The 121,896-nt window shown below is 37.2% G+C and overlaps 2 protein-coding genes and 1 pseudogene across 8 annotated transcripts; 2 read left to right on the forward strand and 1 right to left on the reverse strand.

Annotated features, from left to right (window-relative positions):
- Positions 1-52,985: 52,985 nt before the first annotated feature.
- Positions 52,986-63,848, forward strand: ARG1 (arginase 1). 3 transcript variants are annotated; one of them, XM_063096212.1, is made up of 9 exons: positions 52,986-53,042; positions 56,233-56,305; positions 57,546-57,557; positions 58,429-58,615; positions 60,730-60,889; positions 62,171-62,265; positions 62,970-63,074; positions 63,276-63,412; positions 63,682-63,848. In XM_063096212.1, the coding sequence occupies exons 1-9, from the start codon at positions 52,986-52,988 to the stop codon at positions 63,846-63,848; spliced, it is 993 nt and encodes a 330-aa protein (XP_062952282.1). The 3 variants fall into 3 exon arrangements, with proteins under 3 accessions (XP_062952282.1, XP_062952283.1, XP_062952284.1); XM_063096213.1 differs by lacking the exon at positions 57,546-57,557 and having other exon boundaries at positions 58,441-58,615; XM_063096214.1 differs by lacking the exons at positions 57,546-57,557; positions 60,730-60,889; positions 62,171-62,265 and having other exon boundaries at positions 58,441-58,615.
- On the reverse strand, positions 62,303-107,692 carry MED23 (mediator complex subunit 23). Of its 5 annotated transcripts, XM_063096209.1 has the most exons (31): positions 107,494-107,692; positions 107,097-107,128; positions 106,853-106,940; positions 104,417-104,541; positions 103,241-103,352; positions 101,745-101,843; positions 100,879-100,980; positions 100,254-100,323; positions 98,429-98,541; positions 95,906-96,001; positions 95,349-95,366; positions 90,035-90,235; positions 88,190-88,333; positions 86,207-86,352; positions 84,967-85,212; positions 83,128-83,270; positions 82,013-82,187; positions 81,199-81,362; positions 78,905-79,029; positions 77,551-77,756; positions 77,281-77,461; positions 76,118-76,288; positions 75,543-75,759; positions 73,483-73,719; positions 72,871-73,036; positions 72,226-72,298; positions 71,010-71,224; positions 70,203-70,323; positions 69,400-69,531; positions 68,120-68,257; positions 62,303-62,338 (listed from the first exon to the last, which is right to left on the reverse strand). In XM_063096209.1, the coding sequence occupies exons 1-31, from the start codon at positions 107,539-107,541 to the stop codon at positions 62,327-62,329; spliced, it is 4,116 nt and encodes a 1,371-aa protein (XP_062952279.1). In that variant the 5' UTR covers positions 107,542-107,692; the 3' UTR covers positions 62,303-62,326. The 5 variants fall into 5 exon arrangements, with proteins under 5 accessions (XP_062952279.1, XP_062952277.1, XP_062952278.1 ...); XM_063096207.1 differs by lacking the exon at positions 62,303-62,338 and having other exon boundaries at positions 67,192-68,257; XM_063096208.1 differs by lacking the exons at positions 62,303-62,338; positions 95,349-95,366 and having other exon boundaries at positions 67,192-68,257.
- LOC134378180 (divergent paired-related homeobox-like) lies at positions 65,173-65,743 on the forward strand (annotated as a pseudogene).
- Positions 107,693-121,896: the final 14,204 nt, after the last annotated feature.

Consider the following 121,896-nt stretch of genomic DNA (forward strand, 5'->3'; position numbering starts at 1 on the left):
CAGCAGGTACAAGCAGATCACATGGCGAGAGGAAGCAAGAGAGAGCAAGAGAAGGTGCCAGGGTCTTTTTAAGCAATGAGCTCTCACGGGAACTAATAGAGCGAGAACTCACTCATTAATCCCCCCTCCTAGGGAGAGCATTAATCCATTCATGAGGGATCTGCCCCCATGACCCAAACTGCCAGATTGGAGATCAGATTTACATGAGTTCTGGGAGGATAATACATCCAAACTCCATCGTTCCGCCCCTGGTCTCCCAAAATTCTTGTGCCTCTCACATACAAAACACAATCATTCCATCCTAACAATCCCAAAAGTCTTACCTTGTTCCAGCACCAGTTTAAAAGTCCAAATTCCAAAGTTTCATCTAAAAGCAAACGTCCTTCCAGCTGTGAACCTGTAAAAATCAAAACCAAAATTTTCTACTTCCAAAATATAGTGGTGGAACAGACATAGGGTACATATTCCCATTCCAAAAAGGAGGAATAGGCCAAAAGAAAGGAGAAACAGGCTCCAAACAAGTCAAAACCCAGCAGGGCAGACTTTATGTTTTAAAGCTCTAAAACAATCTTTGACTCCAACTCCTGCATCCTGGGCACAATGGGGCATCTAGGCACCCAAAGCATTGGGTAGCCTCACTCCCATAGCTCTGCCAGATGCAGCCCAGTGGGCTGTGCTGGTGCCTGCAGCTTTTCCAGGCCTGCATTGCATGTTACCCTTGGCCCTGCAGTTCTGGGGTCCTGGTGGCAGCCTTGCTGCCTTGGCTTTACTAGACATTTCCCTGGTGGGGGCTCTCTGCGGGGGCTTTGACCCCACTTTCCTGATCAGCATTGCTCTAGTAGATGGCCTCTGTGGTGGCTCTGTCCCTGTGGCGGGTCTCTGCCTGGGCCCCCAGGCTTTTCCATACATCCTCTGGAATCTGGGTGGAGGCTGCCATGCCTCCACTGCTCTCACATCCTGTCAGCCTGCAGACTTAACACACTGTGGATGTCACCGAGGTTTCAGGCTTCTACTCTCTAGAGCTGCTGCATAAACCACACTTGGGGCTGCTTGAGGCAGGGCTGCTCCAGCGAGAGCAGCTGGGATGCGGGGAGCAGGCTCCCAAGGGCAGCTGTGCCCCAAGTCTGGTCTCTGGGACTACTCAGCTCTTCTAGACCTCAGGGCCTGTGATGGGTGGGGCACCCTTCCAAACTTCTCAAATGCCTTTAGGGCTTCTTTCTCATTGTCCTGGCTATTAGCATCAGGCTGCCTCACCACCAAGCTAATGTCTTTAGCAACTGGTTTGTTTAGTTCGCCCTTGCACTTTTCTCCTGCTCTCTGGTTCTCTACCACATGGCCAGGCTGCAGATTTTCCAAATCTTTACGCTCTGCTTCCCTTTTAAATTCTGGCTTTATATCATACCTTTGCTACCATAACTCAGAGTAGGCTATTAAAAGTAACCATGCAGCTTCCTTAATGCTTTGCTGCTTAGAAATTTCTTCCACCAAACATTCTAGTTCACAGCTCTTATGTCCCACCTTCCACAAAGTCGAAGGGCATGGACACAATGCAGCCAAGTTCCTTGCTATGGTGTAGTAAGGGTGATCTTTTGTCCAATTCCCAATAAGTTCCTCATTCCTATCTGAGACCTTATCATCCACATGGCCTTCACTGTCTACATTTCTATCAACATTCTGGTCACAACCATTTATCCAATCTGTAAAATGTTCCAAACATTATCTCATCTTTTTGTCTTCTTCTAAGTCCTCCAAACTCCTCCAGCCTTTGCCTATTACCCAGTTCCAAAGCTGCACCCACATTTTCAAGAATCTGTATAGCAACACCCCACTCCTTGGTACCAATTTTCTGTCTTAGTCCATTTTGTGTTGCTATGACAGAAATGCCTGAAACTGGGTAATTTATAAGGAAAAGAGGTTTATTTGACTTATGATTCTGGGATGGGACAGCTTCGTCTGGTACGGGCCTCAGGCTGCTTCTACTCACAGTGGAAAATGGCAGGCAGTTGGTGGGTACAAGCAGATCACATGGTGAGAGGAAGGAAGAGTGAGAGAGGGGAGGTACCAGGGTCTTTTAAGCAACCAGTTCTTGTGGAAACTAATAGAGTGAGAAGTCACTCATTATCCATCCCCCCCTGAGAGCATTAATCCATTCATGAGGGATCTGCCCATGACCCAAACTGCCACATTGGAGATCAGATTTCCATGAGTTCTGGGAGGACAATATGTGGAATATACTATAAAGCATATGTACTTCACAGGGCCTGGTTTTCCAAAGTCTTGCAGTTTCAAATATTGACCTTGCAAGGACAGGAAATTTTCCTTAGGCTATAAGTCTCTGGTGCAAGATAAGAATTGTGGCACAGCAGGTTGCTGGCTCAAAGACAGACTAGTTACTGATTGTTGTGTAAAGATACTGAGAGATTGCTGTAAGAAGGAATGATTGCTAAGATCAAAGCTTTTGTTGATAGCCTTACTGGAATGTCATCTGGCTTGTTTCACTGAAAGTTACCAGCCTATATTGTTAAACTATAACCCCACCTTTGTTCTCTTCCTGTAACTTCCTGGTCTGGAAAATAAATGCAGGAAGAGAGAACCCCAATTCGGCATTAATTTTTCCAAGGAAGGGATCCCTCTCGCTGGAGGGTCCTGGGAAAGTTAAGCACTTCGGAGCTTCTCACTGCTCAGTAGAGATGGGCTTTGGGTAATCCTTTGCATCCCCATCACCCAGGGTAAGTGGGATGACAAATCCGTGGGGGGGTGAAGCAACACAAAGCAACAACAATACATCCAAATTGCATCACCATCTCCAAATACAGTCACATTCTGAGGTACTGGGGGTTAAGACATCAACATATAAATTTTGGGGGGTGGAGGGGGAATACAATTCATCCCATAACACTCTTCTACTTTTTCTCTCTTAATTTGCTACTTTTGACTTTTCCAGGGTCAAATTAGGGAAGAGAATGGAATTAAAGGAAAATGTCTTTTAATTTAGCTGGTGCTGTTGGTCACTCTTACTAAGCCTGTTGAATGCCTCCTGCCATGACCGACTTCTCTGGACACACCCCCCTTCCCAACAGTGGCCTCTGCCCTGCACCTTTCTTTCATGTTGGGGATGGACTTTCTATTTTCTGCAATCTTGCCCAGCCAGTGGTACATTCTACACAATTTTCTTGGTATTCCTTTGCCCCAATGATCAGTCTTCTGGGGTCAGGCCTTTCCAAGATAACAGAAATAGGCACAGAAATCACACATCCTGATCCATGTCCTTGGAAATGAAGTTTGTTTTCTCAATTACAGCTCACTCTCTTCCCCCTGCCATCAGAGGTGGCACCAACCAGCCTCAATCTTCATCTTATACACCCCCAATTTTGTGGGGGCACATGCCAGATTCTTCCAAGTACTCTTTATATTCTATTCTAGGAGCTACAAAGGGGCAGGGAGTGGGGAAGCAGGTGTTCCCAGAAAGGGCAGGCTAACAAGCTGCTGTGGCAAAGCAGGCACCCCCCAGCAGTGAGGCGCCAGAGTTCATTCTGGCTAGAACACCCTCTTCATGAAGGGTTCTCTTGGGGCTCCCTCATTAGGCCTAAGGTAGGAGCTTATATTGCCAAATTGTAAAATTTTGGGTGTTTTTGTAAAGATATTTGTAAGGCCTGAATCCTGACCTAAGAATTCCTACTCCCCCAGAATTACCATGGTATTTAACACTTAAAAGAGCAATAGCAGTATGTGAGTTGAAGGACCTCTTTATTAACACCTGCACAGGTGCTTAATGTCCCAAGGCAGTACTCTGGTGAAATCTGGGGCTGAAGCACACAAACCTTTCTTGTCATATTAGCAGATCCTCTTAACTTGGCCTGGATGGATACCATTGCCATTTAATAAGATGGAAAGATTCTGGGTAGGAGTAGCTTTGGGGGTCAGAACAGGAATTCAGTTATGAATGTCTGAAGTTTGAGATACCTATTGACACTTAAATGTAAATATCTAGCAGAGTTAAAATGTATATGCTCGGCTGTCTGGTTAGCTCAGTTGGTTAGAATGTGGTGTTGATAAAAATGAAAGAAAAATGAATAAACAAACAAACAAATAAATATCTATTAGACACCTAAGTGGAGACATAAGCTCTTGAATGAAAATCTGGTGTCAGGAAAGATATGCACTAGAGGTAAAATTTCAGGAGTCATCAATAAACAGTTGACATTTAAAGTCATGAGATTGCATGAGATCACCCAAAGAGTGTAGACAGAAAAGAGTTCCCATAACCTGTTGTATTGTTACATTTCTACTATTTCAAATGTGTCTGTGGTGAAGAAATGTTGAGGTTACTATGCGAGGGTACTTCAAAAAGTTTGTGGAAAAACAGAATTAAAAGAAAATATGCGGCTGGCCGGCTAGCTCAGTTGGTTAGTGCTCAGCGTTATAACACCAAGGTCAAGGGTTTGGAAACCTGTCCTTGCAAGATGCTCAAAAAAAGAAAAAAAGAAAAAGAATTAAAAGATAATACATGTCTTTCCATGAACTTTTTGAAATACGCTCATGTTAGAACCTTTTGTAGGCTCTGGTTTTATCACAGGTGTGGTTGGTTAAGATCTTTCAAGGACCTGAGCCAATTCAGAAAATGAAATAAAATAGAAATGAGCAAAGAGCAACTTTTTTGTTTTGTTTTCTTTTGTTTGTTTTAAATTTTTTGTTGTTTGTTTTCTTTTGTATTCTTTTTTTTTGTTCTGTTTTTTTTTTGTTTGTTTCTTTTTGTAAAGAGCAGCTTAAATATTAAAATAAAATTCCAAATCACCCATATATGTTGGACATTGTTTTTTCCTCACCAACATCCATTCTACCCCAGCTAATTAATCTAAACTGACCATGATAATCCCATCCCCCTGTCAGTAAAGGTTCAACAGTGGCCAGGCCCAGGACAATTTTGGTCAATGTAAGGCAAGGAGAGGCTTGTGGAGTCATCTGAGAATGAAGCTTCTAAACGCTTAGAGAAAACAATGGGAAGGGAAGGGAAGTTTTCTATCTTTCCCGTGGGTATGAACAAGAAAGTTCACACCACTGCAGGTCTGTGTCTTGTAAATATGAGTGTAACCAACCTGGGGATGAAACTGAAACTGTAGATGGCCAAGGAGAGACCTGGGTCCCCACTGACATCACTGACCTGCAAAATTAACCAACACAGAAATCCATCCTACTATTGTGTAAGCTTGTAAATATCTTTATTTCTTAAGCCAATTTCAGTTGTTTTTCCTGTTACTTGCAGGCCAAGTATCCTAATGAATGCTTCATGTGTATAGTATAAAATAAATCATCTGTAGCCTCTTTAACATTCTAAATGAACTTTCATTTATAGCTAAATGTATTTCGACTGATTGTGTTATTCATGAAAGACTGTGATAGTTTGCCTAAGAGATAGTTGGCTTTTGTTTGACTTTGGAGCAGGGTTCACACATCATTGAATTAGAATGATTTCAAGAGGAAAATCTCCATAAAATTTTTCTACAGATTAACACCACCATATAATGACAAAGAACAAAATGTGGAGGATGATACTTTCAAATGAAATAGATAATAAAGGCTTGAGAGTAGAAAAAAGCCAAAGAAAATGATTGTCAGAATCAGTTTAGGGCCCTACCAGTCCCCCTGCTGTCCTGGGACTCCTATTGTCTTTAGAGTCTATGCAATTTACTTGGCATGTGTCATCTGTGACTCTGTACATTTTAACAATCAGCATCATAATCGTGAAACACGTATGCTTCATGAAGTTTCTATAATGCATATCTTGTTTCATTCTTATACTATCTTCTGTTCTAGGTATAATGATATAACACCTGAGGTGCTCGCTTCGGCAGCACATATACTAAAATTGATATAACACCTGAGGAAAATGAGGTTCAGAGAAGCCAAGTAACTTTCCAATGTTACCCCCTTGTCAGTACCAGTAGGTCAGTCTATATTTAGTAGTAAATCCTAGCTATTTAGTCCCAAAACTAAACAGTGCCTGGCACATAGGGGCACTCATTAAATACTTATTGAGTGAATGACTCAGTTTTCCCCAATTGTACGTTAGAGTTCATAGCGCACAGCCTCTAGTTTAAATCCCTGGCCAGTTCACTACATTATCATCACTCTTAGATGTTGGTTGTTAGGACCTTTGAATAAGGAAAGAATAATTGAATATTTCTCCAAATAATCTTCTTTTATACACTGACACTGACTTTGTGCATAACAACCTTTCATTCTGTCACCATGACAACACACTGTCCTTAGTCCCATTCAGACCATTAGGCATATGTTATAAATAGAATATGCAGTTTCATTTCATCCAATTTTACCTTAACTTTACTTGTAATAAAACCAAGATAATAAAAAACATATTAAGGTTTTGCCTTAAAACTTATCAGATAGTGCTTTCATGAGGTTTATATTTAATGGTTCACTCAGTCACGTGAGACCTGTCATGATTATTTAACATTTAAAAACTATTTTGCTCCCTTAACAAGTAGCAGAGAATCTACCATTGGATAGATGTAAAATTAGGTGTCAGAAACACAGAAATAAACAAAAATATCTTCCTTTCCCTCAGGACACTAATAACACAACAGCCAATATATTCATGTATATAATTCATGAATCTATATACTAAAAATTAGAGATAATATGATCACATAGTGTTACCCTTACTTCCTCTAACACAAACAACCGATTACCAATGTCTCCTTACATTTGCAGTTTGTTTTAGATTTCACTTTGAGAGTCTCAACTTATCATAATACTGAAGAGTTTATAACTTATCAAATGACAAGCCAGCCAAATTAGACAGGGTGTTAATTCCAATCAGTGGGTTGTCTTTCTATTACACTTCAAAATATAAAGAAGCATCTACATTTACTTCATGCAATAAAAAGTGCTCCAGGAAAGTTTTCAGAAAATAAAAAATGTCTATGTTATTTAATTATATTTTATATTCAGTCTTCATTCTCATCTTTTGGATTTTTCTAAGGATAGGGAAGGTGTGCAGATCTGGCTGGGATTAGTAATAATATTGATAATAACAATTATTATCGAGCACTTAGTGTGTGTCAGACACAGTGATCTGCATATTTATGTTCATTACCTTATTTAATCCTTACAATAATCTAATGAGATATATGTCCTACCACTAGCTCCACTTTAAAGATGAGGAACCTGGGGCTTAAAGAGATTCAGTAACTTGTCCAACTCCTAAATGGTGGAGGGGAAGTGGAAGAAATTCTGAATCTTATTGGTACTCATCTTTGTTAGTAAAAGCTCCATTTTTGCTTGTTCTCAAGGTAACTGTCACTCAGACCATTTATGGCAGAATTTTTACTGCAAGTGACTGTTTTATTAAGCAATGACATTTCTAGTCCTTTGTCAGATGTTATTAACTGTTATTAACCTTCCCCTTTCTTCGCTAGAGCCTTGTTCATCGTCCTTGGCTCACAGCGCCTGCTGATGGCTCCGGGTGGCAATGAGGCAATGGGCTTTGCAGTGCCGTGGGTGGGAGGGAACAACTCTCCATTTGGGGTGAAATCAAAATGCACACTGTAGGCGAAAGCAATGGGAAGAAGCAGGAGCACTGTTATTATTCCCCTACAAGCCCTACACTGTAAATAGCTCATTAAAATATTTTATTCTCCCCTTTCTGTGACTGAGAAATATTTCTAAATGTGAACAACAGAAGAAAACAACCCTGAAACTAAAACCTGAGAGTTGATGGGAAGAATTAAGTTTCACTCAGTCCTGTAAATGGGGCAAGAAGAAAAATGAGTTAAAAAAAAAAAAGCAGAGCTCTTTAGTATTTCAGAGCTAATGGGTAAACCTCCAAAGTTCTTGCCACTTGACAGCAACTTGGATGAACACCCAGAAGCCTGAAACTTTGCTAGGGAGCAGCCCAATTATTCATATCTATGATGACTGGAGTGGGGGCAGGGGGAGAGGAAGCGGGGAGGTCGCTTGTCTTCAAGGGTGATTAAAATATGGTGCTAACTCCAGGACACATGGTTGGTCGGCCTAGACTGGGGTTCTCAACCTCAGCACCTTCAATATCTTGGGCCAGATAACTCTTTCTTCATTGTGCATCTGATGTTCAGCAGCGTCCCTGGCCTCTGCCCACTAGATGCCAAAAGCACACCCCCTCTTTCAGTCATGCCATTCGAAAATGTCTCCAGACATGGCCAAGTATACCCTGTGGGGTAAAATCACCTCCAGCTGAGAACCACTGGTTAAACATTTCTCTTTCAAGCTCCTAGTATGTCTGGCATCTTTGCTGACCCTTCTTCAGGAGACCTCGCTACACAGGGCCAGCCCAGTGGGAAGGATTTTTACATTCCTTTGAAAGGCTTTGAATCCCAACTCTTCTACTTACTAGTTGTGTAGCCTTCATCCAATTAGAAAATAATAATAATAGTAGTTATTTATTTAGTGCTTATTCATTCACTTATTCCAACAAAATGTACCAAAGGAGCCAGGGAATCCACTAGGGTCTGGGGATACAATATTGAACAAAAATAATACTGACTGATTTTATGAAAATTATGGCCTAGAGATGAGATGAATATTAAGCAAGCAACTGCCAACATAGGTGCATAATTACCCAGTCAGATGAGCACTGAGAAGTAAAGTACATGGCATCAGCATGTGCACAGGTCCTGTGGCTGGAGAAAAATAAGCAGGAGTTCTTAGGCATGGTTGAACCATGGAGAGCAAGTCTACCATACACCAAACACTCTGCTAGGCACTATCCTATATGATGCATGGAGTAGGTACATGTGGCAAGACACCGGTACTGTTAATAGTCCTATTTCACAAGTGAAAGAGTGTGATGTTCACCCTTAGCCAAAGTCACACAATTCGGGAGTGGGAAAGTGGGATTTCAGACCAGATCTGTTGTACTTCAGGGCCTGTGTTCTTTAATTACTCAGGTAATTACCTCTTCATTTCCCCACTTTTCACTTTTTTGGTTTGATTGATTTATTTTTAATGACTAAGCATTTCAGATACGCACAAAGATGTAGAGTATAATAGAATAAATATCCATATATACATCATCCAGCTTGAGAAATCGAATGTTACCAACATAGCTGGAGCCCCTGAGTATGACTTTCTAATCACAGTGCCCTCCCTAAACCACGATCTCCAAAGGTAACTACCATCTTGAATCTGCTCTGCATCTTTCCCATGCAGATCTTTACACCTTTAGGATGTTGTAGCTAGGGTATTATACAAGTTTTAAACTTCATAAAATGGTATTATACTGTATGTATTCTTCAATAGTTTGCTTTACATGCTTTCTTTTGAGGTTTATCCACGCTGATACATGAACTATCCATGCTAGTTCATTCATTATCATTGCTTTATAGTATTTAATGTATAAATATGCTGATTTATTTATTAATTCTGTTATTGCTAAATTGCATTATTTTCAAGTTTTTTTACTGTTACAAACAATGCTTTGATGATATCCTTGAACATATCCTCTTGTGCACATCTGTTTTTCTGAAGACTATACCTAGAAATTGGTAGATTGAAGAGCATAATCATCTTCAATTTTACTAGACATTGCAAAATTGATTTTCAAAGTCATGCCAATTGAGAAACCCTAAGCAAGCATGTGAGAACTCTCTTTGTTTCATGTCTTTTCCAAACTAAGTACCTTGTCAATCAACTACTATTATGTATCTCACATTCTGTAGCCTGTCATTTCACCTTGTTTACTATGTCTGTTGTTATGGAAAATTTCATTCTAATATAATTAAATCTACCAATCATTTTATTCATGGTTTGTGCTTTTTGTGTTGTGTTTTATGAAACTGTAGAAATTAATGGTTAATAGAAGTATTTACATATTTTGACTAATAATGCTTTGTTTACTATATGAGGGGACTTCGAAAAGTTCATGGAAAAATGGAATTCAACAGTAAAAATAAAAATATAAACTTTGTTTCTCAACATAAGCTCCATCAAATTCAAGACACTTTTGTAAGTGACTGCAACATCCATGCATAGTCCATCCCTAGAGAACTGAAGTCCTGGGAATTTAACCATGTCAGTGCAGTATTTTTCACATTATTAACTGAAGGAAAATGGGAGCCCTTTAAAGATTTTTTAAGATTAGAAAAGAAAAAGAAGTCGGAGCCAAATCAGGACTGTAAGTTGGATGCCTAATGATTTCCCATTGAAATTCTCACAAAATTGCCCTTGTTTGATGAGAGGAATGAGCAGAAGTACCGTCATGGTGGAGAAGGATGCTCTGATGAAGGTTTCCCAGGTATTTTTCTGTTAAAGCTTTGGCTAACTCTCCCTAAACACTCTCATAATAAGCAGACGTTATCGTTCTTTGACCCTCCAGAAAGTAAAAAACCAAAATGCCTTAAGCATCCCAAAAGACTGTAGCCATGACTTTTGCCATCGGTCGACTTTCGCTTTGGCGGGGCCACTTCCTCCTCTTGGTAGCCATGGCTTTGATTGTGCTTTGTCTTCAGGATTGTACTGGCAAAGCCATGTTTCATCTCTTGTTACAATCCTCAAAGGAATGCTTCAGGATCTTGATCCCATTTGTTGAAAATTTCCATTGAAAGCTCTGCTCTTTTCTGCATCTGATCTGAATGCAGCAGTTTTTGCACCCACCAAGTGGAAGGTTTGCTCAACTGTGATTTTTCATTCAGAATTGTGTAAGCTGAACCAGTTGAGATGTGTGTGGTGTCGGCTATTGTTTCTGCTGTTAATTGTCAATCCTCTTCAATTAAGGAAGGAACAGTATTAATTTTTTTCTTGCAAATTGCTAAGGATGGTCTGCCAGTGGAGGCTTCATCTTCAACATTGTCTTGTCCCTTCTTAAAATGAGTTTTCCATTTGTAAACTGTTAATTTATTCTCCAAAATGTGCTTTTTGGGATGGTTTTCCATTCACCTCCATTCAGGGAGCTGTTGGTGCTGCTTCCTCCTGAAGGAACTTCTTTCTGTAAGGCTTGCTTCTCCTCCTGCAGGCTGGGAGGGGACAGATACCATTTGTATCTGGCTAAAGATTTTATAGCATCCTGGGCATTTCACATCTATGAGGTAGAAATTGGGGCTCTGCACCAGGTGCCAGGTGCTTCTTCTTGTGTTTCCTTCTCTCTTTTCTAGAGAAGGAAAGAGGAGATCGTTTGCTAGAGGCATGTTCTTGTGGCGAGGTCTTCACTGCAGGAAAGGCACAGACTGCTGATTTCTTTGGGGCATTGTCCCCAGGAACTTTTCGTAAAGCATCAATTATTTCACCATTCTTCCACCCAAGATTCACCATCAATTTGACATTTGTTCTTCCTTCAATTTTAGCAGAATTTGTGTTACTCTGATAGGGGCTCTTTTCAAACTGATGTCTTATTCACCTTAGTGCTTCAAACTAGATCCTGTTCATGCTATGCAAAGTTAGTACTAGTTTATTTTGGTGTAAAATATTTTTTTGAAATCCTTGCATAGTTTTTTAATAATACACATTTTCCATGAACCTTTTGAAGAACTCTCATGCATACTGGTTTTCTTTTAACTTCTTTTTTTTTTCTTCAATTTTTATTGAATCATAATTGATTATGCATATTTTTTGGGTACAACATTGACATATGTTGATCAAATCAATATTACTAGCATATATATTGTTACAAATCGTACTTATTCTTTATGCCCCTTGTCCAACCTCTCCCTTTCCCTCTCTCCCTCCCCCTCCCCCTTCTAATTACCCTAGATTTCTTCTCTCCTTCTGAAAGAGTAACGGTTACTCTGTTGATTTGTTGCCTAGATGATCTGTCCAATGCTGAGAGGTGTGTTCAGTTCCCCCAATATTATTGTAGAGCAGATGCTTCTGTCACACTGGAATGGGTTTTGTGGAGAGAGACATCCTCTCCTTTTCTTTGGTCTCTGCTGGTGACTCTCCTTGTGTCAATGCACTCTGGTGGCTGGTGGACCATCTGCATGGTGGTTGTGGCATCTAGCTGCTTTCGTGGCAGCCATGATTATTGTGGTGGCCGTGATGGGCCACCCACGTGGAGGTGATGTTTTTGGCATGCTCCTTGGTGCTGGCAGTGTGCCTGGTTGTGGGAATGGGGTCTGGTCTCCAGCAGGCGGGCCCTGAGGAGCTGGTGGTGTACCTGGGCTGGAACTAACTTTTTCGTCCTTTGCTTACTTCTAAAATCAGTTTTCTTTTAATTTCTTCCTCATGTTTTTTTTATTTGGTTGTCTTTTTTCTTATTGATTTGCCAGTTATACACAACGCAAGTATCTTTTCCCAGCTTGTAGCTTACCTTTTTACTTTGTCTTTGGTCAAGCAACTTTCACTAATTTTGATGCTGACAAATTTATCATTTTTTTTTGTTATAAGTGCATTTCACATCTCATTTAAGAAAACCCTTCTTACACTGAAGCCACAAAGACATTTTCTTCTAAAACATTTAAAGTTTTATTTTTAAATGTAGGTCTTTGTTACACTTAGAGATGATACTTATGTGATGTGAGATGGGAATCCAATTTTATGTTTTTCCATATGTATAAGTAATTGTCCTAGCGCTCCTCCACTCCACTGATCCGTATCGCCACTTCTGTCATATAACTAATAACTAAATGCACCTGGGTCTTGTATTAGGGTTCTCTGGAGAGACAGAATCAATAGGATATGTTGTAAATATATGAGAGGGGATTAATTAGGGGAATTAGCTCACAAGATTGTGAAGAAAAGTCCCACAACAGGCCGTCTGCAGACTGGATGCCGGTAATATGGCTCAGTGCAAGTCCAAAGGCCTCAAAACCAGGGAAGCCAGTGGTGTCCGTGGTGTAAATCCTGGAATCCAAAGCTGAAGAGTCTTGGGCTCTGATGTCCAGGGACATGAGAGGAGTGTATCCCAGCTCCAGTGGACAGAGAGAGACCTTCACCTCTTTCCTCTGTCTTTTGTTCTCTCTGGGCCCCCAGCAGATTGGATGGTTCCTACCCACACTGAGGGTGGGTCCTTCCCACCCAGTCCACTCAGACTCTCATACTAATCTCTGCTGGAAACACCCTCATGGACACACCTAAAAAGATAGTTTTATCAGGTTTCTCTGCATTCCTTAAACTAATCAAGTTCACACCTAGAATAACCTTCACAGGTCTGCTCTGGGCTATCTATTTTCTTCCATTTGTTTATGTGTTCTTTCTTGTCACATTTTCTTAATTATTTTAGTTTTATAATAAGTCTTGATATTTGGTAGAGTATGTCTTGATCTCATCGAGTACTGTTTTTGGGTTTTTTTTTTTGGATTCAGTGACAATTTTTATCTCAAGTATCCACAAAACAATATAACAATGTTTTGGGTACTCTTGATTCTTCATTTTGCTAATGTAGATTTCAAGGTGAACTTTCAAGTTCTTCCAAATCCAGTTGGCATTCTTATTGGAATTATATTGAATTTGTAAATTAATCCAAAAGAAGCATTATATTTTGATAACCCAAACATGAACATATACATCTATCTATTTATTTGTATTTTTAAATACCTTTCAGTATTTGTTTATATTTATAATTTTCTCCACGAAAGTCACACATATATTTTTTTAAGTTTATCTCTAGATACTTTATATTTTAAAACTACATTTTCTAACTCTGTTGCTGTCATACAAGAATGCAGTTGAGTTTTGTACATTGTTCTTGTATTTAGCAATTTTGTTGAACTCTCTGCTTAGATCTCATAAGTTGCCTATAGATTTTGGGGGGTTTTCTATGTAGACAACTATAATGTTTATAAAAGATTTTTCATTCTTATTAAATCTTTGCTTAGTTTGTTTTATGTTGCTATAGCAAAATACCACAAATGGGCTAATGTATAAACAATAGAAATTTATTTCTTACAATTCTGGAGGCTGGGAAGTCCAAGATCAAGTCACCAGCATTTGATGTGGGCCTTTGTGCTGCACCTTTACATAGTGGAAGGTGGCAGGGCAAGAGAGGACAAATGTGTGCACTCACATGGCAGAAGAGCGGAAGAGAGAGAACCCATTCCCACAAGTCCTTTTCATAGTGGTTTTAATCCATTCACGGAAGTGGAGCCCTCATGACCTAAACACCTCCCATCAGGCCCCACCTCCCAACATTGTTAAATTGGGGATTAAGTTTCCAATATATGAATTTTGGGGGATACATTTAACCCATAGCAATCCTTATGCATTTTTGTGGTTTTGTTTTTTGCATCTGGCTGGTCCTTATGTATTTTTTGTCCTGTAGTAGGTAAGGCTTATAGCAGTATCTTGGACTTACATTAAAATATTTAATATAAGCACTAGAGTGGACATCCTTGATTTATTCTTAATTTTAAAGCCATGTTTCTACATTTTTACCATCAGGTATAATATCTACCATAGATTTAAAAATATATATACTCTTTACTAATATAAGAAAGTTCCCTTCTAGGAAAAGATTGATAAAACATTTTATCATCATTGGAAATTAAATTTTTTCTAGTGCTTTTTTCTGGGTGTACTTAGTTTTTTTTCCTTCAATCTATTATTGTGATGACATACTTTAATGCATGTGGTAAATAACAGCAATAGATTTGAGCATCAGTTTTTAATATGAAAATTGCAGAAAATGTTTACTTGGTAGGATGTTTGAGAGGATTAGAGAATATCTATGAAGAATTGCCAGGCAGGCACCAAATAAAGGCCATGCCCACTCTCTCTCTTGTTCCCCTCCAGATCCACTCTCCACTCTGGTTCTGTGCCCTGTGACTGTGTTAGTGGCCAGTGAGTGCCCTTGCTTCTGTCTCTGGTTAAGTTCAGCCAGTGGAAGGTGGGAGCAAGTCATGGAAGAATTGGAGGAGGATGAAGTTGAAGTATATATTCCCCCAGCCATCTTCTTGACAGGCCTCAGTGGATTGTCTTCATCCTTCTACTGAGGACCTGATTTCCTATCATGTAGCCCCCCTCTCCACACAGCTGCCTGATCTAGGTTCTACTAACCATGCCTTCCTGCCCACACCTTTGAGCATGTGACAGTTCTCCCCTCCCACCCACAGTTACTAGCCTCTGAGTGCTCTCTATTTCACAACGGTTTCCTTAATCTTTGCCCACACCTTTGTAAATTGTCCCTTTCCTTCACTGTCCTTAAATCATTCATTTTGTGCCTGTGTTTCATGTTGGGAACCTGACTAACACAGGGGGAAATTAATTGTTCATTCCACACCTCTGTAACCTGGATATGGATATGGATTGTTTTTAAATCATATATTTCTGTTCAGTGAAACATCTATTCATGTTTCCAAGAGATTTAAATTATTGGGTTAGTAATTATTATTTCCGATGGTATCAAAACTATTTTTTCTGGTGCCATTGATTTGGGCTACTTGCAGCTTTCAAATCAGAGGTAAATAAGGAATGTATATAAAGAGACTAGCACAATGCTTTGAGGCATTATAGAGAGTATATAATACTTGTTTTGTTTAAAAGAAGAATGAAGGTTTGGAGGGGGGTTTAGGAGTAGAAATTTGAGTGATTGCAATAATTTTCAAGCTCACTGTGCTCTGCAAACCCATTACCTTTAATCTGTATATTACAATGGAAATTATAGAGTAGAAGTCAGATCTGGAAAGCAAAAAATAAGAAATTTTTTTACATATCAAAAGGAACCCACATCTACTCTAATTTTCCTCTTGGTTATGCTGACAATCTTTCTCATTTTGGAATGTCTTCCATATGCTTTGCAAAAGGCCATAGATTGACATAATGGTCCAGGTAAAGGTTAAGCAGGAACTGAGGAAGTGTTAAATAATCAACCCAGTGAGAAAACTGTAGTAAAAATTCATTTGGTGAGATTCTTGCTTGTAGTATATTTTGAATTATGTTACAATAAAGAGAACTTCCATGTGAATTTAAAAGTCCAAGGTACCAGAGGCTATAGTTTTCCAGCTCTTTTTCAGAGGTTCAATAAATATTTCTGGGAAAAGAGGATAATTGAAAACAATAATCCAGAGCCAATCTCTTTCTCAGTGTTTAAAATTCCGTATTTAATCTATACAGGATACAATATAGAGTCCTGTTTAGAGAAATAGACAATATGATATTACTGAATTTGGTTATTTGCAGAAATATTCAAGATATATAGTTGCAAAATAAGCAAATACATAGTTTCAAAAATATTCAAGACACAGTTTTAAAATAGATCCTAAATATAGGATCACATTATTGAATCTCTGCATAGTCCCTCACCAGTAATGTTAAAAGTAACATTGACTTCTGTTCAGTAAAGTATACAAAAGCTCTAATAATTATATGAAAATAAACCAACTAGATAACAAAGAATGTGGAGATTCTCTGGATTGGCTCATTTAAAATCCCTCCAACTCCATTCTATTCTGCCTTCCTGTTTTGTAAAACAGTTGCATTTCCCAGTCTCTCTTAAAGGTAGAACTCCAGATTAACTCAGGTTCTACCACTCAGAGGCTCTCACATGAAATCTTGATTCATAATTGAGTTACGTACAGAGAAAGGCAGGGTTTGGGACATCCATTTTGCTAGTAGAGATCATGGCAGAGGCAACATATTTGTGCTGGTAGCGGTGACATTGGCTTTCTGATTTGATAGCTTTCTGTTGTGGAAGAGGGAACAGTTCCCGGAATCATCTTTCTGCAATCATCCCAGCAATTCTGTGAGCTACCCATGTCCCTTACACAATCTCTGTCTTAAACTAGTGGAGTGGGTTCTGTGGCTTGCCACTAAAACCTCCGCCTAATACAGTGGATTATAGCATATCATTGCATTCTCAGTAGAGCTGAAATGAACTATAACAGGAAAAGAATATGCCCTTTGAAATGCAAAGAGTTCTTCAAGAAGTTTGTGAAAAGATTCGTATTATCTTTTAAATCCATTTTCCATGAACTTTTTGAAATGTCCTTGTATAAAATCAAGCACGGTTGGTGCACTTACTCTGCATCAGACACTGTGTAAACTGCTCAGAGTGTAGCCTCCAAGGCACTACCCATTTGAATTTGTGAACACGGGTCTGGGGGGGGGGGCAGAAGAAGGGGTGAGGAGAGGTAGACATAAAAGCCACCAAATACTAAACATCGTTGTAAGTGCAACGTATAAAGCTTGCTTGCAAGCCTGACATCTTTTGAAATCAGACAACTTAGAAAGGCAGAAGGGAGGAGACAGAGAAAAGAAGCAAGCAAAAATAGGAAAAGGGGGAAAAAAGAAAGAGGAAGAATATCTAATCCTTTATAAATAGTTGATTCACGTGAGCACAAACATTGTCTCTTTGTAATGTCTTCACGATATATCAGATAGCTCAGGAATATTGATCCCGTTTTAGAAATGAGAAAATGGATCCGTGGAGTCTGGGATTTAAACTCAAGTCTATCTGTCCCCAGAATCTACAGTGTTTTTAATTTAGTATCGTGTGATGGGGGTGAAGAGAGACTTGGCAGAATTTCTTATTATCTTTGCAGAGTTATTAGTTGGACACCAGCCTCAAGACTTCACTGTTAGAATTTAGAATAGTGAGCACTTTTCCCCTTGAACTTTAACTAGAGCTTGATGATATTTTTCCTCTATATAAATCCAAATCTTTATACTTTGGACATTTAAAGTAGGCAAATTTGAAAGGGGGACATGGATGTTTCCAGACATTTCTTCCTGTTCCTGAAAATTTTGCTGATTTGGCCTGATAGTGCCTGTAAATAACCCTGTGGGGTGGGGAAGTGTAACATTAGGAGGAACAAGCTGCCAGAATAAACTGTGCGCTAACAACAACACATAATTCCCTTATAGATTTAAACTAAGCAACCAGGTAACTAAATAACCTTTTTAAGGACAAGCTGCATCATCAATAGAGTTTACTTAATTTATTTTGACAACTGCTTCTAGTTATTAAATAGGAGACATTACATGGGTAATAAAAATGCTTAATAATATGAGAACTCATTTCTGTTTCAGATCAAGGGAGCAGTGTGTGCCTGTATTCGCCAGGCATTTGTAGGTTTGTTTGTGCGAGCGTGTGTGTGAGTGTGTGTGTATTGGGGCAATTCATTCAGAGAAATTTTTGTATTCTTAGACGTGAAAGAGATTAAATTCCATGTGGAATGTGAAAAACTCTTTAATTAGGAAATATTGCCAATTCTCAGCTCTGAAAAACCAATGGCTAAAATTTATTTTAGGTTAAATGATATCCTGCAGCTAATTTGTGTCTGTCCTTTTGTGGGGCTTCCTCTTGTATGCTAATCTAGCGCCCTCTTGTGTAATAAAAAAATTATGAGTTAGTGTTTATATACTATGCTTTGATTCCTGATTTCTAAAGGAATATAATCACTGGATAGTGGTATTATTTTATCTTCTTTGTGTTTTTTTATTTCCAATTTTTTATTTGTATAATAAAAAATATAGAAATGAACAAGAATGAAGTTTGTAAGTTTCAGAACATGCCTATAACTGTCAGTGAACAAAAACCTGACACGTTTCTGAATCAGGACATTTCTTAAGAAAATCAGATTCATTCTCAGGAAGCAAAGGAAAAACGATATTGTGAAACAGGAGTATTCGTTCTGATTAATTCTTGGAAATTTAGGGCAAGAAGAAAATGCGGAGATCTAGTGAGGGATGGGAAGTGGTTGGCGCTTGTTTTTCCTGTGTATAATGCTGCTGTCACTGCACAGCTGGCACAAGGCTAAAGGGCATTGCTTTATGGTGCTTTATACAGAGCACAGTTGTCTGAAAATTTTTCCTTTCTCAGGAAATCTCACGTAAAACCCAATATGTAAACAGGTAGAAGCGGGGGTGCTCTCACCAAAGGGTGGGAAGGTGACGCCCTGTCTACTGGACCCTCCCCTGGGTGGCAACTGAGTCTTGTGTGGTTTGTGAATCCTTAGGCTTCTCAGGACCATGGTTTGACAACACAATCACAGACTTTGTTCTTCCATACTCTTAGGGGTTGAATTGTGTCTCCCAAAATTTGTATGTTGAAGTCCTAACCCCCTGTACCTCAGAATGTGACCTTATTTGCAGTTGGGCCTTAACAGTGGTAATCAAGTTGAAATGAGGCCATTAGGATGGGCTCTAATCCATATGACTAGTGTCTTTATGAAAAGGGGAAATTTGTAAGGATTAAGGCAGAGACCAAGTGATGCTTCTATAAGCCAAGGAACACCAAAGATTGCCAGAATCTATGAGAGAGGCATGGAACAGATTCTCTCTCAGCCCTCAAAAGGAGCCAACTGACACCTTGATCTTGAACTTCTAGCCTCCCGAAATGTGAAAGAATAAATTTTTGTTGTTCTATATGACCTGGTTTGTGGTACTTTGTTAGGGCTGCTCTAGCAAACCAATATACCCACATTTCTGTCAATGGTACAGTGGATTGCTACTGCTGGCTGAAGTAGCATAGCCAATGCAGACTCAAGGTTTAGGCTGAGCAATTACAAATCCCCAGAGATATGGCAACTTTGTAGTACAATGCAATAAATATTCTATTGTAAAAAATATTTAACTCAGTGAAAAAAATCTGCTTTCTAATTGCCTATTCTCTTTCTAAATATTTATTTTTATGTGGAATTATTTTAAAGTAACTTCTGGATGTCAAGATATTTCATCATAAGTATATCAGTTGCATCTTTTAAAAATAAGAGTATTTTCATGTATAGACAAAATAACATTTGTCTCACTTTAAAAACATTGTTTAAAAATCTTTAGCATTATTAACCACCAGTCCACATTTAAATTTCCCTAAATGTCCCCCAAATCATATATATCTGGCTTGTCTAAAACTGGATCTAATTTGAGAGCATACATTGCATCTCATTGCTGTTTCTTTAAGTCCCATTTAACCAGGCCAGTCACATTTTAATGGCACTGTCTTCTGAAGAGAATGACTCACAATGAAGAAAATATCCCCAATTCTGGATTTATTTGATTGTTTCCTTGTGGCATCATTTAGCTTGTTTCTGCAAATGGAACTTAGATATAAAGACTCTATAAGATTGTGGCTGGAATACATAATAGATGATGCTTTTTGCTTCGTGTAGCATCTCATCAGTAGACTCATGGTACTGGTTGTCCACTAGTGCGATGCTAAGAGAGACCCCTGGGTGGGGATAACATCCCAACACCTCCATTGCAACCAGAAACCTATCTCTGTGGGGTTGTTGTGTCCCCATACAGGTGTCCAGTTCATCATTAATCATTCATCTAATAGTGTCAACACCAGTTCTTTGCCTGGATCAATAATTTAATGACGTGTGGCAAAATGCTAATTTGCTAACTCTGTCATTTCATGTACATTGATTGCAGACATTTCTCATCAGCTGGACTATGTGGTTGCCCCGAGATATAGTGTCTGCTGGAAAGCAGGATTAATGGCTCATTCCTTCCCATTATTCACATGCTTTCAAAGTAAAGAGTTAAAAAACTACTTCAAATAGTGACAAGTGAGGCTCTTTTTAAATTCTGACTTTCCCTTTGTTGCTATATTTACAGACTCATAGATTTTTACCAATCCAATGAATTTCAATAAACTACAATTATAGGGCAGCCGTGGTTGTTCAAATTGCCACAAGTGTAATTGACATTTCAAGCTGGCTCCTGAGTCATCATGACTCCATTAATCTTGGAAAGTTTCCTTGCTTGCTGTTGGGCACTAGATCTGGATCTCTTTTGTAAGGGGTAGTATGAGTGCTAGCTATGGTTTGAAAGATGGTGTCCCCTCCAAAATTCATATGTTTACACTTCAAATGCAGAGCCTTCATGGATGGGATTAGAGCCCTTATAAAAGGGCTCGTGGGAGTGGGTTTGTTCGCTTCTGTTCTCCTGTCATGTGAGGACACCGCAGCAGTGTGCCATCTTGGAAACAGACAGCCCCGTCACTCGACAAGTGAACCTGCCGGCACCTTATTCTTGGACTTCCTAACCTCCAGAACTGTGAGAAAGTAAATTTCTGCTTTTCATAAATTAGTCTCAGATATTTGGTTATAACAGCACAAACAAGCTGAGACAGTCAAAATTCTTGTTCTAAGAGTGCTAATTGCTAATGCAGTGACATTACAACTTGAATATTTCTGTGGAAAATATTTATTTTTAAAAAACATGATTTTGTATTGACATTTCTAACTCAATTTTAATATTACAGAGTTTTTACTTAATTTCTTTAATTTCATACATTTATCTCTTTTCCCTTATGTTTTAACTTAAAATATAAAGAAAATACTTTTAAAAAACAGTATCAATATTTCTACTGAGAAAAGTTTCAACTATTTTTTGTTAATTTTTTTGTCCTTAGAATCCATCCCATTAAGAATGTACAGTTAAGGTACTTTTTTTTTTAAAGGTTTCCTTTAAACTTAAACTTATTTTTCCTCTGTGGAGTTAACCTAATAATTTAATATACAACCAGGTTAATTTGTTTGGTTTGGTTTTCAATTTTAGGAATTGAGATTTTTTTTTTTTTTTTTTTTTTGGTTATTGGCTAGGGATTGAACCTTGGACCTATAGTGTTATCAGCACCACGCTCTAACAACCAAGCTAACTGGTCAGTTCCCAGCAGTTGAGAGTTTTAATGAAATTAGTTATTCATAGGTAATGTTTCAGAAAGCAGATCCAGATAGAAAGTCTTCCTTCCACCCCACACTCTACTGCCTTATTTCTTCCCACTATAGGTAATCATTTTTAATGATTTCTTCTTTATCCTCCTAATGTTTATTTTTACTGGTGCATTTTTTTTTATTTCCCTCCTTTCCTGCCCAAAGGGTAGCATATTATATGCTGTCACACTCCCTTGCTTTCGTACATAACAACATATCCTGGTGATCTCTCCATGACAGTGTATCTCTCCTTTTTATGATTGTATCTAGTACTCTGTTGAGTTCCGTAATGGACCACCTTTTGAATACTCTCACTATGTTTAGGGACTATGTTGCCTCATAAGGGTAGATAGACCCTGCAAAATTGAATCTTATGCCCCCTACCCCCTTGCCAGCATGGCATACACGTATTCCCTGACTTCATCCAATCAGGCTGAACTGGAAGTGAGCATTTGGGGATGGAGGCTTTGCACAATACCCATTTTGATGGTATTGGTGGCAGCAGGGTTGTCAGGCTTTTGAGTGGTTCCAAGATTGGTTCCTGGTACAGAAGAGACATGGGTGATTGTGGCACTTGCAGAGGCAGTACAGTCCACTTCCTGGCAACAGGGCAAACGGTAGCATCTGGTGCTGTGTGGGCAGCAGTCCCAGGGAGGAACCCCTGTGCAGTGGTGTTTCAGACTTTATTCCCAGAAACTTAGCTTTGAGCTTGGTTTTCCAGCCCACTTAACCTTTCTTTGAGCTGCCTGAGATCCTTTTAATAAATTTCTTTTTCTGCTTGATTGGCCAGAGTATGCTTTTCTTGCTTACAACTAAAAGTTCAAACCTAAATACTCTTTATGAAAAAATAATGATTAAACATACTAAATATAGAGTGAGAAAAGGAGTGTGCCATCTGTCCTTTCTTCATCAGTAGTAAATTAACTTTGACCCATTCTCTCCCAGCCTCCCCTTGACATTTCTTTTATCCTTATTATTCTGCTGTAAAAAACAAAACAAAACAAAAACACTACCCAATTTTTGAATTTCATATTTTGCTTCTTCCTTGCATACCAGGATGGCGACTGGAGACGTTAAGCTGAAGTTTAGCTCTCTACCCATCAGCACCTCCCTGTGTTCTGGCAGCAGAGATGGTTTGTGTATGAACTGCCCTCAAGATGGAAATGGTACAGAGAGGAGTCAAATTCTTGATTTGTAAGTTCCCAAGGAGATTCTTGTAAATCTCCCTCAGTAAGAGATATGTTAATCTTTAAAACATAATTTTCTATTCTAAAAGCCAGATGTTTCAGGGTACCAAGAAATTTGTTTTGCTAGTTAATTACATGACTGGTTTTTAAGTGTGCAAAAATCTTATCTTAAATATCAAAAGCAAAACTGGGAGAACTCAAAGAATAGTTTATGCTCAAACCATAGAGCTGAGAAGAATGGAGGATGCAGTAAGGTGGGGTTTGGGTTTTTCTCTCTCTCACAGCTAGAGAAGATGCAGCTGAGTGGGCCAGTGGATCTGGAGAAGCCCTGGAGTGATGCGGGAGGACAGGAGAGAGCTTTGCACAACTGGCCACCCAAGAGTAGAGGGGCATGGCAGAAGTGGTCAACAAGGGACTAAAGGAACAGTAATATCAGCAGTAAGTGTCAGCAGAGAAGTGGCCAGATGACATACCCTTGCCTGCCCCTGCTACCATGATTCTTTTCATAGGTCACTGTTGGGAAAAATAGGAAAATGTCAGGGCCCCTCAGATGTTCAGAACCTTGCCGAGCATTTGCTGTAAATATCCTCAGGTGTTCCTTGTTACTACTTAATGTAAGTTGTGTATGGGCAAGGACTTAAGTATAAAAGACTAGCAGCTTTGATCCACAGCGCTTCTCAGAACTGTCAGAGGAGTCACTAGGATAGTTGCTCCTAGATCTGAGTAAAACCCATTCATTTTTCTATACCTACAGCTCCCAGAACCTTTTTTTTCTATTACCTAGCTCACAGACCTGTGTGGGGAAGGTTTGCAACCCAGCCTGTGCAACAGACTCGAGGGGTCTGTAAGCCCTAGCTTTACTGTCACTTAGCCCATTGCCTGAATTATGGGAGCTATGTGATAATGTTGTTCCTTATCACTGTTATTACGTATAAGCAGGAGTGCTTCTCGGCCACTGCTGGAATCAAGCACTTGCCTAATCACTGCAGGCTACTGGAAAGAGCGATCACGGACTGCCAGAGAGCCTCAGTGCATAGCAGTGCCCTGGGCACATTCAGACCTCCTGGGAGGGCCAGAGCTCAGAATGAAATGGAACATTGGACTCTGGGGACAGGGGCGAGAATCCCACACCCGGTTGGTGACGCCAGTAGTCTCCCCTGTTGAAAGAGCTGCAGTTAGCCCATGAAGATTCAGGAAAAGGGAGTAGGAAGAGGGAATCCTGTGAGGCTTGTGCAGAGAGAAGACTTGGGTATTCAGACATAGGTGAACCCCAAGATGTGACCTGGATGAGGCTAGTCACCAGGCTGTTGATTTCCTCCTTCTCTTTCGCTCTTCCGTAGCTCACAGGTGATCTCGGATGCTTCCCATGGCTCTTCCCTCTACCCACTGACCCTCCCCCTGGGATTGGGACCCCCTCGACTGGCTGAGTCTCATTTCTTTTGTTTTTCATCTCTTGATTCCTATTCACTGATCTGTATGGATTGAGCTGCTTTTTATGGTTAACATACATGTTTATAAATAAAAATGTGTGGGGATTTCCTTCCTGTAACAGATTGTAAGCTCCTATGAGACAGGGAATCCACCTTTTACAAGAAGTGTTATATTACGAACTATGCAAACAGGGGAGAATTTTTAAATGTTAACCATCTGACATCTATGCTCCTCCACTGACGGCAACGCTCGAGTCTCTGTCCTCAGTGTCACAGGTGAAAATACCAAACGGTACTAGATGTTCCAAACTTGTTTGTTTTTCTTTCCCAAGAGAATTGCCTCGAAGCAGTTTCACCGGGTGGCTCACCACACCTTATTCATAAAGCTGGCTGCCAAGTGGTGCCATAGAAGCTGGAGCTAACAACCTTCAAGACAAAGCAGGATTTCCGGCCTGTTGGCTCCACCTATTTATAGGAGCGCTTTCTGTTGTTGTTGTTTTTACTTTGTTCCACATTTACTTTTATTAAAAACTTGTAGCGATTAGCAAATTAATGAAGTTTAATTAGATGACACGTGTAAGACACTTAACACAGCTTTGGCACCGAGCACGCTCTCTCAATGTGAGCTATTCTTATTAATTGATCTTTGGAAAAGTCATCCTTTCATCACCCTGTGCTGCAATCACATATGACACTGTGTGAGAAAGTAATGTCCAAGTTGTCGAGCATGCCACACTTGCTGTTTTTTAGGTATGCTCCCTCTTATTTTCCCTAAATTTTCTGCTTTCTAGAATAGTCGCAAATATTAACACAGTGAGAACTCCATGAAAAGAAACTGCACTCTCTGTGCATTATTCATGGCCTCTGTTACCCGGAAAGGGCTGCCCTCATTTCTTATTTCCACAGGGACATTTTGAGCAGCCCAGGTTCAGTTTGACTGTTAGCAGCCATGGCAGATAATTTTTTTTTTCAGTCGAATGAAGACATCCATACAACTCTAAAACTTGGTGAGGAAGCTGAAAGCCCCTCATGGGAAATTGACTTGCAAGAAATATGCTGTTCGTTTGTGGAGTCTGACCATTCTGAGATGGCTCTCTCAGGATCCTATAATGGGATTCAAGTCAGGAAAATGTGTAGGGTACAGCGTCCTGTATTAAATTTGCTTACCCTCCAGCCAAGGATGCAGTGTTACCTTCTCCTACTAGGGAGCTTTTAAGAGAGGATGAGCAATAACGAGATCAGCCTGGTACAGTGGTTCTCGAATATTCATCTGCATCAAAATCACTTGGGAAGTTTGAGAAAAGAAAGAATCAGGGTCGTTCCACTTTCCTCCTCCCCTGTACATGCAGATTCTAATTCATTAGGTCAGGGAGGAGGTCCCATGAATAGTGCACCTGTTAACTCATTGGCCAGACTGAAATCTGAGAAGCACTGGTAGGGCCCATTCACAGTCTTCTATTCAAGCAACTGAGTGCACAGAGTGAAACTGAGCATCACGAACAAAAACTAATGCATTCAGTGTAGTAGAATGAGAATACAAAACACTGATGAAATAATGGCATCTCACATCTGTGTGGTGCTGGACAGTTTTCAAAGCTTGTTCATATTCATTGTTTCCTCTTCGCCTAAACTACGTGAGAAATATTACAATTTCAGGAGCTCAAAGACCACCAAGCCTATCCATGGACACCAGTTAATCAATCCTGTTCTAGAAGTTTGTTCTTTTCAAATGCAAATCTGGCAACATTTATTCAGCAAACGTTTTTAGAGCAGCTGTACTATTCAAAAGCTTTGTGTTAGCCTTGCAGTAACAATCTGTGTTTTAACAAGCCCTCCAGATGATTCTGATGCGTGCTAAAGTTTGAGATCCACTGGCTTAAACCAAAATATGCTATACTTGGGCCCTGACCCCAAAGGTCCTGATTTATTTGGTCTGGCATGGGGGCCTAATTATTCATGACTTTAAAACCTCTCTAGGAAATTCTCATATGCAGGCATAGTTGAGACCCATTTCTGTGAACACTGGAGATGGGTTTTCTGTTTCCTAATAAATATTTATAGTTCCAAAAGGAAGAAAGTCTGTTGTCCACACCTATGTATTTGTGGCTCCCAGTGTGCATGGCAGCACTAGGCTAGGAGCTTTAAAGGTGTCCAGTATGAGAGGCCTCCCTGCTTCAATCGCAAGGGCACTTCGGAGGCTGTGTTCCAATAATCATAATTTACTGTTCAAGAGCAGGAGCCTCAAATCCTGCTTTCCAGTTAGTTAATAAACATTAGTTTTTCTTCAGAGTTTTTTTAATGGAAAAGATAAGATACCTCTGAGTGCTCTACGTAAATCTAGAGATAGGAAATCCATTCTTGGAGTGGAGGCTTTTAACTTCCAACTGCTGTCCTTAGTGACAAATAGATCAATTTTTGTTACTAATCAGCCTCTCTGCTAACAGTTTCTGTAAGACACATCTATTTCACAACTAATGGAAAAATCTTTGCTTTGAAGAGTTTTTAGGCTTTCAATTCACATAAGAAGCAATTTTTGCAAGTCATTGCCCTCTGGAATATCTGCATGGGGTCACTCAAGTCAGATAAAAGACACTGCCTAGCTCAGTAAAGTGGTCTTTATTACATGGATATAGGTATCTACATATAATTTTAAAAATAATAACATTTATCCTTTTTATTTTATAGATGATCGTCTATGGTTCATACCCAGGATTCAAACCCAGACCTTTCAGATTCCAGCATCTATGGGAGTTTCACTGTATTACCCAAACTTCCATCCTGTTATGACACATAGAAATCCTAATTTTATATCGTGCTTCCTTAAATTACCATGGATAAAGACATATGACAGAACTCCAAACTCCTCTTGCAATTAACATTTAAAATGTTTGAGAAACTAGCTGTAAAATTCTCATCATCTCTCTGTTTCTGGTTCTTATGTTTAAAGCTGGTAAGATACTCTTACTGGATGCTGGATTTATCTTGGCAGTTGGATGAAAGCCTGTAGAATGGGTTAACTCATTCACACCATTGTCTATTACTGTGTTTAAGTTACATTGAATAAAATACTGCTCTAAGAATTATCTGCTTTCTTTAGCATGTTAAAGGAAAGTTAATCACATTTTATAAGCCAGAAACTATCCAGTTAGGGCCTGATCAATGTGATATGTCTTTGTTAAGATGAGAATTAAAAGACATTTGTGAAATCTTCCTTTTGCTCAGTGACTTGATGCTCACATGACCATGGACTGTGGGAAGAGAGTTTTAGGTAAAACAGAATTCTGGCACCTACTTGCTATTTAGCAACACCATGATTCTTCAGGTATTATACATTATAATGGCTAATTTGACTTACATAAAAATGGTCATACAGTGTTCCCTAGGCACAAGCAATAGATATAAGTCTTCCTTTTAAAGAGTTTTCATATCTACCATTTATTCTCTTAGAAGCTTGAAGGACTGCTTTGCAAGTTCCTAATGAAAAGGTTTGAAGTTCTTTGGCCCCGGAGGTTAATTGACTTGTTCAGGTTCACATGTGGTAGAACCAATCATACAGTTCTGCATGGTAGCCATAAGCCTCTTTAACCTCCTATTTTTGCAAATTTGATTCATGAATGACAATTTATAAACTTTTAACTTTATCATGTTGGATTAGAGAGGTGTATTTTATCATAATGAAAAATAGAAAATAATAAAGTTACCGGTTTAGGGGAAAAGAAAGGTTTCAAGCAAAAATGGTAAAATAATTTTGAGCCAGATTCCTTGTTTTCTCACCATGTCCATGGCCTCTAAATCCTTATTCCTTGTGCTGACTTGGAAATGCCAAACGTTCAAGAAAGAGATGATGGTATGCTTGTTAGGAATATTGCTTTCTCCATCTGCAAATAAATGTTGGTTTGTTACATCAACTTACCTTTTCAGAAAATTAGAGTTTTTAATCCATACAATACGGATACAGTCAGGAATCAAAGTTCTTGGTACAGGTGAAAAGAGAGATGCTTAAATTCAGCAATTATGATGACAAACGCCGCTGTCATTCATTTGCATGCTGTTTGTGCTGTTCTGCGAAAGCAGATGTTGAAATAACTTTCAAAGTCCAACACAGTATTTTTAATAGTAGTGAAAAGTGAAACAATCTAAATATTCATCATGTAAATTAATTTATATTACAATCATTTGATAGAATACTGGCATCTCTTTAGAAGCATTTTTCAAAGAATTTTTAATAATATGTGAAATGTTTGGCTAATTCGAAGGAAAAAAACAAGATATAAAATTTTTCCCAATAAATAAAATATATAAATACATAAAAGGTTAGAAAGTAATATAGCAGAATATTAGTAGTATTTATAAATGGGAGGTAGGGTTGTAGGTAATGTACATTTTCTTCTTTATTCTTTTCTGTATTTTAAATGTTTTACAAGGGCACACACCTACTTTTTAATAGGAAGAAAATATTAGTTTGGCTTATCAACAAGAAGAAAAATAAAAATTGTGATGAACCTGACAAATCATCGAGTGAATAACTAAGAGTTGACTAATTAAAATGATAAATATCCCTAATCTCCATTAGAGATATTCGTGTTTGCATGTAAAACTTTTATGAAAGTATGTCTATTTGTAGAAAAGCATAGGTTCCTAATACCTTCTTTGGAAATTTGTTTTTTTAATATACTGGTTTGTATATACCTATTATTTATATGCTTAAAATAGAGTAGAAGGTGGCTGGTACAAAGTGTGTTCTCAATAAATATTTGTTGAATGAATGAATGAGTGAGTGAATAAATGAGTACGAGATGATTCCTCAGGTTGCAATGAATGAAGAGATCACCACTTGACCAATTTATTATACCTTTGTTATCGTGGATTCCTTTTTTTAATCAATCAGCAAGTATGTTTACAAGCATTTGTTCTATAAATATTTTAATCATAATTTTCTCTAAGCCTTCTCTAGGAAGATTACCTTTAATATATTATAACAGCAATGTGAATCCAACTAATGCTAAAACTACGTGGGTCTAAGTGGGAGTATGACTTATTTTTTGTGTCAATTGAAAAAAAAAGCATCGAACCTTGAACTTGGAAACAATTGTCTAAAAAGCATTGAAAACAGAAACTTCTCCCCAAATCACAAACTCTCCCTGTGTTTACTTGTAACAGAGTTTGGCAGCCAAGCCAATAGACATGACACAGTAAATACTGCTCACAGCCCTGCTTCCAACTGCCTTGGCAAAAGTTGTGAAACTCCAGAAGTGCCATGCCCAGAAGCTAGACCTCAACAGGAATGGTAAACAATCAATACTCCTAAATCTGAGAAAAGAGCAGTGACTAAATCTACCCACTAGAGAAACTCCTTATCCTTAACAATAGTTATATTTTTATACTCTTGGGATTTTGTGGCTGTTCCCTAAATCTCTTTATTCTACTGATTCTCACAATTTAGGGCCTCTTCTTCAACAGATATGAGTTAATCCTTTTATGGCATTATAAGATAAAGAGCAGTTCAAAACACTTTGAGTTGTGGATAAGGAAACTGTGGTATATTTCCACAATGGACTACTACTCTGCTATAAAAAAAATGAAATACTACCATTTGCAGCAACATGAATGGACTTAGAAAAAATTATATTAAGTGAAATAAGTCAGGCACAGAAAGAGAAATACCACATGTTCTCACTTATTTGTGGGAGCTAAAAATAAATAAATACAGAAACAAATGGGGAGGCAAGGAAGAAGACACAACAATCACAATTCTTTGAACTTCTTAAGACAAGTGAACAGATATGGCATTGATGGGGAGGGAGCAGGGAGGGAGGATTGGGTAAAGGGACACAAAAATCAACTACATTGTATATTGACAAAATAAAATTAAATTTAAAAAAAATTTTTAAATTTACTATTTGTTTATTTTCCCCTCAGGCTTTGAGACAATGAAAAATTCGAGGGTGATTTTAGGCAACGCATATAATATGATAGTCAAAAATAAATATCAGGACCAGATAAAATTAAAGTGAAGTGCGCACACACACACACACACACACACACCCTCATAACTACTCCCATAAATACTCAAGTAACACTGTCTGCCATAATTGGCTACAGGTGGGAAATAAATTTGGCTTTGAGATTCCTGGAAAGCATAGCCCAAAAGAGAAGTCAGTTACACAGTATTCATTGTTCAAAAGAAGAAAACTTAAGAGTTTCTTTCACAGGCCAAGCAAAGATTTTACTCATTGGAATCTTGTAAGAAGCATTTAATGATATGCTACACAATGACTTTAATAATCTCTGCACAGCATATATAGATTTAGATTTCATAAGGCTGCTTCTCGTGTCCTTCCAAACAGGTTAACTTCATGACACTAAAAAGCAACCCAGGGAGATCAGTCTGCACTGAATCAAAATAACGCCTAAGGATATCATTTTCTTCAATTTTGGCATGAACCCTGAATAAAACCTACATAAGAAATCAAAATGGATAGACTGCTTCACCTTTGATTATCTATGAACAGATGCAGATATGAAGTGTCACTGATCGAAGGAGGTTCCATCCAAATACTTTAAGATCGACAAAATGATAGGGATAATATTTTTTTAAATAAAATCAAGGGCTAAACCAATTTACCCTGAGGAGCTATTCTACGTTGGCTGACAATGGCACCTGTACACAAGTTGTTTTTTTTCAAACAACAATCTTGGGATTATTTTTGAACTGAAATGCTTTTTAAATGCATTTTTAAAAAGTGTTGGTTTATAACATTTAATGTTTGTATGGGGTCAACCTGTAACCAATTGGAACAAAATATTTTGAAATTGTCCAGTAAAATAATAACATTTGGACTAAAAATAACTCTGCTCAAATAATTTCACCAATTAAAATCAGGCTTGGACTAGTTAGCCAGCATGCTTGAACTTATTTCTTCTCTGAAAAATGGGACTATATGATCAAAGAGCACATGACATAAATGTCTTGAAAGTGCATTTTACACTATAAAACACCAAGCAAATGCCTGAGATCATTATCACCTCTGTTAAAGTTTTTAAAATGACCATCAGAGCTTTCTTTAAACTGAAGGTTCCAATTATGACCCTAACAATTTCCCCTGTAAGTTCTTCACCCATTGCGATGGTTAGTTTTATGTGTCAACTTGATTAGGCTAAGGGATGCCCATATAGCTGGTAAAAAATTATTTCAGGGTTTGTCTGTGAAAGTGTTTCGGGAAGAGATAGCATTTGAATTCACAGACTGAGTAAAGCAGATGGCCCTCACCAGCTTGGGTGAGCTGCATCCAACCCACTGAGGGCATAAATAGAACAAAAGGGAGGAGGAAGGGCAATTTTTCTCCCTCCTTGGTCTGGGACATTCATCTTCTCATGCCCTGGGACATTGGGGCTCCCGGCTCTCAGGCCTTCAGACTTATACTGGGACTTACACCATTGGCTTCCTGGTTCCCAGGCCTTCAAGTTTGAACTGGGACTACAACCTATACCGCTGGCTTTCCTGGGCTAACACCTTACAAACGGCAAGTTGTGGGACTTGTTAGCCTCCATAATTTTGTAATCCAATCCTTCATAATTCATCTATTCCTAAATATTTATATATCTCCTATTAATTCCGTTTCTCTGAAGAACCCTGACTGATATCCCCATTCAGTATGACAAATATTTATTTGAGCACCTGCCAAATGTTTTCAGTGGGACAAAAGAAATGAAAACATGCTTTTTAATACAGAGGGGATTAGGCTGCAACCTCTAGAACAATGTCTTTTTCAATGATGCAATGAGTGTTCCTGGCGTTAACAAATCTGCAAGTTGAGAGCTGTTGGAATTTAAAGCCTCATGGGTCGATTGGGAAGGCTTCTTGAAGCAGTACGACACCACAGAGTATTTCTCTTCCTCTTCTTAATCAGGTCCTCTGTGATCTTGTCATATAGCTTTCATTAATAAGTGCTTAACATCTTGAAAAATGTCCAATGAAGAATTTTTAAAAATTGCCCCAGGATTGAGAGCTGTATTACAATTTCCATGTGAAATTAAATTTTCTTGCCTGGGATCAGATCTTAAAAGATAATAAATCTTGAATCATTTATACAACACATAGGCAAGGGAAATAATTTTCTTCCTGGGTACTGGGAGCACTATATATGGTAGATGGCAAAACAGATCAAGGTGATCATTTAACTACGTGTAAGGAATTAGAAAATTCTTTCACTTTTAAATTTGGGAATCTATATATACAGAGTTTACTTCATTAACCAGGATCGATAATAAATGTGATCAAAACTAGATTCTTATATTCATATAGAAGATGAGATGGTTTAAGAAATACCAAAATAAGCAGAACCACTCAGGAGAATAAATAAACCTGATAAACTGATAGTTGCTCAAATCAGTTGAGACCAATCAATCCCATCAGAAAATCTCATGCATTAACTCCAAAATGAAGCCAAGGACCATTGTGAGAGTTTTATTTTTATATTTTAGACTCACATCTCATTTCAAGAAAGTTGCCTCTGAATTCCACCAATCATTTATAAGAAAAATGACAGGACCCTCAATAAAACCTAAGGCAACTGACTTAGGTTCAAGAGAGACTGTTACAGGCCCTTTCTGTGGGGCATTTGTGTCTTTCACTTTGTGAGGATCATTTCTACTCCCTTCATATCTCCTGTGGCTTCTCCTGGTACACCTGCCTTCTCCCCTGCCCTTAGCTATACTTTGATGTCAGGAGAGACTGGCGACTAAAAGCTTCAGAGGTTGGCTGATAGATAAATCTTCAGATTTTAGCAGATTTCCCCAGTATAGTAAGAGTGACCATATTTTTGGATTTTCTTGGATGGTTCTGACTCATTCCCTTTATAATAAAGATGATTTATTAAATGTTTTTTATTTAAAAAACCAAATAATATCCATACTACAGCTCATTACATAAAGTTTGCAAAAATAGAATTTGCTTTACTTCCTAAAATTCATCTTAATTTCTATGTCATATCCCCTCTTTCACCTGGCAAGAAACACCCTCAGTCAGCTGCGGTTTCCCTCCACTGCCCCATCCTGAGGTGGGTCATGACCTTGCCCAGGGCCAGATTTTGGTGTTAATGATGTCCCATCTAGTTGTTGGTCCACTCAGGTTGCCATGGAAGTGTCCACAAATCAGTGTGAAATCTCCTGTAGGCCCAGTGGTCCTCAATTGCTATCAAACTGTGATGGGGGCAGAAATCTTTCTGAATGCTTTCCATCTATCTGCCAAAACACACCTCCCTGTCATGCCCTCTGGGGGTGTTGCAAGATGGAGTGTTGAGGGGCAAAGGGGAAGACTAGCTGCCCAAGAAGCAAAGTCTTACCACCTTTGTCCCAGGGACCACAGCCCTCTGTTCTCACGGCCTCCACATCTCAGGGAGAATCTCTAGTTTTTTTCTGGAAGAAATCCTTTTCCTTTCACATTTCTGGCCCCCAAATCTGTATCTAGACCCCAATCCTTATTTCATCTACTTATTCCCCAAATTCTCTTTCTACTCCAGGACTTTAAGAAATAAAAGTTAGGAAGATTTGCAGATCTCTGCTACCTCTTCACTGAGATTAAAAGCAAAAACCTGGTTTTCTCTTGGGCCAAGATAAGGGTAAGAGGAAACACAAGGGAAAACGAAAAACAGATTTCCTGTATCAAAATATTATTCCCCTCATCTGTACATAGTTATGTTTCTCCAGGCTTTTTCTCATTTATTTTTGCCCCGGTAATAAAGCTGGAAAGACGGTGAACCCGAGTTCGGATGTTACATGCTGCTTGAGAATGATCAATTCAAGTTTTTTTCCAAAAACTGTGATGAGGTAGATTGATTTAGCTTATGCCATTTTTACTGTTTGACAAATGTTCTTGTTTGAAAGCCCCCCAACACCTGTGGTGAAAATTGAAGGTTAAAAATTGCCCTGTACTTAGACAAATTTTAATTTCTGCTTGCCTTTGCTGTTTCCCGCCTATGCTGTCCCTGACTGATAACAGCAAGAGCTGTATCCAGATGTATCTAGACAACGTAAGGAGGAAACCGCCCTGTGAAAGTTTTTGCCATCCCTGAGCGATTTACTGGCTTCTTTCAGCTTCTGTTATCAGCTTGTGCTAGGCCTCCCCACACCCCCTGCTCCCGCCAGGACGGTATGTGTGTATGTATGTATGTGTGTAACTATATGATTACTGTAAGTATGTGACTATATGATTTTTTGCCTATGTGACTATGTGCTTTTAAAAGACCCCTTAAACTTAAATTCAGGGCTGCTTCCTTCCAAGTCTTTTTTTGGAGGAACAGTCGCTGGCTGCCGAATAAAACCCCCCTTTTAAATTCTCAGTTGGGTGTTCTGGTTCCTTTTCCATGCAGCAGTCTCACAACAAAACAACCATAAACAGCATATATTATTTTAGGCATCACTTAGTCTTCTCCTTCCCTCCCAGGCAGAACATTGGCTTCTGCAATATTGCTAATGTACTGGGCTACTTAAACCAGTTATTTGCTGCATAAATTGCTTAATGCTTACTTATGCATTTCCTAATCATGCCTTAATCATCGACACCACATTAGGTAGGAGTTGAGTGTGTTAAGCATGACTTAAAAGTTTTTTTTTTCCACATCCTCCTTTCTCCAACAAGTTTTCACTTAACATTGAGGAAACAAAATTCCTAGCTAAAATGTGTGAAGAACAAATGGTAAGTATAATGAATTTTTATGTCAAATCCATCACAACATTTATGACAGGCTATTAATAACTAAGAGCAAAAAGTGGTGTTAAGTACGCTACTCTGATAATTTCAAGTAGTACAGTTAAATATACAGATCATCCATCAGTGCATATAATCAATACCTAAAAAGAAAAACATTTATTTCTCACTCAACATTTGTATTTATTTTCTGGGCTTGTTTACGATTAAACAATTGATGGAGAAGGAAGCTGGCTAAATATATTAGAAGTATAAATAATGTATTTATGAGACTGTTTAACCTAGTTAACATAATTTAAAATGGGTAGTACTTTAGAAGCAGAATTTGCTTGTATTTGATGTGTTGATTTCATGTGCCTATTCAAAAAGTGTCAGCACTTTTAGTTAATATTTTATCTGAAGACAACAAAGCAACATTTTCTTGAAGGCTTCATCATTCAGACTTTTCACTCAGCTTGACCTTCCTCCAATTTGGTGTAAATTGGTGAGGTGTTACTGCCTATGTATTTTCTCCACTAACATGACAGTTGCTCTTCTTGAATCAAAAGGAAGGGATTGGGCTCTCTTGGAAAGTGAAATCCAGTTAAATTCAATTGCTCCTGCAGGAGACATTAAGGTACAGCTGATGAAAGCACATCACCTTCTTCTTTCTTCTCAAGTTTATATTTATTTTTAAGAAAGTAAATACTAGTTGATGAACTTGATGAATTTAATTTCTCAATCAAAATTAAGGAAAAATGTAAGTTTCTTGAAATATAATTAATATACCAAAATTTTTACATATCTAATGTATACATTTTGATGAGTTTGACATATGCAGACACCTGTGATACCACCACCACAATAAAGGTATTAAACATATCCATCAGCTCCAAAAAATGGGGAAAATATTTTTAACTGCTATAAAACAAAAACAAAAAAGTAAAGTGCACTTATACGTGTGTGTGTATTTGGAACATTTGAGCAACAAAAGGATAATAGTCCTAATGTAAAAGGAACTTTTAAAATCATTACGGAAAAACAAGGGAGAACAAAAGATGAATAAGGGATCTGATGAGAAATTCAAAGAAGAAATATATATGGCAAATACATAAATTATGGAAAATGAAAGTCAAATTTCTCATTGTCAGAAAAAGGAGTTAGATATAAGGAAAGGCAAAAGGCTGGAATCAATTCTATAGTGTTGGACTGAAGGATCAGTATAAATTCATAGATTTTAGTATATTTTCAGGTGGATAGATATAGAAATAAGGATAGATATGAGTGTGTGTGAGTGTGTTTGTGTGTGTGTGTGTGTGTGTGTGTGTGCGTATGTGTGTACATGCATATATTTCCTAGCTCTGTCTGATGAAAGAGCCTAGAAACAATAATTTCCCAATACCAATGGGCACCCCTGGCACACACATTTTGGTCTCCATATATCATTCCCAAATTAAAGGGACCAGGGCTGATTGAATAAATGGGTAATTCCAGGGCTGGAAGAGAGAAAGAACAAGGTGAAATTACAAGATGAATATGGAATATTTTGTGGCACCAGAAAGTAAAGAAGTGTTCAATAAATACGGGGATTATGTAAAAGAGATTCAAGCATCAATTAAAGGTTGGCAAAAGCAGGGATAATTAGAGCAACAAAATAAATAATGATATTAATTGATTATAATCCATAGAGTAAAATAAGAATCCATGAATCCATGTGATTAATTGAATAAGTAAACAAATGGGGGATGATAGAGTTTGGCTGTGTTGTCCCCCAAAAACTCATGTGGAAATCTGATCCCCAGTGTGGCAGTGTTGGGAGCTGTTTGAGTCATGGGGATGATTTCCTCATGAATGGATTAATCCTCTCCTTGGGGAGGGGGGTTAGTGAGTGAGTTCTCACTCTATTAGTTCCTGCAAGAGCTGGTTGTTTAAAAGCCCCTGGCACCCCCTGCCCCCGCTTCCTCTCACCATGTGATCTGCTTGTACCTGCCAGCTGTCTGCCAGTTTCCACCATGAATAGAAGCAACCTGAGGCCCACACCACTTGAAGCTATCCCAGAATAGTAAGCCAAATAAACCTCTGTTCTCTTTTAAATTACCCAGTCTCAGGTATTCTGTTATAGCAACACAAAATGGATTAATACAGAAAATTGGTACTGAGGAGTGGGGTGCTGCTATACAGATACCTGAAAACATGGAAGCAGCTTTGGAATTGGGTAATAGACAAAGGTTGGAGGAGTTTGGAGGACTCAGAAGAAGACAAAAAGATGAGGGAAAGTTTGGAACATTTTAGAGATTGGTTAAATGGTTGTGACCAGAATGCTGATAGAAATGTGAACAGTAAAGGCCATGCTGATGATGAGGTCTCAGATAGAAACGAGAAACTTAACAGGAATTGGACAAAAGATCACACTTGCTACACTGTGGCAAGGAACTTGGCTGCATTGTGTCCATGCCCTAGGACTTTGTGGAAGGTGGGATTTAAGAGTTCTGAACCAGAATATTTGCCGGAAGAAATTTCCAAGCAGCAAAGCATTAAGGAAGCTGCACAGTTACTCACAGCAGTGTATGCTGAGTCATGGCAGAAAAGGCATGATGTAAAGCCAGAATTTAAAAGGGAAGCAAAGCATAAAGATTGGGATAATTTGCAGCCTGCCCATGTGGTAGAGAATGAGAGAGCTCTTTCAGGAGAAAAAATGCAAGGGTGCAGCAGATAGACTGGTTGCTAAAGACATTAGCTTGGCGATGAGGCAGCCAGATACTAATAACCAAGACAATGGGAGAAAAGTCCTGAAGTCATTTCAAGTCACATCACAGACCTGGAGGCCTAGGAGGACCCAGTTGTTTTGGAGGACAGACCTGGGGCACAGCTGCCCTTAGGAACCTGCTCCCTGCATCCCAGCCACTCTGGCTGTAGCAGCCCTGCCTCAAGTGGCTCCAAGTGTGGTTTGTGCAGTAGCTCTGGAGAGCACAAGCCGGAAACCTTGGTGGTGTCCATGTCGTGTTAAGTCTGCAGGTTGGCAGAACATGAGAGCAGTGAAGGCGTGGCAGCCTCCACCCAGATTTCAGAGGATGTATAGAAAAGTCTGGGGCCCAGGCAGAGATCTGCCGCAGGGTCAGAGCCACTGCAGAGATCATCCACTAGAGCAACGCAGAGCAGAAATGTGGGGTTGGAGACCCCACAGAAAGCCCCCACCAGGGAAATGTCTAGTAGAGTTAAGGGAGTGAGGCTGCTGCCAGGACCCCAGAACAATAAAGCCACTGGTAACATGCAATGCTGTCCTGGAAAAGTCACAGGCACCAGTGCAGCCCAGTGTGCTGTGCCAGGCAGAACTATGGGGGTGGAGCTGCCCGAGACTTTGGGGGCTCAGATGCCTCATTGTGCCCAGAATGCAGGAGTTGGAGTCAAAGAAGATTATTTTGGAGCTTTAATAATTAATGTCTGCCCTGATGGGTTTTGTACTCATTTGGGACCTGTTTCTTCTTTCTTCTGGCCTATTCCTCCCTTTTGAAATGGGAATGTGCACCCAATGTCCATTCTACCCTTGTATCTTGGAAGTAGTTAAATTTGTTTTTGATTTTTACTGGTTCACAACTGGAAGGAGTTTTGCCTTTGGTCTCAGATGAAACTTTGGGCTTTGGACTTATAAGTTGGTGCTGGAACAAGTTAAGACTTTTAGGACTATTGGGATACAATGACTGTATTTTGTATGTGAGAGTGATATGAGTTTTGGAGGATCAGGGGCAGAATGATAGAGTTTGGTTGTGTTGTCCCTCCAAAACTCATATGGAAATGAGTGATCCCCAATGCGGCAGTGTTTGGAGTTGTTTGAGTCATGGGGACAGATCCCTCATGAATGAATTAATGCTCTCCCTGGGGCATGGTGGTAGTGAGCAAGTTCTTGCTCTACTAGTTCATGCAAGAGCTTGTTGTTTAAAAGACTCTGGCACCTTCCCCCCCTCTTGCTTCCTCTCTCCATGTGATCTGCTTGTTGTTGCTGCTGCCTGCCACTTTCCACCATGAGTAGAAGCAGCCTGAGGGCTGCACCAGATGCAGTTGTCCCAGTATCATAAGACAAATAAACCCCTGTTCTTTATAGATTACCCAGTCTCAGGCATTCTGTTATAGCAACACAAAATGGACTAATACAGGGGACAAATAAAAACTCTTTCTTAGAGTAGAACTCCAACTGATAAATGTAAAAAATGATGAAAATAGACAATTACCATTTGGCAAACTCTGCAGTAATAATCATTTTAGTTGAGAATTGTCAATGGATGCAAAGTTTAGTGGGTCAAAGTATGATGAAAAACAGTATAATTATATAATATTGAAGTATCACCTGTATTTGTCCATTTCTGTTGCTTATAACAAAATACCCGATACTGGGTAATTTGTAAGAGAACAAAATTTATTTGTTAAAGTTTTGGACGCTGGGAAGTCCACAGTCCAGGGAACACATCTGGTGAAGCCTTTTTCTTGGTTGTAACTCTGCAATGATGCAGAGTGTCACAGGGCAAGAATGGTAAAGCAGAAAGACAGAGCTCCTCAAATGCTCTCCTTTTTAAGACCTCAGAACCATGCCGACGACCACCATTGAACCACGAACTTATTAGTCCCTTCAAGGGCATGGTCCTCTCAATCTAATCACCTCTTCAAGACCCCACCTTTCAATTACTGTAATAGGATTTCCCATCCTCTTAACACTGCCACAGTGGAGGTTAATTTTTCCAGTGCATGGACTTTGGGGAGCATATTTCAATCCACAAAAACATCCACATACAAGGGAAAAAGAAAAATAGTAAATTTACAGTGAAGGAACATGGCAGATACTATTTAAACTCAGTGATCAAAGTTAATGTCCACAGTAACGGGACAAATCAGCATCACATGCCTCCTAGTGTGATACTCTGAAAAGTATACAATATTACCTTTGTGATATTCTTGAAAAAATGCCAAATCTGAATTCAATCAAAGGAAACCTCAGACAAACCTAAGTTGAGAGACTCTTCTAAAAAGTCTGAAGTTCATGTGAGACAAAGAAAAACTGAGGAACTGTACCAGATTAAAAGGAGACTAAAGAGGCACGACAGTTTCATGCAATCTGCGATCCTGTGTTAGGATATAGACCATAAATTACACTTCTGGATCCCACATAGCGAAGAGCACAGAAGCAAGCACTAAACAAAATGATTATTTAGTAAATACTTATTGACTGATTACAATTACTTATTAAGGAATCTAGAGATGGATAGAGTTCTCTGCCCTCATCAGCCCACCTCTTCCTAAGTAGAAATGTGTTTCAAGCCACCCATAGAATATAGGTATGAACTTGGGTATGCTGGAAGACCTCAGTTCTTTATCAGAGAATTTATGGTACATAGGCTAAAAAACCAAACAGCTGCCTTGAAGGTGCCAGACTCTGCCTAGTGGAGATGATTCATAATCTCAGCTGTGACTTCAATTCATTTGTTATTGACTCTGGAGAACTATAGAGCAAGGCTTCCTTGCTGTTGTGTTCCTAGTCCACATCTTTAGAATGTCTAAACAGAGTGGATATCTTGTCTACTTCCTCTTTTGGGAAGTGCCACTGGAAAGATTATACATTAAACTTCTCACTATGTTTTGTGTGAGTACTCTCAAAAATACACCTGTAGAATTTCAATTTCTGAAAATGGTGGGCCACATTATTGAGATTAACTCTCTTGATTAAAACAACTAAAAATACAGAGCAAAACTAACTTAAAAACAGTGATGACCTAGCATGACAGTAAAATATCACTAGGCTAAAACTAAAAGTGAATAGGAATCTCAAGAAATAAGCTAGAACAGAAGCAGCTTTTGCTCTGGGGAGGTTGACAATTCAGGCAAATGTGAACATTTGTTTTGACAGCCTCATGGAGTAAAGTGAACAAAAATCAAAGCTCAGGTCATATAAAAGCTTAAGAATTGAAGAAGAGACCTCAAAATGAGTTGTGACCCTAAAGGACTAGATCTTCAGAGTAAGGTGAACAGTTAACCAAATTTTACAGAGATTTGTAAACAAGTTTCTATTCATTGGGTGGTCCAGAGAACCTCAACCTTTGAATTTCACTTAAGGTGATCTTGGACTTGTTGTGTCCCCCATAAAGTCCTGGAAACTAACACAAATTTGTGAAGGAAGATATCTTCATTATAACCTCACATTATTCCTGAAAATATTTTCTTTAACAATGACCATCACAAAGACAAAAATGATCTGGCATTAAAAAACAAGGCATCATAAGAAAGAAGCAGTAAGAACAGAAATAGGCCTGCAAAGATATCGAATACTAGAATTACCAGATATAGACTACAAACTGACTGTATCTACAATGCTTAAAGAAATAAGAGACAAACTTAGTAATAACTACAAGGAGAAGGAAATCACACAAACAGATGACTAAAACAATAGTAGAAACTGAGAACTCAAACAGATTTAGCTGTAGAAAAAATAAACCAAGAAACTGGTCCGAAGACATAATCCAGAATGTGGCATGGAAAGACAGAAAGAGATAAAACTAAAAGATTAGAGAACAGAGTCAGACAGTCTAACTTACTTTTAACTTTAATCCCAAAAGAAAGGAAAGAGAATACAAAGCATAGAATATGAGACATTTGTACACATAAAAGTGGCCAGGAATTTCTAAAAATTGATCAACAATACTAATCCACAGATTCAGGAAGCCTAAAAAATCCAAGAAGTATATGTAGAAATTCACACCCAGATAGGGCACAGAGTGTCAAGGTCAAAAAGAAAAATATTAAAAACATTTAGACAAACCCACTTTTCTCCAGAAAAACCTCAATGGAAACTAAAATACGTTGGTTCCCAGAGCATGAACCAAGATATTTTATTTTACAAAGAAAGCCACCATCTCTTAAATTAATACATTTTTGGTTTCCTTTAACAATTACAAAACACTTATATCAAGTGCCAATTAATATACAAATACACTAAAACTCTTTAGTGAAACATAAAATTTTACTTTTATTTTCACTTTAATTTTTCAGAGAAACTGGACTTTGAGGACATACATCATTTAATAGACAAAAGCAAAAGCAAGAAAGCACTGCAAAATAAAATATGAACTTTGTTTGACTTTCTGGTTTGAGTAGAGACCATGATTAATTTTCCCCTCATTCTTTTTTTCAGTCTTTCAGAGTGTATAGTTTATGGCTTATCAGGTTTTGTGTTTTTGAAAGATTCTTAAAATCCCTTTAATCTTTTAAAAGCAAAAGGGTGACTCTGATTTATAATAATCAAGAAGTCTTGCAGGTTTACAGAGGAAGCATGAGGAAGTGGGAATAGCAGTAGAGGGATCTAAGAAATGTGGATTCTATTCTCAGTTCTAGACTCAAGTAACTGTAACTTGGAGAAGCTACTCTACCTTAGGGGCCACATTATTTCATAGTCTATAATTCTATGTTCCAGGGCACATTTACCTTGGAATAAATCTAGATCCCAATAATGAACATACACAGTAGTTCTCTGTCTCCAATCCTCACCCGTTACTGCAGAACATTAAGTCCCCACATTATTTCTAGGAATACTCAGAGGCAACTCACATGTGCTCATGAATCTAGTGATTTTAATCCTCTGTGATTTCCTCCTTCTTCTTTCTTCCCTATTTTTACACTGTCTTTGAGGGTCTTTAGCTGAAGTCTCCAAAACAAGACTTAAATAACTTCCCCCAGGGCTGGCTAGTTAGCTCACTTGGGACAGTGTGGTGCTGATAACACCAATATCAAGGGTTTAGATCCCCGGACTGGCTAGCCACCAGAATACACACACGTGTGTGTGTGTCTGTGTCTGTGTATCCCTCTTTGGGTTGCCCTCTGTCACTTGGTCCCAGAGCAGTGGTGCCTTGAGCTCCCCATGCTCATAGAGAGATTAGATATATTGCTCCTCAATATTTTGTTTCCTATAGCCTCCACACTCCCAAGAAAACTGCTTCTAGTCTTGGTGGGTAAAGAGAAAAGAAGGGAAAGAATGAGGAGGGGTCTATAAAAATAAAGTTGTGAAGCAACTTGAACCAGACACTTAATGAACCTTTTCTTCATGGCTGCTCACTCTGCTTAGGCTATTAGTATCCCTCAAAGGATTAGGAGAGTTGCTACTCAGAGACATGACAAGGTAACTTAGGCAGGGATCACCCAGCTTGAACATTTTCATAAAATCACAGTGTTCCAGGAGCAGCCCCATCCTTACTGTGTTGGGTTTAAAGAGTCGGGGCAATGCACCAAGCAAATGGTTCCTTGAAATCACTCCATTTGAGATTTAGTCTTACTAATTTCTTGTATTTTCCAGTCCTCTATAAAAGTGCTAAGAATCTTGGGCTTCATATGAAAAGAGTTATCTGTTAGCTGGCTGATGAAAAGACCATCCAGAAATGGGCCACAGTTTGGAGGCTCAGAAGGAGAAATAGGTAGAGGGCAAGAGGTATGTCCTTTTTTTTGGGTCCCTCTCATTATGTAACTTTTCATTCATTCTCTCTTTATTTCAAAAACATTAATTGAGAGCTGTTAGGGGTTAAATTGCGCCCCCTCAATAAAAGGTAAGTTGTAGTCCTAACCTTCAGTATCCCAGAATGTGGCTCTATTTGGAAATAGGATTATTATAGATATAATTAGTTAAAATGAGGTCATACTGGGGTAGGGTGGGCCCTTAATCCAATATGACTAGTGTCCATCTAAAGAGACAGCCACGTGAAGACACAGAGACAAAGGGAGAATTCCATGTGAAGATGGAGGATTAGAGTGATGCACAAGCCAAAGAATGCCAAAGACTGCCAGAAACCTCCAGAAGCTAGGAAGAGACAAGGAAGGATTTCCCTACAGCTTTCAGAGGGAGCATGGCTCTGCCAACACCTTGATTTTGAACTTGCAGCCTCCAAACTATTCAAAAATACATTTCTTTTGCTCTAAGCCACCCAGTTTGTGCTACTTTGTCATAGCAGTTATAGAAAAAAAATATGAGTCTACTATGTGCCAAACTTCTTCCTAGTGGCTTTGGATCAAGGTCACATAAGATGTGGTCTCATCCCAAGGACAATGCCAGATAGGATTAAAAAAAGAGGTAGTTGAGAGGTCTGTATTATTAGGAGAAAGGTTTTTAAAACCTCAATATGTATTCTCTAAAATAAATGATAGAATTGAGCCAGGAAAAGTGAATCTTTGACAGAGTGATACAGGTGAGATGCCCTTTGTCTTCTTTCTTTAGAAGTCCTGTGATAAAAGCTTTGGAGATTGAAAAAATGGTTTGTGTTTATGACACAAAAGAAGCAGAGATCGCTAGAAGTCAGCGAGTTCACCAAGAACAGGTTCTGTCAGGGTCAGCAAGGAAGTCAGATTGGTAGACAACAGGAAGTAGCAAAGTGTAGTGAGACTTATGAGACACATGATACATTTCCTTATGATGGAAATTAATGAGCAGTTATATCTATAGATTGATGACTAATTAATGCAGCTATGCCAATCTGGGTTGAGGCTTCCAGAATGCCATGAAGCATTTACATGAAGAAGTATTGTCCTGTTCAACATTTTCATCAGTGATCTGGAAAAGTCAAGGATTAACAAATTTGTGTTTGATGGGCCAGATGACTCCACCTACACTTGGATGTATACACTTTGCTCTGGATGCCCCTTTTAGGGAGGGCATAGGGGACCTGGAAGATGTTCTAAAGGGAGTGACCAGGTCGGTGACCTGAAGGAGAGAGTAGTAATCATGCAATACAAGAAACTGGTGTGGTATTTGGGGATATTCAGCCTAAACAATAGATACCCAAGAAAGACATGACAACCAAGCGACAGTGCATTTTACTTGGATCAAAGAGCTGTGAGCAATGAGTCAAATGACAGGAAGGTAATCTCATCTTGATATAAGAAGTGCTTTCAGGATAACTGGCAATAAGAGAGTGATGTCATCAACATGGCAGAATAGACAATTCCCAGCATCTCATCCTTCCACAAGTAACCAATTTACAACTACTAAAAAGCAAAGACTGGCAACCTGGAACCTCTGGAGTTGGGGGAAGAGGAGGAGAGACCCGCAAAATTCAAGAAGGTGTGAGAGGAAACGGTGAGAGGTTTCTAAGCCAGATTGGTTTGGAGACTGGGACTAGCTGTGACACATAGATTGAGCCTGAAAAAGCGATGGCACCCTGTGCACAAACCTGCTTGGAGCCTGCAGGGGAAAAGTGGACTTCTGAGCATACCATACTGGCCCTCAGGCCATAAAGACCATTTGCAAGATTCCCTAGGCCCATATAGGAGCAAGTGGCCACAGCCAGCTAGAGAGAAAGCTACCCAGAGGCTGGTGAGTTATCACAAGGAATATATATATGTACATGACCTGCCCCACTGGAAGTGGTCATGGTGCCAAGGAAAGCCTACCCACCAAGGTAATATTGGGTGCAGCACAGGCAGCTTGTCTCAGTGGAAATCAGGGAAATAGAACTGCAGGGGGCTCAATCTGCAGGAATGACTCCATCCTGAGCCAGAATTTCCACATAGCCCTGACCCCGAAGTGCTGAACAAAAAACTGTCCCCATAGAATCAGCAGCCAAAAACGTTCTCCTCAAATGCCTAGACATCAATGTAAAGACACAAAGATTGAGAAAAAGCAGAGAAATACATCACCACCAAATGAAACAAACAAAGCATCAGCAATGGATTCAGAGGAACAGCAGATCTATGAAATATCTGACAGAGAATCCAGAAGAACCCTCTTAGGGATGTTCGGAGAGTCATAAGAAAATACAGATTGAAGCTTAAATGATGACTGGAAAATAATTCAGAAGTAGAATGAGAAACTGGACAAAGGAATATGATCAATTTTTTAAAAATAAAAATTCTAGAAATAAAGAATACATTATCTGAATTGAAAAACTCAGTAGAAAGCTCCCACAGCAGACTTAATAAAACAGAGGGAAGAATCAGTGAGTTCAAAGATAAAACACATGAAAATACCCAATCAGAGGAGCAAAAATAAAAAGGAATAAGAAAAAATGAAACAGAAATACAGCAAATATGGGACTCCCTCAAGTGAAATAACCTCCTCACACTTGGCATACAGGAAGGAAAGGAAAACGGAAGAGATGGAGAAAGCATATTCAGGAAAATGATGGCTGATAATCTCCCAAGTATGGAGAAAGATGACAGTATCCAAATATAGGAATATCAAAGGTTACCAGTTAAATTCAATCCAAGGAGGAACACCCCAAGGCACATCATAATGAAATTATCAAACACTGAAAAGAGAATACTGAAAGCAGCAAGAAAAAAGAAACATGTAACATTCAACAGAGCCTTACCACATCTGTCAGAGAATTTCTCAGTAGAAACCCTGCAAACCAGAAAAGAATGAGGCGGTATATTCAGAGTGCTGAAGGTAAAGGACTGTCAGCCAAGAATTCTGTACCCAACAAAACTAACTTTCAAATATGAAGGAGAAATAAAGTCTTTCCCAGAAAAAAACCCAAACAAACAAACTAAGAGAATTCATCAACACTAGACCTGCCCTACAAGAAATGCTAAAGGAAGTTCTTCAATCTGGAAGAGACAACAGTAAGGAGCAGCAAGAACATTTGAAGATATACAACTTATTAGTAAAGTAAATTCACAGATGACTTCAGAATACTCCAATGTTGTAAGGTGAGTGAATAAACCACTTCCATCCTTAGTATGAAGAATAAAGGACAAACCTAACAGGACAATAACATATACAACAACTGTATAAGACAAAGGCAATATTAAAAGATGTAGCTTGAAACAGAAAATTGTCAAAAAGTGGGGAGGAATGATGCCCAAACATACAGTTGGCTATGGTTTTTTCTTTTTTCTTAGATATCGAGGTTAAAGTAGTTATTAGTCTAAAATAATTTGTTATAACTATAGCATATTTTCTGTAAGCCATACACAAAACTTAGAAGAAACATACTAAAAATAAGTAGTGAGAAAGCAAAATGTAAAGCTAGGAAAAAACCACTCAGCCAAAAGGAAGACAATAAGACCAGAAAAAAGGAAACACGGATCCACAAAACAACCAGAAGAAAGATAACAAAATGGCAGTAATGAGTCCCTGTATATCAATAATAACCTTAAGAGTAAATGGATTAAATGCCCCAATTTTCAGTTAGAGTGCAATATTGTAACATAAAGGTCAAGGGTTCGGATCCCCATATCAGCAAGCCACCAAGAATAAGTAATTAATGCCCCCAATAAAAGACACAGAGTGGCTCAATGGATTATAAAACAAGAACCAACAATATGATTCCTACAAGGAATTCTCTTCACTGATAAAGACACACATAGGCTGAAAGTGAAGGGATAGGAAAATATATTTCATGCAAACAGAAACCAAAAAAGAGCAGGAGTAGCTATACTTATATCAGATAAACTAGACTTCAGGCTAAGGAAAATAAAAAAAGATAAGGCAGGTAATTATATAATGATAAAAAAATCAATCCAACAAGAGAATATAACAATTCTAAACATATACGCACACAATGCCTGAGCACTCAGCTACATAAAGCAATTACTAATGGACTTAACAGGAGAGATTGACTCCAACACAATAATAGCTGGAGACTTTAATACTCCAATCTCAGCAAAGGACAGATCATTCAGACAGAAAATTAACCAGGAAATGTCAGAATTAATCTGTACTATAATATGACTTGACCTAATGGACATTTATAGAACATTTCATCCAACAGCATCAGAATACACATTCTTCTCAGTAGCACACGGAACATTCTCTAGAATAGACCAGATGTTAGTACACAAAAAAAGGCTCAACAATATTTTAAAAATTGAAATCATATGAACTATCTTATCTGACCACAATGGAATAAAGCTAGAAATCAAAAACAAAAGAGACACTAGAAACTGTACAAATATGTGAAAATTAAACAATATGCTCCCAAACTACAAAAAGGTCAAAGAAGGAATCCAGAAGGGAATTTAAAAATTCCTGAAGACAAACGAAAATGAAAACACAACATACCAGAATTTATGGAATACAATGAAAGCAGTTGTAAGAGGATGGTTTATAGCAATAAATGCCTACATCAGAAAAGAAGAGAGACTCCAAATAAACAGCCTAATGTTACATCTCAAGGAGCTGAAAAAACAAGAGCAAACCAAACTCAAAATCAGTAGAAGGGGAGAAATAACAACAATCAAAGCGGAAATAAATGAATTTAACAACTTTTAAAAATACAGAAGATGGATGAAACAAAGAGTTGGGTCTTTAAAAGATAAACAAAATTGGTAAACATTTAGCTAGACTAATGAAGAAAAAAAGAGAGAAGACTCAAATAAATAAAATCAGAAACAAAAAAGGAGACATTACAACTGATACCACAGAAATACCAAGGATCATGACAGACAACTATGAACAACTACATGCAAACAAACTAGAAAACCTAGAAGAAATAGGTAAATTCCTGAATACATATGATTTACCAAGTTGAATCATGAAGAAATAGAAAACCTAAACAGACCAGTAATGAGTAATGTGATTGAAGCAGTAATAAAAAGTCATCAGACAAAGAAAACCCAAGACCAGATGGCTTCACTGCCAAATTCTATCAAATATTTAAAGAATTAACACCAATTCTTCTCAAACTCTTCCAAAAAATTGAAGAGGGGGGAATACTTCCAAACTCATTCTATGAGGCCATCATTTCCCTCATACCAAAACTGAAAAAAACAACAAGACAGAAAAAAAAAAAAAAAGAGAGAGAAAACTACAGAACAACATACCTAATGAACACACAGAGATCCTCAATAAAACACTAGCAAACAGAATCCAGCAACAGATTAAAAAGATCATACGCCATGATCCAGTGAGATTCATCCCATGGATGCAAGTGTGGTTCAACATACACAAACCATTAGCCCTCTTATATGCCAACAACTTTTCCTCTAAGATCTGGAACAAGACAAAGATGCCAACTTTCCCCATTCTTATTCAACATAGTACTAGAAGTCCTAGCCTGTGCAATAGGTCAAGAGAAAGCAATTAAAGGCATCCATAAAGAAAACCCTAATGACTCAACCAAAAAATCCCTAGAACTAATAAATGAATTCAGTACAGTGGCAGGATACAAAATCAGCATACAAAAGTCAATAGCCTTCCTATATGCCAACAACAAAATAGCTGAGGAAACCAAGAAAGTAATCCCATTCACAATAGCTACCAAAAGAAGTGAAATACATAGGAGTAAATTTAACAAAGGAAGTGAAAAACCTCTACAATGAAAACTAAGAAACATTGGTGAAAAAAATTGAAGAGAACACAAATAAATGGAAAGATATATCATTGTTCATGGGTTGGAAGAATTAACATCATTGAAATATCCATATTACCCAAAGCAATCTACACATTCAATGCAATCCCTATCAAAATACCAATGATATTCTTCACAGAAATAGAAAAAAACAATGTTAGAATTTGTATGGAACCACTAAAGATCCCACCATATACTGAAAGCAATGTTGAATAAAAAGAACAAAGTTGGAGGCATCACACTTCCTGACTTCAAAATATACTATGAAGCTATAGTAACCAAAACAGCATGGTACTGGCATAAAGACAGACTAATTGACCAACAGAATGGAATAGAAAGCCCCCAAATAAACACACTCAGTTACAGCCAACTGATTTTTGATAAGGATGCCAAAAATATATGATAGGGAAAAGACAGTCTCTTCAACAAATGGTGTTGGGAAAACTGGATATCCATATGCAGAAGATTGAAACTAGACCCCTATCTCTCACCATACACAAAAATCAACTCAAAATAGATCAAAGACCTAAATTTAAGACCCAAAACTATGAAACTACTAGAGGAAAACAGAAAAAAATGCTACATGAAATGAGAGTGGGTAACACTTTATTGAACAAGGCTACAAAGGCACAAGCAACTAAAGCAAAAATACATAAATGGGAATTCATCAGAATAAAAGCTTCTGCACAGCAAGGGACACTGTCAAAAAAGGGAAGCAACAACCTACAGACCTACAGAATGGGAGAAAGTGTTTGCACACTACACATCAGACAAGGGGCTAATATCCAGAACATATAAGGAACTTAAATGTGTCGGGCCTTAAAAACTAATGCCACCTTAAGTGACATTACAAGCAGCGCCATTATGGGCCCACAAGGGCGTATTAATGTGGCAGCCTAAGAGGCGCCAGGAGGAAGTAGGGTGGGAGTGTCTGCAGAAACCTTGCCTTAGCCCTTATTGGCTAAATACGTGCTTCCGTGCTCGTGAACACTGTGTGATTGCAATAGGTAGGCATTGAGACAGGATGCATGCTCTTGACTGTTAAGCTGATAGGATTATGTTAAAACCTCCCCTCCCCATCGGCCTATAAAAGCAAGTGCTTGTGTGATAATAAACAGAACTGCTCCACAGAACCCCCGCAGCATCTGAGTGTCCTTTAAGCGGGCTGGTTGTGGCCGGCGGCTGTGCTCACCTCTCTTCACAGCTCTCTTCCCCCGTCTCCTTCCAAAAGGGGACTGGAGGGAAAGAGGAATCCCGGCCATTCGCTCGCCCACCAAAAGGAACGAGGCTAGGGCTGTTCGGGTTGGCCGGAGGTGCACCCGACAGAATGACTCAACAGCAAAAAACCAAATAACCCAATTTCAAAATGGGTGAAGGACCTGAACAAACATTTCTCAAAAGATATATAAATGGCCAACAGATGCTTGAAAAAAATGCTCAACATCACAAATCATCAGGGAAATGTAAATTAAAACCATAATGAGATATCAACTCAACTCAGTTTGAATGGCTATTATCAAAAAGACAAAAAGTAACAAATGCTAGCAAGGATGCAGAGAAAAAGGAACTCTCCTACATTGCTAGTGGGAGTATAAATTGGTACAGCCACTGTGGAAAACAGTATAGGGTTTCAGAGAACTAAAAATAGATCTACCCTACTACCCAGCTATCCCATTACTGGGTATATACTTAAAGGAAATGAAATCAATACATTGAAAAGACACCTGCATGCCTGTGTTTATTGCAGCACTATTCACAATAGCTAAGAGATGGAATCAACGTAATGCCCTTTGACAGATGAACGGATAAAAAATCTGTGGTATATATACACTATGGAATACTACTCAGCTATTAAAAAGGTATCCTACCATTTGCAGCAATATGGATGAAACTGGAAACTATCATTTTAAGTGAAGTAAGTCAGACATGAAAAGACAAATACCACATGATATCACTCGTATGTGGAATCTAAAAAACAACAACAACAAAAACAAAACCAGTGGTTCTCATAGAAGTAGAGAGTAGAATAATGGTTACCAGAGGTGGGTGGTTGGGTGGGGGTTGGGGAAATGGTGGATTAATGGGTACAAAACTATGCTGTCTACCCTAAGTGAATCATTGTGCAGTATATGCACGTGCTGAGACAATACTCTGTACTTCACAAATATATACAAATAAATATTAAAATATTTGGAATAAAAAAATAAAAAATTCTGCAATAAAATTTGAAAGACAGCAAATCTCTATGAATTAATTTATAAATTCAGGAAAAGTTCTAGTGGTTTTTTTTGTGGAATTCAACAACTTATTCTAAATATATAGAATAGAAGCTCATAAAAGGTAAGTACATTTTGAAAAAGAAGAGCCAAAAGGTTACTCCCATCCAAGCAATGATAGGATACACCACAAAACAATAATAAAAAAGCCTCACGGACCAGGTGCAGCCATAGGTAAAGTCAGTGGAACAGAAGAAAGAGCTCAGTGACAGATAGCCCTCATATCAGTGGCAAAACAGATGCTGTTCAATGGGAGTTGTTGAGGAAACTGATGGATGAAACAGGAAACAATATAGCTGGAAAATTTACACAATATACAGAGATGGATTAGATGGATTAAAGAGCTAAATGTAAAAGGTAAACTCTAAAGCAAATAGAAAAAAATGATTTGGGAGGAGCAGGACTTCTTTAAATCCCAGCAAGTTGCTGCTTGGTTCATATTTTGCCTTTAGTTTTGGAAGTTGGAAGGTTCTTCAGGGTTTGTTTCTTCTAAATCCATATTTTTGCATGATGATAAACAACATACCAGGAGCACACAGGCAGTTAATAGCTGACACCAACTGGTGTCTAGACGGTAAGCCCAGTGGTTAGATGGATCCAGAATGCCTAAGACTGAACCATGGCTCTTTCTCTACAACCTGTGTGTGATCTTTGGCAACCTCTCTGAGCTTCAGTTCCGTCATCAGTAAAATGTCACTAATGGCACTAATGATGGCACTAATGGCACTAATGGTGAGACTTAATATAAAACTGATATAAGAGTTAAATGAGGTAATATAAAACTGAACGCATCTAGCACATGATAAAAACTCAATGCTATTTTTGTTTCTATACCTGATTATGATATTATGACTCTAAAAAATATTTCAAAAATGGTAACACCTCTGGGTTATCAATCAAGTAGCCACTTTTTTCTTCGAGTAATAATAATAAAAAAAAGGTCATATGCTTTCCCTGACAGTGTGCCCTAGTGGTATGTGAAATGTTTACCATGGATTAACCATTTATCCTAGTGTGTGAACCTTAACGCAGGATGTTAGAACTGGAAGGGATTTGAGAGGCCATCTTCCCAGTCCCAGCCCTTATTCTACAAGGGGACTAAAGAGACCTAGAGGAGGAAAGTTCCCTGCCCTGGGGTTGCACAGCTAGAAGGATAGTGCTGTTTATGTGGTTGTGAAACCACATGTAACTGTCCATTATCTAAGGAGAGATTAAAGTCCTCTGGCTGGCTCTCTAAAAAGCTGTGAACTAGGATCATGAATAATGCTCACTTAGCCAGAGATCTAGACTCATGGTTATTCCACATGTGAAGAATTTGCAAGACTTTCTGTTGACTGTCACTCTTCGGTTCAGTAGGTGGAGCCAGCTGTCCTCATTAGAGTAAAGGTAAACAGATTCAACCCAATTATAAATGGAAAAAAAAAAGATGTGTCCTCTGTCATTGAGGGTTGCAGAGGGTGGCAACTGGCTGGAGACCACAGGTACAGCAAAGAGAAGTGTCAGAGCATGAGTTCCAAGTCAAAATCCATAGGGATTATCGGAGCTCCTTTTTCAAAGGGACAGGTGAGTAAAAAGCCTGGCTTTGAATAACAGAAATTTATTGGAAAATTTTGGACATTAAAACTTGTAAGGTGTTATTGTCTGTTTAGCTAAGTTTCCTGGAAATGCATATTTTATAGTTCTCTCATCATTTTGCAACAGCATATAATTAAGCTCACGAGCCCACTTACTCTTGTCACTTCTGTTTCAACCAAAGCCAATTTCATTTGAATCTATTGCATGTTTCTTATATTTTTTAAAAGAGAAAATAGTTATTTGAATTGAAATGACCTATTTCTGCATTTTAGTTACTCATTTAAGTTTTGTTGCTCTTGTTGTTTTGATGTAACCATGTGTACACAGAGGGAGAGAGAATTTTAAGAAAACACATTTGTTTAATTATGTAATTAATGCCTGGAAAAATTTAATACATTCAGGCTTCTTTTATTTACTTATTTTGATTTTTTGTTATTGTTATTGGCGGCTGGCTGATAATAGAGATCCTAACCCTTGACTTCAGACTTCTTTAATTTGGGTAACCTAAATGTTATTGCTTTATGCAGCTTTGTGAAGGATTTATATTATTTTAGGGCTTTAATAATTCTATAAAACTGTTAGTTCATGGGCTAGGTAGGATCCTTTATGTATCTCTCTTTCAGGGGAGAAAAACAAAAAAGAAAAAAAGAAAAATCCTACTGCAAATTGGAAACACTGAAAGGATTAATGGATTTATGAAACTCTTAGATTGTCTTAGGGCCACCTGTCTGGGACTCAGCACATGCCAACAACATTTAAATACAGTCTTTTTTTTCTGTCTGGGAACATTCATTTTGGTAAATAGGTACTTCAAAAAGTTAGTGGAAAAAATAGAATTAAAAGATAATATGACTCTTTCCATGAACTTTTTGAAGATACCTCATATAATGAGATGACAGAAGACCTTAAACTGTAACATGGGTGCGTCTGTGAATTAAAAAGGGAAAAGAAAGAAAAAACCAAATAAGACTATTTGTGATGCATAACTCCTAAAGTTTATTTTTAAATGGGGGTTTTCTTCAGGTTTCTCAGAATCTGGGCAGAATTTTACCCCCCTTAATTTGGAACTCTTGCTGGGTCCTCTGGCTTTTTATTGCAAAACAAATTGGGAAAGGTCAGAGGTTAGAGACCCAAACTGCATTTGGACTGTCAGTAAATACGCACTGTTTCACTTCCCCTGGACATCTTCCAAAGGTCTCTCCCAGAACAGGGACATTTTGCTGACACAGAAGTGTTTCTTTTAACATCTACAATACACTTACCTATTCTTGGAATGAGTTATAAGTTTGAGTCTGAGAAAGGGCTCCATTCCCTGCCTCATCTCCTTGCAAAGCAGTGAGAAAACAATGAAGTAGGTATTATTCTTACCTTACAGTTGAGTTAGTGAAGGCTCAGAGAGGTTTGATAATCTGCTCAAGGTCCAAGATTCCAGATCATGCTGGCTGATTCCAAAGCCTGTGCCTCTGACCTGCATTAACACTTCTTCAGAGGGCTCAGCTCCATAGCGGATCTCACACTTGTGGCCAGGCAGGGATTGGGCCCAGCTTAGAAGGTCAGTAGAGCTGTCAAAGCGGACTGACAAACCAAGCAATGAGCACAGACCGCTCAGGAAAAGCAGTTTGAATCAAACAAATAAAAAAGAAGGCTAGAAAATGTCACTCTGGGAAATTTAATGACCGTGTTATAGCAAATACTGTATCAACGAAGGGGTCTATGAGATTTGGTGTCAAGTCTGAAAGAGAGAGTGAAAAAAAGTCCAGGAAGTTTTATCAAATTGATACTTTTTGAGCATCTACTATATAGGTCAGTTCTACACTACAAAATATAGTGTCCCAAAGGTAAAGAAAGTTGTATTGAAACCTAACAATGGGGAAAAGACAAAAACAGACCCAAAACTAAAGGCAAAATATGAACCAAGGAGCGCCTTACTGGGGTTTAAAGAAAGAGAAATTACATCTGTCAAATAGGGGGAAGGAAGCGGGTCAAGTAAAAAGCGAGTGGAGTCAAGAAGCGGAGCGTGTCAGGCAGAGTGCGTGGGGTCTCTTGCTGCCAGGGACGGGACTTTGGCACCCAGGGCAAGTCATCTGGTCATTTGCATGGAAAAAAAGATTTGCTGTTTGGCACTGCAGCTCCCATCCTAGGGATAGACATGTGTTTTTTGGCACATCTTCTAATCTGATAGTAAGAAATAACTTTCTGAATAAGCCCTATTGGAAATTAGAATCAGAAAGATACAGAAAAGAACCATTTTTTTAGACCTCTAGGCAGCCGGGGGGCTTGGGCAGACTTGCTGCAAGGAGGGAGAGTGTTAGCTTCCCTAATGTCATAACTGCAAGGGTAGAATCTCTCATCAGCTGTTTAAGCAAGCCAAAACTTGAAACGACTGGTCTTTGTGGTTTCAGCTCCCACGAGATGATTGTTCCCTGTTTTCCGCTTTCTCCCCAAGAGCCCTAACACTGCTGTGAGGACCTGCACGTAGGTCTCTTTCATGCCATGCTCTTTCTTTTCCGATTCCTTTGCCCAAGCTGTGGTCGTGGTTTGCAAAATTCCTCCACTACCCCATCTGTTTTTCTATCTACTTGTGTTGCAAGACTCAGCTTAAGTGTCATCTGTTCCATGCAGCCTTCACGGATACACCCGGTACACCCTGTCCCCAACAGAGTTAGAGGCATCTTGTTTTTGTTACTATGACATCTTATATCTGTGTTGAAGTGACTATCTTTGTACTGCAATTGGGTTAAATCTCCAAACCTCCTATTGGCTTATGACTGACTCAATGACAGAAGCCCTCTCCTTTTCATTATTGAATCTTCATCTATCAGAGTGGTTTTGCACAAAATATGTGTTCACTATGTTGACAACACGGTGTGATGGGAAGAGGGGATGCAGGTTTTGGAATCTAAAGACCTGGATATGAATGAAGGCTCTGCCACTTATTAGCCGTGTGCCAGTAGGAAAATCACACAACTTTTGTGATTCTAGTTCCTCCTGTTTGGCATAGGAGTAATTCAGTCTACTTTGCTGTGAAGATTAAATGAGATAATGTAAATTCCTGGCTCTGTAGAAGATCAAAAAATCATAGTTACAATTCAACTGATTAAATAATGAAAAGGGTTCCTATTGTAAACATCTGATGGTCATGATAATGTCTGAAGTACTTTATTTTTTAATTGTTCAGCCACGAGGAGGGGTGGAAGAAGGCCCTACAGTATTGAGAAAGGCTGGTCTGCTTGAGAAACTTAAAGAACAAGGTAATTTTTTAGTTGAAAGATGATCAGCTTGATTTCCTCCCCACTCTGAAGGAAGGAATAGGCTCCTGTGAACATGGAGTGTGTCTGGAATAACATTTATACCAGAATTGCAGAACTGGCTATAACTTTAGAGGTGCATCCTATAAAAGGAGCAGGGCATGGGGAGAATGCTATGTTAGAGGAACATCTCACTCAGTTTGTCTTTCTGGACAAACTACTTTTTAAATTTTTTGGTGACTGGCTGGTGTGGGGATCTGAACCCTTGACCTTGGCTATAACATCATGCTCTAACCTTCTGAGCTAACCAGCCAGCCCCTCAGCCAAACTATTGTACAAGAGAATCTGTGTGTGCAAGGACTGGGGATGGGGTGGTAGGAGAATTGGGGGAATTGAAAACCAAAGGTGAGGGGCAGCAGGAAGTATACACTACTAGCAGAGGACCTCTGTTTGTGAAAGAAAATAAAATGAAACTAATTAATAATAATAATGATACCTAGTGTTTGCACAGTGTGTATCTGTGCACATACATGCATATATATACACACACACACATAAGCATGCAAATGCAAAATTATATTTACATATATGTTATTTTTATATATAAATCCCTGATGAAATGTTGGAGAGAATATGGAACAACTGGAGCCCTCATATTTCTGATGGGAATGCAAAATGATACAGCCATGTTGGAAAGCAGTTTGGCAGTTTCTTAAGTAAACAAATATTTTACCTTTTGTCCCAGCAGTTCTACTCCTAGGTATTTACCCAACAGAAGTGAAAAGATATATCCACACAAAGACTTAAACTTGAATGTTTGTAGCAGCAGTATTTATAATAACAAAAAAATGGAAACAACAAAATGCTCATCTGGGTGAATGGATGAACAAAAAATGGTACATCCACACCATGACAGAGTACTCAACAATAAGAAGGAACAGACTAATGCCCCAGGCAAAGATATGGATGGATCTTAAAAACAGCATGCTAAGTGGAAGAGTCCAGACACAAAAGGCTCCATACTGTTTGAGTCATTGATATGAAATTCTGGAAAGACAAAAGCACAGCAAAAGAAAGCACATCAGCAGTTCCTGGGGGTAGGAAGAGGAACAAACTAAGGGGGCATGAGGGAATTTGAGTGGGGGAATGGTAGTGTTTTAAATCTTGATCGTAATGATGGTTCCAAGACTGTGGATATTTCCAAAATTCATTGACCTGTGCACTTAAAATGAGTGAATTTTAGTGAGTAAGAATTATATGCTCCCCTCCCCCCAACAAAAGAAGAAAAGACACCAATAGAGAACAGAAAGCTTGGGTGAATGGACATGTCCTTCTGACCCCATGTCACAGTTTTACATGAAGCTCTCTACTTTTGAAGCCTAATTTAGGGCCTTTTAGAAAGCACACTGGGTCCTTAGGAATTTTGGGTTACCTGCAATTTTTCCTTATTAAAGAGGATAATAAAAAGTCTTCATCTACCAAACTCTCTAAAGTGTTAGGCTCAGTGTTAAGCATATATTCTTGTTTAATTCTGACAACACCACTGTGAGGCAGGTACAACAGAGAGACAAGGAGGCTGAGCTGCTTCAGCAGGTGACAGATTGGATTGATACCAAGGGTTGTTAACACAGATTACATATATTTATGTGCAGAAGAAAATATAACAGTATTTTCTAAATTTTGTAAATATATATTATATATACAAGTATATATATATAGATATATAGATAGATATGAACTATTTATTATAAAAACAAAACATGCTTATTATAGAATGTATAGAATGGTAGAATTCACATAGAAGAGAGAGAGAGACAGCGAGATAGAGACAAAGACAGTGATGTCCCCCATTAAGCCCAAACTAGAAGGTTATTACCATTATATTTTAGTGTCTAGTCTAACCAATCAATTCCAGAAGTATTCACTGAGGGCAGGCATTGCTGTGGTACTGGTGAAATGATGTCAGGCAAAAGCAGACCAGGTTTCTACCTTCATGATGTTTACAGTTCTTCCAGACTTTTTTTTTGCCTCTACTTTTGAAAATATACTTATTTTGTACATTTGGAGTCATCATACACAGGCTGATTTGCAATTTATCTTTTTCACTTAGTAAATTTAAACTTTTATTTTAATTTTAGAGTGTGATGTGAAAGATTATGGTGACCTGCCCTTCACGGATGTCCCTAATGACAGTCCCTTTCACATTGTGAAGAATCCCAGGTCTGTGGGAAAAGCGAGTGAGCAGCTGGCTGGCGTGGTGGCAGAAGTCAAGAAGAACGGAAGAGTCAGCCTGGTGCTGGGCGGAGACCACAGGTCTTGTGGAACGATTCTGTCTATGGGAGTCTGGCACAAATGGCATAGAGGGTGTAGAGCCAAGACCATCAGAAGAGAGAAAATAGAGACAGGAATGAACTGATCAATATTTCATACCAAATATTCTTCTGCCTTTAAAATAACATTTCATAGGTTACTTCTTTATTACAGAAACATAGACAATTCTATTTGAAGTCTTACAGTATCTTTATTTTTATCTATTACAGCAGAAAACACATGAAATACGAATGGATTTCAGCAAAATCTTCAGCACAGGCTTACATTTATAAATAAACAGCTTACTGTACTTAATTACATATAACTCATTTAGATCAACAACTTAAAAGTGTGTTTTCTATTATAAAAGTAATAATTATAAACTTTTTGAAAGCACTTGTACACACACACATACACATTCACATATATATGAAAGAAAAAAACCCAGTGGTAATTGTACTTCCTTTACAACAATTTCAACCAGAATTGAAAATCTGGCACATTTCCTTCATGGCATCTTTTTTTCCTTGTACATTATGATTCTGTTTAACATTTGTATGTGTACGTGTGTGTGTGTGTGTTTGTGCATGTGTGTAGGATATCCTATGTTTTGTTCTCAACGTACAGTACAAATTTCCTTATGTTACTTCATGTATGCACATAAGCATTGTGAGCATCACTTTTTTTGCTGCTGTATAATTTTTCGTCAAGGGATTATATCCCTATATTATTCATATTTTCAGATATTCAGATTACATTCAAATTTTCACCATTACAAACACTGTAGCAAAGCTAATTTTTGTGCACCAACCTTTTTAATGTCTACTCTTGAGGTCCCAGAATGTTACCAGAAAAGGTCTGGTTAGATAAAAAAAAGGGGAGGGAAACATTCCTGTGGCTCCTGATGGGGGCGTCAATTACTTCAGCCCCCCCTCAGTTTCCTTTTCCAAAACCAAAATGTTAACCAGGGCTTCTGTAACAAAATTACAATTGAGAAACTGGGGCTCACTTGATTTTTTTAAGTGGAAAACTTGTGTAAGTGGAAATTTGAAGAGTGGCAAATGGCCAAAAGACAAGCAACCCGAAGAGAAAACAAACAGCAAGCTGAATAATCAGCACCTGAACATCAAGGCATGATTGCTTCCACACTGAGAATCTCAAAGTTCGTGATCCCCTGAATGATACTTAAACATTCACAAGTGGGAGAGTACAAGCATTGCATAGTGCCTCCCAATCTTTTAACTTCTGTGCAAGGTATTAGTTAGCTCTTCCACTCTGGCAAAATATTTGGAGCTTGGAGAATTTGGGATGAACTTTGATGGTTCCTGGTTAAAGAGTAAGTTGTAAAATGTGTGGTTGGAGAGTAGTCAGTTTAAAGCAGAGGCTCTGGGGCTGGCCCGTGGCTCACTCGGTAGAGTGCGGTGCTGATAACACCAAGGCCCTGGGTTCGGATCCCATATATGGATGGCCGGTTCGCTCACTGGCTGAGTGTGGTGCTGACAACACCAAGTCAAGGGTTAAGATCCCCTTACCGGTCATCTTTAAAAAATAAATAAATAAATAAAAAATTAAGCAGAGGCTCTGAGCACTGAACAGTGAGTGGGCAGCCCCGGCTGATGTGGACATAAAAACTTCTGAGTGATACTCCCTAATTATAAAAGAGAGAGATTTTAAGAAAAATAGAAGGACTTTGTCATAAATCACTTGAGAGAATTAAGTATTTACCATGAGAAATGAGAGGGCAGAAAATAAGCCAGATTTAACCTTGAGAATTGAACAGGGTCTCGGGCTAAGGAATTTCTTGTGTAGCTAGTGTTTTTATACTCATTGATTTTTTGTTGCTAATTTGTGATTTTACTACATGGTGGATTATGAAAAAAATCATCAGAATTTTTAGTAATGTTATTGATATAAATACAACTTGTTAATAAGTATAAGTGTACACTATAGTTTCTCTACTATAATAATTGTTTAATTGGCATCTCTAATTTAAAAATTATCAGAAACATCAGCCACTTTGACTTAAAGGAAAACCAAGTGGGTACATTGAGTTAAAAATACGATGTATACAATGACATTACAAACCTGCTGTTCACACAAACTTTCTTCCTCTCAAGTTTGGCGATTGGAAGCATCTCCGGCCATGCCAGAGTCCACCCTGATCTCGGTGTCATTTGGGTGGATGCTCACACTGATATCAATACTCCACTAACAACCACAAGTGGGAACTTGCATGGACAACCAGTGTCTTTCCTTCTGAAGGAACTAAAAGGAAAGGTAAAAGGCTGGTTGGTATTCTATTACAAAAAATACTGTTTAGCAGAAGTTCAGGAGGTGAAAGGGAAGTAAGGACCCCTATGCCATTTTATTCTTGGTGTAATCTCAAACCGTTTTCTATGCAGCCAATAAACAAAGGGTTGGTTGACAAAGGTTTGGTAAGGCTCTCTACCTTTATCTTACTTGGTAGATTGCAAACTAACTTCACATATATCTTCCCTTTTGATTCTTAAACTCACCTTTTTAGCAGGTGTGGCACAGAGTAATACTTTACTTTATAAACAAGTTAGCAGAAGTTCAGAGGTTAACCAACTTGCCCAAAATCATAAGCTAAGAGTATACTGAAGCAAGGGCCAGAATCAGATCTCATACTCCTAACCCTTTCCACTACTACATGCCACCCAGCCTTACATTCTTACAAAGTGCTCCTGCTACATCATAGAGTCTTTTCAAAAATGGAGTTTTTAAATGTAGATTACAATAGTTTATTAGTTAACATCTTTACTGTGAGAAGCACCTATCTAAATCATAAGAGGAAGAACTACCTCCTTGCTTCCTAGAAATTTCTTTTCAAAAAGATAGAAGATAAAATTTCAGACTAAGATTTAACATTGTGGATAATAATTTTTATTGCTAGGCTATAGTATATCAATAAAAATAATTCTCATTGATACAGTTGTAGTATATTGGTCCTTATGATGATGCAAGGGGATTCAAATCTCCTTATGTTAAATGCTCAGAAGTAACATTTTTTAAACTGATGATTAAATGATGGGTTTATAAACTTGCAAAATGTCTAGCTAGCACATGGGAACAACTAAGCTTGGCTCCAGGACATAGCAGATATTGCTGCATTATGGTTTGAAGAGCAACCAAAGGTCTGGTCAAAAATTTCCCTCAGCCACTCTAGGCCATCCTCTGGATTAAGTCCTTATTGAGAAAGAAAAGTAAAGAAGGAAGCTACCAAAGTAGTGGAAGCACACTCATTTCTTTATAGAAGTGTTCTGGAAAAGCAGGGCCCAGCAGAAATGGGGCACAATGCAGGTAAATGCTAAGTGGTTCAGGGTGGATTTGGGCCACAGGCTGAGGCTGGAAAGGCCAAAGCAATCGAGGGCACCACGAGGAAAGGCAGATATTCCTTCTTAATTTTGTATTATTTTAAAATGATTTCCTCTAAATGTATAGTCTAAATATTATATGCAATCAACGAGTGTCCTTAACTTTAAATGTAGAAGTTACTCAAGAGAAGCACATATAACCAAATGGAAACTGCAATTTTAGATTCCTGATGTACCAGGATTCTCCTGGGTGACTCCCTGCATATCTGCCAAGGATATTGTGTATATTGGCTTGAGAGACGTGGACCCTGGGGAACAGTAAGTTTATTTCTTAATGTGATTTACCTTCATTTTTGTCCTTTTGTGTGCTAGGTGTGCATTATGGCCAAATCTATAAGAGAAAATTATTTTAAAAAGCAATACATATATGTACATACACACACATACGTATTTATATATATGTATGTAACATATGTATGTATAAAGGGAATTTCCATCTTTTTTTCACCAACCAGAGAAAATCTCTGTTAGCATTTTAGTGTATGTCTCTTCCCAGACCTCTCCTTCTAAGTATCTAAATTTTTTTCTTTAGAAGAAAATGGCAACTTGATGAATATAATACAATATCTTGTAACCTGCTTTTTACATTCAAGCAATTTATGTCTTAATTGACTTGCTGTTAAAAATAAATACAGGGCTGGATGGTTAGCTCAGTTGGTTGGAACACAGCCTTACAACCCCAAGGTCACAGGTTCGGCTCCCCAAACCCACGGGTTCAGATCCCCAAACTGGCCAGCCACAAAAACAAACAAAACAAAACCAAAAACAAACAAACAAAAAACACCAATTAAACTATATTGAGATATACATACAGTTCACAGAACCTAAATGTTTTATATATTTTACAGAACCTGAATATTTTATACATTTTACCAACACTGAGCTTTTCTTTAAAAGGAAACAAATGGGCATAGAGTCAGCCTTATTAATTATAGATTATCTTAATATCTCTTCTTTCATAGCTACATTTTGAAAACTCTGGGTATTAAATACTTCTCAATGACTGAAGTGGATAAACTGGGAATTGGCAAAGTGATGGAAGAAACACTCAGCTATCTACTAGGAAGGTATGATGCGTGTGTGTGTGTGTGTGTAACATAAGACTTGCTACTGACACTAATCAATGTAAGTTATTACTAAAGTCTTTAAGTAAAATCATGGAACTTCACTGGGTTGTTACTTTTTACAAAGCAGGGTAAAAACTATATTTATCTACTAAACATCAAATCATCAACTTTAAACGGAAATCCTTTCCCACTTCTTAAAAGAAAGAAAAGGCCCATTCATCTGAGTTTTGATGTTGATGGACTGGACCCAGCTTTCACACCAGCTACTGGCACACCAGTTGTAGGAGGTCTGTCTTACAGAGAAGGTCTCTATATCACAGAAGAAATTTACAAAACAGGTATGTACAATTCCTGTAAAGGAAGCAAGTGTACACTTACTCAATATATACTTATACCTCCTTGAACTAAAAACCAGCCCCCAATTGATACTGCTGGAATGCCGTCACATGATGCAATAACTAAAGTGTTTTTTCTTGGTTACCACCTCTTTATATTACTGGATAATCTTTCAAGTCAGTCTGTAATGATTTTGAAGTGATTTAAACATGTACTCATTTTATAATGTCAACTATTTTATAAATCACATTACTACACTTTGTTGTTATAGGATTACTCTCAGGATTAGATATAATGGAAGTGAACCCATCTCTGGGGAAGACACCAGAAGAAGTAACTCGAACAGTGAACACAGCTGTAGCAATAATCCTGGCTTGTTTTGGAGTTGCTCGGGAGGGTAATCATAAACCTATAGACTATCTTAACTCGCCTAAGTAAATGTGAAAACATCATATAAAATTCTCACAGCTAATGACATAATTAGCAAATCTAATAATTTACTTAAGCCTATAGTTTTCCTTCCAATTAGTATAAATCCTACCAATCCCTTCTTGGTGTGAAATTCAAAATTTGGAAAAATTCTAATTTTTGTGAAAATAAAAGGCTTATATTTCCCATTTTGGCAAAAGACTTATCCTTAGAAAATGATGCATACATTAATTTCAAATTAAAAATTTGCTGGCATCAAAACTAACACACTTATATAGGCCCCTGTACATAGAATAAGACTCCTAATATCAGGAGACAAAGCTACACCACCTGGCAAGAGATCATGTGTCCATGTTGTTCAAAAGATGTAATTTTTATAATAAACTCTTCATCATAAGATTCTATTGTCTACATGTTTCTAAATATATGCAATACACACACACACCACACATGCATATATACATCTTACTTAAAACTACTATAAGTATTTAAAAGGTCACAGTGAAGTCACCATTCCCAAAACATTGTAAGACCTTGGTGAAGCTATTTAAACTCTCTGGCTCTGGTTTTTTCAACTGTAAAATGGGTTATCATAGGCTTGGGAAATCTCCAAGTTCATTAATGTTTTACTTTTTCTAAGCCTCAAACATGATATAGGTTGATATTTTAGTATAGTTTCTATTCAGGTAGCCTTTTAAGAGGTAAAAGATATTCCCAAAAATCTATTCAGAAGCCAGAAAAATCAAACTGCTATTTTGTTTCCAAGATCTGCTAATGCAGATTAGGAATTCACCTAAAATTATCTGTGGCTTCCAATTGTCCCATCCTCCACTTACTCCAAGTATAGTATGTCTCATTAGCTAAAATCCTTAAACATTCTAAAAATTCATCTTGGCTCTGGAATATAGTGAGGCGAATGAAACAAAACAAAACAAAAACAAAAACAAATGAGAGTAAACTGTAATCAAAACAAGGAAAGCAAATTCTTCCCCTTCCCTCCAATTAATATAAGAACCCAAGTGGACTCTGTAATAAAGGAGGCTCCATGACAGGATTTTTATTGTGTGTTAACAGCTCTATGTTACAGAGCCACTACAATCTGATTCCTTTACATGTAACCCTGAATTTTAAATCTGACTGCTGCCTTTAACTGCTAGGCCTTTGTAAGATAAATATTTAATCAAATTACTTTCAGATAAAAGCAATTATGATGGATCTTACTCTGGAGTATACATTGTCTTAATACAATAGCCACATGTGGTTACTTAAATTAATTAAGCCTTGGGCTCATCCATCACTGGACCCGCACATAGGAGCACATCTAGATGAGAAGATGTCAGGCTCACAGGACCTTCCTAAAGGCAAGCACAAGAAGCATTCACAAAGGAGACGAACTATGGTCACTGAGAAACAACTGCATGATTTGAACCTCCTGTTCAATAAGAACCCATATCCAGACCCCAGCCTTAAGAAAGAAATGCCTCAAAAATGAACATATATCCAACAGTACTGCAGGTTTGGTTCAAGAACCACAGAACAAAACTCAGAAAAGCAGAACGCAAGCCTGTTCAAGAAGAAGCAGCTGAACCACAGCAATCACCTGAGGATGAAGTCAAGACTAGTCCTTCCCAGAGAAATATGCACAGACTACCCAGATCCCCTAATGGTGCCGATCCTAAAGCCCTAGTTTATACAGATATTCTGGTACCCTCATTCCAGCTCATTGTATGCCCCAATTTTAAGATCCCTACACACCACTCCGGCCGCAAACTAGTCCATTTTGGCTGCTGCCAGGATCCTAATATATATGCCTCTATCCTATTTTAGAATCCCTAATTTGTTCTCCAAGTTTCAATTCTGATTCTTTTGGCTCGTCATCTGTACAAAGTAGAGAGAGAAGCTAGACACGAAAGGTCACACTGTTAAAATCTGTCATAATTCCCATATAAGAGAATATTTTTCAGCAATTAAGGAATGAACTAGAGATATACGCAACAACATGGACAGACTTCAAAAACATTAAGTGAAGAAAAAAAGACACAAAAGACTACCTATATATGATTCTACTTATATGAATTCCTAGATCAGCAAAAACTATAGTAGCAAAAAGATTAGTGGTGCCTGTATGGTAGAAAGAATTGAATAGAAAGAGGCACAAAACAGATCTATTTAGACTGCGGCCTTGCAACAACAAGGTCACAGGTTCAGATTCTAGAACAGGCCAGGCAACAAAACAAAACAAAACAAATTTACTGGGGTAATAGAAATGTTTCATATATTAATTAGGGTGGCAGTTAGCTGGGTGTATAAATTCATCAAAACACATAGAACTGTACATCTAAAATCTGTGCATTTCACATAAATTATACTTCAATAAAAAATAAATATATATAAAAAATTAAGGCTTACACACAAAAAAAATTTTAAAAAATTATGGCTTAATATAATTAAAAATTCAGTTCCACATTTCAAATGTTCAACAGCCACATGAAGATACCTACTACTGTACTGGATACACAGGTACAGAACATTTCCATCATTACAGAAAGTCCTATTGGACAAAGCCACTCTAAAGTTACTATTAATTTTCAAGAAGAAAAACTCTTAGGATGTAATGAATATAAAGGCATTATTTTTCCTCCTCAGCCATATTTTAAACTCAAAGTTTCTGACTTCTATTAATGTCTCTGAGTAATAATTACCTAAAAGCCTATGTGGAAAAAATCATATTCTCATTTTTTAAGCAAGAGAGAGAAAAGTGAATTTTTAATAAATTAATTGGAATGTGTATGTCCTGAGGAAGTGATAATACTGATTTTTACTTCCTCTATTCTATTTGTATAACACTAGTGTGACAATTATTTTCATTCTAGATCTCAAGGCAATATATTCCTCAAGGCAGCAAGAATATATTGAGAGTATATTAAGGATAATACTTGAAATAATTTCTAGTGTAAAATTTCTGAAGAATTTTAAAAAGTATTATTAGTCTGGAAAAATTATTTATACCCTTATAAAAATTTTAAGCTGGACTTATATTGATATTGTTGATATCGCAATAATATCAACTATGAAGAAAATAAAGGTCTAGGAGGAATGTATTTAGAAATAAGAGTTAGAAGTATTGTTGATTAAATTCACTCATTGTTTTTGCAAAAATCAGTAATTCTTAATTTCTAGGCCAATGCCAGTCACCAACTGTAGTGTAGAACCTGTGGAGGAGCCCAGTTCTCTGCTGTAACCCAGCAGGCACACAGCCTGACACACAGCTCATTGAAAGTGAGTCATTAAAGAAATCATACAGTTTATTCATTCAACAGACTTTACTAATTAGTTTTCAAGTCTTTCACAATGTCACTTCCCCCCCAAATTAACAATACGTCTCTCAAAATCTAATAAACTCTAAAGAACCGAAAGGTAGACTATATTAAAAAATACAAATATTTTTAAATTTTAAGATTATAAAAATTTAAAGAATCACATCATCTGCCAGGTGAGTGTATCAACCTGCAAGAGCAATTAATTTATTTTTAACAACAGAGATTGGAGAATCAACCATTTAAGCATTATTTTATTTAAGTTTACTCATTTTCAATAGGTTATTTTCTTACATGGCCTTCAACTTATTTCATACAGTAAATTCAAGTCCACAGCAAAGGCAAAAAACTGCCAATCTATCTTGACAGAAACATTAAACTATTTACTTGGAAATTTACAGTAAAGTTTTCAAGCCATTCTTAAAAGAATCTGAAACCTTGTTTGTTCCTTCAATGTAATATAATCTACAGTCCTTGACTCAATAAAAATCTCTATTATCCTGAAGCTATACCAAAGGAGATTTATGTATAAAAGGATTTGTAATAACTGTTTTATATACTTGCTGCCTTTAAAATAATGTATTTGAAGACTGCATATGCCACTAATAATAAAAAATAAAAACAAAAACAAAGGCTGGACTAGGAAAGTGCCTAGTAAAAGTCATTTGATCACAGATACCTCTATGTTCCTTGGTAGCTCTAATAAATTGTTATAAATATGAACGACATGTAGCTTACTTGATCTCCTAGAGACAAAAACATAGATAAGGAGTTATAAGGTGTCAACAGATTCACCACTTGAATCAAAATAAAACAATCTGAACATCACTGCTGCTTTTACTACATCACTGTAGCATGATCATGTTCAGATTTAATAGATGAGTCCACTTTCAAAGATGGGTATATTTCCATTTTCTCCACAGTACACTGACTTCACTGAGTTACTGGTAAGGACACTGGCACCTGATTAGACTGCGGGGCTGGAGACCCACTGTTTATGGCTTGTGGAGGCACTGCAGCTGGTTCCATCTTGCTAATGTGTGTGATGAATCGAAGACGAAGTTTTAAAGCTGGTTTTAAATTACAGATAATCTTCTCTACCTAAGAAATGAAAAGACATTAAAAACACTTTAACTAGAGAACTTCAACTTCCCACCTTTGAAGAAAGATTTACACATATACTGAGACAATAAACTAGGGAATGGAGTGGGGTGGATGAGAAGTTTCTTTACATGTTCTGTGTTTTAACAGAAGCAAATACAATTCCTTCTTTCTTGCATGAGCGAGAACACATCAACTTTATCTGACATTCCTGCTGAGGCGTAAAGGAGTCAACATCACCCCAACCCCAGCTCCAAACAAAGAACCCAGTAGACTAAGATTTATATGGTTATATAGCAATTTAAACTTCCTTTCCATAATAGAAAAAAATAACATTAAAGTATGTATTGGGAAGGGGGAGACAAACTTAATCTCACCTATCTGTCCTACCTCCACTTCTCTAAAATAGCCCAGATTCTGTTTCCTACACATAGGAAACTCCATTATAATTTAAGGAGGTTTTTTCTACTTTCAGACACCTCTATCAGGAAGTGCCCCTTCATACGTTGAGTCAGAGTGTATCTCCCTTTAATTTCACCAGAGTTCATACGCCCTTCAAAGTGACGCAGAATAAATCTAATACCTATTCCAAATGGAAACCCTCCAAATAGGGAGGACATGAACAATTCCCTAGGACTTTTCTCTTCAGGTTAAGCATCCCCATATTCTTCAAAGACTCTTCATGAGTTAGTCTTTAGTCAGGAGTAGTCGAGAATCCTGAGCTCAGTCTTCTAGTCATGCCACAATTCATCCAGTGTCCCCACAGTGTACAATAATTAGTGTGGGGGAAAGGAGGACTTCCTTCACTCTTAACACAACACCTCTCTGGTCTTTTCAGCAGCCAAACCACACTGTTTCTCCCTAATGATTACTATTAATTAACCCCTTAGGCCTTTTTCAGATGTTCTGTTGCAAATATCAAGGGGGGAAAGTGTGAGAAATTATAACATGTATTTACTTTAATACTGTATCTAGAATAATATGCCCTTGTTGTCTAAAAAGGTCCGATATCAACTCTTTTCCCTTAAAAGAAAGTTTACAAAGACAAAAATACTCTCCCAAACAAAAAAACAGTCTATCTGTACATGTTCAAATTTCCTAAATTAAACATCATTAAAAATAATTAAATAAATTTAACTTACTTGTTCTTTTACGCTGTCACCAGTAAACATATACTTCATATGATATAGGAAGTCACAGATGGGATCCATGTAATTTAAGTGGGCGCTACACTGGTCTACATTCAGTAGCATGTCATAAAATGCTACACCAATCTATTGAACAAATAATGTAAAATTATTTAAGTGGTGGAAAGTGGTTTGATAATTCAGCGTGATGCAGCTGGAATCCATTGCAACATTGCACTGGGGGATAACATGTTTGTTGTAGGAACTGTAACAGATCATACATACCTCAGTACACATGGGAGATGATACAGCTTGCATTTACAATGGAATCCATAGTGCTACAAAATGCCCCCTGAGAGACAATCCCCTTTTTAGACACCATATCTCCATATCTCAATTTCGGATAACGGAGTTCTTGGGTATCTTTTGGATTGTACCTTCTTAGTTCCATTTGATAGCTCATGCTGTTGAGGTTTTCTATTTGGCTCAATTTCTTTCTCTCTACATCTTGTCAGAAGTAACTGACTTCATCGATGATTTTTATTAATTCCTCTGCACTGTAAGTTCTCAAATGCAATTCTCTATCCTTAACTTCTCAACCTTTACGATGGATATTTCCTCCCCTACTTCCAATTCAACACATCCCATTCCAAACTCATCATAAGCACACTAAATCCTCTAAAATTGCTCTTAGATCCTACCTAAACTGATTTCACTACTAATGGTTGTGACCTGCAGTTTGCAAAACACTGGTAAGGAAAACTAAATAGATCCTTCAAAACTTAATCTTATCAAGAAAACCCGGAGTAATATTTTACCTCTATCATACATCGAGTTCTCTCCTGCTGAAATCTTTGTAAAAATGGTCCCACAAGATGGTATACGTAAAGCAACTGGAATTCAGTCTTCACTATGGGAAGAAGTACTTCAGTAAGAAACCTAAAATTTGAAGATAAAAATAAAAATCTTTGTGACTCGAAGTCAGTTGAATTGTTTGAATTTTATTAATACAGTATTTACAAAACTATTACAAGTATTTACAAATCTGTAATAATTTTTTCAAAGTTTTCCTTAAATTGTGTTAACAATAACATTTCTAATGAATCTCACATCTCTCACTGATTCTTTCATTTGATTACTGAAATAAACACTTCAGACTTAGGAGTTATTCTTAACAGCAAAACTAATAAATGACAGAAGGTGAATTATCTGGAATAAAAAGAGAATAATTAGTCTAATATAAATGCCATTTTCAAGAAGTTTGAATCTAATTAATACTAAATTTATGGTCAAGAAAAAAAAATCAGAAAATAGGCTAATATCAGTTATTAAGCTCAAAAGGCAATTTTTGTGATATATTCTGGAAAAAGCATACATTTGACTAAGCCTTCTTAAACTGTTAATGGAAAACTAGATACCAGATTATTACTTGCACATACATATCAATTTTTTTTTCAAACAATTCTGAAATAAAGGATCTGGCTTTCTGATTAACCAGAAACTTTACTTAATTTAAACACTCTTACTTTGCCAGTACTTTCAATGAGTAAGACATATATCTCATTTGTAAATGAGATTTTTAAAAAAATGAAAAAAGTCAAATTTCTTTGAGAAATAATACTTACTTTGGAATGAGAGAAAGTTGCCCAATGCTAGAATGGTGCCACACGGCATGTGCTAGAGCTAACGTATAGCTACAGCTCATCTCAGAGTAAGACTGATGACAAGCAGTGAAATCAAAGAGGCGGAATGGATAGCCAACCCACTCTGTTTCAGATGTCAAGCTGGGACTGCTGATAACACTCACAATTCGATCATGAAGCACAATCCAATATGGCTCCTTTAAAACCAGAGGAAACTTGGTAAAAAATACAACTTCGACCCCAAAGCCAAAAATAATAGCACTCATTCTTTAAAGTTTTTTACTTATTCAGCTGTGTCTGCACAATGCAGATTTTGAAATACAGTTGGGTGGCTTTATAACTGGTTAAATCAAGTCAGTAACAACTAGGAGAGAAGTGTCTGTAAGTTAGAGGGCTCCATATACGTGTCTGTCCAGCTCATTTAGTATCTCATATTTACCATGCAGTATAAGCTGACCTTACCAATAGTTACAATCCAGACAACACTGGTAAACATATATAATTCAGAAATAAATATATACATTTTGGAGGGGTGTAAGAAAAAAATGGTTCATAGAGGTATACAATCAAACAAGTCTGGAGAGCACTGGGTTAGACAACATTAATCAAAGATATCACAACAGAAAACTATGTAGCGCTGACTGGACACTTGTGGAAATCAGAGAAGGGAAATGTCATGTGAGCTGGAAAAGTCAGGGAAGGCTTCACTGAGGAAGGAGCAGGCTTTAGCAAAGCTGACAAAAGGAAGAAGAAAGAAAGAGCAGACTTTAGAGAAGCTGACAGAAGGAAGAAGAGTTCTGGCATAATGTCTTATTCACCAGCACACCAGAAGTACCTAAAACATGTCTCAATGAGCATCATTATTTGCATGAGCAAAGGCTCTTGACATACAACATTTTAAGTGGCCCAAAGTAGATCAGATTATGATGTAAAAACTAAGGTTGGATAGGCAAGGTGGTACTTTGCAGAGACCTATAAGTCAGGTAGACATATTCAGATGTGATGCAGAAAGGCAAAAATATAATGATTGTAGTTTTTTAAGCAGTAAGAATATGAAAGACTTTACAAATATGAAACATTTCATTAATTTGCATGATGTCCTTATACAAAAGCATCCTATATGCATCTTTTCCATTTGGCTGACAGGAACAGCTAGCTGTATATCACCATTAACTACGTATTACAATTATTAACTCACTGGTAGGGCAGTGATGATCAAACCAATTGCATTCATCCATGCTGTAATGTTCTCTCTTGGCACTAAAGGCTGACTGCAAGTGGGCAAAAAAGAATACAAATGTGAAATTATAAAAAACATTTTATATGGTTGACAATGGATCTTATTTTGAGAACACAGGTAATTCAGAAGACTGACAATTGATCTACACCAGTAAAACTACAATGAGTTTTCTTTAAATAAAAATATAATACAGACAAAAACTCAGTAAGGCTTTTGTTGTTGTTGTATCCCTTAACAATAGTTGCTGGGCTGAGAATACTATTTCCATTTATTTACACTTCTTCCTCAATCATTATCCCCTACTTTATGCTGATCTTTAAGAGAACTGAAAGACTATTTTTAGTGACAAGTTAACATTACTCCTAAATTAAATGTCAAACAGCCAATAAGGAGTAGAAGTACAAACAAACCCAGGTCTTCTGACCCTGTCCAGGGCTCATTCCATTACATCTATATCACAAAGACAAGATCTGGAACCAGAAGACAGTTACCATCCAATGTGCACTGGCCTTGGAGCAACAGGTTTGTCTAACAGTTTCAAATAACATGCCATTCTCTTTACAAATAAACAATAAATCAGATTGCATAAAACAGAATACATACCTTTTCAAGACAACATTTAGAAGGGCATTCCCGACATCTTTGCCTGAAACTGCCAAGGCCATGAGCTCCACACAAGTAACGTGCAGAGCGTGAGCAGCTGGGTTGGGAAACTCATTAAATCTCCAGTCACAGTTTGGGAAAGGACCAGGAGATTTGCCAGCCATTGGTGAAGATAATTAAAGCAATAACAATTTGATTATTTTAAAATTAATGGCTCACATTTGTATAGTGCTTTACAGTTTTCAAAACATTTCACATGTAAGCATCTCATTTGACTACCAATTTATCTGATTAGGAGCTTTCAAGAGGTGATTTATATACAATCAGAGAGATTAAGAGGCAAAAAAAATCAAATACAAGTAAGTTTGACATGATTGAAATGTATTGATAGCAACCGTTTGATCTCCATAAAGTCTGTTTTCAAACATAAATTTTAATGGAGAGAATTTCAGCCTCTCTGGCATGATGCTGCTGTTTTTAGAGGTAACAATAAAAATTATCTTTAAAAAATCAAAGAATTGGGATATATAAAAACATTACCTTGAAAAGAAAAAATATGTTCTCATAAATCAAGATACTGTTATTTCTGGAAAATCATAATAAAAAGGATATTATCTACTAGTCTGCCAATCAATCTGCAATAGTAGGAGTCATCTGGGACCCAAACATTGTCCTCCCGTGCATTCATAGCGCACTTCAGGTAAGTGTCACTTAGACACCAGCCCTGCGGTCGATTATCCTTGAGTGAGCCAATGATCGCATGGACAAGCTTTCGTTTGAGATATGCACGCTCTCTCAGGTGCATTTCATAATAGTGCAGAGTATTATACAGATAAGTGACTGGACGATCTGCCAGGAAGAAAACAGATCACCACAATGTTTATCTGGTTACCAATAACTGTGAAAAACTAATCCTCTGGTTTTAAGATTACCAAAAAACAGCCCAGTAGATTATGAAACTATTTTACATGCTGAGCAATTGTATACAATGAATTTTATTTTTTTTATTGAAACATAATTGATTGTACATATCTGTGGGGTACTGTGTTGACTGTCAATACTTATGTGCAATATGTGATGCTCAAATTAGGATAATTAATATATTCAACATTACACAATATAAACATTTTTTTGTGGCCTCTACCAATTTCTTGCTAACTTCCCTCCCCCTCCCCCTTTCCCACCTCTGGTAACCTCAGGTTCATTCCCTCCTTTTGAAAGTTTAATGTATTACAACGAATGTTTTAATTTTAGGACAGGCAGAAGGCTTCTAATAATACACACAATTTGTATTTAAGAAAGTTCATACTCTGAGCTAGCAATTCTACTTCTGGAAATTTATACTGCAAAAATGTCATATAGCAAGAAATGTCACTGCAGCATTGTTTATATAAGCCAAAGATTTGAGACAGCCTAAATGCTCAAAAACAGGGTACTGGTAAAGTAAATTATGGCATGTATGAGGCAGCTCTTTATGATACAAATTATCAATCCTAATTCACGATAAAAGTGGAAAAAGCAAGGTATACAACAATGTGTTTATTATACTCTGTGTTTTAAAAAGATGCAGGATATCTACAGGATGATATATAAGAAATTATTAAAAGTGGCTGACTACAGAGAATGAAACTGGCTAGCTGGAGGATATGGATGGGACTAATTACTTTTTACTGTAAATTCTTCTCTATGCCATGTGTATATATTACCTAATCCCCCAAAAATGTTTTTAAAGGAATGTTCTCTTGAACTTCATACCTATTCTACAGTGTTAATACACAATTCATACTTCTGCTTCGGAGGAAGATATTTTAGAGTAAAGACTAAGAACTAAGAACTGCCCACCAGACAAATACACTTTTTCCCTATAGTGGCTGCTCTAGGGCCTTCACACTTCTATCACCGACTCTACCACTCTCCAGTTACTATGCTTACAACTTCAGAGTTTTCTTTCCTTCAATATTCTCTCCATCACCACCCAATCAAGTCCTACTCCTTCCTCCTTGACCATTTGTCCCTTATAATTTTCAATGCCATCATCCTTGTTTAGATACTAATTATACATCTGAGCTTTCTGACATGTCTTTGAAATGGCTTCCTCTTTCTAAGACATGCTGACAACTACAGCTGGTTTTATCTTTTCTAAAATAATGCTTTCCATGCCATAGTCTTAATAACTTCCAGTTGACTATTATCTGCAGGTTGTAAAATCAAAACTTATCAGCCTGGCATTCAAGGTGATTTACAGATAGATGTTATCTCTCTTTCCAGCCTTATTTCTAGACTTCCCTGGTAAGAATTCTCAATTTGGCCCAATGAGGCAATTTTTCTTCACATATGCCTTGTCCCAAATGATCTCTTCTACCTACTATGCTCTTTTTTCCCTTCTGCTTATATAAATCATATGCACCATAGTTCAAATCCTACCAATTTAAGAAGCCTGCGACATCCATTTAGTTTACAGTAACATCACTCTGTTCTGAACTCCACTTTTATTCATATTTTATGTCATATATTTTATGCTTCATGGCATCATCTCACCGTCTTATCCTCAAAACACTTTTATTTTTAAATAATTAAAATAAAACCTTTAGAACCACTATTACCACATAGTCATGCCCAGCTACTTTTGTTTTTAGAGGGATTAGATGGAATTAAAATTAGAAAAAGCTCACCATGAAATTTATATAAGCCTCCTAAGTGATCCAGTAGAGTCTCCAATGATTTGGATACTGGAAGCAACTCTAAAAATCTGTGGATTACTATATCAAACACTGGAAGGAATCGGAGACACACATTTCCAAAATAGATGGGCAGATAGGGGGACTGGATCTGTATGGGAGGATCAACCTGTTCTGCCAGGCCCTCAAAATACAGCTTCTCTGGATATTTCTGTGGAAGTGAGAAGATGATAAATGTTTAGGGCATCTTTTTTTACTTTTTTAAAAGAGCTAAATAAACTTAATATTGTTTAGATGTTTACTTTTTATAAGAAAACATTTTAAATTATACTTTATTATACTTATTTCTTTTTATATTGTAAATACCCATGTCGGCTAAAAGTGCAATTTCAATTTCTTCTGAACATTAGAGAAACTCTAGAATTTTGAAGAAGTTGAGAGAGCTAATTTACTTCTATACAGACTAGAGAGAAAAGAGTAGAACCATAGAGAAAACAGCCTAATCAATTAACCAAGTACCGAAGTATGGCTTTAAAAGGGTTATCTGAAGTGCTAATTACAATTAGTACCTTGTGATAGTTCATATGCTTGGTGTGCCAGTCGTTCTGTAGCCAGTGCTCTGGGGAATTTTCTTTCACAAAGTCACTTACTCGATTTCTAAAATCATTTGGTTTGAGCAACAGCAACTGAATTATGAAATAACAAACCTGGGCTTCATTTCCTTCATGACTACGCATGGCCTTTGGAGAACAACAGAAAAATTATATGAAAATGCCCAACCCATGCAAAAGCATGGCTCTGCTACTTGATAGTCTAAATTTCAATACAGTAAAATCTTACTATTATAAGAATTTCCTTAGATGTCTAGTCTATCCCAAACCAACTGTTCAGCATTTCCCAAACATATCTGACTTCTTCTTGCCTAATTTTGGTTTACCATTCCTTCTGCCTGAATGACCATCTTTTATTTCTTGACATTTAATCTTTCCTTCACGATCCATCACCTAGGTATATGTGATCTCTCATTGTTTCCTGGCAATATTTTCCTACACTTCTATCTTACCCTTTTATTTTATTGATTCATAGACTTACCTTATTTCCCCTACTATATTATAACTACCATTTATCTATGCTCCACAGCTAAGAGATTAAATGTTAAGGAATTAAGCCACCACAAATAACACCACCCCCCCAGAATTTTTAAAAATGCAGCATTTTCCAGTCTGGTTCAATGTCTTTTCTTAAAATTTTGCCTGAAACAGACATCAAAGTCAGGAGAAAAAAAATATTTGGGGAATGTTGGGTGGCTATGAGAAACATTCATTTATGATCATGGCTACCAAAGTATACAGAAATGGTTATATTTGCAGTCGGTAAAGAAATGCAGTGTCTTTTAACTACTTCTTTTCTCATCTGAGAGCCTTTGTGAATCAACTCAGGGTCTAACTGCTTGTATTTTTAAAGCACCATGAGGCCAGAACCATATCTGTTTTATTTACTTCTGTACCTTCTGTGTTTAGAACATAGTAGATATTCAATACATACTTATTGAATGGATGAATAAAGAACTGGGAAATCTCTAGCTTCTTAGGGAAGTGATAGCAGTGCTCAATTATGGTATAAATCTATTAAGTCCTTTGAAGCAATATAGAGTAGATCAGCACAAGATCTATCAGTTACACACCTTGATCCAAAAGAGAAAAAGAAAGCTTAGAAACTTATCTCTTCTTACCAGGCAGAGAATTAATCTGTCCAATGTAACAATGTTGTACTTCCATACCATGTCATTAAGAATTTCAATGCATTTATTGAGTTGCTGACCCCCAGCTGATGTAGAGAACTCATACACCAGGAAATCTGCAAATGTTCTCACATGGGCTACCAAGGCCCTGGCTCCAATTCTCTCTAATACTCTGCAAGGCACAAAGTAAGAAATAAACTCTATTGCTGTATGGATATAATGGTTTGCCAAAGGGAATGTAAATCTAGGTTTTTGGCTTACCTATAGCCAATCTGATTAATATGATCTGTGTCCAAGAGCATTTTCCAGAGAAGGCAAAGGAAGAGAGGAGAGGAGCCCTGTGTAGAGAAGTGGGTAATGATCTCATTTTCGTTTGTCATGGACTTCCACTTCCTATACTCCTCCTCCACGTTTTTTTTCAGATTAAAACGGCTTTCTTGAGGTACATTATTTTGTTTGAAGAATGCCTAAAAGGAAGATCAGAAATTTCATTGGTTATAGTAAAATGAGCACTGGATATGGAGTTAAGAAACCAGTTCAAGGTCTGATTCTGATTTAATAATCTGTAAGTGATCTTGAGCAACTCAGTAATTAAGGCCTGAATTTCTGTATCTGGGAAAGATATAGGCTTGACTAGATTATCTCTAAGATTCCTTTTCTTAGATTTCCTAAATAGAAATTCCAAGCAAGCCTTAATTCAAAGCTTCAATCATTAGTTGCCACTTCTGCTAATCTTAGAAAAAAGTAACTACCCCTTGGTTACATATTTTACATGGTGTCTCTTAAGGAAAATCCACTAGGGCTGGCCGTTTAGCTCAGTTAGTTGAAGCATGGTGCTGATAACAACAAGGTCCAGGGTTGATCCCTGTTTGGGACAGCCACCAAAAAATAAAATTAATTAAATAAATAAAGAAAAGTCCGTTAATCTGCCCAGTGGTTTTGAGAGTGTGGTTCCCAGACCAGCAATATCAGCATGACCTGGGTCTTGCAAGAAATGCAAATTCTCAGGTCCTATCCCAGATCTACTGAATTAGCAGCTCTGTGTCTGGGGCCCTGCAATAACTAGCTTTGCAAACCCTCCAGGTGATTCTGACAAGTTTGAGAACTTCTGCTTTAGCCCTCCTAAAAGTTATGAAAAACAGATGTTCATCAAGTCTTAAATTTTCTCTGAAAAGTAGAAGACAGATGAGGTTTGACTTTCTTCATATTCTAAAAGCCAGGTTTATAGTTTTCCTGTGTGATATTTTTTTTAAAAAAATTCACCCAAGTATAGCATATGTATACTCTATGAAGCTTCATTAAATTATATTTCTTCCCATTTCAGTTCCATGAGAGAGAAAAAAATTTTTCAGGTAATGTGTTAATTCCCATAAGATCCTAAAACTTTTAACTATTAAGATAAAAGCATAATAATTAAATTTTCAGAAACACATCAAGTTCTAGAATGGAACAGGGAACAACTCAAGAGATTTTGGAAATAAAAGCAAATTTTTTTTTAAGAAAAGAAATAAAAACTAATTTTCTTCAGATGTCACCAAGACTAACTGTAGATTAACACTGTAAATGGGAAGAAGGATTTCATATGTATTCAATATGTAATTCAAGACCAGATTACCTGTAGAGGGCCTGGAAAACAGCTGAGGGTGTGTGAAGCCCAATTATGAGGTGTAAAACTCATGATGGTCTGAAGTATGTCTTTACACCAAGTTCCCTGAATTGAATCAGACCCTGTAAAAAAATCTAAACATAAACAAATAGGTGTAATCCAGATATAAATGATCATATTTACAACTCAAAAACATATTATAAAGCCACAAAACTTTTGTGTACTCATGGAATTTCACTGCAGTGCATTCATCGCTTAACTAGTTGTATGCAGCCTAGGATCTAAATTTTCTTAGTTTGAGTGGTTTGGATTATCACATTAGTAAATACAAGCACAATTAGTGAAAAGATGACAAAGAACATTTGAAATCTCTTTTTTTTTTAGGTTACAGAGCACCAATGATACAACAGTGGTACAGGCCCAGCACTATTGTTTGTTAGTTCACTCTGCCAATGATTAAGCAGTACTTTATTGAGCCAAGAAAACAGAATTAAGAAAGTAGATGTCTTTTCTGGTGATTGAAAAAATTACACACTATAAAAATAAATCTCTAAATTAAAGAGGTATATTTCTGTAAAATAATATAGTTTTCATAAATGTATTTGAGGTTGCTAAATTCAGTAACTATTTCTTCAAAAGAATAATTCTCAAAGTGTGGTCTGCAGACTTCTGAGGTTCCCCAATATCCTTTCAAGTATTCAATGAGGTCAAAGCTATTTAAATAATAAAATAATAATCATTGGCTTTTTTACTGTGCTGATATGTGCACTGAAAGTGCAAAAGCAATGGTGGTAAAACTGCATTGGCCTTTGGCACAAATCAGATAGCGGCACCAGACTATACTAATAGCCATTATACTCTTTACCACACGCTCTCAGTGAAAAAAAAAGTGCCTGTTACATTTAACGATATTGTTGATGAAGCAGTAAAAATTATTTATTCTCAATCCTTGAGTGCACCTATTTTTAATATTCTGTGTGACAATATGAGAGCATACACAAAGTGTTCCAAAGCAGGATTGGTGTCTTGAGGACAAGCACATGTGCAATTATTTGAGTGCTGAGTTAAATCAGCTACTTTCCTTCCCCCACAATGGAATTTCAATTTTACTTGAAAGAATATCTGATAGGAAACTATAGTTATTCAGATTTAGGCATTTTACAGACTTTTTTTTTTTTTTTAATTAATAAAGCAAGCCTGTCCCTTCAAGGAAAACAAATGACAGTATCTTTCACTAATAATACAATTTGATCTTTCAAGTGAAAATTAGAATTTTGGAAAACTTGTATCTACCACCATGAGCATGATAGCTTTCCAAAACTTAAAAGACATTTCTAATAAAATTTATAGTGTTATTAATAAGTGTAATTTTCTGATATTATATAATGAAATGTGTCAATATTTGCTAAATCTACATAACTCAGTGACCCAGTGTTTTCTAAATGACCAATTCATAAAGTTATAAAATGCACATGGATTAAAAAATCTTTTAAATGCACATAACAGATGAGTGGATTATACTGTAACAAAGTATAAGAAGTTCACTGATAGGGTTTTGGACTCCACATTGCAGCTACCCTTTAAGGAACTACCACTTATCCAAATTTGGTGTGATATAAAGAATATTCACAATTATTTGAAAAGGCTGTTAAAATACTACTCTCTTTTCCAAGCTCTTATCTGTGTGAGGTCGTTTTTTCTTCACTTATCTCAACTAAAATAACATTAATATATTGCAACAGATTAAATGTACAAGCAGTTATGAGAATCCAGATATCTTCCTTTATATCAGACATTAAAGAGATGCAAAAATGTCAAAAAATGGCACGTCTTTTCTTTAAAGTTTTGTTTTAGAAAATACACTTTTTTCATAAAAACATTACTTATGTTAACATGTAATAATTGTACTATTGTTATTTTTAAATGAATAATTTTTAAAATTTCTCTATTTTAATATCTAATCGATTAAATATCCATAGATATAATCCATATAAAGAGAAACTCTTTGGGAATTTCAATTTATTTTAAGAGTATAAAGTAGTCCTGAGACCAAAAAGCTTAACAAACATTGCTTAAAATTATGTCAGATGGCTGAAAACTGATGCTCAACCCAGTTAGAATGATAGTACATAACAGAGCTTCCATTAATGACAGAAATAGTGAAGACAACAAAGCAACAACTGGCTTTTCTTGAACAAATGAAAAGTATCTTTTTAGTGTGTTATCCTCATAGTAATCAGTTGAATCATAGCACATTTTAATTCATCGGTTTTTATAGTTTGTTGGTTGCATACTCACTGTACCTGTTACATGAGTTGCTCTAGCTAAGGTCAATATCAAGGCGCGGTTTAGTTCTTCAGATTCTGCTGACAGCACTGTTTTGGGATCACTAAGAAAGCGTGTAAACTGCGGCTGCACCTCCGAGCTACCTAATGCCGTTATAAGCCTGAGTGCAGTGCTCTCAACACTAAAAGGTGGGAGAACAAAAGAAATGTAAACAAGTTACATATAAAATTTTAGAATTATGGGATTAAATCTAATTCTAGGTTAATTACAATGGAAAAACATGCAAACTATGAATTTTCCTTCATTGATTTAAAAAAACTCCTCTTTTGTGTGAGAATGAGCTTTGCTTAATTTGTTTAGAAAACCCAAGATGCCAAATTTCATAGTGAAAACCATCTGACATTTTCACATGTTTGAAAAAGATAGCTTGTAGCCCGTCAGACTAAAAAATTACACCTGGATTTCAAAAATTAAATTTTTCTACCTGAAATGTATTTTCACTTAAAGCAAAATCAGTCAAAATGATGTGATACTTTAACCATAATCTGAAGTATATTTAAACCTAGCATTCTAATAGGCTAAATTAGAAAATAATAATAAAGGCCTTGGAAACACTAATTCTCAGTCCAAAGATCCTAAAGCAAGGATTATCTTAATCAGTTTCTATTTTAAAAACTGGATTCCACTCCTCTATTGGAAATAAAATACTTTAGAAGCAGAGGAGTTTTATGACAAATAAATACAAAAAATTATAAGGTAAAAGATGAAGTTCCCTATCTTCACCAAAGTTTTCAGCAAACCTTAAGGAAAGAAGGTCTTGAATGAGCTCACCAAAGATGCAGCTGGTTCTGGTTTGTTTGTGCGACTGCAGCCAAAGTGTGAAGATGACTCAGGAGCTGGACTCTGTAATGAGGCTGAATGTGGTGCATCCGGTAGCTGAACATCTCGAGTAGTGTGTGTAAGATCCCCCATGCGTGAGACTTAAAAACAGTTGGCAAAAGCTGACCTTGAGGAACAAGATAATTTAAGGAACCAGTTATTAAAAGCTATGCACTAAAAGATATTTGAAGAGCGTCACATTGAGTAAAATGTATGTAAAGATTTGATTGTGAAGATATAGACATACGTGCGCACGTGCACACATACACACATACATATATTCTCCATATTTTCTTTTTCATACTTTAATAGTAAGAAAAAAAATCCAGATCCTAATTTTAATAGCAAGTTTGCTTTTCTCCCCTGGAATTTGACAAATGGTACTCAAGTTCATTTGGAAAAATAAAATGAGATAAGATACGAAAAAAATTATTCTAATCTTTCTCACTTCTCACTTATCTTTTAAATTATTTTTGGAAAGTTAGTGTTCCCAACTTTTTGAAGTATGAGGTTTACTTTTTAATACAAAAAATTGTATCACACTCACCCTTCTTCCTTCTTCCCTCCCAAGAAAGTTTTATTCAACTCCTAATTATCTGGGAAGAAGAGTTACTGTGGTTAAAATTAAAATTATATTGTATCGGTAAAAGTTTGAATTACCATGAATCAGAAAAACATTTCCATATTAGAAACTATTATTTAGAACTGTATAATAACTGAATTATGACATATTTTCTGCAATGTAGGAAAATTCCTTCCCTATTGCCAGTCAGACTTAATACCCACTGGAGGACAGCACTACTGTCTCAGGGCAGAATCTGTATGCCTGGGGACAGGTATCACGTCTGTCCTGCTCACTGCATCCTAAGCACCTAGGACATTACCTGTTCTTATCACTTTACTTAAAAATGCAGCTCACTGCTTTGAACCTCACATCTCCTATCCCCTTTTTTGCTTTATTTCTCTCTATAAACGCATCACCTGTCACATTGCATATTTTATTTACTTTGTCTGTCCCCCTCATTAGCATGTAAGCTTCACAGCTGCAGTGACTTTTGTTTACTTACTGATAAATCCTTTGATGCCCAAAGACTCTATTTCCATGTAGACCAATAAACGACTGTAAGTTTCCACTAGGGCTGGAGCCAAAGCCACACTGGACTTTGCATGAGCAAGTTTTATCACTCTGGTTGCAATGCTGTGAATAAGGCTGAGGAGGATAAGAAGGCAAGAAAACAAAAGTCCACATTTTTGACATAAACACAGGGTTTACTCTACTCATAGGTAACAGTATAAATTTGAACTTAGATGACTCAAATAGAGCTGATTCATTTAATACATTTAAGTCGTGCAGGAAACTTAGTAATGATATGCTGTGCAACCTGAGCCTCATTTTGGTTTCTATGGTGCTTTCAGTATGTATCAGTATCCCTTTGCTCATGGAAAAACAAACTCTGGGTACAACTCATAAGAGCATGTTTAAGTGATTTTAGTCTATTTTTCTTTTTCTTTTTCTTTTTTTTGTGACCGGTAAGGGGATCGTAACCCTTGGCTTGGTGTCGCCCGCACTGCGCTCAGCCAGTGAGTGCACTGGCCATCCCTATATAGGATCCGAACCCGGGGCCTCGGTGACCCCAGCGCTGCACTCTCCCAAGTGAGCCACGGGGTCGGCCCTATTTTTCTTTTTCAAATGTGTAACTAAATACATTTGAGAAATTGAATAACCTTTGTCACAGAATTACAAAATAAATCACTGCTGAGACCCAAATGTTAGGTTCTAACATGGCTTTGCTCAAATCTGTCACACATGCAAATGAAGCACATGTCTAATTCTATCACAGTGTTTACCACTTGAAAAAAAGCATGGCTTTTCTACAGTTGATGCCCCACCTGAGGCCCACAGGACCATTCTCTTTGGCCTACAAAGTGTTTTAAGTTTGAACCGATACTTAGAAGTTGAAGAACTAGAAATAAAAATCTGAATTCCTATCATTTTTCAAAAAAAAGTTTGAAGATCTAACTATACTAGTCCTCATTATTACACTGGAAATTAGCTCAAGTGGCAGCACCATGAGGTGAGCACCACACGTTTCTGGTCAGCCTAGGTCCCCTGCACACACACATGCTTCCACGTGCACTAACATCTGGTTTCCCATCATCAGTGCCAGGCTTCACTCATCTACATTCTCAGCTTGGCTCCTTGGGGCACTTGAGGTTCTAGAATCACACCCAACAGAGCCTTTTCTGTCTTTTAGAAACCACAATATCAATTCTGAAAGTATCCCTATAAGTAATCAATACAGTAAGAGCTTTAACGTTTTCACATCCCTGGACTCAGCAAGTCTACTTCCAGCAAATTATTTAATGATGGATAGGTTCAAAAACAGCCATAAGACAGTCTTCATAGCCATCTTTATAATACTAAGGCATTGCAAACAACCTTAATATCCAACAGTGTGGAACTGGCTAAATAATGATATATAGCCATACGAAAAACTTCTTTGTAGCAATTAAAAAAAAAAAGTTTTTGAGCACCGGACCTGAAAAGGCGTTTGATTATTATGCGGAAAATGTGATTATAAAGCGGTATTTCAGTATAAGCCTGTTTTTGTCAAAAACAAAACAAAACATAAATTCATATATTTATCCATAGAAAAAAGACAGAATACATTCAAAAAATTTTTACAATGCTTATCTCTCATGGAGGGAATATGGCAATTATTTTCTCTGGGTTTATTTATATGTTCTAGAATTCCTATAATAAACAATATTTATTTTTATAACAAAATAAGTCTAATTATTTCTTTTAAATGCACCTGACCATAAAATGCAATCATGAAATCAAAGTTTATACTATACTAATATCCATTCTCTGACATGGGACTAAATAAATAAAAAGAACGTACCTCATTTTGGCATGAACTGTCAGTGAATCCAGGAGGTTCATTGGTAAGGGAGTAATCGATCCTGAAGCCAAACAGCTCGTTCCAGGGAGAGGGATCCTCATAATTCCATTTCCATAAATAGTTTCTACCAGAGCTCCCATGGGTAATGTAAAACATTCTGAATTTGTAGAGTATGCATTACACAACAGGGCAATCTTATAGTCATTCATCTGCAGACTTTTATTTCTCAGACTCTGCTGTAGGAACCTAAAAATTTAAGTTCCATTAAATAAAAAAAATGCAAATAATTTCCATAAAGTTAACTTGCATTTTTAAAAAGTTCAATTGTATGTAACCATTGACTAATACTATCTTTATTCCTATAGGTATTATAGTTTTTGTGTGAAATGCAGAGTGGAAACACACATAAAAGTTTGGGTAGCATTTCAGAAGAAACTTAAGTAATTACTAGTTAATAATTAATGAGTATTTGTTAAGTATGTACTACATACTCAGCACTGTAAAATTTCGGAGAATGAAGAAATAATTCACAAATCCATGAACTAGGATTCTATTTATTATCTATCTCTTAAGCATAATAATATGCCTTTATTACAGACATCACTATGAAAATATGGTTAAGAGGCATCTCATAAAATAAAAGCCAAATGAAATATGAAGTCTGACAACCCCCATGGTCTCCTACGAAGAGATCTGGTAGTCCTTTTCAGAAGTTCTGTGTGAGAAGTTCAGTTATTCCTAACACCCTTGACTGAGGCACAGCCTACTAAGGGCATCTTCTTTGAGTCAACAAAGCTTTTGAAGAGACATAAGGGAGTATTCCAGCCAGATCAACTTAATCAATCCTGGGAGCCCAGGGAGTAAAAGACCTCTCAATCTAATCATGCTCAATTTCTAAGTGCTTGAGACATTTTGAAAAACTTCCACATTAATAAAAATTAATATACTTCAATTAAATCAATAACTTTGAAGCACCATGTACAAAAACAAAACATCACTCTTAAAAATTAAAAGAAAAAAATCTACATATATAAGCAAGATTAGTTAATCTTCTAGTTGTTTTCTGATACAGGTATCGGTCAGTTTCTCTTTCTATGATATACACATTAAATATTCACTCTTGCCTCCAGTGAGTGTGGGGAGATTTCTAAACTTCACACAAATACTGAGATCAATATTAGTATACAATTCACTATTTATTAAAAAAAGAAAATTAAATATCAAGCAACAAAGAACTTACTCATGATGAAGCTTTAAGGAATGAGGTATTGGAATTTGTAGCTTGGAGTTGTCATTTTGAGCTTTTCTATTGAGATGAATCCAAATACAAGTCATTGCAAAGGCATGAGTTGATTGGGGTTTGTTAATATCAGGAACTGGAATGAACTAGAAAATGACAATTTGCACATTATAGGAGAAAGGAGGACAGTGAGAGGTTAGTTAATGGACACAAAACAGCTAGGTAGGAAAAATAAGTTCTTTGATGTGCAGTCAAGTTAGGCATCCATAATTAACAATAATTTACTGCATGTTATCAGGTGACCAGAAGAGAGGAGCTTGAATGTCCTCTTCACAAAGAAATGATTAAGTTTGGTAACAATGAATATGCTAGTTACCCTGATTTGATCATCACACATTGTATACATGTATTAAAATTAAAATTCAACACTGTATCCCACAAATATGTATAATCAATAAAAATAAATAAAGCTATTTCTGACAGGAAAAAAATAGTTTGCATATTATATGAAAGAGAAGAACTAAATTATTGTATGTATTTTAGTAAGCCATTTCTGGTACATCTCTTTTTAAAACATCCTAGTTTAATTTAGCCCCAATGGTTCTTAACTATTAAATAATAAAAGTCAGAAGTCCTAACAACGATAAAATTTTGAAACTATTACAAAATGTTTCACTTGGCATGTTTTTACTCGCCAAGAATGTAACAGAAATTCACAGATGATTAGTCAAGCTTTTCCTATTATCATAGAACATTCTCAAACAAATATCATTTTAAAATTTTTATTTTTTAAAAATTAAACATTATTATGAAATCTTACTAAATGTGATATATATATACAGACAACAGAATTTCTAAAAGTCTCATATACTGCATGTGCTTTTCAAGAACATATAAAAATCTAAAAAAATGACTTTCACCAAACATATCGAATATTGATGAGTGATATGATACAGATGTCTGGAGTCCACTTTAAAATTGTCCTGCATTCACAAAAAAGTTAAGGGGGGAAAGATGAAACAAGAATATTTCTTGGTCACGGGTACGTGGGTTACTATTCTATTCACTCTACTTTTTGTGTATGTTTAAAATTCTCCATAATAAAGTATTTTTTAAAAATGGCAATCATCAAAATATATCATATTTTGCTCAAACACCTTATGTAATAAAACAATGGGGGACATACTAAGACTCAACTGGCAAACAAAAAAGTAGACATTAACAGACACTGTTGTCATTTGGCCACTCAATGACATATATAGATTAAAACAGCTTTAGTACTTTTTAAAACTGCAGACCAAATTAGAATGTAGAGAGAGCTTGCTGTATTAGCTATTCAAGTGTAATTTAAGATATACTTTAGAAATACAGTTGACCCTTGAACAACATGGGTTTAAACTATGCAGTCCACTTATATGAGGATTTTTCAATAAATACAATTGGCCCTACGTATCTGTGGATTCTGCACCTGCAGATTCCAACAACCATCTGCAGATTGAAAATACAGTATTCGGGCTGGCCAGTTAGCTCAGTTGGTTACAATGCAGGGTTGATAAAACCAAGGTCAAGAGTTTGGATCCCCGTACCGGCTAGCTGCCAAAAATAAAATAAAATAAAATGAAAATACAGTATCCATGGGATGCTGAACATGCAGACAAGGAGAGCCAACTTTTTGTATCCATGGGTTCAGCAGGGCAGACTTTGGGACTTGAACATCTGTGGATTTTGGTGTTTGCAGGGGGGTCTTGGAGCCAATTCTCTGAGTATACTGACAGATGACTGTAATCTACTTCAATTTCTTCATTTTACATATGAGTAAACTGACATCAAATGAGACTGATTGCCCATCCCATGATCATGGTCAGTCACAGAATTGGGAAAAGAACTTAACCAAATCCAATGCTCTAAAATCATACTTAAATCCTTAAATACAAATTAGACATAATTCATTCATCACATTGTTAATTATTAAGTAAAACTTACTTCTTTTTCTGGGTACAGCAAATCAAAGAGTTTCATAACAGGGAGAAAATCAGCTAGTGCATTTTTCTGAATACTTCCAGAAATGAATTGCAGGAGAACCCACATCAGATGATCTCTGCCTTTAATCAGTCCTCGCCCTGCTAGCTATAAAAGATATTTAAATACATATGTATACATAGCTACTTAAAGAGATGGATGTAGGAAGTTTTTTTTTTTTAAAGGAAGAAACTCTGGTTTCTCCTCTCAGAAAGTCACCGTCTAACTTTGGAAGTTAATAATTACTTAGTCTCAATTCAAGACACATCATGCAAAGCTTGCTAAATTATTTTAATTATATATATAAATATATAACATATAAATGTTTCTTTCCTGCTCCCCAAAACAACTATGTATATCAAAAATCCAGGGGGCTGGCCAGTTACCTCAGTTGGTTAGAGCATGGTGCTGATAACAGCAAGGTCCAGGGTTTGATCCCTGTACCAGCCAGCTACCCAAACAACAACAACAAAAAAATCAATGTTTTAGAACATAATTAAATTGATCATGTGTGTATGAGAATCAAGTCTAATATGAGATAAAGCTTAACAAAAATATCGCATAAAAACTTGGAGAATACTTTATTATACCTAAAGAATTTATTTTTTTTTAAATTTAAAATCCTTAAGAACTGGTTATCATAAAAGATTTTTCCTGGTTTCCTGTAGACTGTAACAGAAACCAATGGGGGGAGGGGGGGAGGAGTGTCATGGTGGTTAAAAAAATTCTAACAACTTTTATGAAAAATCTTCCTCTAAATAATTCATGTTGTGGAGGCGCTATAGATGTTAACACATTTCACTCCCATTCAACATGTCTAAAACCTTATGACTAAAACTAACTCTTCCCACAAATGTACTCTTCTACTCATCTTGCCTTTTTTGGATTCACTGTCCTCCCCTTGTGGTAATCAGTAAGCAAGTCTAGACTTCAACTTCTGTTACTCCCTCTGTTGTTGCCTGTCAGTCATCTAGTCCCATTCAACCTACCTAGCATACCTGGTCTCTGGTTCCTCTTTTCTGTCCTGGTTTAGGCCTTCTGTATCTTTCACCTAGACGACTGCAGTATCTCCCTTACTCATTTCCTTGCCTCTGGTTTTGCCCCCATCCATCTCTATCATGTGGCCATCTTTATCTACTACCATCTTCTTCCACGTGGCCATTAGCAGTAGTTTTTCCAACATGTATATGATGATGCCATTCCCCTCCTTCTTTGCCTCCAAAAGAAAATCTAAGCTCCTTAGAACAGACAGACACATGGCCACATAAAATTCTCCCATGCCTTCCTGCCCTCCCCATCTCACCAACACTTTCTCCTTTGTATTTTTCTTTCTATTTCCTGCATACCCCTATCGGTTTCCAAATGATGATCTTATTGCTTGGGAAATACTTTATCTTTTCTTCTTGGCAAATTTCTATTCATCCTTCAAGTGTTAACTTAAAGATCTCTTTGACAAAGCCATTCCTGATGTCTTTGATATGTCCTATTCCCTTTCGTTCCTATTTCAGGGAAACATGCTTCCATATGACAACTACTGAATTATAATCAAATTGTTTATACATATATCTTCCCCTCTAGGGAGATGCTCCTTGAGAGTACTACTGTGCTTTTTCATCTTGTATCCCCTGGTCCTTGCACTTTGAATAAATGACTGAATGAAAAGTTAAGAAACCATAAAGGCACTGAACAGGACACAAATTAGGGATCAGAACTTGCACCACTGCTGAAATCACTAGGTAATGCCCATACCAGTCTAAAATATACTAATCAACAGGTGAAGATGCACTGACCAAAAAAGTTAGTACACACCTTCTGATGAAGAGAAAGGACCATATGTGGAAAACTTGCAAACTGGAAAAGCACAAAGAAAATGAGCTGACTTGAGAGATGCTGCCACAGGAGTTGGCTTGTTCCCCCATCATCAAACTTCTCCTCGGTCTCAGATCGCTCCATGGCATAAACCACCAGATCCACCAACTGGTCCTCCAGCACAGGGCAGCGCTGCTTGTGCTGTAGGGCAGAGATTAAATACAGTATTCCAAAAGCCTCCTGGTTAGTTTCAGAAGTTACCAGTTAATGGGCATAAATCGTAACAAGAGGCTGAGAAGCATGGAATGAAGTTGAACTTAAGAAATTAAGGTTAGATTTAGTCTATTAAAGCTGCATCATGTTACATTATCATAGAGGATGAGTATCATGAAAAAATTATTTTTTCAGGTCTTCCACAAAACAGACTTCTCATCAACTTTTGAGTTGCACTACAGACATCACTGTTCCTATTTGACAAAGGGAAATTTGCACAGTAGAAAATTTTGTTATTCATCCTTTGAAAAAGTGCAACATTTTAAAAGGCATATGATATGGGGACAGCAGTATTAATTGTGCCATCTAACTTGAAAGATTAAAACCCTGGATTTCCAGATATCAAATACTGTGATAGAGCAAATAAAGCAGTATGTAAATCTATTTATTTTAAAGTAACCACCACAAGTTTACACTAACTTTATATACAGAGGTACACCTAAATAGCTCCCAGATTACTCAATGTCTGTTTTTCAGTGTGTGGTATTGATTTTGATGCTGAAATGGAAACTTCCACTGCAAAAAAAATAAAAAATAAAAAAGATCCCAAAGTTAATCTCTGCTCTTCCCTCTTGGAAGTCAAACATAATGCAGCTTTAATTTTAAATTAGACCATTTTAAAATCTAAAAGAAAAAGAATCAAGTTTAAACACTAAAAATGAAAATGCAACTTCCCTTTCTAGAGGCAAAAAGATTTGTGCTTTTTAAAGTGATTTAAAAAATATACGATTACCAAAAGAAATATGTTAAGCCATTTTCGTATTTCTTTTATAAATATATGACTTAGTAGCAGGCAGTTGGAAGCCTTTCTAGCGGACACAATTACTAATGTAGATGATTTCCCCCTAAACTTTAGATATGATTGTCAGTCTTTTGCCATGAAAAAGGGATATGATTTCTTCAAATTTAGGGGAAAAATGCAAAATGGGGACAAATTTGGAAATAAACAAAACATAATGAATAGCATCCCCTCTTTTGCATGCTCTTTGCCAGCTCCAAAATTGTAAAGCTCCGATATAGCTGCACTTTCTTAAAGCATGCAAATAAAACAAACATCTATCCAAAACAGTAAGCATCAATGATTGTTTCATATTTTTTCCAAAAAGACAATGCCATGATCACAGTTCAACCACATTACAGGTTAACAAATAGCAATATTAACACCACCAGTTGAGACTACAGTACTTTTCCTCCAAATGTAATTATCATTACGAAGCAGAGCAAAGTGCAACAGACAACACTACAGACTATTTCTTAAATCAGCATGCAAAACTACTGTGTACAGGGCTTGAAATTCACTAGTTCTGCCAACCACCAACAACCTAAGAAATGTGTCAGACAACACAAATTTAGAGTGAGATCATTCAAAGTATACAGGAGTCAGAAAAATTTGTGAAAAGAAGTAAAGCCAGGATTTCCAGTAGGAATTTTTTCTCTAGTGACGGAAATTTCCTTCCAGTTTGGAAATTAACCAATTTGTCAGCTATTTCTCCATCCATGATGGTCTTCCATCAATCCACTTCAGGAAAAAAGAGCAAACTAAATAAAATTGGGTTTTAGCATCTGAGTCACTTTGGAGTGTGCCATTTTAGTATTAACTATTTGTTTTTAAAAACTGGATTTTCACCTATATATTTTTAGGCATGTAGTGATGGTCATACAGTTAGTGATTTAAAGAGAAAAGCTGAAAATATGAAGATGTTGACAAAGCAAGAACAACTAGGAAATTTACAAATAAAGCTGATGCATCTTTCAATATATGCCATGACTCAATATTACCCTCCAATTTTCTGTTAGGAATTAAATCAGTCAAGAATCTCTATGGTGCTTAATGTCCTGATATTCGATGGTAGCAGAACATTTACCAGGATTAACTATAAATTTCCCAGGTGTTTTTGGTTAAAGCCAAGGATATTCTCAAACCAAACTTAAAGATAGGTTGCTTTGTTGATAATATCAAAAAAGGAATAGTTTGAAACTTAGGATGATCTATGCTGCTAACTACTTTAGAATAGTAGTAAGTTGTGCTTTAGTTTTCCATTGTTAAAAGGTACATTAAAATTAAGAATCTACCTCATAGCAGATTGTTTTACAAAGTGGAAAAAATGAACATTTGTAAAGCAGTTTAGTGATCTATGAATAAAGGCTAATTATCACTCACTAAGCTCATATAATTCTGTAAGCCAATGGATGCTATGCTGATGGCTATTCACATCTTGCTTTCTGAAAGCTTTCATAAATTTAAGGTTTCAAAATATTGTCACACAAAGCTGAATTTGTTAGTTTACATTCTGTCTATAAGTATATTTAGTTAAAACCTGTTTTAGCAATCAGAATATATAAATTCAATATTTCAAAAGTTGTATTCCTACAGAATAGTCCAAACTGTACTGGAATCTTATTTTATATTTTCAGCTTTGATAAAAGCTAAAAAACCAGGAACAAGGCATTTTAACATAAGTATTAAGATTAATCCCCATTCATGCCCCTGATTCCTTCCCATCACTATTTCAAGCAGCAAACGATACAACGCTTTTCCACCTTAGTATCCCATATCCTATACTGAATGGCAGTTAACAACTTTCATATAACTGTTCTCGTACTGTGCAAGTGAAAATTGAACATATCATACTTAGGTGCATTTAAATTAATTTTAAATCGTTACTATAAATCAGTTTTAAAGCAATACCTATTCAGGACAAGATAAGAAGAAAAATTCCTTTGAATGTTATTTATCATATTCCCTGCTTTAACCAAGAAAGCTGCCAATCATAATTGAAGCCCTATGACAGTTAATACTTTCAATGGTGTCCTTGAAATAACTTTAAAAGTTACTTCAAAGAGAAACTGAGGGATTAATTTAAGATAAACTGATTGCCAATACTTCACTATCTCATGATAGCAGAGTTCATACACCACCACATAAGAGCTTGAGGAATGTATATGTTTTGTAATGTTTATATTCAGCAGAAAAAATACAAACTTTGTGTAAACATATAAAACAGGATTTTTCCACTGTGAGTTTAAGCCCAACTCTCCACCTTGCTGGTCACAGACCTGGGCTACTCATGACCTGAATGCAACTGATTTTAGGATAAAATAGCCCAATTCCTACTGGAAAATATGATATGGACAGTTCTTAAAAAGGTTTCAGGCTTTAAGTAAATTATTGTGTTGCTAGAGAAAGGACAAGAAAGTATAGTGCAGGATATAGTTCTGTAATGATAAAAGATGTAATAAGATGACTTGGTTATTTTTAATCATATGCTTCTTATATTATGTGTTCTCATTCTCTACTTTCTTGTAGGTAAAAATAATATATCAAGTTAATTCAGCATATAATCTTCCATCTACAAGTCCCCTTACTACCGAGTTTTCTATGAAAACAATTACTGATGAATCGTGAATTTTTGACAATGTTTACACTACAGTGGGACCAATACTAATAATGTTCTGTCAGCATTTCCATTATAAACTTTATTTTATGGATTTATGTCTTAGTCATAAACTTTTTTTAGGTTGAAACTTGTTATTGATCAGATCAGAAATACTTTTTCTCTGAATTATTTTTATCAATTTCTAGTTTAAGAAGAGCTGCCTCCCCAAAAGGAAAAAAACTAAAGATAGCTAAGCATATCTGGGGAAGGTACTTGCAGCTCAAATGACCGTGGGTACATTTATCCACCAAACTGTAAAAAAATGGAGTCAAGTATGACTTAAAGTTCACAGCAAAAATTAGTTTTAAGACATAGCATAAAGCATTTTCTCAAAGTTAACTGAATACTTACCTCTAACTCAAGTGAAAGTTGATCAGAATTAATGATTCAGTTTTTAAGATGTTAAATTGCCAGATTATATGAAGTAACTGTCAGATACTCTAGTGTGAAGCAGTTTCAGTTTCACATGTACAAAAGCTTGTCCAAACAAGGAAACTTGGTAAATTTTTGAGAAGAAAAAACTTAAAATAATAAAAAGAGATACCGCTACTAGGGTGAGGTTCGGCATGCAAAGTTTCAACACTGAGCAAGTTTTATGGCCAAGCTATATGTCCTTAAAAATAGGGCTTTATAAATGGAAGCACTGGCACAACCTTCACTATAGTATTGCAAACAGTAACGCTATTTTATATAACCTAGACAAGAGCGTCTTTTTAAAATCAAAAAGTTGGTCTCTTTTAATATGTTGGGCTCAAAAATTTTTATCAAAAATGATTAGAACCACTATTTTCCTTAAAATCTCAAAGGTGAAAAGTCCTGGAACAGACTTGGGACTGCGTAAGAGTTTGGTTTATAAAGTTTGGCCGTAGTGTTTTTCTCCTGCCATAAATGAGCTTCAACTGAGAAGAACTCACTCTAGGAGGAGGACACTTCTGGCAAAGACTGATAAAGAAGGGTGTTTGTCAAGCAGGTGTGGGGTCACCTAAGAGTATGACATTTCTTAGTCAATCCCCATGTTTCCAAAAAAGCCTTCTCTGTATAAAGTTTACCACTCCAACTTTTAAAAGCAGCATATCTCTATTAAAATGCTTTGTTCTCCTTTTGTTTTGTTTTTAATTAGTTTTTGTTTTAAGGCAAAGCAATGTAAGCATTTTTGTTGTTGTTGTTTATTTATTTGTTTTAATAGTCTGGAAAGATAAAGGCCACCACAAATCTTTCCATCTCTGAAAATTCCACCAGGCTAGCTTTAGCCCTAAAGTAGGAAAAACAGTAAAATGGAGTGGGAAGGAAAAATAACCCATCAAAAAATGACAGGCTTTATTGAGTGGCAGGTGTTGTCTCTTTGTTTAATAAAAAAAAAAGAAAAAAGAAAAAAAGAAAAAAAAAGAATATATAAAAAAAAACCAAACACCAAAAAAACCAAAAACAATCCACCAAAAATAACTCTCATATCCCAAGAAGAAATTTTTTTAGTGGCCTTGGTCTCAGCATGGTCCTGCCAATTTCAAGCCCCGACCATACACATATTCTCTAAATGGAATCAGTGGCTACAAAGCGGCCAGCGTATCGTTAGTCACAATACAACAGTAAGGTTGTGAACATACCTGAGCAATGTTCAAGGTCTAGAGCATTGGAGGATGGGCAGGACAAGACAGGACAGAACAAAAATAAAGGAAGAAAAAAAGAAAAGACAAAACAGTGACTATGAGGCCAGCCTCAAGGAACCCAGAGTCAGCATAAACCCTCCCACATGTTAAACCACCAAAAACAAACGCACACGGGGGAAAAAAAAAATCAGCAAGGAGGCCACGCTGAAGATACCAAGGGTTATAAAAATAGACACCCAAACAACAAAAAAGGTCAAAAATTATGGTTAAGTCATGTGTAGGTTTCTCTGGCAAAAGGTATACTTGAAACTGGCCTTATAGAAAAAAAAGCAATGCAAAATAAACCAACTTTAAAAATATCTCCTTTTTAATTTAAACATTCTTAAAACAATATATAAATGATTGAAATAATACACTGTTTAATATACCATATATTTTAAAAAATCACCAAATAGTTCTTAACTGTTTTGCTCAGTTAGCTATAGCAAAGAAAAGAGAAAAGAATAGTGCAGATTCTATGCAGAATTTACTAGGTTTCCAGCACAGTACAGTACCTGCTTATTTAAACCTAGCATATTGCAGACCATATCCCTGGAATAAGGCTGCTCCAATACATATCTCAACAAAGCAGTCTGTGGTTCAAACAGATCCTTTAAAGAAAATAAAGAAAATGAATGCTTCAAGATCGACATAAACGTTAATTTAAATTATTTGAAATTGGGATTAAAAAATCCTCTAAAGGCATTTGTCACCTTCACATAGTAGGCAGTATCTAGTGGAAAAAATCATAGGAGTTTAGTGCTTACATTAAATTTGTTCCCACCCCTTTTTTGATAACTGAGGTAAAGAGACTTGCCCAAGGCTATACAAGTGTAACAATAAAGATGACACTAGAACCAGATCTTCCAATCCCTTTCCCCAGTGCACTTTCCACTCTATTTTCCAGAAAACACAAAAGGTTTACATTTTTTAGAGTCTCACAATATCAATTTATATAAATTTTGGTCCTATGTGATAACATTTCTTAGACATAAAGAAGGATCATTAAGATCTTTGCTTCCTTTCTGTTAAAACTTGACACTTGATTTTCTACAAGTTTTTCTAGGCATTAAGTACACAATTTCTGATAAATGGGCTGTCCGATTAGCCCACTTGGGAGAGTGTGGTGCTGAGAACACCAAGTTCAAGGGTTCAGATCCCCTTACCAGCTAATCACCAAAACGAAACAAAAACAAACAAACAGAAAACCAATTTCTGATAAACAAATTCAGTTTATAATAAATAACACTAGAAAGTGACATTTAAAAACAAAATCTTTTCCATGGGCTGGCTGGTTAGTTTAATTGGTTAGCGCGTGGTGTTATAACACCAAGGTCAAGGGTTTGCGACTCCTTGTACCAGCCAGCTGCCAAATACAAGAACAAATAATGTTTTTAAATAAAAATCTTATTCAGTTTGCAGCCATTTTTCCAAGTGACAATCTAAAAGTTTATCCAATATGCCTTTACTTTATTGATTTATTTTTTTGGTGGCTGACCAGTAAGGGGATCTGAACCCTTGACCTTTGTGTTATCAGCACTATGCTCTAACCAAGTGAGCTAACTGGCCAGCCCCAATATGTCTGGAATATAAGCCAATCAATACTCTAGTTAACTAATAAGATTCCTAAAATAGCTTTCTGGCTCTTAAACATATAAACTTTAAGAGAAATAAATGAATTAGTTATATGCCTATTTACATTTGTTAATATAGCTCATTCATACTTAAAATATATTAATTTTAAAATATTAACTTATTAAATATATTAATTTAGAAAGATTTCATTCTAGTTTATTCTAACTCTTCCATACATATCAGACAGTTGTTGAATCATTCAACAGCTTTCTAGAACACATCATTTTTACTTCTGTCTATGTTGCTGGAGAAATAGCATTTTGATACAGTCAATGGAAAGTTTATCTCAAGTACCATGTGCATAATGTTAGCTGGGGCTTATCTTTTTAAGGGCCTCTTAGGTGTATAGATAGATACATAGACAGACAGAAAGAAAATCACTTTATGTATGTGTGTACATGTATGTATGTATGCTTTTCAGATAATCTTTAAAAGACTATGCTATTGTAACTGTGAAGTAAAAATTTTAGAACAGTTACTGCATTAAATTTCTTAACTTTTTTCTTTGAAACTGATTCCCATCAGGCTGTAGACTCTCTCAATTCACACCAGGTACCAGACTGTCTATGGTTTACTGCCCCTTTCTTCATTTTGATAGTAAAATATCTGGGAAAGGGGTATGGGTACATAAGCATTCACTTCAATGTACTACTTTTAAAAAATTCCTTGGGGCATTTAAAATAGAATAATCAGAGTGCCTGTTTTATATAGATGTTTTTATTGCAAGAATTAACTTAATGTGGATACAGCTGTTAGAAGAGCAACTATACCCCCAAAAAGTAGCCATCAAGGTTTCTCACTGATGCAACAATTTAGACGGAGTGGTGCCCCTTAAAGGGTACCTCAAAACTTCAGTGCTTAAAAAAAGCAAATTTTCTTCCTTTTAAAATTAAACTTAGAAATGGACTTCAGATATAGTCACATTAGTCTTAAGCATCACTGTAAGGAAAGAATTTTTCTGCTCAGAAATCTAATCAAAGGGGAATGGAGACAGCTTTCAAACGCTCTGTTACAACTGTAAACATAAACACTATTGCCAAATTTGGAGAGCACAAATGACTTGATCGCACAGGAGTTAATGTAGATTCTGGAATCAGGCTGAGTTCAAATCCTGGCTCTACCACTTCTTAAATGTGGGGTCTTAGTCAAGGAATCAGTTTTAAATTTCAGTTTTCTATCTCCAAGTTCCTTATCAGAGTTGGACCACTGAAGCATAAACATCCACAATAGCACAAACCACAGGGTGTATTTGAATACTGGAATAACATGATAAACCACAAACTATCTCTCATTAAACATGTACTTCTTCAGACTATGAAGAGACAAATTAGCATTGTACATCTTATAATCTAGAATGAAGACTGTTAGATGGACCAAAAGTTCCACTATATTTAGCAACATACCTTATCATATGGCAAAAGGCCTTTCAAAGGAAAACGAAGAGTTGCAGGATCCAATTTCCATGAATTACAAATGGCACCTGAGTTATTAACAACTGGCAAAAGACTGCAACGGCCTGTATGTAATACAAAAATGTTTTAAAGTAAATTGGAACACAGCAATGCCTGGTCCTTCATTCACTCCACAAATACTTAAGGAATATATATGCTGAACTAGGCACTGATTTAAAAATGACTTAAAAAATGTTTTAATAAGACTGAAGTTTGGGAATTTCATTATTTTTAGTCCAGACGGTTGAAGATTAATTTGTACAGGCCTTCCAAACTCAAAAATGGTGCATTTTGTCCAAGTGTCCAGAGAAGAGGTCAGCAAGCAATAATCCATGGGCCAAATTGAGCCTGCCACCTGTTTTTGTAAAGTTTTATTGCAACACAGCTGCTTTTGCAGTACAATGGCAGAGGTGAGTAGTTGCAACAGATTGTATAGCCCACAAAGCTCAAAATATTTACTGGATGGCCCTTTATAAAAAAAGTTTGAGACCTCTAGTCTAGGGTCAGCATGATTAATTTTATGCAGGATGTCCCTAGAGGCATTAGATGTAGCTTATGATCATCGTCAGCTCTGCTGTAGACATGATACCCCACCCCCAACCTTACTGAAGCTTAACCCCCATTATAACCGTTGAGGATGGGAAATCCTATTATGGTAATTGAAAGGTGGGGCCTTGAAGAAGTCCTTATAGGACCATGACCTAATAAATGGATTAAAAATGGTGGTCATGGGCATAGTTCTGAGGGCTTTAAAAGAAGAGCACATGAGAGGTTAGTCTCCATCTGCTCTGCCATTTTCTGCCATGTGAGACCCCTGGGTCACTGTCACCACCACCAGATGTGTTCCCTGGACTTCGGACTTCCCAGCCTCCGAAATTGTAAGCAATAAATTTTGTTTTCTTTATAAAATACCCAGTTCCATGTACTTTGTTGTAAGCAGAAGAAACAGACTAATTAATACAAGCTCATACATCCAACTGCCCGACGAATATGTCACTTGGATGTCACACAGGCATCTCAAGCTCAACATGTCTTAAATTGAACACATTATCATCCTTCTCAAACCTGCTTCACTACCATAATTCATTAAGTGATATCAATATCCACTCAGTTACAAAAACTAGAAGCCTGAGAATTATCTGTCTGGTGTCTATTTTTTTTTTATTTCCAGGGTCTAGAACAGCGCCTTGCTTACAGAAGAGCTCAGTATTTGATCACAGAATAAATAACGGTGTATATTCTCAGACAGTTCTGAGGCCACCATGATTTCTCAAAATAAAACAGGAGTATATGTGGGCACTGCAAAAATTGCCAAATCACATGGTTATTTTTTAAAGAAAGTTCAGAGAATCTAACAAAACACGAGAAAATGGAAAACAAAGTGAACACAATAAAGAGCAACAGTGTGAATGGGCTGAGCAAGGTTGATACTCTTGTGCACTTATGGCTACAGAGGGACAAGTTTGTTGAGACTTCCAGTTGTTTTCAGATTTCACGTGCTTTACTAGCTGTATTAAAAGGTCTTTCTAATCACCAGGAAACATATCTTCTAGAATGGTTTTATCTGAAGCTTAGACCCATTCCAAATAGTTGTTATTACCTCCCTAAACTCAGCACACAAAGTACCTGAAAATAAGTGAAAGGCTATTATTAAGCCTCTAGAGAATTACTAAAATGACAAGCCACCAAGACATATGAGACCATCCTTCAGCTTTTTTCAGTAGTTAGATCATGAAAAATAAGGTACCATTTAGCATATTTTAAATTATAATCCTACCACAAATGGAGTTTATCCTTGCTGTGGGCCTGAAGGTATCCACAAAGTCTGATACTAGGTTTCCAAGTAACTAAAACAGAAAAAAATAATAAATAAATAAGTACAAAAATAAAAACAAGATTGCCCTGAATATAGTGATCATTTACATGAGATAATACATGTAAAGATTTAGTACAATGCCTGGCACATGATAACTACTCAAAGGTTAGCTCCCTTTTGCTCCCTTCCAAACAATTATTTACCAGTTCCTCTGTCCCTGAATTAAACCAAGTCACACCACCATATCCTTAGCTATCTGATGAAGCTGTTTATATTTTTTCACATGGCATGCAAACTGTCTTAATGGGACACCAGAGAAATGAAATAAATACATCATGCTAAAAAAATTACATATTATCCGAGGATAAAAGTGACCACTTCTTAAAATAAGCACACAAAAAATAAGATTAATATTACTGTTTTTAATAAAAACTTCTATTAAAAGTTGCAGTAAGGGGCTGGCCAGTTAGCTCAGTTGGTTACGGCACAGTGTTGATAACACCAAGGTCAAGGGTTTGGATCCCTGTACCGGCCAGCCACTAAAAATAAATAAATAAATAAAAATGTTGGTAAATGTGAAATTTACCCAGTGTGGAAGTTTTCCTTCGGGATATAGTTTTCTGATCTCTGTTACTGCAAAATAGGCTGGCAATAAGCAGGCATTTCTTTCCAATATATATGCTATAACCTAAGAAAAATAAAAGGGAAATATTATTCTTGACTAGTCTCACACATAAGCTCTTTAAATACAACAATGGCAACAACAACAAGAAAAGGATATTAAAAAGTAGATATCCCATTTTTAGGGCGGGACAGGGGAGATGTTGGTCAAAGGATACAAAATTTCAGTCAGAGAGGAGAAATAAGTTCAAGAGATCTATTGTACATTATAGTAACTATAGTTAATAACAATATATCGTATACTTGAAAATTGCTGAGAGTAGATTTTAAGTGTTCTCACCACAAAAAAGTAGTATGTGGGGTAATCCACATGTTAAACTTCATTTATTGGGTTTAAAGTGTAACCTAAAGGAACTCACTTATATGGAAAGAATGTCTAAAAATGAAAATGAAGAAACAATGGAATGGATTGCTGATGGTTAGTAAATAACGTTGAGAACGCTTAAAATATTGGTAGACCAAAGTAACAATTCTTGCAACATTAGTTACAAAGCACAAAGTAGTGCATAGACTGATGTCTGGTGATGGTTTAAAATACTTTATTATCCTTATTGCTGTTTTCATGATTAAAAACCATGAATTAATTAAAATTTAAAATTTCCTTCTGAAATATAATAGAAGTGAAATAGCATCTTTAAAAACAGAAGTGATTTTTTTTTTTGTATAAGAAATGGAACATTCCATAAATTATGATGTTTTAAAAGCACAGACCTAAACAAAATTAGATTTTTTGAGGTTATGATCAATGAATTTCAGATATGTCTAAATTACCTCTCTTGCTACCAGAAGCTGCTGTACAACAGCAGAGCTCACTGTATTAGGAATTGTCAAGATTTTCTCCAAAATCACTTTTAAGAGATCTCGAACACCCTGAAGAAGGAAAAAAACATATATATATATATATACACTATATATATAGGTTAAAACTAAGTTAACATTCCCTATGTTAGCTAAAACATTCAAAGGTTTCAGAATTATATATTCCTTCAAGGTCACACCTTTAAATTTCCTGAATCAGAGTTAACATTCAAGTCCCTAACATTAACCCAAGAGATGAATCATGTTCCAAAATAGAATTCTGAAGAATGTCTTGCAATATAATGAACAAAGAAAGTCGCTTATAAATAAAAATTAAACTTTCTACACTCTGCCAAGCTTTTTTGCCCTCATAACATTAGAAGAGTTTCTATTGTAATGAGAGCCAAAAAAGCTTAACTTGTGCTTCTAGACAAAAATATATTTGAACAGGACTTGAAAACATGCTGAAAATAATTAAGCTTTCAGGCAGATGACTCTTTCTGCTCACTCCTTTTGGCATATTCTAACTTTATTCCCCCTTCTCATCCACCACATATCTTAACCTCACAAGCATATCCAAGGCTATTCTGTTAATCATCTCCATATACATACTACCAGTTGCATGATCTGATAGATAGAGAAGAAGGTCCATATATAAACTGTGTGACCAAGCTTGTAAAAAGACAGAACATACACACCGAAGTACAATTACAAAGCACCAAACAAATAAGAAGTCAAAACCTGCATAAGTCCGAAGAAAGAGAATATAATCAGAAAAAGCTTCTTAGAATTAATTTTGTGTTAAATCATCATTCAAACCAGTAATTACATGTTAGGTTATTATCTGTTAAGTCCTTTCAGCTTAGAGAAAATACAGACATAAAGCACTGGGTCAGGTATTGGCAATTCTTTGAAAGAAGACAATAACAAAAGTGGCTTGATGAAGCAGAATGTCTTCTGCAGCTATGGAGCTCTGGAGCTATATCATCAGACACAATTAGAGAGCATATGTTGTTTTTGTTCAAGGGGAGATGCTAAAAACACTGGGTGAGAAAAGACACAAGCTCACGGAAGGTCAAAGCAGAGACGATGCAGGTCTTGTTCCCTCCATCAGTTGATCCCTTCATCTCTTCTAAGTTCCACACCCACTTGCTCTGTGCTCTTTCATTTGAAGCCCTCCCAAATCAGAGGACTAGGGACATGAAGGAACACAGATTCTGCTTTGTGACTTCCCTCATCATTGTAAAAATATGTTAGCCACCTCTGTTTTTAAGAATGTGGGAAGGGCAGTATAGAAGCTATGACAACAGTTGAGTAATTAAAAAACCCTTGAGGAAACATACAACAAAAAATAGACAAATTTTGTAAATGCTTCCACTTCATTTCTCTCGCCTGAAAATAAGATATATATATAGTGAAAAATTAATCATGTTTGAAAATAAGCACTTTTTATAATTAGAAAAAAATACCTTGTAATCCACTCCCCCAATTATTTTCCGAACCAGTTTAAATGTTAAGGCCCAAAGCTGTGTTCTTTCCCATTCAAGAGTGTCAGAGTTTATCAGGGATTCACAAACCATCCTAGAAAAAAGGAATATCCATTCCAATTACAAGACATAATTTTGCAAGTTCTCCAACAGCCAGGGTCTGTGTACTCTGGGTATTATACTTGTCACAGCAAGTATTTTTAATAAAGGGAGCTTATTACTTAAGCACACTTTTAGATATATATAGTATCTTACATTTTTTACTTGTATGAAAGATCAAACACTAAGTAGAACTAATACTGATTATATTTTTACTTAAAAAAAAAATCTATCTAAAGCTTTGGTTAAATGTTTACCACGTATTGGCTTGTGGCAGGTTGTATTTTTCCAAGATGGTTGCAGTGAGATTTTTGATCCCACATGCTCTTCTGAGATGAGACACTGATATTCCTCTCATGGACAGGTGGGGGGAGGGCCTATGTTCTCTCTCCTTAGATCTGGGCAGCCTGAGACTATGGCAAAAAGGAAGCAAAAAGGATGCAGTATGTCTTCCAAGGCAAGGTGACACAGCTTCCACCCAGCCCTCTTTGGCACACTTGCATTTGGACTCTATTGTGCTGTGAGAAGATCCAGGACGCAAGGTGAGGACATGTGTAGATTCCGGCCGATAGCCCCAGCTGAGGTCCCAGATGACAGCCAGGAACTAACACTAGATGTATAAGTAGGGAAGCCTTTGTCATGAATCCAGCTCTAGGTATTTCCGATTGTAATCATATGAGATTCTGAGAAAAAACTTCCTCCTAAGCCCAGTCAACCATAACTATAAGCAACAATAATAAAATGATTATTATTGTTTTGAGACACGAAATGTTGAGGTAATTCCTTGTGCAGCCAAAATTAAGTGGAATAAACTAATCGAAATGAGTTATCTCAGTCCCTGGGGTTGGAAAGGCAGAGGCTGCCTGGTTTTGTGCCTATATGTATACAATTCAGGAAACATTGCATCCTAGAAACTAAATCTTGAGGGAATTACGAAGAATTACCTGATGAGCCTCAGTTCCTTCTTTCCTTTATCCTTTTACAACAACCTCCATCAATTTCCAAACATTTATAAAAAACAAAATTCTATGGATTGCTAGTACCCACCATTAAACATACCTGGGTGGAAGGAGACCAGTTTCGACCGCCATTGCTAAGCAGTCATAAAGAAAAGAAATTCTTTTAGGACTATGCTGGCCATGAATAAATTTAACAATCCACTGGATGCACTGTTCATGAGACTCCTGGAAAATTAGAACATGATCTTACTTTAGGCCTAAAGTTATATTTTATAACTAACAAATAGCTAACACTAAACCTGGCAATATATCAATATTATAAATGAAATACTCCATTAAACATTAGTGGATGAAAAATTTTTTTAAAAAGCAAAATGAAAAAAATTCAGACTTAGTATTTGTTATATTAATCTTAAAATCTTGCAGTTATATAGCTTAAACTCCCATAGTAGTAAGATTACGTGGGACCTCCAACAGTAGTAAGATTTTATTAACATGTTCATGGCTAATAGAAAATTCTAACACAGATTGTTTAAGGCACTGTAAGCAGCGCCCTTAGTAGCAGATATAAATATACCTGTCACTGCAGGAAAAATTCATTATGGATTAGTACATCAGCACGAGGATTTAGTATGAATCTAATCCCTAAGAGCCCAAACAAGAGTCCATTATAAATCCAATGAAATAGTGGATTTCTAGACTTGCAAAACTTTAAATCTGATACCAGAATGTTGTGCCCATATCAAATTCATCTTCTAGAGTATCTCCAAGAAGAGCCTGCATGGCCTGCTGCACTGCACTACCACTGTCCCTCATACACATTTCTATTATTGCATATATAATGACAACTTAGAAATACCTATTTTCTTCCTGACTCCCCCACTTGAATATAAACTTCTCGAAGATAAGAGCAACACCTTAACTCATAAAATGTTAAATGAATTATTTAAAAACTTAAAATATGTTGGAAAGATGTTCAACATCACTGAGAGAAATGCAAAATAAAACTATATAGAGATAAAATTTCTCATGTTTTTGATTGGCAAAGATCTCTCTTGTGAAGCTATCAAGAATAGATACTCTAATACATTGCTGGTGGGTATGTAAACCGGTATAGCCCTTACGGAAACTATTACATGATTTCTATAAAAATTACAAATGGACATACCCTTAGACAGAGCAATGCTACTTCCAGAAATTTATCCTATGTACCATGCATAATATTATTCATTATAGCATTGTTTAGAGTAGAAAAGGTAAGAAGAAACCTAAATGTCAGTCAGTAGGGGACTGGTTAAATAAAGAAAGGTGTAGCAATACACAATGAAATATTATGCTGCTATAAGAAAATAAGAAAGGAAAGAATTCTTAATGGACTGATATGAAATTACCTTAAGAATTTATTAAGGGGAAAAAATCAAGGTGCTAATTAATGAATAATGTACATGGTATATGATCATTCTATAAAAATGATTCTACTGTACTAGCCAGCTGCCCCCCACCCCAAACAGGATTCTATGTGCATAAAATGCTTCTAGAAGGAAACAAACTGGGGATATTGGCTGCAGACAGGAAAAAGAATAGGTGACAAAGCTAAGAGTGACAGGCGAGAGACTAGTAATTAGATCCAATTTTTGTAGCTTCTATGATTAGAAAATAATTAAAACAAGATTTTTAAATATGAATGTATCGTCACTATGTGATCCATGTCTAAGCAGCAAATCTTACCACCAGTAGCTCATATGCAAATATATCTCATTTCGCTATTTGTAGTGCACTATGAGAAGATAATGCACTAATCCTCTTTAAGGATCACACATTTCATCCTTTTCATAGACACAGTTTCTGATGTCTCTTCTTTGTTACTAAGGTTTACCACTCCTTTCCCCATTTTTACTATAATATCTTTGCATCCTTATCACAAATTCTTTGTATCCTTATTGTAGCATCTTTAGATCCTTAGTATAGTACTTTTATTATAATATTTTTATATCAGTGTTGTGCCAGTTTCTTTGTTGAGAAGAAAATGGAATTTTTATCCCTTTTACAAGTGAAGCTTAACAAATGGTTTTATATAATCTAACATGAAGATTTTAAAAGATTTCACACCATGCTGTCATCAGCTTCTCAACACAGGTTCTCCACTGAAGTATACAAAAGAAAACAAATGGGAACCAGAACAAAAAATTATGGCATCACTTGGGAGAGCTTGGTGCTAGTAACACCAAGATCATGGGTTCTGATCCCTGTACTGACTAGCCAACAACAAAAATAAAAAACAAACAAAAAAAAGATCACAATTTTATTTCTGTCTTTCTAGAAAGATCTTAACAGCAACATCAAAGTAAATATAAAAAACGAAAGGGCCAAAACTCATCCGCGGAACATATTTAAAACCGCAGTAGGGCTAGCTTGCTAGCTCAGCTGTTTAGAGCTCCGTGTCATATCACCAAGATCAAGGATCCCCATAACAGCCAGCTGCCAAAAAAACAAAACAAAACAAACAAAAAACCCAAAATAAAAATGCAGTGCTCACCTGAGAAAGACCACCCCAAAACTGCCTGAACGCCGCCAAACAGCTAATTAGTTTTGTCTTTTCATCTTCAGGGGTATCCATAAACATGCTAAAAAACAGAAAGTATGTTATTTGCCACTAGTTTTAAAAGGTAATTAAATTAAAATAGAATAGTGGATCTTATAACCCTCTAAGACGAACCTAAGTAAAATCTTACAAAGATACAATCGTATAAAAATAAAAAATCTGCCATGCATATACTCACCCGGGGAAAGCCTCTTCTATAACTTCCGTTTTCTGTAAAAAAAACAAAAACATGTAAACAATGGGAGGAGGAAGAGGAGGAGGAGGAGGAAAAAAAAAAGAGGGGGGCCTCCCCTAGCGAAATATTACAATGTAACACAGGGCAAGTCACTTTAGTCAGCAACGTACAGAAAAGAACAATACCCGTCTGGCCTGTCACAAAAGGTGCTGTGTGGATTTCAAAGGATACTTCGAATTTGACAGCAGCTTTTGAGAATCACTAAATCCCTGCACAGACACTTGGTGTCAAAACAAAGGGGAGGCGGGAAAGGAGATGCCCAGGCCCGGTTTCTTGACCGCTGTCCCCAAGCCTCCCCCTCCCCGTGCCATCGTCCTGGATCGCCGGCAGTTGCACTCACCACCACCTCCTCAAAAATGCTCTGCAGCTGCGTCTCCATCTGTACCATCGCCCCCGCCTTCCGGGGCGCCCCCAAGACCCGGTTCAGGCCCGAGCTCCGGGAAAAAAGGGGCAAATCGATGGCGACACCTGGAGGAAAACGCAGCCCCTTGGCGCCGCTTCTCTTCCCCGGCCCTCTCCGGGGCGCGTTCTCTCCCGAGCTGAGCCAACAGCAGGAACCTGCACGGACGCCGGGAAGGGACCGCTGCGCGCCGTTCACAAAACCTTCCGAAACCAGGGAGCCCTGTCAGACGGTTCCGTCTGCGGAGCAGGATGGCCAGAGAGCGGGACGAGAGCGCCCCCAGGCGGAGCCCCGGGCACTCGGAGGCGTCGTCGACCGCAGGCGTTGCCTCCCGGCTTTTGCAAACAGGGAAGAAAAAGAGCTCGGAGCCTGCGTAGAATGCTCAGGCCGTAGCCTGGACCAAGCCCATGTCTGTAGGCGCTGACCTTCTGGAGCTCATTCAGCAGCCTGGAGCCAGGAGCTGAAACCACACTGTTCTTAATCACAGGGACCATGCCTTATAGTCGACACATAGCCGGCTTTCAATGAAAGTTGAGAAAACCGAATGAATGAATGCATCATTCCTGATGATTAGAGTCGTCACATATTATCTACGGGTTTTGGTTATAATAATCTAAAAATAGTACTTACCAATTATTGAATACTTGTAACTTCTGCGGTGGCGATAGGAGTGGGCTGGAAGGGTGCCAGATCCAGAATTATTAAAATCCAATACCCTAACAATCTATTGTTCTTTTCAGGTTATATTATTGTGGATTTTCTTCATCGGATTTTAGTTCTAAAACAGTTTTCACCCACTACCTGGCAGATTTCTGTGCTTGCTCTCCATGTTGTCCAAATCAGTGTATTCTCAGCAAGTGCCAGCTAATCTTTTTTATTTTTATCTTATTTTATTTTAAAAGATGACTGGTAAGGGGATCTTAACCCTGGCCTTGGTGTTGTCAGCACCACGCTCTCCCAAGTGAGCCACGGGCCGGCCCTAAGTGCCATCTAATCTTAATATCGCCCAGGGCTTGTGTAGTTGAAAAGATAAAATGGTCAGGAAAGAATTATATATTTTTTCCATAATGCTTGCTAATTCTCCACTCGCTGAATAAAAATTGACTATATTTCCAGAGCTTCTTAATGTGTTTCTCCGTGCTTACTTTTATTAGTGTATAATTTGTTTATAATAAAATACATAAATTTAAAATGTATAGATGCATGCTTTTTGACAAATGTTCACACTTGTTTAACACATTAGTCAAGATGTGGAATATTTCTATCACTCCAGAAAGTTCCTGGTGCTCCTTTGCAGCCAATCCCACCACCCATCCCCAAGAGGCACACACTATTTTAATTATATAACCATTAGTTTTACATGTTCTTGATATTTATATGATTGGAATCACACAAAATGTACTCTTTTGTGTCTAGCTTCTTTCACGCGTTATATTTTGAGATTCATCCACGTGTATTATTGCTGAATAGTATTCTATGGTATGAATATACTAAACATTATTTATGGATTCACCTGTATATATTTAGGTTACACAGATATCACTGTGTATATTTAGGTTATTTTCAGTTTTTAACTATTATGAATAAAGTTGCTATGAACATTCTCAAACAAGTCTTCCTATGGACATATGTTTTCTTTTCCATTGGGTAAATACCTTGGAGAAGATTTTTGGGTTATATGGTAAGTACACATATAACTTTTTATGAAATTGCCAAGCTGTTCTCATTTTTTTCTTTTTAACATTTTACACTCACACTATTAATGTATGAGATTTTCAATTGTTCTAAATCCTTGTTCAACATTTAGTGTTAATCTTTTAACTTTTAGTCCTTTTACTTATAGCCATTCTAATGAGTGTGTAGTGGTATCTCAGAGTGGTTTTAATTTGCATTTTCCTCATGACTAATGATGGTGAATATCTTTTAATGTACATCTTAGAGGCTATTCAGATGTCTTTTGTGAAAGGTCTGTTCAAGTCTTTTGCTTGTTATTAATCAGGCAATTTCTCATATTCTTATTTGTATTCTGTATACACATCTTTTATCAGATATATATGGTGAATATTTTCTTCCTGTCTTGGCTTGCTTTTTAATTTTTTAAATGGTGTCTTTCATTAGTAGAAATTTTTAATTTTGATAAAGTCCAGTTTATTAATTTGTAAATTTTATGGTTAGTGTTTTAGAAATCTTTGTGTATCCTAAGCTTTCCTTCAATATTTTCTTCTAGAAACTTTAGAAACTTTATAGTTTTATCTTTGATGCTTAAGTCCATGATCCATTTGAATTAATTTTTGTGGACGGGGGAGCGGAGCAGGAGGCTGCCTCCTCTTCTGTTCCAGAGGGGTTGGGGCAGCTGCTCAGGGCTGAGGGTCTGGGGTCACGACCCTGGTGGACCCAAAGGATAGAGTGTCGAGCCAAAGATTATTGCCCTGCTAAGTTTCAGATCTGCTTGGGACCTTTGACCCCTTTCCTCTTTGGGGTTGGAATGTCTATCCTATGCCCGTCCCACCATTGCATTTCGGAAGCACATAACTTGTTATCTGGTTTCACAGATTTACACCTAGAGAGGAACTTTGCCACAGGATGTGGCATACCTCAAGTCTCATCCATCCATTCCAGCACCATTTGTTTGTTGAAACAACCTTCCTTTCTCCATTGAATGGCTTTGATTAGCATGGGTTTATTCTTGGACTTTCTCTTCTGTTCTATTGTTCTATTTGTCTATCCTTATTCCAGTATCATGTTGTCTTAAGTGCCGTAGCTTATTAGTAAGTCTTGAAATAGTATAAGGTCTCCAAGTTTATTTTTTTCCAGCTTATTTTTTCTACACTTGGTCCTTTGCTTTTCCATGTAAATTTCAGAACCAGCTTGTCAATTCTGACAAAAAAAAAAAAAAAAAAAAAAGAAAAACAAACAAAAAACCCCCTGGGATTTTTATTGGAATTGAATTAAATATATAAAGTAATTTGGGGGATAATTGATACCTAAACAATATCGAGTCTTTCAATCTACTAATGTGGTAGATCTCTCCATTTATTTAAGTCTTATTTTATTCTTTATGGCAATATTTTGTTTGTCTTGCATATCTTTTGTTAAATTTATTCCTAAGTCACCAAGACCAAGGGTTCAGATCCCCATACTGGCCAGCCACACACACAAAAAAAAGCAAAACAAATTTATTCCTATGTATTTTATGGATGCTGTTTAAAATAGCATTTAAAAAGTTCTATTTTCTGACTGTCTTTTGTTAGCATCTAGAAATAGAATTGATTTTTGTATACAGACTTTTTATCTTGTGACCTTGGTAAATTCACTTATTAGTGCTAGTAGCGTTTTGTAGATCCCTTAGAATCATCTACATACACAATCATGGTCATCTGCAAATGAGACAGTTTTACGTCTTCCTTTCCAATCTGTACGTCTTTTGTTTCTGTTTCATGCTCTGTTATATGGGCTAGGACTTTCCGTAGTACAATGTTAATGAGAAGAGGAGAGAATGCATCCTTACCTTGTTCCTGATCTTAGGGGGAAAACGCAGCCTTTCAACATTAAGTATGATGTCAGCTGTAGGTTTTTCATTAATTCCCTTTATCATTTCACTGATGCTGTTTATCATGTTGAGGAAATTCCTTTCTATTCCTAGTTTACTGTTTTTATCCTGAATAGCTGTTGAATTTTGTCAAATGCTTTCTCTGCCTCTGTTGAGAGAGTTATATGATTTTTCTCTTTTACTTTGTTAATGTGATGAATTCAATTGATTGGTTTTTGAATAATGAACCAACTTTGTTTACATGGGATAAATGCTACTTGGTTATAACATATTATCATTTTTATATATTGCTGGATTCTATTTGTTAATATTTTATTGAAATTATGCATTTTTGTTCGTATGCCACTATCATCACCAAACCCTAGCACATCTGTTAGGTCTTTTGGATGATCAACTTTCTTTAACTCATAAAGAAAATTGCTGGTGGGAGTCATAGGCCTCCAAAGGCCCTATAACTTCTCTTGGGGTTGTGTTTAGCATGTGTTGCTTCCTTGTAGCTGGTAGGCCATAAGCTGATGACTCCCCGTTTATGGATCTGTCATCCAAGTCTTTGGCCTGGCAGAAGCTTAGTTTCCAAACAACTGCCATATGTACATACAACCACTGTATGTCATTGTTGACCACACAATAGCTGCTAAAATCTGAGATGAAAAAATTCAAATTTCCTGCTGTGAGAATGGCTTCAAGAGTTAGGCTTAGTATATTATTAATTTGCTAGGGCTGCCATAACAAAGTACCACAGACTGGGTGGCTTAAATAACAGAAATTTACTTCTCACAATCCTGGAGTCTAGAAGTCTGAGATCATGGAAGCAGTAGGGTCGTTTCTTTTGAGACCTCGCTTCTTGGCTTATAGATGGCCGTCTTCTCCTTGTATTTTTGCATGGTCTTCCTTTTGGGTGTCTGTGTCCTAATTTCCTTTTCTTATAAGGACACCAATCATATTGCATTAGAGCCCATGCTAATGACCTCATTTTAACTTAATTATCTCCTTAAAGATTCTATTTCCAAATACATTCACATTCTGATATAAGTTAAAACTTCAAGATATGAATTTTGGTTTTATTTTTGTTTTTGTTTTTGGTGGCTGGCCAGTAAGGGGACAACATAAGAATTTTGGAGGGGACACAATTTAGCCCAACCACTCCACCCTCTGGCCCCCTAAATTCCTGTCCTTCTCACATGCAAAATACATTTACCCTCATCCTAATAGCCGCCAAAGTCTTAACCCCTTCTAGCATCACTTAAGTCCAAAATTTTACGTAAATGTTATCTAAATCAGCTATGGGTGAAACTCAAGGTATGGTTTATCCTGAGGCAAAATTTCTTTCCAGCTGTGGATCTGTGAAACCAGATAATCAGTTATCTGCTTCCAAAATGCAATGGTAGGATGGGCATAGGATAGGCATTCCCATTCCAAAAGAAGGAAATTGAAAGGAAAAAAGGAGTCACTTGTCCCAAACAAGTCTGAAACCTAGAAGGGCAAATTCCACTAGGTTTAAGTCTTGTAAATAATCTTCTTTGGCTTGATGCTCTGTCCTTCAGGCCTACTAGGATGGTGGCAACTGTGAGGAGGGCTTCTGGGGGAGGGGGGGCAGCCAGGCAGAGGTTGTGGGTACCTGAGTGAGATGAGGTGGGCATCCATACATGAGAGGGAGTAGTGGCAAGGCTCAGAGGCTGGTTACGTAGAGTGAAGTTGATCAAATAAGCAAAAATAGTAAGTTCATGAGATTCAGGTTTCATACTGTGAGAGAAGTGGAAAATTGGAGGTTTGATATTAACTTGTGGAATAAATATAGATATATATAAATGTGTGCGCACACACATGCACAAACACACATACGTATATACACACACTCATAAATATATCCTCCAGCTCTGGCAATGCATAGGGCTTAGGAGCAGCAGCACCTCAATGATCACACCTTGAGCTCAGATCTAAGTAACATTTTCTACTTTTTTTTTTTTTTGGCAGCTGGCCTGTAAGGGGATCCGAACCCTTGAACTTGGTGTTACAAGGCTGTGCTCTAACCAACTGAGCTAATAAATACCATTCTCTACTTAAAGGAGACAGGGATCTTTGGCATAATGCCTGATCACAGACCTGCAGCAGGGAAGGTACAAGATGAACATGAAACATCTTATTTTACCAGAAAGCAAGAAAATTCTTAAATAACAATGAGGAGCTGGAAGGCTTTCCCACTGGCCAAATCAGGGACAGTATGAAAATCAAAATAATGACAATAATGGATTATTGTTACAACCCACTGAATAAAATAGTAAATCATGAATCCGTAAAGCTGTAAATAAATAGATGAATAAAATGAAATTTTGGTGAAAAAGGGGATATTTACATGACTTTAATGTAACTCCATAGACAATACTTATTAATAACAAAAGGACAAAAAGTTACTTCACAGTGGGGAAGCCTGGCAGCCACCACCTTAATCAAATGATCAAAGTGAACTTCCTCAGTAATGGGAAAAACTGCATCATTCTAGTAGGATGTGATGAGAAAAACACAGCATGGCTTCTGTTATTTTTCTGCCACAGTGGCGTAACCTGAATCTAATCATGAGGAAGTATAAAAACAAAACATTGAAGGACATTCTACAAAACAACTGATCTGTATCACTGAAAAGAGTCAAAGTCAAGAAAGTCAAGGACTGACTGAGAAACTCCCAGAATGAACTGTTCCATGTCAAATAAATGCAAAACATCACATTGAAAATATCTTTTTACTCTAAAGGACAATTCATGAAGTCTGAGTGGGATCTGGGGATTAGGTGGTAGATATGTATCAGTGGTAATTCCCTGACTTTGATGGTTTTTTAGGAAAATGCCCTTATTTACAGAATATGTACACACTGCAGTACTTGGAGAAGAGGTGAGACCAGGTTAGCAACTTAGCTTTAAAATAGTTCAGGGGGGGGCCGAGCCCGTGGCGCACTCGGTAGAGTGCTGCGCTGGGAACGCGGCGACGCTCCCGCCGCGGGTTCGGATCCTATATAGGAATGACCGGTGCACTCACTGGCTGAGTGCCGGTCACGAAAAAACGACAAAAAAAAAAAAAAAAAAAAAAAATAGTTCAGGGGAAAAAGTCTTCTTTGCACTGACACCTCTAACTTTTATGTTATTTGTTTGTAATTATTTCAAAATTTAAAAAAATTACTGAAAATAAAACAATAAGTATAAGAATAAAGAAACAAACCATATTTGCAAAATAATAATAATAAAGCCAGCAAATATCTGAATAAGAAAGGTGGATTTCCTCCAAACCAATCCTTAGTGCCAAGAAAGATTGGCTCTGTTAATTCTGTTATGCCATAACCAAAGGTCAGTCACTTCAGTTCAAATATTCCCATAAGTCCTTAGCTTGGTTTTGTTTTTTTGTTTTGGCAGCTGTGTGGTATAGAGATCGGAACCCTTGACCTTGGTGTTGTAACACCATGCTCTAATCAGGGTATTATTATAAAATGGTATGTAATTTCCTCAGCAGAAAATATCAAACTACTACAATGTTCACTAGATCACAAAAGAGCATACAAGGAAAGGACTAGTTGGAAATATGCATGAATGAGTAGCATATTAACTGTCCTAGCTTTCCTAAAAAACCACCAAGCCGTCATTAGAAAGAATTACCTGGAACCTGCATCCAAGGAAGTGTGCTAACACCAACCAGTGCAATTACATTGGTTCAAGGTGAAGGCTCAGTCCTGGGACTAGGACCTGAGTCAGTAGTTTCAGGAAACAAGCAAAGGCAGAAAGGAGGCAGAGGTGACTAGCAGGACTGAAACCAAGTGAGAGCACCCAGGAGCCCTGTGGAAAAGACTGGTATGTTTGGGTCATTGTTAGAGCTGCTTGCATTACCAATGTAGTAGTTGGTTCTGCCTCACCCTGGAGAGTGAGGGCAGGAAACACCCCTCTCAGACTTTGAGGGGCCTGAAAGATGGGATGAGTAGAATGAGTCAGCAGCTAATGCAATAATTGTTTGGGCTTATAAATAATGGAGCAAGCCATGAGAAAGACAGAAAAAATTAAATAACGTTTGGTTTAGAGGAAATACTGGCCCGGATTTAAGGGTCCGATGATGTGCCTACCTTCCTAAGGAATAAGGTATAGCAACAAAAATGGGAAGCTGGAAACCTGGATGGTGAACATGGAGGTGAAGCAGGTTAGGGCATTTGGAGGATGGGCCTAGAGAGTTGGGAAAAACTCAGCATGTGACATTAGCATGTGAGCAACTTAAGGGCATCTTCTGTATCATTATGTTTTCTATTCCAAATTCTAGTATGATCCTTGACACATGGTAGGAGCTTAATAGATATGTTTTAAATGAATGAATGAATGAATAAATAAATAAATGAAATAAAATAATATTGAGATTGAAAAGGAAGTGTGGAGAGAGAATAAACTGGGTTCTGAAACAGAAATTCCATTGGTTAAGACCATAAAAATCCCATTGGCTAAGGGATCAGTGTACACTGGTTTTATGGAATGCAACTATATTAATCAGGGTTCTCCAGAGAATAGAAGCAATAGGATATATATATGTTAGGGAAGCTTACCTGAGCTTTGGTGGCCAGAGATTTTATTGGGGCTCAGTCATGCAGGCATGGTTCACTACCCAAGCAGCTAAGCTCAGTCCCTAGCCCCTCCAGAAGTTGAGCTGATACCTCATGACCCAACAGCCTCCAACCACTCCCTCCAAACACAAAATCACATTGTTAGACTATTTGAAGTGACCCAAGGCTTTGATACATACCAAAACACTTCTATCAGGCATGACATCCAAAGGATTTAGATATTACCTCTCAGAAGTCAAGGGCAAAGGCCAGACCTCTTTTTGGTCAAAATTAAATTCTTAACTCTGCCAGATCACACAATACTCATCACTGCACAGCCTCCCTGCATCTTCCCCCACTCTCCACTCTCACAAACACTGAGCTGGTTAGATGATGTTCCTTTATACACTTACTCAGAATGACTCCCCAATAAATATCATTCCCAGCCTCATAACTATCAGGATAATTTTCCCTTTAATTACTCATGCACTAAAAAAAGTTTGAACTTCTCTTCTGAAGGTCTTATCTCTGAGATAAAGATGTTCTCTCTCCTTTTAATTTATATCGTGTGTCTTTGGAACAATTGGAACTTTGCTGATGGGCCCAGCCATCTTAGAGGGTGAAGGAATCATAAAAAGTGCACAGATGAGCAAGGGCTCCCAATTAGAGGTTGCTTACTCTATGTCTGGTACTGCACTGAATTTCTTAACACAGTCACTTTCCTTTCCCACAGGAACTGGCTCTTTTGCAGGTGGTAAAGCTGAAGCTTTCAGAGATTAAGGGGCTTGATGCACAGTTAAGTGGCACCAAGTTAATTAGTGAACCTAGACTAACACCAGAGTGTGTATGTACGTTAGTGTGTGTGTACGTATGTGTATGTGAAAATGCAACTACATACATAGACTCAGGTCACTCAGCAAGCTTGACACAGATGCTCATCAGACTCTTCTAGGCTTTTGAGTCATCTTCATTTCATTTACAGACTTCCTCTCTAGCTCTGAGAGTGACTCTTCTCATGTTGGTTTGCTTTACTTCCCACTCTAAAAGTCAGAAAGAACTGGCTTCCGGCATTCCTGCCCCACATCCTTCCACCTTTCCTGTGCAATGGCTCACTCCCCAGGACTTCGTCAAAGTGGCTGTGATGGTTAATTAATTAATTGTTTGTTTGTTTTGTTTTTTGAGTGGAGTTTTTTTATGGTTGGTACGGGGATCCCAACCCTTGACCGTGGTGTTGCCAGCACCACGCTCTCGCAAGTGAGCTAAATGGCTAGCCCTAATTTAATGTGTCAGCTTTACTGGGCTTAGGAATGTCCAGATCACTGGTAAAGCATTATTTCTGAATGTGTCTGTCAGGGTGTTTCTGGATGAGATTAGCACTTGAATCAGTGTGTTACCAGACTCAGCTTGGGCTGCCGGCCCCCTTGAAAAGGAAAGAAAAAAAACTAAGTCAAATGGTTGGTGTTAGCAAAGCAGATGTATTCAGCTGAAGGAGATGGTAGGCTATCCCATCTCAAAAATTTACATTTACTGAGGGGTTTTTAAAGGAAGGGTTGAGGGAATGGAATGAGGGAGGTGAAAAGCAGGAGAGCAGGAGTCGTGAGTTACGAGGGGTCCGTTTCTGTGGGTCAGGTACAAGGTCTTGCGGAGGCCTCACCTTGTTTCTGTTCTCATCTTCGCTGTTATCTCAGGACCCTGCAAGATTTTGATTTGCGCCGGTGTACTTGGCTGGTGCCCAAGGTCAGCTTCAGTCATTTGGCCTTGATCGTTTCTCAAAACTCTACAAGTCTCAAAGAAAGAACTGTTAGCTCTGCAAAGTACTAATTAGCTTCTCTGCCTTGTTTTCCTACTTAGCGGGCAAGATAAGAAAGTCAGGGGATGGGAAGAAAGCGTGGAGAGGAAAAACCCGTCCTTTTTAATATCTCCCTCACCCCCTAAAGCCCAGCTTTAGGTCCCAACATGGCTTCAGTCCTGCTCACTCCAACAAGTGGACTTAGTAAAGAAGATGGTCACTTTTGAATGGAACAGAAGCATAGAGGGCTGGCGGGTTAGCTCAGTTTGTTAGAATGAGGTGTTGTAATGCCAAGGTCAAGGGTTTGGATCCCCATACTGGCAAGAAAGAGAGAAAGAAAGAAAGAAGGAAGGAAAGAAGGAGAGAAGGCCAAATTGGCAAATTTGCTCTCTCTGTATGAACTGGGACCTCCATCTTCTGAGGAGAGTCAGAAGATGTTGACTAAGGAAGAATGGTCAGAGATGAAAGGTTTCTGGCCTTGAACATGGAGGAAGAGAGCTATTAGCTAAGGAATGTGGATGGCTTCCAGAAACTGGAAAAGGCAGTAAAACAGATTCTCCCTTAGGGCCTCCAGAACAGAATTCAGCCCTGGTGAAACCTTCACTTTAACCCAGTGAGATCTGTATTGAACTTGTAACCTTCAGAACTTTAAAACTAATATAATGCCTAAGTATCAACACTGGATTTCTGAGAGGAATGGAAGAGTTTATTTGACTTGTTACGCCATTTACTATAAAGTAAAACTTTTTTTACTTAAATATAGACTTTTAAAATTTACTTCTTTCCTAGAAAATATTCTCTTCACTTTTGATTCTGAACATTTCAAGTACATGTTCCATAAATAATTTAACTTCATTAGGTTTAAAACCTAACATCATCTTTCTAGAAATCTGGCCTCCCCTCCTGTGTCCCTATCTCTACCGATGGCGTAATTCTTTTTCTAGTTATTTGGGTTTAGAATCATTCTTTGAGCTTAGTGGTGCTGCCTTCATAATATTTCTCAAGCCCAATGCTTGCTTTCTGTTTCCACCCTTGATCAAGTCTATCACCTCTCACTGGGACTGTGACAGCTCCATCTACCTGGCCTCTCTGCCTTCATCTCTTTTTACTCTGGTTCATTCCATTCTCCAGAACCAGAAAAATATTCCTAAAGCACATCTTTCATCATGTTACTCTTTGGCTCTAAATCCTATTTTGGCTTTTCATTTCGTACAGACTCACTGTATTAGTCTGTTTTGTGTTGCTGTAACAGGATTACCTGAGACTGCATAATTTATAAAGAACAGAGGTTTATCTGGCTCATGATTCTGGGACAACTGCATCTGGCACGGGCCTCAGGCTGCTTCTACTCATGGTGGAAAGTGGCAGGCAGCAGCAGGTACAAGCAGATCACATGGCGAGAGGAAGCAAGAGAGAGAGAGAGAGAGAAAGAGAGAGAGAGAGAGAGGAGGTGCCAGGGTATTTTAAACAACCAGCTCTCATGGGAACTAACAGAGTGAGAACTCACTCATTAACCCTACCCCTCGGGGAGAGCATTAATCCATTTATGAGGGATCCTCCCCCATGACTCAAACAGCTCCCAACACTGCACATTGGTGATCAGATTTCCACATGAGTTTTGTGGGGGGGACAATACGTCCAAATTCTATCACTTACATATAAATTTCCTCAATTCAAGCCTCTTCCCTTTCTTTCTTCCTTCTGTCCTTCCCTCTTTCCTTTTGATAAAATGTTAACAGTAGTTCAGATTGTGTAATTTTATGTCTGAAAGTCTCAAAAAAAGGACTGACATATATATGATATACAATTCTTAGTAAAAACAAAATCCAAAGAGCCATAATAGTTACTACATTTTCCTAATACCTGACATTTTGAAAATATCTAGAAGACTTCTCTTAATACTTTTTATGGACATGAATAGATGTGGCACATGAATCCATATATCAGTTACGCATTTTGAAATGTAAGATTATGTTCTTCCTAGGTAAGAAATGCTTCTACTAATATTTCTTCAAGGGAATCATGATTGCCTTAGAATACTGTGTTAAAAAACAAAATAAAACAAAACACCTCTCCTGCTGGTAAACTTAAAAAAATTAAACATTCTTTCTGAAGAATGTCTTTCTTTCTTATATAAAAAGGCATGAGTGTGTGCGTTTACACACACACATACAGCAGACATACTGACTTCCCTATTGCTTATGGTTTACTTAATCAGACAAATGGATGGTGAAAAGGAAGACAAGCGAAGTCTGGTGTTGAGAAAGAAATATCAAGTATAGGGATTTACAACCTTTAAAAAACCTGATCTTCTTTTCTTCTTTATTATGAAATCATTAAACTTAAATTTGCAGATAGCTATTAAACTAACCTTTCAGGTTTATGATTAAATTAAGAATTCAAATTAATAATTTTCACAAGGTTTGAATCCCCACACAGGTTAGCTACCAGAAAAAAAAAAATTAATAATTAAAAAAAAAAATCTGTCACTGAGGCTGTCCTTCCCACTGCTGTGAGGCAATGGTCTTTGATCCTCACCTACACGCAACTCATCCAGGTGATGGTCTTTTATGCTCACCTGCCTTCAACTCAACCCAGGTGGATTTATCCAAACTCTGACTCTTCCACCCTCCCTTTTCCTCCCTCTGCCACCCCCGCCAAAGCTGCTCTTTCTAGAAGCCATCCCCATCTCAGTAAGTGGCAACTCTATGCCTCCAGTGTCTTAGACCAGTTGTTGGAAAACTATAGCCTGCAGGCCAATTGTGGCCTGCCATCTATTTTTTGTATGGCTGGCAAGCTAAGAATGGTTCTTAATTTTTGGTGATTGTCTGTGTTCTCCCACTAGAATGTAAGATCTATGAGGGCAGGGATTTGGGTCAGTTTGTTCAATCCTTTGGCACATAATAAACTCTCTTAAATACTCATTGAATAAATAGAAAAGAGGATACCACCCGTCCCTCAGACTTTGATTTGCCCTTTAAGAAACTCCTACACAGAAGCCTGCCCACAGGTTTGCCATGAACCAGGATATTATAAGTCCTCCCACAAACAATGAATTGGGTCCGAGCCACCTGGAAAGCCAGTGGTGGCCCAGCACCCATTTGGGTGATGTTGTATGGTGATATTTAGTTTATTCTCTCTAAATTAAAGCTCTATCTTTCATGTAACTTTCTTTTGGTTTGTGGGAGGGAGATTTTGGTAAAGTCTGCGTTGTACAAAAAACATCTCTTCTATCTCTCAGGGGAGTGCCGGACTCCTTTAAATCCAGCCTTCACCCCCAATCAATTCTTCAAAAAAAGCAGTGGCTATGAAATAAGAATTGAATGGAAGGGTATACTTGGGCCAGAAGGCAGGTGGTGGAGTGTTAGTAAGAGAATAAGAAGTCATAAAGGTTCTTTATTGCCTCATTCCTTCCTTTATTTGTTTTCCTCTATATCAGGCAAAAATCCAAGAGGGAAAAGACCAAAGAGACATCCCTGCCGATTTTACCTATTGCCAAGCATGAGGCTCTCAACTGCCTCCTATGCCTGGAGGGCAAAATTCTGGAATTAGTGCTGCACACTTTATTACCCCAGCAGTGGTGAGTACTCCCCTGCCCCTTTTGTTTTAAAACTCCTTTCTGATTGAATTGGTCACAGACTTTGCTTGCATTAAAAGATTAACTCGTGCAATGATGAATATCATCATTACCCTCATTCTATCATCACACATTGTATGCATGTATTAAAATATAACTTTGTATCCCATAAATATGTACAATCAATACTTGTCAATTAAAAAAAATTAATCTGTGGAGTGGGAGTTTACTCAGGAAAGTTATTTGCCCAGTGTTTGTATTCAGTATTCCTTTCTTTTTCTTTCTCTGTCTTTCTTTTTTTTCTTTCCTTCCTTCCATTTTTTCTTTTCCTACCTATAAAAGTAATTTAGGAATTCCCATAAATTTTAGCTGGATTATTAGTGTATGACCTTGAAGTCATTTAATTATTAAAAGCTACATATTTTTAGTCTAGATACATGTACTTGGGGAAAGTTGGCCATAGACAGTATGTAATATTTTCTCAATTGGTTTGTAAGCATATATTAGCACTTCATGTAAGGTTTCAGAGAAGTAGACAATGCATGGCCTGCACATTCTATTTCATGAACTGGCACATGTGGGGCTTCTCTCCCAGGCATTGGAGAGCTCAGGTAGCATGGTGGTTTTAGTGTGTCTCTTCTGGAGACATGTCTAGAATTTGAGTCATAAATATGAGACTCTCATAAGGACACTGAAAACAAGCAGCAACTATAAAAGCTTGGGAAATTTTTGGAAATTAAATCATTTCTGAGTTTTGAAATGAACAAGAGAAGGCTCCTAGAATTCTGACACTACTAGGGTAGATTTCTGCACTTGGGGCAAAGTGAGAGTAGTGGTCCTCTAGGACCCAGAGACAACCTTAG

This window comes from Cynocephalus volans, chromosome 5, assembly GCF_027409185.1.
Source record: "Cynocephalus volans isolate mCynVol1 chromosome 5, mCynVol1.pri, whole genome shotgun sequence".
Lineage (NCBI taxonomy): Eukaryota > Metazoa > Chordata > Mammalia > Dermoptera > Cynocephalidae > Cynocephalus > Cynocephalus volans.

What these genes read in the sequence shown, in the direction of transcription:
- ARG1 (XM_063096212.1), top strand. Translation starts at nt 52,986, where the DNA reads ATGAGTTCCAAGTCAAAATCCATAGGGATTATCGGAGCTCCTTTTTCA. An exon ending in TGAAGGAACTAAAAGGAAAG is followed by an intron (nt 60,890 to 62,170) that starts GTAAAAGGCTGG and finishes CTGCAATTTTAG; the next exon opens with ATTCCTGATGTACCAGGATT. An exon ending in AGAAGAAATTTACAAAACAG is followed by an intron (nt 63,413 to 63,681) that starts GTATGTACAATT and finishes TTGTTGTTATAG; the next exon opens with GATTACTCTCAGGATTAGAT.
- MED23 (XM_063096207.1), bottom strand. Translation starts at nt 107,541, where the DNA reads ATGGTACAGATGGAGACGCAGCTGCAGAGCATTTTTGAGGAGGTGGTG. An exon ending in AAGGAAAACTTCCACACTGG is followed by an intron (nt 100,324 to 100,878) that starts GTAAATTTCACA and finishes TTTCTGTTTTAG; the next exon opens with TTACTTGGAAACCTAGTATC. An exon ending in AGGCTTATATAAATTTCATG is followed by an intron (nt 73,720 to 75,542) that starts GTGAGCTTTTTC and finishes TCTTCCTGGCAG; the next exon opens with ATCGTCCAGTCACTTATCTG.